Here is a 120,881-nt window from a genome sequence, read left to right as displayed (position 1 = left end):
TGTTGAGGGCAGAAATGTTTGAACAGAATACATGTTATACTGTGTTACAATGAATGATTTTGATTAGAAAATTTTAAGTAGGAGACAGCAAGGATACATCTGTCCTCAGTTGTTCAAAGACAGGTTTTTCAAATAGGGAACCAATTTAGGAACATTCCTAATCATTTGACACCTGTAGATTTGTTAAAACAAGTCAGATTGATATAGATTTGCCTTTCACATTTTTTTCAGTGGTAACAATTTGAAATTTTCACAAACCACTGGTTAACTCTAATTAACCTTTAAACAACCAGGGTTAGGTTGACATAGCCATATATTCAGGGAGGAAAATTTTATTGTAACTGTAAAACTAAGACCAGATATAAAGTTTTCGGACAGGCCATTTGATAAGTTAATGGCGCAATCATTCTGAACAAAAGTATATTTTCATAAAGCTGAAATATAGAATGACTTTGAAGTTGTCTGAACAATATCTACAGGTGACAGACTCCAGTGTCCATCTCTGTGCATCAGGATATGTCTCTAGTGATGACAAGGTAGCTACAGAATTTCAAGACCAAGTACCTGATCCTCGCGGACAAATAATTTTCTTTGGTGTGTTTTCTTTATCCCCCGAATCCTCTGTTTTCCTGAAGCAGAAATATATTGTCTAAGTATGAAGCGACGTAATGATTCATGTGTTTACTATGATACAGCACAAATTGTTGGAATGTAGTTATATTTCTTGATATTGAACTTATGAAAAAGAAATAGTGAAACTGCTGAAGCCAGGTTTGCAAACAGTATATTGAGTTGGTTGCCAACATGTTCCCGCCTAAGAAAGTAACATACTGTTTCCAAACCTCAGGAGTCGCTCCACTTTTTTTATTTGTTTGCTATTTTAATGAGGCTCTCTGTATAACGTTAGGATTCTGTCTGAAACCCAGAAGATGAACCATGACACACATAAGAATAATTTCTCCAAATGGAGATTTTCCTTGTCTGCTTTTAACTATCAAGTATAAAATTCACCACATTTTGATCACTATTGCTGTCATCTGGTATAATGGAGAGTGGAAATTTTAATATATAGTACACAGACAAGGAAATTCATGACTTTCACATACAGCTTCAGTTAGCTCCATGAAAAAAATAATATCTTAGGAAAATTTCAAAAAACTATGGTGGCTCATGAGTTGACATGATTTAAAAGTACCAAAGTGGAGAGTAATATCCAACAGTCTACAAATAATGTTCACATCTTACAACGATAGACAAATGAGGACAGACATAATTCAACTGACTGATCTGGTGTGATGAGAGATGAGTCATTAACTAAACCTAAAACACTTAAATGATAGGGTACATGTCACATATCAAATCCTGAAATTTTACAAATTTCACAAGTACAGCAGAACAATACAGTGAAATACATTTATATGTAGGTGTTTGAAATGTTGAAAATGGATTATCCAATCAAAATGCAAACCTACCAAAGAGATTGTTAAAAAACAGAAATGAAGATCTCTGAATGAAAAGTTTATGAGCCACAAATGATTTGCAGACCTGTAGGTGAACGCAACACCATCATACAATGATAAACACATCAAAATATGGGATGGTGTACGAAACATTGAAATGCTTTTACCTTATACGTCCTGGTGTCATTTGAGTGGCTAAAGGTGTGTTACTGTCAACTTGTCGTAAGGGAACTCTGGCACATGACAATACAGGACTGGATGCTACCTCTGCATAGGATCGCACTGAAAAATAAATACCACACTGTTTCTTTCAACACTGACAATAACTAGAGAACTGGCACATGTCAGGAAGGGCCCCATAGAGTAAGACTAAACCTTCGTGTTATAATCATATCTAATTTTTGTTTATTGGTTTATAAACAATAAATATTTAGCCTTGGTGAAATATACATATTTCAAATCTGATCTTCTTTGATTTGGTGACCTTGACCTTTAGTATATGACATCTCATTTGATTTCATTTTCTGATTCTCCTTCATCATGTCATAAATAAAAACCTATTGGCCAGTAAAATGTTATAGATTCAAACACACTTCATAGCCCACCACTTAGTATGTTGAAGACCAAAAATAACATCACTCAAAGTGTCATAGTTTTGAAAAAAATGGTTAATACCTCAGAAATCTGTGAGCTCAACAACAGAAAGTCACAGAAAGCTGACCATTCCTGTCTCAGCCTTAAACCTACCTTTATTGGGAGTACAGGCTACATCAAACTGAATGGAACGCACACAGCTGCTTTTCACTGAGCTCCCTCCTGTCTGGTCTGAAGTATCTCCCTTGACAACAGTTCCAGAGTTGATAGAGTTTGCAATCTTTGTAACAGTTGATGTATTCACAGTGGAACCTAGAGGCTGTATAACTGAACCAGAGTCAGTGTTAAGGGGATTGATGTTGAGCAAAGTCAGAAGCGAGGATTTGTTAGCTGATGCTGGTGTGGTTGTTGTGGCTGTATGTGTCGTAACAGCATTTGGGAATGTCACTTTCTTGGCCGAGTTTATCATTAATGTACCCTGTGAATTAGCACTTAACTTTTGTCCAAACCCACTGCCACTTTGTGACTGTAGTGATGTCCCACTAGGGGGTCGTAATGTAGAATCCATTTGACTCTGTGAATAATCTACACAACTGCTCTCAACTATCGGCAATCGACTCAGGATACCATGGTCAATATTCTCTTCATTAAGAGTAAATGTAGAATTTAATTCCTGACTAGCCTCCTTCTGAAGATTGTTCTGTGACCTCTGACCTTTCTGTAATACTTGGTTATCAACATGACCCAGTACACAAGGTGACCTAATGTTTGTCACACAGTTATTTCCCTTCAACACATTAGAATCCCTCTTCACACAGCTTATTTCACTGACTGAATTTTTAACTTTCAACACATTGGAGTCCTTCAATATGCTTTTGCTACAACTTTCTTCACCCACCAATTTTTTTATATTTTTTGGTGGGACATGACTAGGGGTATCTGAGAAAACCTCAGGGCAATGTGTATTTGAGGTGAGAGGGACAAACACACGGCCATTGTCTATGTGATTAGATACTGTTGACTGCAGAGGTTTTGTGTCTGAAGACATAAGTCGGAACATTCTGCGTTCAGACTGTGTTTGGTCTCGAGGAACCCTGACAGGTTGGACATTCCTGCCAGTCACCGGCACTCTGTGTGGTCCTGTAACAGAGACAAAGTTTCATAATGATGCTTTACATATTACCGTTATTTTGAAATCCTCAGGCCAAAAACAGAAGTGTCTGTAATGGTGTTCATTAACAATCTAGTACCTACACCAATAATCAATATTCAATCAAATATATCTTTCAAAAGCAAAGATTACTAACACAAGAGCCCTCCAGACCAAAAAAAAGGTTGGTTTTTTATGAGTGCCTTAGCAGTTACTTTCTTCAATGATAAATGAATTTTTAAGGGATAACAAGATAAAAACATTAATTTTTTAATGTTTTATACGTTTCCCTTTATGTATCTATGCTATCCCAATCTTCAGTCAATTTCCAGTCTCCAGCTTGACCACTTTAGGTTCGGGAAACCCTCTCAAATTTAGCGTTGATAACGTTACAACAGTTTTGAAAACGAGGCAGTTCATTTTGTAAACACAAACTTACATAATGGTGGGCAGAAATGACAGCGACAGAAGTGACACAGTAAGCAAAATCCTGTTTTTCAGCATCAGATTTAGTTATGGGTGTAGCAAATGTTATTTGATAACTCAATTCAATTCAGAATTACGAAATAAGTGGCATTAATCACCAACACTGTCATAACCAATCCAGGTAGGAAGACATTTTTTTACAGGTGACACTGTTTTGTGTGTATACGTTATCATATATGACGCAAAAATTTGCATATCCAGCTGTTGATCAACAGATAAGGATTTTCTTTTTATAATTAACCTCTGTGAGTGTATATTTCTGTGTAAACTGTCAATGTTCATAAGGTAATACACTTGATATATAAACACAATCACACAAAAAAGACTCAGTAAGAAAATTGTACCGTGATTTCACCATAAAGTGTCTCTGTTTCTTTCATCTTAATTTTATACTTAAAACTTTTGATTTGAGCCCCAGATTGTTTGTAAACATGTATCCTTACTATTAATAAACAGGATGGCCCTATTACCAATGCAATACTTACCCTGTGGAGCATCCAGTTCTAACGATACTGTCTCAGATGTCACAGAAGATTTGACAGATGCTGACAAGCTGTTGGTGGATGACAAGGAGGCTGATGAGAGATTAACCCCAGACGATTGAGCAGACGTGGTGTGATCAGTTACTGAAGAATGGCTGGTCACTGACAAAGACGACTGACTAGTTACATGGGTGCTGTTCTCACACATGTGTTGTGCTGAAACACAGTAATGTTTGGTATAGAAAACAGGAAAGGAGAATGTCAGACATAGTTCTTGCTTTCATGTATAGGAACTTAAACTGTATTCCAGGATATTTTCGCCTGAGGTTATTTTCAATCTTATACCATTATACATGATTTTGCCTCATGGTCAGTTCACTCTCTGTTGATGATATAAAAGGTTGCATAAGTGTAACAAATTTTCGCCCCCCCCCCCCCCCCCGCCCCCTCCCCCCACCCCTCTTTAATATATCCTCCCTGAACATGGACAAAAAAAGTGAAAAATGTCCAATATACAGTATGAGAAATCACATAAAGGACTGAGAATAAAAATTATTAATATGAACATGTTAAAACTTATCATCCTCTTTATGATCTTTGAGTTTTTAATAGGCTTTTGGTAACAAAAAATATCCTGATATTACCTTCAGTCTTTTTGTATTTGACAACTTTAAACAAGAAATGATTAAATATCACTTAATACAAACCTGCTGGTAATGACCTGAAGTTTAACATTTCCCCTAAAGATAAGCCACTGCTTTGATCCGAGAAACTCTGGTCTGCAAAGGTCACCTCACGACCTTCTGTTATGGTCTCTATAGTGTGATACTGAGAGTCCAGGTTAGGGGTCAAGAGGTCATGACCTTTCAGGATACAATGTTGTTGTTTCACCATATTGAGAAGATGTAATATTAACCTGAAAAAAGAAAAGTGTTTTATTAATATCTGAATGGACAATTCTCACATAGTCACTGGTGCACAGTACATAGGTCAGTGTCTTACCTCCCTGTTTCAGAGCATAGATGGTGAAAGATATAATTCAGGATGATAGTAAGACTACATTTCTAACAGTTACGGTAATTTACCTCTCTGCACCAGAGATCTCCCGCTCCTGGGACCGAACCACTTTGGCCATATACTTCATACAGTACTGAGATTCTGTCAGGGCCAGACTTGACTCATGGAACTGTAGATTCAACTTCAGGTTCTGTAATACAACATAGCTTTATGATCAATCATTCAAAAGATAAAAGTTCAGGATTTGATAATGTATTAAGCTTTACAAATATCTCTAACAGACACATTACAAGAGATAAACAAGCTTATACAAAACTTTCAGAAAAACATTTTATATCCATCTCATAATCAAGAAGCAGAAGGACATTTTTTAGTACATAATTATAAAGTAATGGTTCTTTTAATATCTGTTATGCATCTAAAATGACTTTATTCAACACATTAGACCAGTGTTTCACAATACCAACACTTCTGCAAGTGTTAATTGCCTAGACATTTCTTCCTGACCTCTATAGCCATATTGTTCCAGGTGTACATTTCCTAGATGTCACTCCCTACATTTGCTCCCTTACCCACAGTCAGATTGTCTCCTTTGTAAATTGCCTATACATTGTCCCTTAAGTGTGCAAACTCACCTGCAGCCAAGTTATCCCTTTGTTTAACCTTCCCTTGACATTGCCCCCTTTAGATTACTTTTTTACAATACATCTATAGCAAGCGTGTCCCTGTGCAAATTTCCCTTCATGTTACCCCCTGAGTTTGCACCCATATCACTGTAGCAAGGTTGTTCCTTGTCCCCTGTGTTTATTGTCCTAGATATTACCCTCTAAGTTACCTCCCTTATCTCTGAAGCCAGATTGCCCCTTGTCCCCTGTGTTTATTGTCCTAGATATTACCCTCTAATTACCTCCCTTATCTCTGAAGCCAGACTATCCAGTGTTCCCTGTGTATATTGCCCTAGATGTCGCCCTTGAAGTTGTCTTCTCGGCTCTGTAATCATGTTATACCATTTGTGAGTTGTTCTAGATGTTCAAGATAGCCTCTCAAGCTCGGCTCTGTAGTCATGTTATACCATTTGTGAGTTGTTCTAGATGTTCTAGATAGCCTCTCAAGCTCGGCTCTGTAGTCACGTTATACCATTTGTGAGTTGTTCTAGATGTTCTAGATAGCCTCTCAAGCTCGGCTCTGTAGTCACGTTATACCCATTGTGAGTTGTTCTAGATAGCCTCTCAAGCTGCACCCACCCAATCCTTTCCATAACTTGCTTTCTTACCTCTGTAGCCAGGTTGTCCTCTCCTGCACTTGTATGGTCTCGGACAGCAGACTTCAGTCCCTCAAGACTATGGTTACTCTTTGCAAGTCTCACACCTTTATCCTCCTTCATCTGGACAAAACTTGTCATCCGTTCCTGAGCTGAGTGTATCATTCTCTGGATCTTGTCCTTTGTCTACAATAGGTAATATTTTAGTTATAATTGTCCCAACCTGTAACTTCTAACACATTACATGCAGATGTAATTTTTCTTACTGTGTAACATTGCAAAACAAGAATCCATGATTTTGACAAGTCTGTGAAAATTCATTGCTAAAAAAGTACTATGTTAATAATCGTGGCAATGTTAACTCCCTGATTACAAACCTTTCAAATTACTTTTGTAATAATGGGTAATATAACATTATGTAGTCATATAACTTTGCTACTGCAATACAACATATTCTTTGTCAAAATCATCATTGACAAGCTTTAATATTTTATCAAAATGAGTCAATACAACAATGCTATAAAACAAAGTAGATTAATCATACCCCATTATGCTGAGAACCATTAAAGCAGGCCATTCTAGCCAGACAACGCTCCTTCCGACTAATTTTCCACTTCATGTCCCGACTTTTCAGCTCAGAATCAAGATATTCTCTACATATCTGTAGTCTGGAGAAGAAAATTTCATCCATGCTTTCTTTCAACCTGCAACAAAAAGAGTAACTATAGACTAAACAGGAGACAAATTAAAATGTGTTGTTTTACTGTCATATTTTCATCAAAATGAGCATTGATGCCAGTTTGATAATTAGTGAGGACTGTTCCCAAAAACTGCACTCTGTATTATGTGTTTCAGAGACAAAATTGATATTTTAACCTTGTGTAACTGAAACACTAGACAGAAAATTCAAAAGCCATTGATGATATCATACTCACTGTCTCGCACACTGACAACAGATCCATCATGACATATCTAGTGACAATCATGGTGATATGATATGTAACGATACCCAGGAGTATCACATTAAACTTATCATCTTTGTATCAACATTTATTTATAATAGATATTAGTGAAAAAGCAATCATCTAATACAATGGCCTTGATAGACAATAACAATGCTTACCTCATGACCTTGAATTTGCTTATACAGTTTATGATACTGACAATTGTCAGTGTACCTGATGACCGTTTTTTAAAGAATCATATGACCTTGATATTTGTTAGTGTACTGCTGACCTTGAAATATCTTTATGTACTTTATAACATTGATATTTGACATTGACCATCAATACTGTACCTTATGACCTGGACGTAAGTTGTTGTATCTGTTACCCTTGATATTAGTGACATATACAATAATATTTTTCTTATTCAGATTATCTGAACTTTTGTGTACCCTGTGAACTTCATAATAAATTATTTGCCTTGTGTTGTAACCTTGACATTAAATATTATACGTTGTGACCTTGATATTACATACTTTGTTACCTTAACATACGATACCATACTTTATAAACTTGACATTATACACTATGCCGCGTGACCTTGACATCAGATACTATACCTTGTGACCTTGACATTAGATACTATACCTTGTGACCTTGACATTAGATACTATACCTTGTGACCTTGACATTAGATACTATACCTTGTGACCTTGACATTAGATACTATACCTTATGACCTTGACATTAGATACCATACTTTGTGACCTTGACATATGATACCATACTTTGTGACCTTGACATTAGATACCATACCTGGTAACTGCTGTATTGGGCACTGTACACAGTTGTTGGGTTGTAACCATTTTGCCATCCTCATAGCTCTGAAGTTTGTTTTTCAGCTCAAGAATCTGTCAACATTAATATTAAACTATGATGTTAAATGGCAATTAATTTTATAACAAGTTTTTTCTTAAAGAAAAATATTTAAAGATAGTTTGTTTTATAATATACAGATATTGAAAGATGGCATCAATTGAAATTCATTCCAAACGATCTTCAAAAGAGCTCTTTTTTCATCAATACTTTTAGGTCAGTTTATTGACATCATTACCAGTTCTGAGTACCATGACACCTACCTCCTTCCTGAGCTCCTGGATGATCTGACCATATCTAGCCACATGGAAGTCAACATTCAGAACATTCTTCTTCAGCTGCAATAATCATGTTTTACTTGGTTTTATTTTTTAATGTAACAATCTTTGAGAAAAAGAGTTTGTTTCCTTTCAATTTTTTCAAGTTAGGTAGGAACAGAGTAAAATAATTATTTCTCCCTCTGAATAATGTTAAAAATAGCCTCATGATAGACAAACTCATAATTTCTTATCTTCTTATTTTTCTGAAAGGTGCACCTAAATCATCAATATTCATTGCATGTTTTTCATTTTTTTTAATACATATACCTATGCTTTATGTCAAAGAACACTTTCCAATTAGAAATTCTCCACAAAACAGTCATACTGGAGCTAATCATTCAAGTTATCCACAATGCAACAAAGATTTGAAAAAAAATTCAAATTTAGGCCTACACCCAGACAGAATCCTATAGAATTACAAATCCAGCAAGATACTACATAGTCTGTATACTTATGTTAAATCATGATCTAAATATTCCAGGAAGAGACCAAGTTAAGATAATCCCTGCTGCTGATGACCACACAACAGTTCCTTCATTTTTTAATTGGAAAGTCATCCAGACATAACCCTATTGCACCTTCTTTTTGTATTTCTTAATATGGCAGGTGTACTAACCTGAGCCTGTATATGTTTAGCCCGGTCAGCATACTTGAGAGTGTTGTATGTGTCCTCATATGACAAGCTGGAGGGACTACAAAGAAAATAGAGGAATACAACATCTCATTCAGATATACACTTGATATTTGTATCAAAGGAGTTTCATCAAAATACTGCATCATCAAAAATTCAATTTGTTTACATTTTCAAATTAATCTAAATTATATATATGATATATAAATATTAAACATGGACTTGTGCATCAACTTTCAAAATAAGACTCAATGTCCAGTCTTTACATGAACAAACTTGCTGAATGCAAACAGAAGAAGTTTACCCATATAAGTATACCTAAGTTTACACTGAGTGAGTCACAATTAAAATCATACCATAAAAGTTGTGTTACAATCTAAAGTTTATATTCTGCACAATAAGGCATTCCTTTAAATGCTTGCCTTCTATCACTGACTACTAACCACTATAGCCAGCATGAGAAGTCTAGTACACAAACTCAGTTATTCACCTGACAGCTGCGATCATCACAGTCTGACAATTGCCACCCAGGGAGTCCTTCAACAGTCGGGTGAGTTTGCTGTCTCTGTAAGGCACATGACCTTTGTACTGAAGAAGACAAGACATCACAATTTATTCAAATTCCTTCTTGTGCATAATGCACTTGAAATTTATCACAGACATAAAATGTGAGATAATTCATCACAAATGTTACTTCATTATATATTTAATTAAAAGTGTCTACCATTGAATCACTTAAAATTTAGACTTTTCAGTTTTTAACTTTATGGTGTCTACCAGGCCATGTTTATTGTAGGATAAATCCTCTGCTAATAAACTGAAATGCTCTAATAATTAATTCTTAACCCAAAAAGTGTTACCTTGGTGTCAGCAAGGGCATTTATGACATTTCCAAGAGCCAGAAGAGATCGATTGATGTTGGCACCCTCACGAAACCTAGCTCCACAGTTTTTTGTAACTGTAGCTCTCTCGGAACCAGCAAGATCCACTAGACACATCTTGGCCACACGGACTTCTGTTGAGATGTTGGCTGTCCTATCTCGCTGTCGCACAAACACCTTGACACAAAGTACAACAAGTTAATCACATATGTGTCTAGGAAATTATTGAATTTTAGAATTGTACTACTACTGGAATATAACCTCTGATGGGCCTTAGACATTTGAGTCAAACTAACAATAACAGTAAGACTTCAACCTTAATATCCACAATATATGTAATTGAAGAATTGTAAACATCTGATAAACATGTAAATGAGGGAAACTGATGGGTACAAGGTGGGTGTTTGTATGTATCATTCAAACAAATCATGTCATGACTTCACTCATCACCTGGAAGACTGCATGTGAACGTGACGATTCAGCATTGGCATCTGTAGGATGTTGTGTTCTATTCTGATTTCCAAAGTGCAGCATGTGCAGGAGTTCCTGAGCATCCCTTGGCTGGAATGTCACAAAAAGTACATTATATTACGATCATATATGAATGTTATTGACTGCAGATTTTGTTCTATATTGCATTTTTACACAATCTTAAAATACCTAATAACTGTATGACCTGAAAATTAATACTAAGACATGAATTGTGGTAAACCAGCTCTTTTGTAAATTTTGGTTTGGCAGGCCCTTGAGGACTTTACAGAAACTGAATTTATCTTTATGACACAACACATCAAATGCAGAAAGATTGTTAATGTTCATAGAAATAGAAAACTTGTAAATGGCTAAAAGGAAGACTTTCACATAATAATATACTATATGTTATTATGTATTGACTTTACCGACCGTGTGTAGAGAAAGTCCTGATATAGCCACTCCATTCCTAGAATCTTCTCTGACTGGCAGACAACCTCCCTTGACCAAGAGGTCATGAATCTGTTCGTTATATACCTGTACAGTAAATAGTATATTGGTTATGGATGTGCATGTATTAAACATTAAATAATCACAGCTTGTTACATCATTCATTTGAATTTCAAATCTCTAATTCTACACCAATACATAGGGATGTAATACAGTAATAAGAGGGAAGTATTTGCCCTGTGGCTTTTTCACCCTAGCCTAAAACTGGTTGAAGTATTTTACCCATTCTTGATTTGCAGCTTGAACGTCAAAGTTTAACCCAATTTTACTTAAGCTCCTTTGGCAAAAGGATAAACTGGCAAATGTTAAACTTCAGCAAAAATTGCCTCTGACTGTATACAGTATGACTGATCAGATTGAAAAATTTTAACGCATGACAATCTTTTCTTATCATTTCATAAAATTCCTTTTTGAAGAAATGCATGTTCTGACAAAGAAAATGTCACAAAACTTAAGGACCGAGATATAGATTATGATACACGCACCTACTAAAAACACTTTGTTGCCACCAACCTACAGTAAAAAGACTTACCTCAAGGTAGGACACAGCAACATCACAAATTTTCTCCTCTTGTATGGCTGCTATCCGTGTGTATAAGTCCATCATTGTAAGGTATATGACTCCAGGTTGTTCTGGGTTTCCTAGCATTGTGTGAGTTTTGCCTGCTCCTGTGGCTCCATAGGCAAACACTGAAACAATTACACATTCAGTGAATGGATAGAGCATTGATCGAACAAAACAACTTCTATCAGGGTAAATACAATTTAGCCAGAGTTTCTAGACATCTGTCTCTTGAAACATTTTTTCTGGTGTAGCAGCCAGAGAAACCATAGGCTACCAAGTAACTCAACAGTTTGTTAGCCTTTCAAATGATATACATTTTGTTCAATAATGCAGTAACAGTTGTTTTCACATTTAAAATTGAAAAGTCATAGAATCTATGGTATCAAATCAAATGATATTTCAAAAAAATTGTTGATCACATTTCAGATATTACCAATTTCTATTTCAGGAACAGACTAGTACAGTTATATTACACCTGTATTAATTATAAGACGTAAAAATTTCACTGATAAAACAAAACTTCCAAGTTCTTGTATGTTTATTGTCTTAAAATAAAAATAAAGGTAAGTTTAAATGAATACCTGAACAGTTATAGCCATCTAGCAGCCCATCCAAAATTTGTTTTGTAGATTCTTCATACACATTGTGATTTGCTGAATTCTGGTCAAACACAAAGTCAAAGGCAAATTTCAAATCTTTACACTGCTTTTTCCTAATGTCTCTTCGACGACAACGATTTCGATGGCCATATCCAGGTGAAGACTGTTCTTTGGGGTCAAACACCAATACGTTTTCATTCATGGCCTTAACTACTACCCGTGAATTACCTCCACGCTCTGTAGCATTCTCTGGTCTGATTCTCACCACAACCTTGACCTTATTGTCCACACCAGATGACTTTGATGAATCTGTAGATTTGCGAGTGGGTGTGGCCACCACTTCAGCATAGCTTGGCATATGTTTCCTCTGCCCCAGTGTCATGTTGTCATTAATAGATTCACATTAAAACAAGTCAGTCATAAATAATGAGCTTGTTTGATTTTTGTTTTATCACATTTCTTCTGAAACACAAAAAAAAAAAATATTAGATTGGTACAGGAAAAGCACATGATTTTGTGCATACATAACATCTGGTATATTCAAAGAATTAGTACATCAAAGATATAATGATCAATAATTGAATGTCGGTCTGAAAATGCTTCTATGTTCAATTTCTATCAATAAAAATAAGAACAAGACAGACCCTTGGCCAATTAAACATCAATTTTGTTTGTTTTCCCCATTCAAACATGGCTATTTTATTTGACACTTATGCATCATTCCTTGATAATTATTAACAATTTGTTGAATCTTAACTCTTCTTTTTGTCATGCTGCTGACAATTGTTGTTTTCTTTCTTTCTTTTGTTTCTTCACTCTAGCAATAGTCAACATAATTGCACAACTATATGTAGTGTTTATGTTTGATACAAACATGGCATAAACTAAATATTTTTTTGTTTTCTGTGTTTACTGATGCAATATTTACCATGTGAATAAACTGAAAAATTAATTTTTGCTTTCTTTTAATAAAAGCCATAAATCTTATACAAATGCTGAAAATGGGTATCAAATAAAAGCATAAACTATGAAGAGAAACAAGATTGCCTTTTTTGTTGCTAATGTTTAAAAGAACTTAGCTTGTTTCTATTTCAGGTGATGTTGTATTTGGGTAATAATCTAATTGATAATGTAAGACTACCCATATACGGGTCGTTTAAAAAGAATATTTGGAACATACGCTTTTACTGTCATAATGAAATTCAGCTGCAGGCTAACGTTTTATCAATACCCAATATATATACATGATCTACACAACCTAGAGCAATGGGCAAACAGGTGGGGGATGAAATTCAACACCAAAAAATGTTACGTCATGAACATCAAAGAGAGGAGCCATAAATTCTACACCTTAAATGGCGAGATCTTAGAACAAGTAAAGACTAACCCCTACCTTGGACTAACTATTTCGGAAGACCTCAAATGGAACACACACATAATGAACATCACAAAAAAAGCCAGCTCAACCCTTGGCTTCCTTAAAAGAAATCTTAAACACAGCCCAAAGACATGTAAAAAAACAGCATACATTTCCCTCGTACGTTCAATCTTGGAATATGGTGCTATCATTTGGGACCCCTATAATCAAAAAGAAATTGATCAACTTGAAAGAGTGCAAAGACTCGCGGCAAGATTCATAAAATATGACTATAGATCAAGGGAGGAGGGATGTGTCACTCGGATGCTGGAGGACCTGAAGCTTCCATCACTTCAGACAAGGTGCGCGCAACAAAGAGTGATCTTTATGTATAAAGTAGTGGAGGGGTTACTACCATCTATACCCCCAGAAAATCACCTTGCAAAACAAAGGCAGAGGAGAAATGTTATAGCTAAAAAATTTGACAGCTACATCTCAGCAAACATGGTAGAAAAAAGGATCACCAACAACTCAAAACCCTACACAGTACCAACACACAACTGTGAACAGTACAGGAACTCTTTCTTCGTGGATGACAAAATAGTATGTGCCCCAACATTGGAGGCTTTCAAGGGCGCCCTCGGGCATCCTTAACTCTCTCATCCGTTGTATTAAAACCGGAAACGGGATCTACAACGTACCGATACAGATACAGATACATGTACAGGATTTTTTTTTATTTATTTCAATCAGAACCCGTATCGATAAAACGTCACTCCTGCTTTAAAAAAGTCAAAAGATATATCAATTGAGGCACACGACAACAGACGTGCTTTAGCTAAAATGACATAATTAACGAGTAAGTCTATCTCAATACTGGTATGCAAATCTAAAGAAATCCGAAATGTACACAAACATACGCGTGCCCCCTGGGGATGCTAGGCTATATAATGCAGATGTTTAAAAACTTATTTATATCGTTAAATATTTCATATCATAGCCGTCATGATTTTCAAGCGAACGTTCAAATGCTGTGTGTGCTGATTACCTATGAAAAGTACTTCATTAAGATTTGTTTACTCGCAGGTCTCTAGCTTCTCGTCTTGCTGTCGGACATTTTCAAAATACCCTCTTCTCCCTAACAAAGATTTCGATTGGTCGATTTCCCGGAAGTGTCATATACGGACGAAGGGCAGTAACTCTTTTCTTGTGATCAGGGACGCTATAAATCTCTACCGATGTTGTCGTTCCTCGCACGAGGAGAGACGAAATCTTGTGAAAGTATTTGAAGTAAATAATTACATCATTCTATTGTTATACTAACTGTATAATTATGACACATTTATTGATCAAATCATTGTTGAATACCATGTGTTAAAATGAATTATTTAACTCACTTCAAATTAAACAAAATTACTTTTTTTTGAAAATACACAATACATTTCAGCTTGTATTAAATCACGGATTTAGATACATATAAAGTCCGTGATTAAATCAATGGGGAAAAAAATCAATATTTTTAATAGGGAAGACAAAGGGTCTAGTCGTATAACTTGCCAGTATGGAAAGTTAGTGGGTATAAAATTGCGATTTCCGTTATGCTGATATATATGAATTGGTAGCATGTCACCTGCAAATAATTATTTTGGTAATGATTATTTTGACAGGAAAATGGAATGCTCCAGATGTCACAATCATAATTATACAAATCAAGGGTTTTGCCACAATTGTAGTCGCAAAGTAAAATTAAACAGACAAGTCTGGGGAGAAGAAGTAAAAACCGAATTGAAATTTTGTCAATCGTGTGGGAAGAAATTACCTGCGTGAGCGTACAGTATGATGTTTAATCACTATCCCATGATGCGATTCTATAAGTGGAATAAAACGTGTTCGGATGTAGAACAATCAGCATATGTTACAAAACAGAGAATGTATGGGAAGAACTCTATGTTAGAAGAGTTATGTTCCACATTTCTGAGCTTCGCTATTGCGAGGACGCAAACCTCTATGTAGATATCGTCTTCCGTGTTTTCTTCTTTATCAGTCTATCCAGGGGACTCAATGCTTCTTTCCGTTGACTTAATACAAGCAACTACTTATCAAACAAAGAGAGACTCTATTTCTGTCGTCTCTGCTTTAGAACAAGTCCATATTTACTCAAAATTATATCCGGTCTCCTTCCTTCTGACAGACAATCTTCTCTGTTTTGTCTGCTCTCAGTCTGCCACTCGCTTCTTTTTCTTATAGGACAGCAAAACAATATCTGCTACTCAAGCATCTGTTGAATTAAGAATACTGATCGTCCTTTAAGAGTATAGGATTGTTTTGACTACTCTTTTCATTCCATTGTTGCAGTCTTCATGATGCTTGTGACTGTCAACTCTCGGCACAAATTCATGTCTTTATTTACTGTTGTCTTTTTGCATAAGTCAAAGATGAATTCATGACAACCTCAAAGCCTTGGTCTAAAGTTAATCCTTTTACGCAGAAAATATGGATAGTTCTAGTAAGTTGGGATATTTATCTCTTCTTCAAAACTCTGATATTTCTTCATTTTTTTATTTTATAGTCCATAATATCTCCCTCCTTGAAGAACAGAGCTTATTTTGAATTTCTCAAATTAGAAGTCACTGGTAGCTAACAAGTTCCGTCCTTCTCGTCGCTCATTTTGATATCCATTCTATACTGAAGCCTAGCTGATGTTTATACCGATTGGGGTGCTGGTGTGCATTGTGCAAATCCCACCATACAATGAAAACCTGATTTTGTCAACATTACAGCTGACCTTCCCTGCAAAGTCTCTTCCATGAACAGGGTTTCAGTGTCCGTGTTAACATCACGTGAATAGCTGTCTATAACATTCATTAAAATTTACCAATACATGTATCAGTTATCAACAATTCCTCTGACGTCATGTTACTCTCACATATATCATCATCATCATCATCACATCATCATCATCTGGGCTTCTAACAGGCATAGAATCATGGCATTTGGCTGGAGGTTGTTGGGATTAATCCTGATCAAGTATCAGAAAATATATGACCTTGACCACAGGGGTCAAATTTGTTCAATCATTCAAACAATTTCTTAATCAACTAACCCTGTATAGCATTGGCCTTGGCCTATATTCAAGGTCGCAGAGATTAAATTTGTTAAAACACACGAACAACTTGTTCTATTTAACTCATATGTATAGTATTGCGATATTTGGCTAAAATGCTCATTGAATGAAGACCAACAAAGCTTACAAAAAGAAATGAATTTGAACCATATTCAGTGTCATAGAGATCATATTTGTTGAAATTCTTTTTTTGTCAAATTAAACAAAAGCATACTTCTTTTTTAAGTTGGTTTAAGTTAAAAAGGTTTAGGTTTATCTTAAAGGTTGATTTGAGATGTGAATGCAATTGTAAAAAGCATTCACCAGGTCAGTTATGTAGGCCATTGGGCCTCTGATTATCTGTTACATTTTCATGTGTCAGACATGTCATATGATGAATCTATAACATATGTATATTGGCAATTTTCCATTTGAATGATATCACTACATCATATTGGGTTACAGGTATGGTACATGTATATAGTGTTCATATAATATGCATATGTATGAGTCAGTAGTGAATGGAATCCTTTTATGAAACAACATTAAGTGCCATCTGTCACTTTGTCAACATGTAAACCTATAGATAACTTCCTGAAACTTAGACAAGTCGTGTCTTTATTCCCCACATGTATTTATAACAAACATTTCAGAGTATAAAGTTTTATATTTTTAAGTGAGCATATATTTACATTTGATCTATTTATTATTCGCTACTAAGATTCCGTGACAGATTTACCTTAAACAAGTAACAAGAGGCCCATGGGCCTTAACGGTCATCTGACAAAAAGCAAGCCAAACTCTAACAACAGTGAGTCTGCCGTTAAAACAGTGGGCTTTATTCATTTGAATAAACTTGGTAGCCCTTCCTCCCAGCATCCTACAGGCCAAATATCAGCACTCTGAGCCTTCTGGTTACTGAGAAGAAGTCGTTTACAGATTTTAACATATTTGAACCCTGTGATCTTGAAAGTGGGTCAAGGTCATTCACTTGAACACATTTGGTAACACTTCCTCAAAGCATCCTACAGGCCCAATATCAGCACTCTAATCATTTTGGTTATTGAGAAGTCATTTGCATATTTTAACATATTTAACCCCTGTGACCTTGAAAGTGGGTCAAGGTCTTTCATTTGAACAAATTTGGTAGCATGTCATCCAAGCATCCTACAGGCCCAATATCAGCACTCTTGGACTTTTGCTTATTGAGAAGAAGTCGTTTGTATATTTTAACATATTTGACCCCTGTGACCTTGGGTCAAGGTCATTAATTTGAACAAACTTTGTAGGGATCCATGCCAGCATGCTATGGGCCAAGTATTAGCCCCCTAAGCCTTCAAGTATTTGAGAAAAAGTTTTTTGATGGACAGAGCACAATAAAAATTAACCCCAATCAATACCCGTAAGTGATATTCCCCTAATAAGTGCACATTTATATATCTGACACATGGTTAGATGTATACATCTGATACATAGTGAGATGTATATATCTGACACATGACCAGATGTATATATCTGACACATAGTAGATGTATATATTTGACACATGACCATATGTATATATCTGACACATAGTAGATGTATATATCTGACACATGGTGAGATGTATTATCTGACACATAGTAGATGTATATATCTGACACATGGTTAGATGTATATATCTGACACATGGTTATATCTGACACATGGTGAGATGTATATATCTGACACATGGTGAGATGTATATATGACACATGGTTAGATGTGTATATCTGACACATGGTTAGATGTATATATCTGACACATAGTAGATGTATATATCTGACACGTGGTTATACCTGACACATGGTTAGATGTATATATCTGACACATGGTGAGATGTATATATCTGACACATGGTTAGATGTATATATCTGACACATGGTTAGATGTATATATCTGACACATGGTGAGTATACATATCTGACACGTGGTTATATCTGACACATGGTGAGATGTATATATCTGACACGTGGTTATATCTGACACATGGTGAGATGTATATACCTGACACATAGTAGATGTATATAGCTGACACATGGTGAGATGTATATATCTGACACATAGTAGATGTATATATCTGACACATGGTGAGATGTATATATCTGACACATGGTTAGATGTATATATCTGACACATGGTGAGATGTATATATCTGACACATGGTTAGATGTATATATCTGACACATGGTGAGTATACATATCTGACACATGGTTAGATCTAACACATGGTTAGATGTATATATCTGACACATGACAAGATGTTTATATCTGACACATGGTCAGATATATATATGACACATGGTTAGATATATATATCTGACACATGGCTAGATGTATATACCTGACACATAGTAGATGTATATACCTGACACATAGTAGATGTATATATCTGACACATGGTTATATCTGACACATGGTTATATGTATATATCTGACACATGGTTAGACGTATATATCTGACACATGGTTATATCTGACACATGGTTATATGTATATATCTGACACATGGTTAGACGTATATATCTGACACATGGTTAGATGTAAATATCTGACACATGGTGAAATGTATATATCCGACACATGGTGAGATGCACATATCTGACACATGGTTAGATGTATATATCTGACACATGGTTAGACGTATATATCTGACACATGGTTAGATCTGACACATGACGAGATGTATATATCTGACACATGGTTAGATGTATATATCTGACACATGGTGAGATGTATATATCTGACACGTGGTTATACCTGACACATGGTGAGATGTATATATCTGACACATGGTTATATCTGACACGTGGTTAGATGTATATATCTGACACATGGTGAGATGTATATATCTGACACATGGTTATATCTGACACATGGTTAAATGTATATATCTGACACATGACCAAATGTATATATCTGACACATGGTTAGATGTATATATCTGACACATGGTTATATCTGACACATGGTTAAATGTATATATCTGACACATGGTTAGACGTATATATCTGACACATGGTTATATCTGACACATGGTTAGATGTATATATCTGACACATGGCTATATCTGACACATGGTTAAATGTATATATCTGATACATGGTTAGATGTATATATCTGACACATGGTTATATCTGACACATGGTTAGATGTATATATCTGACACATGGTTAGACGTATATATCTGACACATGGTTAGATGTATATATCTGACACATATCTGACACATGGTTAGATGTATATATCTGACACATGGTTAGATGTATATATCTGACACATGGTTAGATGTATATACACATGGTAAGATGTATATATCTGACACATGGTGAGATGTATATATCTGACACATGGTTAGATGTATATATCTGACACATGGTTAGATGTATATATCTGACACATGACCAAATGTATATATCTGACACATGGTGAGATGTATATATCTGACACATGGTTATATCTGACACATGGTTAGATGTATATATCTGACACATGACCAAATGTATATATCTGACACATGGTGAGATGTATATATCTGACACATAGTAGATGTATATATCTGACACATGGTGAGATGTATATATCTGACACATGGTTAGATGTATATATCTGACACATGGTTAGACGTATATATCTGACACATGGTGAGATGTATATATCTGACACATGGTTATATCTGACACATGGTTAGATGTATATATCTGACACATGACCAAATGTATATATCTGACACATGGTTAGATGTATATATCTGACACATGGTTAGACGTATATATCTGACACATGGTTAGATGTATATGTCTGACACATGGTAAGATGTATATATCTGACACATGGTGAGATGTATATATCTGACACATGGTTAGATGTATATATCTGACACATGGTTATATATGACACATGGTGAGATGTATATGTCTGACACGTGGTTAGATGTATATATCTGACACATGGTTATATCTGACACATGGTGAGATGTATATATCTGACACATGGTTATATCTGACACATGGTGAGATGTATATATCTGACACATGGTGAGATGTATATATCTGACACATGGTTAGATGTATATATCTGACACATGGTTATATCTGACACATGGTTAGATGTATATATCTGACACATGGTTATATCTGACACATGGTGAGATGTATATATCTGACACATGGTGAGATGTATATATGACACATGGTTAGATGTATATATCTGACACATGGTTAGATGTATATATCTGACACATAGTAGATGTATATATCTGACACATGGTTATACCTGACACATGGTTAGATGTATATATCTGACACATGGTGAGATGTATATATCTGACACATGGATAGATGTATATATCTGACACATGGTTAGACGTATATATCTGACACATGGTTAGATGTATATATCTGACACATGGTTAGATGTACATATCTGACACATGGTTATATGTATCTTTATTTTGGTTATATCAGTATTACACTCAGTCTCAGGATACCAATATAAACAATAACAAAACAAGAATTTAGATCCATCTTATTTCTTTATTCTAGAATAAATAAACATTATGATTTAACCAAAAACATATCAATTCTATCAAACTGAAAATGCAAATAGTTCTTCTTACATCAGTTTCTATTTAAGATAACTGGTAGGTTGTTGTCTTACAAAGATTGTCGTTATAAAACAGAATCAAAATATGACTTTCAGATTTTATCACATTACTGCTTATGTATGTGAACAAGACTTTACCGCAGTTGTGCTTAAAGTCACAATCTTACACCTGTTCATATACAGTTCAAAAGAAAAATTTAAAACAATTTATGATCCTCTACATTTATGTTGGTTGAACATTAGCCAAGGAAAAGGTAAACGGCAGGATTTCTTTAATTACTTGTCTAGAAGAACACAAAGGAATAGATGGCCCTAGTGAGACATCCAAATACCAGGACGGATTCTGAAAAGTATCAAACAACAATGAGATTTCTTTGTATACTGTGAATCAGTTATTAAGTCATTATCATGCAAATTTGGGTCGCTTAAAATCAATTAAATGACAAAAATATGATCTTTTTTATTCCTTAACATTTGTTCTGAATAACTTTGATTCATGGGATAGTATTTGTTTGCAGTATGAGATTCTCCTAAATTTCCCTCGTCAATTTTGTCAATACTCTTTATCCATAAATTGCCTAAAAAAGGATACACATATCTAAATATGGGTTTAAGTATGAGTGAGAGCAATGTGTATCCAGGAAAATGAGAGTCAACAAAAGGGGTTACTTTCCTAAAACCCAGAAATTTTAGCAAAATGAAAATACATGATATGTTGAATTACAAAAGGCAACTAAATAAAGGAAAAAAAATCACAGGTATATGTTGGAAGAATATATTCTAGTATATAAAGACATCATATTTCACACATCTTATTCTCAATGTTTAATATAACTCACCAGGAATGAATGAAGTTTGTCAAAACAAGTGACAAGCTTGATATATTAAACTGTAACAACACTTCCAATATTATCCAAAACAATAATTCACATCCAGACAGCAATATGCTGTAAACCAACTTTATTTATGATTGCCAACACACATGCGAATTTCACATTGACACATAACCTATAATCTACATAACACTATACAACGTATTTCATGTCAGATACATAACTATAAAACATATCTTAGATGATGACATGAAACAATAAATTACTGAACCTATTAACTGATATTGGTAGTGAATGTCAGCACCACAGAGATAAAACACCCTCAAGTAATAACCTTAAACATATGAAGAAGAAGTGCTATAATAGATGATGTTAACATCAAATCATGATGCACATTTTCCTCACCTTTAATGGAATGATACTTTAATAGAATATACTAATTGTACAAGTAATTCATTCTGCAAACCTCTTTTCTTTCGTCGCTATGAATATTCTGATCTCTGCATCCATCAATATGACAAACACTTTTTGCAGAACTATGATTAAAATTTCATTTGTAGCAATGTCCAATGCCCGAGATCATTCAGAAACCATTCATAAATTTTCATCAACATCAGATACTGATGGCAAGATTATAGTTCTCTGGTTATCTTTTATGTCATGGCAGTTTTCAATTTCCGTATGAAAAATACATCCATGAAATGAGAATATGTTTAAAACCAAATTTGAGCAGGTTTATAAAAATGTATAATGACTACCTGAAACAGCTGACTACTGACTGAAAGCTGTGACTTAGTGTCCAGCCAGTCTAGATCTCACCTAATAACACACTGACTGAAAAGTGTGACTTAGTGTCACATCAGTCTAGATCTAGCCTAGTATCACACTGACTCAAAGGTGTGACTCAGTGTCAAGCCGGTCTAGATCTAGCCTAGTAACACACTAACTGAAAGGTGTGGCTTAGTGTCTAGCCAGTCTAGATCTAGCCTAGTAATACACTGACTCAAAGGTGACACTTAGTGTCACACCAGTCTAGATCTCGCCTAGTAATACACTGACTCAAAGGTGTGACTTAGTGTCTAGCCAGTCTAGATCTAGCCTAGTAACACACTGACTCAAAGGTGTGACTATGTGTCCAGCCAGTCTAGATCTAGCCTAGTAACACACTGACTGAAAGGTGTGACTCAGTGTCAAGCCGGTCTAGATCTAGCCTAGTAACACACTAACTGAAAGGTGTGACTTTGTGTCTAGCCAGTCTAGATCTAGCCTAGTAACACACTGACTCAAAGGTGTGACTTTGTGTCTAGCCAGTCTAGATCTAGTCTAGTAACACACTGACTCAAAGGTGACACTTAGTGTCACACCAGTCTAGATCTAGCCTAGTAACACACTGACTCAAAGGTGTGACTTAGTGTCTAGCCAGTCTAGATCTAGCCTAGTAACACACTGACTGAAAGGTGTGACTATGTGTCCAGCCAGTCTAGATCTAGCCTAGTAACACACTGACTGAAAGGTGTCACTTAGTGTCCAGCTAGTCTAGATCTAGCCTAGTAACACACTGACTGAAAGGTGTGACTATGTGTCCAGCCAGTCTAGATCTAGCCTAGTAACACACTGACTGAAAGGTGTCACTTAGTGTCCAGCTAGTCTAGATCAAGCCTAGTAACACACTGACTCAAAGGTGTGACTTAGTGTCTAGCCAGTCTAGATCTAGCCTAGTAATACACTGACTGAAAGGTTTGGCTTAGTGTCTAGCCAGTCTAGATCTAGCCTAGTAATACACTGACTCAAAGGTGTCACTTAGTGTCCAGGCAGTCTAGATCTAGCCTAGTAACACACTGACTCAAAGGTGACACTTAGTGTCACACCAGTCTAGATCTAGCCTAGTAACACACTGACTCAAAGGTGACACTTAGTGTCACACCAGTCTAGATCTAGCCTAGTAACACACTGACTCAAAGGTGTGCCTTAGTGTCCAGCCAGTCTATATCTAGCCTAGTAACACACTGACTCAAAGGTGTGACTTAGTGTCACGCCAGTCTAGATCTAGTCTAGTAACACACTGACTGAAAGGTGTGACTTAGTGTCATGCCAGTCTAGATCTAGCCTAGTAACACACTGACTGAAAGGTGTGACTTAGTGTCACGCCAGTCTAGATCTAGCCTAGTAACACACAGAGTGAAGCTTGTAACAAGAGTCAAGCTTGCCTAGATCTTAGCTAGTTACATACTGACTGAAGCTTATGACTCAGTGTCAAGCCAGTCTAGGCCCAGCCCATTGACACATTGACTAAAGCTAGTAAATTAGTGTCAAGCCAAGATGAAAGAGCATGGATCTGAAGCATTTTTCCTGATGAGTGTCTGAATCTGAAAGATGTGGAATAAGTTTTTTTATATCTTTGTCCTCGTCATTTAGACTGTTACTGTCATATTCAATGTGTGGGCTACTGAGGACAGCTACACCCTTGCCTACTTTACACTTTACAATAGCTGCAGGCTTTCCCTTGACCTCACTATACACAGCTAATATCTCCACGTTCTTGTCAGGTGATTTAGCTTGGCATGTAGATGTTTTTTCCTTTATGTTACCATCTGATTCTTGTTTAGAATGAGATTCATATACATTTTCCGTGCTGTCAACTTTTGATCTTTTAGCATTTGGAGGTTCAAAAGTAAATTTTGACAAACTGGTTCCAACATCACAAAATGCATTTCCTTTCTCCCCTTCTGTTTTATATATAGCTAAAGTGTGTGTTATATCTTCAGGTCTGAAATCATCACAAAGTCTACGATCTACATCACTTATATCTTTAAGTTCAGATTTCTTTTGTTTACTTTCTGTGGTGTCATTTTTGCTATATTTATTTGATTCCTTTCTATAAGACTCCTGTTTTCGTTTCTTCAAAACTTTGTCAGCAATGCATTTCACAGATATGAACTGGTCTGCATAGAAGAGAAACATTCCTCCACCATTGAAATAGGCTCGAAGTGTGGTAGGTGTAGTTTGAGTTCCATTGTCATAGTAGTCTACCAAGGCAGCTCTGGCACCACTTTCGCTGCCATAATTATAAGGACCCCACACTGGCCCAACACACAAACCTATAAATCAAAAAGGCACAAGATAAGTGCTTACTACCAAGATTTAGAAGATTCCAAGACACTGAAAAACTCTCCCCCACTAAATTTAAGATAATTAGATATTTGATGTTTTGAATAAAGATTTTGTGATTTGTACCAATGTTTCAATTGAAAATCTAATTCAAATTTTCAGAATTATAATAATGTAGGAAAATAATTTTTATTCTCTTTAAAACCCTGAAAGTTTGTTTCTTAAACAAGAATTATCCCTGTCAAAGACAATAAAATAAACTGATTCAGTTCAAATAAGTGCATGATATAAGACACAAACCTGGGAAAAATTTCAGGATCCTTTCCCCACAAACTTCCTGTGGTCCATTCTTGTCAAATTCTATGTAGTCACATCCAAAGTAGGAACCTGCACAAAGTCCTAGATAACATCCTCCATCTAGCACATATTGTCGAATCTGTAGCGTCCCTTTGTCTCCAAGGGCTCTGATGAAACCAAGGTCATACCCTCCACCAATCACATACAGAGCAGTAGACTTTTTCCAGGTTCCTATAAATCAGAGTTAATTGATTCGAAGAAAGAGATTTAGCACCAAATTCACCATATCACAATCCTGTAACAGCTAATTAGTGTTATACTACTACACAACCACCTGACACTGAAACACCTGTTTAGAATTTTTCAAAAAGAAACCCTAACTAGACAGTGGGTCTTGTGATTTGAGCACACTAAACTGTCATATCAGGAATCACCATCTGTATCTTTTAGGCACTGGAAGTTTGTTTATTGTTTTATTATTATTGTAAAACAAACAACAGTCCATAGATCTCTTCCTTGGTGTCAATGATTAGGACATGATTGCTGCTGGCTATGAGAAAAATAGCCTGCAGAGCAACTTACCATTTATAAATAGATAGATCATGATGAACTTTAAAGTATCAGTAATTTGCCCAATTTGAACTCACCTTCAATGGTCTCCTCTGGGGAGATGAACTTGAAGATATAGCACTTTTCATCCAGATGTCTCTTTAGGCTTGCCACCACGACTTCTGCATTCGCTTCACATGCACCCTCCCCCAGATACACAAACACAGTACTTCTCATTATGGCAGTCATGGACTCTGTGTATAGAGAATACATGTTATACATCAGTATAACTGTCGTCATATTCATTAATTGTCAGGTGTATGTAGGGAAAATGAATATGATGAAAGTTTAAAATTAAACAAAAAAAATCAGTGACAAATCAGCTTTAAACATCTTCTAATACTTTGTGGTATTGAAACTTCTGCCACACCAACACTCATATCATTCCTAATAACAGACTGTTACGCCCTTTAAATGCATCAGACATGTTCACGAGAGATGGAGTTAAATTTTGGAGACAACACTGATCCATCAATATATGTATTCATCATGTCCGATACAATCTACCAACCACCCTACATAACCATCCTATCTGAAACATTCCCCAAATGCAACTTCGTTCTATTTTTAAATAAATTGAAAAAAAAATCCGAAATATATCACTACATAGCTATCTGAAATTGGTCAATACAGCTATTTTCTATTTATAGGTTTTGATGCAGTATGTTGATCAACAGATTTTAGAGGACCTGTTCATCTGTTTATAACTTAAATGCAATTTCTCCTTGTTATGATATCTGAAATTGCAGCAACAATTTATATCTCCAAATACTTCGATGTATTTCAATACAAATAGGTAGATCAATGGTCTGACTTATTTATGGAAAGTGAAACAAGGTCACCTACTAACCAATCTACCACGTGAATCGCCGTTCTCGGTTACAAAAAGTTCGCTGTAGTACTACTGTGTCAGAAAATACACTTTTAACACTTTTGAAAGGCTATCGTTAAGTACTGGAAGTGCAAATGTCCACATACTCCCCAATTCCAAGATCAGCTGAAGATCGACAACGTGCCCTCTACAATTTAGGCCCGCTTGATTTGTCAAGTAACAACGGATGCCGGTCAATATAATTTACTCAGCGATACTTACTTAGCGATATTTTCCGGTGCATGACGGTTATCGTCTATACCAGACTCGTTGATCTCACCCCGCTTTCTGTCTCTCTCGCCACCTCCAATTTTAATATTAGCTGTGAAGTTGTCGTACAGGAGTTCCTGCTTTTCACAATACTAGTCGAGTCATTCCGGAAGGAAATTTTAACGTTTTATAGTTTATTCCTTAAAGATGCTTCAGTACTTCTTATTTCTGAAATATTGAAAATCCTGTTCCATCTCAGATGTCCAACTGCCAAACCCAAATTTGATACAGTATTTTCCTCATTACACAACAAAGCAGGAGAGCATGAGTCTGGGCCAAACTGTATCATTGGCTATTAGTAAATCGAGTCGTCCTTACGTTTCACTTGACGCTATTCACACAGGATGTCATCAGCAAACAGGTTTGATTAGAAGTATAATTTAATGTTAGTTGCAGAAATTGTATAACTGATATCACTAATTTTATATATCCAATACATGTGCAGCGTGCTCTGTATGCTCCGATCTCCGATTTAACCTACAGGACTGACTGCAAGCACGGGTGCCTGCAAATAATTAGCATTGGCTGTGGCGGAGGCTGAGCGCATTGAAGTTGTATTTAGATTTTGTGCTAGAAGTTCTCTCAGCCCTAGATAAAAAATCGTGTCTCTGAAATAATAATTTTATGGCAATATTAACATTTATTTTGCCGTTATTGATATTTACATTTTTATTGAATACTCTGTAAAATATATTGATTGTGCCCAATTAAGAGCATTATTATTAACAAATTTAAATATGAACAATACAAAGAAAATGAGATCCAACGTTCGTCAGAAAATCTAAGAGTGTAAGTAGTTTTCTGGTGATGAATTCCTAATGGAATACAGAGTCCAGTACCAAAACAGTGATCAAATTTAACTGTAGATATGACCAGACATCTGTCAGGTTCAGCAGGATTTAAGTGGTTAATTAGTATGTAAATTTTGATAATAGCGTAAGAGATGAATATTGACATTAAGTGTGATCGTTTTAGAGACAGAAATTTTTGGTCTAACATTTCCCTTGACTTACATAAGAAAGCATTCAGTTTTTCAAGCACATTTAGTCAGAAGGATGGAAAGGTGTCAAAGGGAAAAAAATATTAAAAAATCTGTTAAGTGTACCATTTTCTCAAAACTCAATATACGGAGAATACATGGTCATTGTCTTAAAATGTAAGCTGTACTATGGTGAGAGTGAAGGAGGACAAAAGTGGCGAGACTTTTGTCTAACTGTTTCGAGCCAGAAATGACAGCCAAACTTTCAAAGTCACTTTTACTCTAAATATTATAGATTATTGCTTCCTCCATTATAGTTGAGTTTAGTTAAAATTGATTAAATTAAGAAACCCTACAATGTTACCCCTTTGATTTTTTTTTACCAGCTGTCTGACTAATCTCTCCACTATACAAAGTAACCGTTCGGCCAGTTTTTATTTTCACATGTCTTACTTGTCTCTCCAGTACATTCTGGTAAAACAGACACATTCAAGAATTTTTTGTGCATCAATAAGGCAATTTGAATTAATACTTGCCTTTTCTTTTTCAGGAAAAATATGGAAGAATATTCAGATGAAATTTGTTTGAATGAAAAAGAGGATTTAATTGAAAATGCAGAAACAAAAGAGGATGACATTTGTGCTACACCAGGAGTACAGTTTAAAGATGATTTTTCTGATGTCAGAAGTGACTCACAAGACAATAAGAATATGCTATCATCAAAAACTTTAGACGATGTTCTCACATATATAAAATTTGGACGTTTCCAGATTAAGATGATGATTCTAACATGTCATGGATATTTTGCAGTGTGTTCAGAGATGATGCTAATCATATTTTTGACAGAACCTTTAAAAAAAGAATGGAATATAGCAAATATGACTTATCCATCTTTACTAGTACTGGGCGCAGTTGGAGGAATTCTTGGTGGAGTGGTCACAGGCATTGTTAGTGACAAATATGGGAGACGAACACCATTCTTGATAAGTACTGTTATATTAGCAGTGTTTTCAGTCCTAGCACCATTTGTGAACAGCTTTTCCCTGTTTGTATGCGTGAGGACATTGATTTCAGCTGGAGAAGGAGGACTAGGAACTCTTGTACATGTACAATTGCTGGGTAAGTGATGAGACTGTTTGTTCCCATACAACTACCAGGTATTAGGCCTGGAAAATAATCAATCTAATTCAATTAACATAACAGAGAAAGGGTTAGTTGTCAGGAAATCCTTTTATTTTTGTGTAATTTTTACCACGGATATTTACATTAAGTATCTTGACTTTGAAAATTTTATCAAAAAAGAGGCCCATGGGTTGCAACAGTTGTCTTGCACGTCAGTGATTTTAGTTCTAGTTTTGTAATGATTCCATGAGTGTTTTATTACTATGTAAAAATTTCAGTTCTCTTTTCTATGTCTTGTGATAAAGATTAAAAAATGGCAAATTTTCACCCTTTCGGGCCCCCTCCTTGAAACCCCCAAATTTTGCAATTGTAAAGTGCTTTGCCCCAAGGTGCATGTGGCCAAAATTCAACAAGAAAGTAGCAACATGTCAACATAATCATAAACCATTAATTCAATAAAACAAGGGGAGAATATGAACACAAGAAAGATTTACATGGAGATTCCTGAAAAAGTACAAGGAGAATAAGACCAGGTGTTCCAGAAGAGTAAGCATTAATACAGCTGAAATCAACCTTCCAGTTTTTCATTAGATGTCAGAAGCATGCTTTTTCCTATGTGAAATATACAGAATTTCAGCTACTCCCTGGGACACTTAAAGACAGAACAGGTTCAAGTTTCATTAATTTAGTATAGCCTCTTTACAACTGATGGCAATAAGTCATCCATACCCTTTGCTTTTGGTTGGGTTTGTGCAGATGCAGTACTTGTTTTTTAGTGGCAGGCCTAATGTAGAGTGATCAGCTTCTCATCTTTAAATTGAAAGTGCTCCACTCTCATTACCTGTACAAATCATCTCTGTACTCTTGAAATAGGTCATGACAAAACTGGATTGTGGGTAATATTGGAAACTATTGAAGTTGTCTTTACTAGAATCCTTTCTTAATATGTGGGATCTTCTCCACACATGATGGATAGAAACTGATGGTAGCTATGTAAGCTTTATTTCAATAACAGAGAACAGATACGCAGTTGGTAATGGCTTAATCTGAACATACTATAAGCATATTTCAAACTATAAGCATATTTCAAATGTGAAGAAAAGACTTCTTCCTTTAAAGCAGAGTCCATGGATTTCAAACATTTTAGAACCTTGACTCATAATCACATTGGATAGGGCTCCAGATAGAAATTTAAACTATTTGGCCTGTGATTGAATGTTGGACAGGCGTAAAATATATGGTTTGATCTTTGATGAAATTATAGAATTTAAAAAATAAGAAATTTGGTTTACTAATATTTAATTTCATCCCTCTGCTTTTTTTTCTAAGTGTTTTGATGGCTTACATTTCATTTTCCAGAATTCCTTCCTATAAAAAATCGTGGTAGTTGCTTGGTAACCATCACCTTGTGTGGTACATTGGGGGCAGTATATGCAGCAGCAATGGCTTGGTGGCTTCTGTCACGTTATGGTTGGCGGATATTCATGGGAGCATGTGCAGTTCCAACTGTGGTACAAATTCCTCTCAGCTTTCTTTTGATCAAGGAGTCCCCTCGCTTTCTGTTTGTGAGTGGCAAGGAGGAGTCAGGGATTTCATTATTGAAGGAAATGGCCAGACAGAACAAGAAACAAATGCTAGAAGGTAATGTTCAGAAAAGTAGGAAGCCTTCATATCATATCTTAACTATTAGTGCAAAATATAAATCAGTAACTGTTCAATGGAATGTAAGTGTTGTATTACTGTCTCTATAAAATCCAGAAATTTTAATTGAAATATGTAGGCCTAGTGCTAGTCATCATCCTAAAGAACTATCTTCTTATATAGTCATATATACATTATATTTCAAGGGAAAACAATATAAGTTATCAGTAAATTATTGACCCTTTATCCATTTCTCAAATTGTTACAGGATATCTTAACGTCCAACATATGCAGTGTTATTATCCTCTGCTAATTTTTTTTATTTCTAAGTTCATATGGAGTTTCAGGACTATGGATTGGTGTAATACTTTGCCTTTCTGCGTTACAGTGAACATTGACTGCCCAGCCAGTACAAATCGTGGTCGTATGAAAGACCTTTTGACCCCTGCTCTTCGAGGTCGTACTCTGGTGATCTCTGCGATCTGGCTGCTACAGTGTGTTGGATACTGGGGTGTGACACTGTTTCTTCCAACATATATGGCTTCAGTGGGAATGGAGCCTTACCTAAACACCTTTAGTATTTTCATTGGCCAGATCCCTGGCATGTTCTTAGCCATCATTACTATAGAACCACACATGTTAGGTCGTATACGTTGTCTACGATTCTTCTCATTATTCACATGTATATCCCTTGTACTGTTTGCTTTTATTGATGATGTTGCAGCTAAAACTGTGATTGTGATAGTGTGTTATTTCTTTATGGTACCAATGTATTCTATCCTAAACACTCTCACACCAGAAATGTACCCTACTGATATAAGGACCACAGCCCTTGCCTTTATCTCAGTACTGATTGGTCTTCCAAGCCTCTTTACACCATTCCTTAGTGCAGGTGTACTCTCTACTGGTGTGCTATGGCTGTACCCAGTTGTGTGGGGAGCATGCTTCCTGATGCAGACAATTCTCACTTTCTTCCTTCATCAGGAAACAGCAGGAAAGAAATTAGATGATAGAAAAGTATCATAGTTTAATTACATGTGTAAGATTGTTTTTTATTTACAGTGATGGAATGGATTAGGTGTCTGACAATCTTTATCACCAGCTCTCCACGTCTGGGTCTTTGGTTTGAGGCCTACATGGAGTAGTCACCATGTACTTTCCAAAGGTGGTTTATCTTTAGAATCTCTAGCATTCTCTCACTTACCAAACCAGGTGCATCCTTAAATGACAGTGGCTGTTTAAAGGATATAAAACAACGATGAACAAATTATTTTTCATTCTGCTTCCTCATCCTCACAACAGCGAAAGTCAAATGAAGATTGGAGCTTGTTGATTTATATAAGATCATATCATTGTTATCCTGCAATAAATTAAGAGGCCCAACACATTACCAAGTACTTCAGATTAGAGTCAGAGGATGGGTTAATTACAGGACCATAATAGTATTGGTTGGTTACAATTCTAGCGAAAAGAATAATTTTGTGACAGTGCACTCTCCCATGAATGCAAAGAGTGTCATTTTAATATGTTGCAGCTGGCTGGTACTAAAAGGGGACCAGGGGCTCATAGACTCATGCACATCTTTTTCCAGGTTTAGCCAAATTATCTTTAATTGGATAAAAGATTGGTGCTACTTTATGTATGTATGGAAGATCATCAATTCAACATGTTTGGACTATAATCATACTGCCATTTCTACTCACTACATTTCACCTAAGTATTTATAAGATTACACAACAGCTAAAAAGTCTAGTGATTTCATTATCATTTGTCTGACAGTGTTAAAGCCATCGAAATGTCACACTTTAAGTTTTTAGCTGGTTGTGATATCTATTCAGTGTTGCTAGTTATTTTTAAATGCGTGTTCATAATTTTGTATAAAAGTCACAGTGGTGAATATCAAATTTCTATACAGATTTAGAATTGGATGCAATTGAGCCAAAAATTGAATTAAACTGCATCATGAAACGACTTTAGTTTTAGTCTATTGAGAAATATCAACAAAAGGTGTGCATCACAGAATCTGAATACAGATGCTAATATGGTGACCCATATAACAGTGTACCCCACCAGACTGTCTTATATGGGGAGTGAAAGTTTATGGTACTTTTAAGACCATATCTTTGTACATGTAGTGGCAATACAGTAGTATTAATGAAATCCATTATAAACAGGGAGAAAGCAATTTGAAGCATTGTCAGTGACTCGTGGTCCTGACTCTCACTCTCTGCATGAGCATCAGGGCCGTGGGTTACCAATAATAAATTTGATGATTCACTGTTTGACTCATGAAGTTCCACTCTGGAGAAAACATTTTTACTGTAGATAGAAAAGTATTAGTTTTATAACTTATGATTTATTTTTTGATAAAAGTTGTACTTGGTAAGTAAGATATATTATTATTTTTTTCAGATTTGTAACTTTGTTCAATTAGAGATCTCAGGAGATTCACTGCATGATGCATTTTTGTTTATACAATATATAGACAAGGGAACAATACTATAACATTCATGAATTGTGTTTTTGTAAAAAAAATTTTGTTTTGTAAAATGTATTGTCAATTGTTTTTTTAACAGTAAATGTTGTTGTGTTTAAACAGTGTTTGTGTTGATGTTCAGAGGGGTACAGTAATTAATAAAATGCATGGAATTAAGGCAAAGTTCAGAAGAAGTACAGCATAGTACCTAACAGGATGTCAGTCATGTCATTTTTCATTTCTGTCTGAGACCATAATAACTTGATACAGCGTCAAAATTTTCAGAAATCTTGAAGGACAATCCAAAGTGTTTAAGGTCAAATTTGTTCCTGGGATGGTTTGTTTCTTTCAGAAGGAGTGTCCTATGCTGTAGATGTGACAATGCATTATGTGGCAAGCCATCTTAATGAGAAAACCACCATCAAGGAGTGTCCTATGCTGTAGATGTGACAATGCATTATGTGGCAAGTCATCTTAATGAGAAAACCACCATCAAGGAGACTGCCTTAAAATAACCCTTGATGTTCATAGGTTTAATAACCCAACAAACAAACCATTTCAAAGGAAACATTCCAAAACAATGTCACAGAGACCTTCACTCAAAAGTCAAATAAATGCAATTTGAACCATAAGGGATACATGTCTTAATGATATAATATTGCATCCCCTGCAGACAGTGTACCTTGAACTGAAATAATGTCATCTGCAACTCAAGGTCAAAGTAATGTAATTTTTTCCATCCATTTTTTAGTTACTTTGATGAGAGTTCAGTCATAAACGTATCATCGACAGGAGATAAGCAGTGCATGGAATATAGGTCACCTCTCAAGACACTGATAACAAAACGAATTCCCTTGCAATTCCACCTTAACTTACGGCCAATACTGTGTAAAGTTTTACCAGAATTCCTCTATGAATGAGGCCACTTTTTGAATGGATACATATCAAACATTATTCTGAACTTTTAGTTTAACTATAAGTATCTGGTCATGTATAAGAGCAGAGCAGATAAGGCGTCTGACTGTCTTTACCACTAGCTTAGTTTCCATCTCTGGATCGCAGATTCAAGGCCTATCTGGGGCAGTTGGAAGCTACTGGCCACATATTGCAGATATTTCTCTGAGAACCCTGGCTTTAATCCACTACCCAAATCTGTAGTGGTCCTTAAATGACCCCGGCTATTAATAGCAACAATAAACAATATTTGACATATTTCTTCATTACCAAAAATACCTGTTTAACATCCAAAAGAAAATACAGGTCCAGGTTCTGAATAAGAAGTCAAACAGTTGACTTACACATCCATGGAGAGTTGAATTAAACTTACTCCCGACATAAACAGTGAATGCAAGAATGATATCCCTTCCAAGCAATCGTCTTGAAGGATCATATAAAACTTATTGTAGTAACAAATAACACAACACATCTGTTATAAAAACATTTAAAATCTATTGTAAGTAAACAAACTCTAGAAAATAAAGCAAATAATGCTTACTAAAATAAATTGATTTGACTAAATGTAGACACAAGGCTTGTCATTAAGTTCATTTCACACAATTTGATTTGTAAACAAAATAAAAATTGTACATCTTTAAAATGAGAACAGATTAGGATGATAAGTTCAGCATGTATTCATGTCAGACAGTGAATCATGATAAAAAGAGCCAAAAAATGTACAAAAATGTAGGTTTTGCTGATCAAGATAGGATGGAGTTTCTTTCCACATGTCTTAATTAACATATGGTGTTTATGTTACAATAGACACAGGGGGTCCCAGCACATGTCCTCTGACTCAAAGTAGGGGATGTGTTTATTACAAGGTAATGTGGATGCTTGCATTTCTACTAAAACTACAATAGATTTGGGGTGCCTGTTACCAGACATGGGCTTATTTCTGTTAATAACAATACCAAATACAAATCTGTGACACACATTTTTGAATTCAGATAAGTCTTTCTGTAGCCAAACAAAATAATGTTTAAATACCCTGTAAAATCCCTGTACCATCTTGGTTATCTAAAATAAAAGCAAAATATCGAAACAGTAAATTCTGTTTAATAATCTTCCTTATAATATTGATATATCTATATATTGATTTCATTTCTATATCTCCTGTTAATTCTGTGAGTATACCAACTCTTGTAGCACTAAATATTGTAAGAAAATCAACATTAGCACTTAAACAGATCTATTTACATTGTGTGCTGGTAGTTAGTTTGAGACATCAATTGTAAAATAAGACCAAAAGGACCTTGAGTTTATGGTTAAATTTTCAAAATATTCCCCCCTCCCCCAATGGTAGGGCATAATGAATTAATTTCAGGCATCATTGAGATCTTTTGATAAAGAAAACATCAGTAAATTAAAGTGAACAAATTAAATATTTATGCAAAGACATTTCAAGGCAGTAAATAAATGCATAACCTATATCATAGGAAAATATCATTTAACATATTTCATAACTGACGAGTCCATTTTTACATTTCCAACAATCAATCACTTCAACATATTTGTTTCAGTATATCCATTCCTCTATCATCAACAAAATAAATATCAAATAAGTCTGGACAAATGACATAACAAACACATAATTCAAAGGATTTCCTGTCAACAGAAACCACTATTATAAAACAATTTAGAATATATTCATCAATACTTTTAACTGCAACATCTTAATCATGTCAACATCTACAACAGTGACCATCATCAAGCATATGATAATTTTCCAAGGTAAAATGAGAATTCAGAGTATATAATTTAGTTGAGATTCAAGCACTATGATTTCTCTTGCTGGACAGGACAGGATTTAATAAGGTGTATATATTTCAATAAAGATGAAATTTTATTAAATCAAAAAATAGTTAACATGAATTGTTGGGGTCAAAAAGAATGTCAAATGTACACTAGTGAATTAACATAATGAATCGGGTGGTAAGGTGGTGCAGCGGTAACACACTAGCCTTTCACCTAGCTGTCCAGGGTTTGATTACCAAAAGGACATAACAGGTATGAGGTCACCTGTCCAACCACATGGGTTTTCCCTTGGTACTCCAGCTGCCTTCCACAGTAAGACCCCCTGAGCACTTCCATCCCGGCCAACAAGAGTGATTTATATGAGCTGATAGCTGATTTTGCAATTGTTGTAATAGCTTATTTTGCATTTGTTGTAAAAAAAAGTTTGAATGGATTAAAATATTTGATCTTTTAACATGTACCTCGGTGTCAGTAGGCTTTCAATATTCAACTCCACATACACATCTAAGTAATAACATATCTTTGAAAACAATACAAAATCTTATAAAAATACAAGGAGTTTCATATTTTCAACTTCATACATGTGCACATCACACTGTCATGTTACATAACCACTACGATTACATATCATCTTACACATCATTTTGATGAAACTTGGCAACCTATACATAAAAAGCACACACATTTTACCAGAACAAATTCCAATATCAACATCATAAACTGATGTTTTGTTGTAGGTGCATAGAAGTAATGTATGCAAATGATATAACTTATATCCATGTATAAGTCTATATACACACAGAGGCACAACATCTGTCTTAAGGGAATCTTATAAATACTGTCAAACACTGATTTAGTGGCAAAAATTCAACACCCCTAAAATGACACTTTTTCACATTTTAATATGTCTCTTCATTGTTAAAAATCTGATCAACTAGAGAGAACTGTTAATTAAGCAAGTCAAATGCATCAAAACATACCATATGTCTGCAATCCTTAACCCTATACAACAAAGTTTACATTTATCTTTGCTTGATTAAATCTAATCTACCAAAATAATGAGATCACTTCGGCTTTCTTCTATATGTCAGTGTTTTCTTGATATTTAACATAAACAGGATCCATTACTTGTCTGTAATTTAAACCTCCATTACAATACACTGCATACTTAAATCATGTACCTACATGTACACATATACTGTAAAATCATAAATTTTTGTGGGAATTTTATTTTCAATGATTTAGTGGATTAGTCAACAATTTCATTTGTTCAAGAAATTAATGCCACTAGAAATGTTGCCTTTTGTGATATCTATCCATGAAATGTTAATGAAAATGTTTTATTTTGGAAAGGCATGAAAATTTGAGCCCATGTATGAATACCATTTTACGGTAGACGCAAATTTGATACAATGTCCCATTTACACCATACATATATACACACACAATAACACATTTATCACTTGTTTTTGCAAAATTGCATATATCTTTAAATAAACATTGTTCACTAATAAGTGATTAACCATGTATCAGGTTTTTAATATGGAAGAGAAATCTGAAGCCTATAGTTTTACCACATTTCTGTGTCATCATGCCATTAATGTTTCCATATTCCTTAATCAAACAAAGAATACAAAAGTTGCACTTATTTTAAAACATGGCACTTAAAGATTTGTGTTTAAACAGTTCAAAAGTTTAAGTTTATTTTTGTACTCAAGTAATGAAATGAATAGCTGTATTGTTTCCTGCCAACATATTGAATTTAAAAAAAAATGTGCTTAATTGTGATTCATATATAAACAAATAAACAATTATTCAGTAGTAGTCAGAAATGTAAGGTCGCATCCCCATCACTCCTTCCCATGATGGCCTGCAGTAACACTTTACTTTACTTGACATGGGGGTCCTCTCCACCTCACTGAAATAATTCAAATATTCAATTTAAGAAACAATGTTGCAGAAATATCCCTTATTTATAACCAATATTTCATAATGAAAATTTTTCTTTATCTATACAGGAAGTATTTGGTACAGGAAAAGGTTTAACAAGCAGGATAACAAAGTATCCGATATCATAATAAATGGGTTTCACTGTATCTGAATTTTATACATCTATAATTCTTATAAAAAATGTCCTAATTAATGTCAACTTCACACATTTATATCAGTGAAAATATGGGGGTAAAGATAAACCATACATCTGTTTTACCAGAGATAAAATGTACTTAATCAAATAAGAGGGAAATAGGTATCCACCACCACTTAACCTTCAATTCTGATCTTTGTTTTGATAATGAATTTTGAGACTTCCTCTTGAATTAGCAAAAATATTCTTAAAAAGGCAAATGAAAGAAGGTTGTCTGCCATTAATTCCATAATACTGATCAGTCCCAAAATCAAAAGGGCACAAGCAGGAACCAAGCAGAACCTACATTTGAAATCTGCTTAAAATCCAACAAATTAACAAATTGCGATAACAAGAACTGTTTATGTAAATAAGTAGTATGCAAGGTTATTTGAACAAACAACCATCTAAATTATGAACTAAAAATCAATTGTCTTTCAACTGCTCACTGGATATAAAACTAGTAATTCAGATGTATTATAATCATGTACATCTTATATTAATACCTTATTACCATGGTCTAGATTCCTCCTTTTTAATATCAAATTCTCATAACATTTCAATGTCACATCTTTACATTTATAAGAACTAGCCAGAAGTCTGCTAATCTAAAACTAGAGCAACTTACTTCATATGAAATCTCTCAGCAGATGGTTAAACTGTTTAATGACCAGTGAAAAATCAGTTTAAGATTCACTTCAGTTCTGATTTTATTATAACATTTCAATATTATCTTGGCATGAAGGGACGCTTTTCTGCTCTAAAGTCATCCTTGTTATTTAATCACATTAGCAAAAAGATCCTTGTTTCTTTCTGTTTTTTAAATAGCCAAGCAGTTAGTACTTCTGTAACAAGTACTATCATAAGTACTTGTTCCCAGTTAGTACTTGTTCCCAGTTAGTACTTCTGTAACAAGTACTATCGTAAGTACTTGTTCCCAGTTAGTACTTCTGTAACAAGTACTATCGTAAGTACTTGTTCCCAGTTAGTACTTCTGTAACAAGTACTATCGTAAGTACTTGTTCCCAGTTAGTACTTCTGTAACAAGTACTATCGTAAGTACTTGTTCCCATTTAGTACTTCTCTAACAAGTACTTGTTCCCAGTTTACTTCTTAACAAGTATATATATACTTGTTCCCAGTACTCATTTTTTTCCCAGTGTGTTATCATAAGTACTTGTTTTTAACAAGTACTTGTTCCCAGTTAGTATTCTCTAACAAGTACTAAAGTACTTTGTTTATGCCAAGTACAAATTCACTTACAATTTCTTTCAGTTAGTACTTCAACAAGGTTTTCAGTAACTTCTGTAACAAGTACTATGTTACTTGTTCCCAGTAGCATTCAACTAGGTTCCCACAGTACTTCTGTAACAAGTACTTTACTTGTTCCCAGTTAATTTTAACAAGTACTATCGTAAGTATTGTTCCCAGTTAGTACTTCTGTAACAAGTACTATCGTAAGTACTTGTTCCCAGTTAGTACTTCTGTAACAAGTACTATCGTAAGTACTTGTTCCCAGTTAGTACTTCTCTAACAAGTACTATCATAAGTACTTGTTCCCAGTTAGTACTTCTGTAACAAGTACTTGTTCCCAGTTAGTACTTCTCTAACAAGTACTATCATAAGTACTTGTTCCCAGTTAGTACTTCTCTAACAAGTACTTGTTCCCAGTTAGTACTTCTCTAACAAGTACTATCATAAGTACTTGTTCCCAGTTAGTACTTCTCTAACAAGTACTTGTTCCCAGTTAGTACTTCTCTAACAAGTACTATCATAAGTACTTGTTCCCAGTTAGTACTTCTCTAACAAGTAGTACTTGTTCCCAGTTAGTACTTCTCTAACAAGTACTTGTTCCCAGTTAGTACTTCTCTAACAAGTACTATCATAAGTACTTGTTCCCCTTAGAGCTTGGTTTTTTTTTTATATATATCAGTATCATTTTTTTCTGTGTTTTTGTTTTTAATTTGAAGTATTTTCCAAAGCAATTTGTTTATGCTATCAAATTCACTTACAATTTCTTTCACTCAAGGTTTTCATAACCAAAAAGCATGTTTTTACAGTAGCCATTCAAAGGACAATGTTTTTTCTTTTCCAGAATTTTTTATAAATTTTGTTCATTTTTTTTTCATCCACAAAGCACAGAATACTTTCAAAATGTTACTTAAAAAGTTTAACTACCATAAGCACAATAGTCAAATGCTAGTTTTTCTAAACACATTTGATCATTTTGAGAATACATATAACTACAAATGTTTTTCAACTTTTTTCATTTTTATAAATATATCCACCAAGCAGCAAACCCCCTTTCACACAAACCAAACAACTCTAAAAGTAGCAATCTTACATGGCAACAAACAGATTTCATAATCTTCAGTAAACAGTAATGACTTAATACAATAATGGAAGAGTTCCTTATACATATTAAACATAGGGTATGTTAAACATGATTACTTAATTTCAAAACACTGCTGATACATCACACAAAACTAAATCCTATTTTTTTTTATTATATACTATATACCCTGGTAGTATTTATTTATAGACAGTGATATGAAGTAATTAAGAAATGAGAATTTTTCTGTAAAACATTTGTAATCACAAGAAGAGATTAGAAATTATTGGTTATATCAAAATATTTTAAAAGTTGAAAATCATTGAACATTTTTGTAAGACCAACAGTTCCTTCAATAAAATAATTGAAAACTCTACTCAGGCATTTAAGGAAGACATCCATTTCACCAAAGAAACAATAGATGGGAATGTTGTGGTATTCATAGGTCTAATGAAATATGGAAAGTTATCAGACAGCAGAAGAATTACCAATAAAGAATTACTTCAACATAGCTTTAACTCCCCCCGCTCCCTAACATTCCAGAAAACTTCAAAACTGTATCTTAAACATATTCTTACATAGCCAAGTTAAAACTTTTTTCACACTTTTGAAGAGGCTATGCCTAATTTAACAAGAATTGATGTATTGTGTACAAAATTTCTGTCAAACCAGTATAGTATACATTGGCATCAAATTTCATTTTTTTTATGTAGTTTATTCTAATAGATACAGGAATTTTACTTGGAAAATAGTAAAAAAGAACACGGGGCTTAGTGGCCTTAACAGTCACCTGAGATAAGTAATATTGAATCTAAAGGTTTAAGGATAGTCATCGAGGGTCATGAAACAGAAATTGTGACACTGAATATAGTAAGCCAGCATCAATACATGCATACCATTAAAAATGTCATCCTATACTGATAATTCGTCTAAAGCTATATCCAATGGAAAATAACTAACCTTAAGCTCTAAAATATAACTTGACATTTTTTGGCCACACCCATCAGCCCCCAGGGGTCAGTCAGGATCAAAATGGGTATACCATCAAGCTGTCATCCTTCACTCATAATTCTAACCAAATTTGAAATATTTCAATGAAAATTAAATAAATTATGCTAAAAAATCTAGTTTTCCTATATAAACTACAGTAACATTTACCCCCTCCCCACCGAAAAATGTGACCCTGGGGCCATGAAATTCATAAATTTGGTAAAGCACCTTAAAATAATTCCATTCATGAAGAGTATTTGATTCTATCATATCGGGGTCTTGAGAAGAAGTTTTTTGAAATTTAAGTCAATTTGACCCCTTTTTCGTTCATCTTAGGCCGGGGAAAGTTTCTGCAAAATTTCATTGAAATCAGATCAGAGTTTCTTGAGAAGAAGTCAAAAATGTTAAATTGTTTATGGATGCACAAAGCATAATGTACGACGCCGGATGAAGGTGATTGCAATAGGTCACCATGAAACTTTGTCTCAGGTGACGTAAAAAACCACACATGAATGCAAAATGATTTAAGCAAAATATACAAACATGTTGGTATGTGAAAAGAAAACTGATGGAATTTTGAAATTCTTGATACATAACACTACACATGTAATTATCATCTTTTCACTGCAACCATTCCTCTGATATGCTTCTGTGTTTTTCTGTTTAATATTTTTTTTAATGACAAAGCACACAAATGAATATAAGTTAATGTTATGGATGACCAACCCATGATGTGAGTTGAGTAATGAATGTGGTTGATACAGGCAGCAAGAATACCTGTATAAAGCTGTTCCTACTGCTGTGGTCTGGAAATATTGTCAAAAAAAATTATTAAAAGCATTTCTTCTATTTCAGGGATCTTCCTACCAGAAAAGATTTTTAGACAGAAATTGAAAATATTCTTAAATCATTCGCTGAATTTTTAAATGATTAAATAATTAAATTAGAAATTTCACTTGAGAAATGGCAAAACCACAACTATAAATAGCTCCACTAAAATGCAAATCAAATTAAAACTAAATACAACGAATAATATTATTTTATATCAAAAGACAATTCCACTTAATAATATACTTACAAGCAATTTGTGTCACACATCTCTAATTTGTACTGTTCCGGGTCTGGTACACCATCAGAATCCATAGTATTGTATGCCATTTGATGATCACTGATGTTGATGTTCGTTCTGGAGTATGTTTCTTCATTTAAATTCATTATCATACAGTCCTCCTGTTACAATAAGGGGAAATAAGCATACTCATTTCTTTTGCTATTTAAGCAGTACTACTGTTTATGATATTTCATTTCTAGAATTAGCAGGAATTTTACAGGATAAAGGCAGTAATTTGAATTTGTTGTCTTAATGAATTTTTAGAAAACCGGTCTTACAGCTATCTTTTCAGAGATGGTCACTTGGTGGAAGTGTTTGCAGCATCTGCAGCTTACATTAGCTATGACAGGACAAAATTTATATCCAATGTATTCATAACAGATGAGAAGAAGTTTGTTTCCATAGCATGCAGGGCTGTTTGGATACATGGGTATATGTTAAAGAAATAAAGAAATTTGCACTAAAATTCAACTTGCACTTCCACAATCAAAATTGTGAAAAATCATTTCATTTTTTGTGGATAAAACAACATTTTTACTTCAGACTATGCAACAAGAGCATTGGTGATGAATGCTCCCTGAAAATATCTTTATTTCAACAATAATTTTGTATTTAAGGGGTTGAAGGCCCTGAATTTGGTATACTGCACATTCTCTCAGTATAACCAATGTATACATCAATTTTCCTGATCTAACTTTCAATGCAAGGAAAGCTTTGCTTATGACTCAAAATTTTAACAAAGGGTGATAACTCTGTATTGAGAGGTCATGGACCCTGACTTTGCTTCACTGCACCTTGCTTTTCACTTGACTGATGTATACATAACATTTCAATATCCTAGTTTACATGCAGGCAAATTAATGCTCTGGACACAAAAATTTAACAAATAGCAATAACTCTGTAATTAAGAGATTACAGACCCTAAATATTGTACACTGCACATCATCTTAGTATGATCAATGTATACACAAAGTTTCATTATCCTTGCTTAAATACAACCAATTTATGCCATGGACAAGATATTTTTCACAAAGGGCAATATTTCTGTAATTAAGAGGTCAAAGGACCCTGAATATTGTACACGCCACATTGTCAAAGTATATGATCAATGTATACACTAAGTTTCCTTATCCTAGTGTATACACAAGCAAAGTTATGCTCTGGACACAAAATTTTGACAAACGGCAGGTTGAACTACTTCAACAACCTTCAGTTCATTTAAACACGGTATAACAGTGGTGGGCTTTTTCCCATTATGCAGTCTTCGCAGTCTTAATTTGAGTCTATGATAAAAACACTTTCAAGTCAATACATCTTCACACTTGCTTTCATTTTGTTGTTGTTTATCCATTTTAACTTGTTGAAAAAGGCATCACATTACCAATGGATTGTAAATAAAGTATTGTGATATATATCTTATCATGAGATTTCTGATGATGCTCAGCACTAATATACTCACACTATTTGATGATTGGTGACAATACATGTCCTGTACTGGATGTTGTGTTAAGTGTTCCTGCTGGTTTGTTGATTGATTGGGAATATCAGACAGACTTGAATCATCCTGCATTGCTGTTGTCATGACTAGAGGGTTGATAAATGAACCATCCGATTGAGGATTTGAAGGCCAGCATCCCTTAAAAAAAATCCAACTTTGTTAATTCAATGCATAAACAGTGTTAAAACTAACATATCAGAAAGGGCCATGCAAAGTGTCTGACTCTCAATCTCCGTTTAAGTTGACAGGCAAATGGTCAAGAATTACTGTGTTTATGTCTAAATGCAATAAAAAACAACTTCTCACTTAAATCTTGTAAACTTTGCTTCATAAAATCATATTAAAATACTCCTAAAAATATTTGACGTTGACCTTAAAAACTATGAAACCTCTATTGTATATCTGCATATCAAAGTGTATTATGTGCAATTTCCGAAAGTCTGACTTAAGCATTTCAGTAAAATCAATGAAAAAAAATGCTTTAGACTGCCTAATTGAATTCTTATATAATCAAGGTAAATAAATTTTTTAATACAAAAGTATGCTGACAGCCAACCTGTGGTTGTGATGTTTGGACGGAGAGGAAATTGAGATTCTCAGAGGCGGACATGTTGTGATTCACCTCTGCCATTACATAATCCCCTGTAGCCTCTACACACCTCCTCTTACATGCATTGTCTTCCATCAACTTCAAAGAAAAGAAATCAATATCTCTTTCAGTAATGAGACAGGCAAATCTTTGATCAGTCAAATAGCAAACAAGGTATGCTCAGGTATGTTAATACGTAATCTGCTTTACACAAACCACTGCAAATCAGAACTGATTCTTTGTGAAGGATGTATTAGAAATGAATTAAAATCCAACTATTAACTTGATACACACTACTTATGTCATTCCAAGTAAAAACAAAGCCTACAGAAGGAATCCTGATTACCTCTCCACTGTTACCCTGAACAACCACCTCCCCATCAGCATCACCACAGCCTGGTGCTTTTCTTTTTTTAGGGTAGACTTCATGTATAAAAGGTTGTGTCTGGAGATTCCAAGAAAAATCTGACAGAGGCATCTACAAACAAAGATCAAAGAACAATTCCACTGATCAATATTGCAGCTTGAAAATCTTTAAACTGTTAATACCAAAGTTTGTATTTTCCCGTTCTGTTGTGGAATTTTCATGTTTTTCCCTGGATTCTTTTGGGGTATTTATAATCTAAGGTCAACTAAATAATGAAAATTGATTCTTGAAGAACTGACTTTTAAAATGTTTGGGAAATCTTAAGATTCACTCTGTATTTCTTTAAGAGTAATTCTTAGAGTAATAAATATGAAAGAATCAGGCTTAGTGTCCTTTCATAAGCGACAATAATGAAATATACATACAGACTAAGTGATAATTGCAACTTCAAACAAATCGACAGTCAAAAAAACTTATGCTCTGTTATTTATATAAATTTTATTTGGAAGTCACATCATTAAAAATTTCAATGTTCAAGATATTAGAGAAACAACTTTCAAATGCATTCTAGAGCTCCCAGAACTGGTTAAAAGAGGGACAGATACAATCCTACTGGGAAACTCCTGCTGTTTCATTTTACAATGGTTATGAATGTTTTTCAGTAATGGAGACAACCACTAAAAAAATGTTAACTTTATGTCATGTACCAAACCACTCCAGAAATAAAAATTATTGTTTGTTGGTTAAGTAACGTTAGAAACTAACGTAAGTCATTATTCAAACAGATGTTATCAGCAAGAACTTGTGAATCACTTTATATTTACCTAATTATTATATAACTAACCCCTAGTGCACTGGCCATCAAGTAATAGAATTTTAGAAATAGACAGTGTGGCTGTTTTGATGGTGGTTTGGACACTTTTTATTCAGAAAGTAAAAAACAACGTTAACTCAAAAAGCACATTATTCGCATATAATTACACAGTATATCTTTCATATGAAGTACAATGAACAACATTGTGATACTCAAAACAACTGTCAGGTGGGTATGTGACTACCTACTAATACCTACATATATTTGTCCAAATGACAATCTTATTTGCTCAAAAAATATACTCATTTTTATGAAGCAAATATTGATCATATTTCCTCTTTTTTTTATTGGAATCAAATAAATTAATGATAATCCTATAAACACAATTTTTAGTACAATGATGACTTTTATTGTGATTCGTTACTTGATATTTTTCAGATCTTATCAGATAACAATAACACTTTAAAAAGTTATAACAAGCGTCCCGACTCTCGATATACAATATTACATAATATGTATTAGAAGTATTTAAATAGCAAATATTACTGACATTGGGATAACATATATCTTAGACGTGTTAGACAGGTTGGGGACATCCTTGGATTTGTGACGATATACATGAAAGTCTGTGTCCTATGTTAGGTAAAGCTAACAATAAGTTCACAGTCGTTATGTATACGTACAGTATGCGAGGTATAGCCAACATGTTTTAAAGTATGCGTATCTGCTGTGCATGCTGTAACCACATTATAACGGTTATTGGTATAACGTTTTCATGCATTTCACTGTGTATTAACTCTGTTAAAAACAACATTTCGTTTTAAAAGGACAGAAATTCAAACCAGTCAACAACTTTTTTACATATGAACCGACGCATGGTGTAACATGGGTTCTTTCCCAATAAAAAGATATGAACAGAAAACTTGCCAAAAATCATAAATTCGACATTATGATACATATCATTTGCAATATCTTACCACTTACGTTTAATCACCTTTGCAGACAAACCACCTGTGCCGGCCTTCTTGTTTATTGTTTGGCGCTGTATGCAATCGGAAGCTATCGGCAATTTCCGTTGCAGAGTTTTGTTTTTATTCAGCATCCATTGCAATATATAATTTATACTTCAAAGGAAAGTAATCTCTAAAACTATCAAATTTATTGAAATAAATTCCCTACAAGTAACATAAATTATTTGATATAACTCTGCAAATTATTTCCCATCATCCTTCATTTGTATACATCATGGCGGCAAAGGCAAAAATGCAAGCGCGAGCTTGCTGTCGATTTTACATTTTGTTGTTTTTATTATTTTTGTGTGTTGGTTTCACCCAATCTTCTACTACAACAGTTCCAAATACAACATCGGTGGCGGATAATACAACAACAACACCACCTACAACAACGACAACAACTCCAACGACAACTACAACGCCGACGACTACAACACCGACTACTACCACAACAGCCTTGCCTACTCAGCCTCCGTCTCCTGTCGCAATCAACTCTGGTAAGCTCATTTGTGTGATGCCTACATCAGTGAAGGTATATGTGTGCTTCATTTGTGTGTGTGTTTGGGGAAGGGGGATGTGATCATGTGATGTAAACAGGTTGGCAACACACGCAGATGCCGGATGGGTAACAATCTTGCATTAAGCCAAATTTAAGGTAACAACTACGATCCCGTCCGGTTGGAATACTTAGTTTGCCCCTATTTAGAAATGACAGCTACAAGTTGTTTCATATGTTTAAAAAAATTCGAGGTGTCTTTGGAAAAGCCACATAACTAGTACCTAGTCTAAGGGATATACCATTACAATCTAGGTGAAAGAAACTAGGGCTGCCATCACAAAAATATCAAAGCCTACAGTTGATATGCAACAAGTTTACAAATTCCTGAACAATAAATACCATGTCCACAATGTAATATAAGACCCATCTAAGAGTAACTAGAGACAATGATAAGAAATTAGTCAAAAACAGATTTAGCACAAGTATCAGGGGCCATGCCTTTAGAAATCAAGTTGTAAATACCTGGAACAGCCTTCTCATTCATTTCATGAATTTTCCAGCAACCAATACCTTTAAGTCCAGACTAATTAACATTGGTAAGGAGTAGACCACATGTTCACAACTAAGTGTTACAATTTATTAATTGATATACTCATATAATCAGTGCAAGCATATGTGACCAAGTGTATTAGAAGATGTGTCAACAGAAGTACTGTGATGCTTACAATGATGATGATCACCATGAACTATAACAACAGTAAAATTAAGGTAAAAGCAAGAGCAGCTATTCCTGGGGCCACCTTTGGAAAATATGACTGCTGATATGTTTCTGCCTGGTAGACATCATCAGGGCACAATTATTGGTTTGCTCTTTCTTTTACCTTGATTTTAATCTACCTTTAAAGAGCACCCTGCATACTGTCCACACTGAATAGATGTTGGTTCTTATAAAATGACGCTGGGGCATTGGTGATTAAAATGTTTTCAGTGCACTAGCCAAGGACTAGTAGCCTGTTGAATCTACTACCCTGAAACAATATCCTGCTAGCCCCAAATTATTTACACAACTATATGTGAACAATAAAGAAATATGTTCATTTTTTTAATTTGATTAACAAATTAATAGGAAAACCTTTTCAGAAAAAAAACTGTAAATGCTTTTCAAAATATTGTTAAAAATGACTCATTCAGTGGATGTCAAAGAAATAGAAATTGGAAAACATGTCCAGGTTCCAGCTCCAGCACTTAGATTGCACCGTCAACAAACATGACCGTCTCTGCTTTAGCTAGCTTCTTGCTTATTCTTATATCAAATAAAAACTATTTATTTTATGGCAAATGACAGATAGTATTACCTACTGAATATTTTGTTCATTTTATAGGACATTTAATGTCAGGGTATCAGTAAAAAAACATGAATCTCCAATGATATTGATCAAGTTGATCAATTCTGCAAAATTTTCAAGTTTGGTTATGATATTAAATCATATCACAGAAAGTATTGTTTTTCCATTCATCTTATTGATGGACAGGACTTCCAATTATTTTTGAAATTGTTCAAGATAAATCATAATCTATTCACAAATTCAGTATTCCCAAACAATTAAGACATAGTTATTTTCAATTTCCACAGATATAGGACCTTGTCCATGTGACCTGACAGCCAATGCTTGTGATGTGAGGTGCTGTTGTGATCCTGATTGTACAGCGAATGACATTGGAGCATTTTCTTCTTGTATACCTACTTCTGTCAAGTATGTGTCTTACTGTTTAATTGACCAAACATTTTTTTTTCATTTCATGCTTTTTCTGAAACTGTCTTCAAGGTGCTTATTGCCATCAAACAAAAATAGATTGCTAACAAAGTCTTGGGTGAAAAAAAGTCAGCCATTATAAAAATAAGATTGCTTTATTCAAAACACATCAGTTCCAGCCAGGATATTGTGGCTTTGATGAATTTGACCAGATTTAATCTTGAGTTTAATATATGATTTTATTAAATTTTGCAGCAGATACTGCTGTTCTGTTATACTGTGTTTTTAACCATTTTTGATGACTTTTTTAAATGTGCTACAAAACAAGCATCAGTAGAAACTGTAATGCTTTTTATTTTTACTTAGTGTTGATGACCGCTTGTGTGTCCAGTCAGAGCTGTTGCTGCTAGATAACACACAGTACACCAAGGAATACACACAGGATGGACTGTTTTGTGTCTTCTTTGACAACAGTAAGTTATTGCCAGAGAAACTATCTAAGAAAGAAAAAATGTTGAACCACTTGCTGGAAGTATGTTAGTAGAGACTGGCTCAACTGTTAATACCTTAATTGTACTGCGTGATGGAGCTGGAGTGAAGCATTATTAAAGTACTTTGCTATATATTTGGTGTTATATATGCTCATGGAAACTCATTTTTACCATAAGTAATGTCTTTTAATGTTTTCTGAAGATTGATACTACTTACTGTAACACCCCATGTCTTAGGCCATGTTTTTGTGGTTGTCATTCTCTTGACTGTTATTGTTAAAGGCAGGATGACAATTGATCAGGAAGTACTGTAAGGGTTAATCCATGGAAACATATCCTGTTGATGGTAGAATAAAGAATCTTAATCCACAATAGATTTTGTAAATCATTTTGACCATTTGTAAATCTACCTATATCATATAGAAAAAATACCTGTCTTCTAATTCTTAAATTAGCCAGGTAATTAATTCCTTAACTTTCAACATAGTAATTTCAATTTACAAAAATCATCTTGAAACAAATTCATCACATGACTAGAAATTGTGATAGAATTATTTGTTTCCTTTTTTCAGATGTACAGAGAAATTATTATGCCAATCCTGACCTTGTGTCTGATGAAGCTACATTTGATAATTACTTGTATCGATTTGCTGGCACCAACTACCAGCCTGGGGCTGTAGACAAAACTCTATATGCCAATGAGTACAAGGTGACAAGTCATTGTTTATTTTCTTTTAGTTGATTAATTTCATTATTTTTCAACGATACAAAACATTCTGTTCTGTTGTTTCTAGAGGATTGTGTTGTGGTTGCAGTTCGTAAATAACAGTAAAAGTTAATTGACATAAATGTATCACTTTGCTTGACTTTTTGTGTAACTTTCACAATGCACATGGTAGGAAACCTTCAATACTGTAGTGACTATCACCTCACTCTCCTTAGACTCAGGACTATACTGTAGTGACTATCACCTCACTCTCCTTAGACTCAGGACTATACTGTAGTGACCATCACCTCACTCTCCTTAGACTCAGGACTATACTGTAGTGACTATCACCTCACTCTCCTTAGACTCAGGACTATACTGAAGTGACTATCACCTCACTCTCCTACGACTCAGGTATATACTGTAGTGACTATCACCTCATTCTCCTTAGACTCGGGACTAAACTGTAGTGACTGTCACCTCACTCACAAACAACTTCAAGGCCTACAAGTTCAGAAACTTTTGATATGCTTCAAATACCCAAAACCAGATTTATTTTAAGGACTACATATGCCATCTAAAACATTTTAAGTGGAGTTATAAATTTTGTATGAATTCATGTATAAGATATCACATTAAATCAATTCTTGTCCTTAAACAAAAGATGAATTACAGAAAATCCAACTTTTCATTCAAAACATCCAAGGGGAAATGTGAAACTTAGAAAAAATTGTCATGAAAACTTTATAGGGTTTTAAGTTATACAATATTTGGGTTATTAACATTTAATGTATATTTTTCTATATATGTTTCAGAGTGGAGATCCAGTGTTTGTTATCTATCAAAATCTAGCCAGGGGCTACTTAGGTGTACCTAAGACTGTTGGATCTACGTTTTGTTCAGATAGTAATCCAGCTGGTAATTATAAGATTCTTTACTTGCCCATTCCACATTGTAACATGGCTATATTACAAATGTTTGATGTGCCTATTATAACACTAGCATAACTAAATAACATTACACAACTGATTCAGAGGTGAAAAGCACACCAGTATAGTCAAATAATGCTTGTATTTAAAAAAAAAATCAATTTATTGGTCTTGGTTAATTGTTAATGGTTACTGATAATATGAAATTTATAAAAAAAAAAACCTCATTATAACTCCTTATATAAAATGTATGTGCTAGAAGCTGAAAGATTTCGACATGGTAAACAAACCTCACTAATGTATCCTCTAGGCACAGTCAGAATGCCATTCTATAAAAGCAAAAAATATCCAGACTTTAACATGAGAACAAGCCATTTACCTGATTGCTGATTAGCAGAGTCAAGTGATGAATCATAATGCTAGCTACATTGGCTATTGCAGCATTCCTGGAAGATGAGTCGTCTGAGTGTGTACGAAATGTGTACACATTGGATGCCACTACTTGTGTTAACACAATCCAATGGAAGGCTTCCTCCTATTATTCTGGGATCAAAGTTGTCGCTGTGAGTCAACTGCTTCTATGTTCTGTACTTAAGTAATGGATAGAGTTGTTAAGGAATGTTTCTTTAGAAGATAAAGTGTGAGATGATATATACAAGCAAAGGAACTCTGTATATAAAAGTATAAAAGAAAAGCAGGTTGAAATGGAGGGGGGACCAGCAAATATTTACCAATGACTTCTGTAGGAGTGAAAGAATTTTTATGAAAAATCAACAATTACAGAGTGGTGGTCAAATTATAACAATGGAATTATTAAAAGAGGATGTGTTGACTAGTTAGTGATATTATGCCATTAATTATTAGGAAGGTGTTATGCCTGTGCATATTTAATATTTGTGTGAAATTCCATTGTAGACACCATACCTGTTCAACTGGATTGTAAACCAGACAGGAGTGACCAACCCAGCATTTACTACTGCTGCTCCACCCACCACCACAGGTCAGTCTCTGGTCTAGTATGGCTGTTCAGCTGTTCTCTAATACCTTATTTTTTGATTTGATTCATTATTGTCACCGATAAAGAATTGAAGTTGATAACTATATCAATACCAATCACAGATTTATCAATGAAGTTCTCATTTCTCAGAAACACAGTTACAATGAAAAATAGGATATACCGGTATAGATTTTTTTTTCTCGTAAACATCAATTTACAGTTGAAATGAAACATTTTGAAATTGCAAGATAAAAAATGCCATATCACCACTTCTGAACAAGTGAAAAAAGGGTCTTCATTATAAAGAAATGATAATGGACGTGGAAATTTGATGACTTCATTTGGAGAGAATCCTCAGACAGGTGCATTAGAAAGTAGTGATATGTTGTTGTTTGTTGTTGTTCTTGTCGTTTCTTTGTTTTTTCTTTCTTTTGTGTGAAAGAAACTTTCTCTTTAACTACAGGACTGTACCATTGAAAAGTTTTTAAGTTGCAAGGGATCAAACACATAAAATGAATTGCTATTGAATGTGTTGTGATGGCGAATATGCTTATCTAAAACTTGCCAAATGATATTGCATGCTTGTTGTGTTGACCTTTTATCATGATGTTGCTTTGTCTGTGTATGTAATGCTGTTTAATTTTGATGATTTTTACTTTGCATGTCACTAGTTTATGATATAAGTGTCTATATTTGTAATTGATATGTATTCCCACACTTTACAGTAGATGAATTGTTTTCTCTGTGAGTAGTATATTTTCATCTGCCATTCAAATTTGTTGTGTGTTGTTGTAAGTAGTTTGGATTTTTACAGTTCCCGTAGTCACCACTGACATCAATGCTACAACAACTGTTTCAAACACTACAACCCCAGCAGTGGTGACCACAGTTCCAACTGTAGTAACAACAGGTACAGGATGGCTGACATCCGTAGTCTCTTTACACAGTCCTTCTCTGCTCGACTCACTACCATGTATTTCTTTACACACTACACTATTATGATAAATCTCCTCCACTCCTGGTGTTGTGGGTGTCTTTATTTCTTTAACACACTGCACAGTATTACTACTACTGTATATAAGGAAACTTTTTAGCAAAAAATATTTTTATACTCCATGTATTTAATGTTTTGCTGTAAAACATGTTTTTTGTTTAATTTTTTAATTTGCCCTCTTCCTATAAGGTGAAAGGATTAATGTTAAACGACCATGGACACAGGCGCCTAGTTGTAGACAGTATTTCCCAGTCAAGAACAGCGTCTATCATTTACTGAGTGGATAGTTTTGATATTTGTTGAATACAAAATTAGTGTATTTGAAACAATTGTCTTAATATTAAATGCTTAGAAAATCGTTACCACATCTTCACTATCTATGTTAACAAAGTCTATTTTCTGTCTTCAGTCCTTTTTCCTTGCACTTTGTCATGACTTTCACTGTGTGTTTACTAATCCTTCACCACATGTTTGATTACGATGGTCTAAATGTTACAACATTGAAACTGATTAAAATTGTTACTTGATCTGACTCCCATTTCATTAATTGCTCACGGCTAATTCAAGAATAGAATCTTGACATAGCAGAATGAAGTATATAAAATAGGAGCCCGTATCAAGATGAGACCTAAGTCATATTACTCTAATATCAAGTAAAACTCATTAATATTTACAAGAAGAAGGGGTTAGATCACAGTCAGTATATCATCACATGGTGGAATTGTATGCTGCTGTGTCCAGGTGATGACATTTCAGTGTATTAGCCCAAGAGTAGCTCAGTCATCTTATGACTGTTTTCATGTAACTTATCTATTGCTATTACATAAAATTCCAAATAAACAGTGTTTTGAAAAATCTTTCAATTCAGATCTGCTAAAGTTACAGTGAATACATACATATCTAAAAGTCAGCTTTGATATACACGTATGTGGTTTTATTGTTATAAATTATTCTAGTACATGCATATAATTTGTACTACCTGTAGATTTATTACAATATGTTAACAATATTTATCCTGCAGTAAACCCATTGTGCTGATAATTCTTACTCAGTGAGTGGGCTTATTACAGGACATGCTATTGATTGTTGATTATTTTGAACAGCAATATAATGAGATGGACTCATGACTGGAAATGGGAGTATAGCTTGATAAATTTATTATATTTTCATTTTGTGTTATTTTCCAGTTCCAGGATACAGGATTTTTTAAGACTTCAGAATACAAAAGAACAAATTTAACACTCTAGGATGTAGTTTAATTTATAGTAGTCATTAAATTTTGTTACTCCTCGGACAAAATTACAATTCCATTAGCTTATTAATTTCTTTTAGTTGATATTTGCACATTTGTCAAATATAAGACCATCGAAAAATATGTCACGCCCAAACAACCATTCCAAAGTTGTTCATGTTTCAAGTTCATATCTTACATCATGTTCATATATTGAGATTAGTGATAAAAGATTGTAAATTATTATTTCCAGGTTTTAGAGAGATATCTTAAAATAAGTGGTTTATAGTTTAAAAAGTGTTTTTCCATCTGAAGTTATAAACAATAAACAGTAATTCCTGTTAAATTCAAAATGGAATGCTGTAGTGCTTCATCACTTGACAATTTTTGGGAAAATGAGATTTCGGAACATTTTTATTTAAATAGATATCATTATCCTTTGTAAAGTATACCAGGAATCTGTAGACAGATTAATGAGCAAGAAAATATCTTGTTTGTACATCATCATGTATAAAATATATCATTCATGTAAAACAATGATATTTCATAACAACAAGTTTTGGAATTTCATATTACCAGGAGTAATGACGTTTTCTATTTCAGCAGCATTTGAGGCCCCCTGAGTTTCTCGTGTGATCTGTTGTGACTCCTGTGGAATTTTGTGCATAAGCAATGACTTTCTTATCTGGGTTTTCAATGATGTCACTTTCTTGACTTGTCTTTTCTTGTCAATACACTTAGTGCAAATAAATTCAGTTCTAACTTCTCCTCAGAAACCATTCCTCAATTTTTAATGAAATTTTGCTGGTAATTACCTGATTCAACAGAATCTCTACTGAATATTCATTGTGTGTTTCTGTTGTAGGTGTCATTTCTGATGTACTAGATTTTTTATGTTAAATGTCAGAAAATTTTATAGAATATTAAGTAACATTTGATTTGGATCATTATTTTCATCCTTTAGATAACAGCACAGTTACTTCCCCTTCGAACTCCACAGGTTGGTTCTATAGTAATTCATTCATTCCAGATATATGTGTTGCCAGACTAGTTTCTCTGCTGATTCCTTCTGCATTGTGTTTCAGGTGTTCAAAGAGCTTGACTATATAAACATCCTGTGCAAATCTGTCTCTTTGTTCTAAAGAATTCTCAGCTAATTCCCTAATATATTGTAGTTCTCAAACAATCTGACAAGAATGTATATGTAATGTTTTTCGTTGAACATGAGTGTTTTTCAGTGGGAGGGGGGTGTTACACCAATGTCAAATTCTCTCAGATTTTCATTTCTTTAACCTATATTCTTATTTTGGGAATAACAAAATTTTGATAAAGTAAATGTAGAACTGACAATGTTTGTGATATTGATTCTTAAGAAAGACAAATTATATAAGTTGTTAAATTGAGAAATAAATCTTGCATTTTTTATTCTTTAAAGCTTCTCTATCATTATGAGGAAGTTAAACATGCTTTATAATCATAATATTGTGTTCAGTTGTTCTTGCTAATCAGCTTTATTTTGCACTTTGTTCTTTTTTGCACTGCTAGAAACTTACTGTTATCAATTTCTTTATTTTGTATGTATTATAAGTTCTTGCATAGTTTTAATTGCCAAAAATAAGTTGCACTTTTTGTGTGCTTTAGAATTTCAACAATGTACATCTCTCAATGGATGAATTTGATATTTCTCATTATTTCTACTCAGTACATGTATTATCATATGAGGTAATGGGATTATTTTCAAATTTCAGATGATGATAAGTTTGTTGTTTGTTTTGTATGTTTAGTAGTGACTGTACATTTGCACAATCAGTTGTATTTAATATTGATATAAACTGCATCAGTGGTGGTTTGGTATAACATTTTCTTAAGATTTTCAATCTGTAGCACTGTGTTTATATGTACATATCTGACATACTTATAATGAAAAGTTTATATATTCACTTGTATATTAATGGACCTAACTTTCTACACCTTGTCTCCACAGACAATACCACCACGACTCCCTCTGTCCCTACTACACCAATAGTACTTATCCCAGGTTTGTAACCAGGTTGTCTTAATCCAAAGAAACACGGACTCATTAATTTGATATTATTGCTATAACCCAAATCTGTGCCTGTAACCCGACTGCTGTAACCCAAATCTGTACCTGTAACCAGACTGCTATAACCCAAATCTGTACCTGTAACCAGATTGCTATAACCCAAATCAGTACCTGTGATATAACCCAAATCTGTACCTGTAACAGACTGCTATAACCCAAATCTGTACCTGTAACCAGATTGCTATAACCCAAATCAGTACCTGTAACCAGACTGCTATAACCCAAATCAGTACCTGTAACCAGACTGCTATAACCCAAATCTGTACCTGTAACCAGATTGCTATAACCCAAATCTGTACCTGTAACCAGATTGCTATAACCCAAATCAGTACCTGTAACCAGATTGCTATAACCCAAATCAGTACCTGTAACCAGATTGCTAAAACCCAAATCAGTACCTGTAACCAGATTGCTATAACCCAAATCTGTACCTGTAACCAGACTGCTATAACCCAAATCAGTACCTGTAACCAGATTGCTATAACCCAACGTATTACATGTAACCAGACTGCTATAACCCAAATCTGTACCTGTAACCAGATTGCTAAAACCCAAATCAGTACCTGTAACCAGATTGCTATAACCCAAATCTGTACCTGTAACCAGACTGCTATAACCCAAATATGTGCCTGTAACCAGATTGCTATAACCCAAATCAGTACCTGTAACCAGATTGCTATAACCCAAATCTGTACCTGTAACCAGACTGCTATAACCCAAATCTGTACCTGTAACCAGACTGCTATAACCCAAATCTGTACCTGTAACCAGATTGCTATAACCCAAATCTGTACCTGTAACCAGATTGCTAAAACCCAAATCAGTACCTGTAACCAGATTGCTATAACCCAAATCTGTACCTGTAACCAGACTGCTATAACCCAAATATGTGCCTGTAACCAGACTGCTATAACCCAAATCAGTACCTGTAACCAGATTGCTATAACCCAAATCTGTACCTGTAACCAGATTGCTATAACCCAAATCTGTACCTGTAACCAGATTGCTAAAACCCAAATCAGTACCTGTAACCAGATTGCTATAACCCAAATCTGTACCTGTAACCAGACTGCTATAACCCAAATCTGTACCTGTAACCAGATTGCTATAACCCAAATCTGTACCTGTAACCAGATTGCTATAACCCAAATATGTGCCTGTAACCAGACTGCTATAACCCAAATCTGTACCTGTAACCAGATTGCTATAACCCAAATCTGTACCTGTAACCAGATTGCTATAACCCAAATCTGTACCTGTAACCAGACTGCTATAACCCAAATATGTAACTGTACCTGTAACCAGATTGCTATAACCCAAATCTGTACCTGTAACCAGACTGCTATAATGCAAATCAGTACCTGTAACCAGATTGCTATAACCCAAATCTGTACCTGTAACCAGATTGCTATAACCCAAATCTGTACCTGTAACCAGATTGCTATAACCCAACGCATTACATGTAACCAGACTGCTATAACCCAAATCTGTACCTGTAACCAGATTGCTATTACCCAAATCTGTACCTGTAACCAGATTGCTATTACCCAAATCAGTACCTGTAACCAGACTGCTATAACCCAAATCTGTACCTGTAACCAGATTGCTATAACCCAAATCTGTATAACCCAAATCTGTACCTGTAACCAGATTGCTATAACCCAAATCTGTACCTGTAACCAGACTATTATAACCCAAATCTGTACCTGTAACCAGACTGCTATAACCCAAATCTGTACCTGTAACCAGACTGCTATAACCCAAATCTGTGCCTGTAACCAGACTGCTATAACCCAAATCTGTACCTGTAACCAGACTGCTATAACCCAAATCTGTACCTGTAACCAGACTGCTATAACCCAAATCTGTACCTGTAACCAGATTGCTATAACCCAAATCAGTACCTGTAACCAGACTGCTATAACCCAAATCAGTACCTGTAACCAGACTGCTATAACCCAAATCTGTACCTGTAACCAGATTGCTATAACCCAAATATGTACCTGTAACCAGATTGCTATAACCCAAATCTGTGCCTGTAACCCGACTGCTATAACCCAAATCTGTACCTGTAACCAGATTGCTATAACCCAAATCTGTACCTGTAACCAGACTGCTATAACCCAAATCTGTACCTGTAACCAGATTGCTATAACCCAAATCTGTACCTGTAACCAGATTGCTATAACCCAAATCTGTACCTGTAACCAGACTGCTATAACCCAAATCTGTACCTGTAACCAGATTGCTATAACCCAAATCTGTACCTGTAACCAGATTGCTATAACCCAAATCTGTACCTGTAACCAGATTGCTATAACCCAAATCTGTACCTGTAACCAGACTGCTATAACCCAACGCATTACATGTAACCAGACTGTTGTGAACAAATTGTGTACCTATTACCAAATTGTAATTTGGTCATCTTAAGTAGATTTATAATTTGTAATCTGATTGCAGCTGTAATCATAACCTGCTTGTCCAACTTTTTTTAGGTCACCTGAGACAAAGTTTCAAATGACCTAATGAAATCATCTTTTGTCAGTCGTGCATCATGCATCATCCGTCATAAACCATTTACATTTTTGACCTTCTTTTCAATGACCAAAAGGCCCAATGTACTAATATTGGGCCTGTAGCATGCTGGGATGAAGGGATACCAAGTTTGTTTTATTACCTTGACTGACATTCAAGGTCACGGGGTGAAATATCTTTTATCTTCAACTGACTTCTTTTTAATAACCAAAAGGCTAAGAGGTCTGAGAATGGGCCTGTAGCCTATTGGGATGAAGGTCTACCAAGTTTGTTTAAAAGAATAACCTTGACCCACTTTCAAGGTCACAGGGGTCAAACGTTTGAGTATTAGTATTCATTTTCTGTTACAATTAAAAAAAACAAGTTGAAATTTCCTCGTAGGAATTTCAAATTTAGCTCTAAAAATTGGATTTGTTCAAATTTCTACAGTGTTCTTTAAATCCACACTTGCTACAAGCAATGCTGTACAGGCTTTAATCTATATGTTAGATATTGGATAAGTTTTGTTAAGTTTAAGCTTTTGACATTTGTTAAAAAACAAAAATTCAACTCAGGTGACCATGAAGGCCTATCAGCCTATTGTTTACTTAAATGTAGTGTCATAGTTTGTAGAAGTGTATAGCAAAGTAAAACCACCCGTGCTAGGGAGTATGTGTTCCTTTTGTCATGGTAGATACTGGTAGTTGTACAACATGGGTTACAATGATGAGTTACATACAACTGCTCCAAATGATGCTTTTACCTGTAGTGTAGTAAACTATCTGTTTGTCGTGTGAATAAATCGGTTAACTTATATCCTTATTAGATTTTGCTATAAACAAATTCTTTGTCTTCATTCTTTTCACTCCTAACAGTTGTCACAGTTGTAATGTGTCATATCATTTATTAAAATTACCTCTTTTTCAATTATTTGAATGATTTATTTTCTAGTATATAAGCACCTTTTCATTGATATCCATGTACCATGAAAATATGTCTGGCAATTAGTGGGTGAGATATAACTTGGACTTAACTTGTCAGTTGTTGGAAAAAAAACTGTTGTTTTTCAGATATTCATCATTGAATTTTTTCACAAGACAGTTGAAAAATATTCTTTAAAGTCCCAACTTTGTCCTTGTAATTTTTTGTGCTTCCTTCAAAGTTAATAATGGTGAAAGTTTTTCATTGTTGTGATGGAGGTTTAAACAATTTGTTTTCTCCTTGATAACAGTGGACCTGTACAACAACACATACACAGTTCCAATAACAGTAGACTCCGTGACGTGTCAGGATGTGAACGGCCAAGCTTTAACATGTCCTACCAACAGTCCAGTCGACCCAACCTTTACCAGCAACACCTGTAGTAATGTCGTACTCGGGGTATGTTTTCTGCAAATATAGTTAGAAAAACATTTAATAAGGTTAAAATTATGAAAGATTGTTTGAAAAGTTTCCCATGGTTTAACCAGATTCAGGCTTCCAAAAGAATATGTGTCATTTTTTTAAAAAGATTTAATTAAGTGTAATTTTCAAACACAACATACCCAAGTGTCACCATTGAGTTGGTTCTTTGTTGGCTGGCTAGATGTGAGGATTTATTATTGAAAGATAAATAATACACATATATCTGGTGTTACTCTCAACATCAGAAACATTTATAAACATTTTAGTCTGTGGCAGTTAAATGTAAGGATGCCAAAATTTTTAACTGAAGATTTTATTTTATTCATTCAATGATCATGTCGGATCTTGCATCAATTTGTTTCCAGGTGGAGTATATTCTTGGTTATGGAAGTGATATACCTGAATTCCTGATAGACGTACAGCAGGTCGTGACCTCTGCCAGGGTTAAATTGACTCTGGGAAATATTGACCAGACCAGTCTACCAATCACTCAGAAATACAGCACTAAATTTGTAGGAGTAAGTATGATAGTAGGCTACTTGTTGAAATATTTCAACAAAAGATAAAAACATCTTTTATATATACTGATGAAAACTGGCACAAAGATGCCCATCTTTTCTGCTTTCTGGATGTAATGGTATGAAATTGGGAAAAAAATGTACATAAATATGAAATTGGAACATTTTTGATAAGTAAAGCATAATCACTTTCCTATCAAATCCAGACGTACCTGACACTGCAAATTCTGAACTGTACCACTATTCAAATGAATTCAAACGTAGCATGCAGGTCATCATCCTCAATACTCCAGGGGTTACCATCACTTTCATTCTCTGTGTTCATTTCAATTCATTTGAATAGTGGTATGATCTAGAATATACATATACTTCCTGTTGTTCTAAAATTATCTGATCTATGAAAATTATGGAATTTATTGAAATATAGGGCTTGTGCACATCCACATCTAAATTTTTTGTTTTCTTTAAATCACTTTGAATTTTTCTCGCCTCCTAGGCTTCAAAATTTAGAACTCTAACATCACTGACAAGTCTTAGTATGATGCAGTTGAATTCATTGTTTGGCTCTACTGTATCTAACCCTAAATTTGTATTAAAATGTGTTATTCATTTTCATAAAAAAGATGCTGTCCTCAAGTGTGATACAAAATATACTCTGTGATCAAGGAAAATTATACTCAATCAACTCTACAAATATCAACTTGAAACTTGGTGCAAAGATGTATTATAATCATATCTATATTACCTACTATCTTGATTTTCTTTAAGATATCTTAGTCTGTGACTTTTACTGTAACTGACTAGAAAGACAACTAAAATAGATGTCCTAATACCATAATCCTGTGCATTCTAACATAATGTCCTGGCTGAGAATTACTTTCAAAGCAGATCAATACTAGTTCCTAATTGATGCTAATCTTAATCTGAACGGTATCAGGAACACCTTAGCCTGTCAGGGTTTTGTTTTTTTTTTAAGTTTATAGTATAATACTCCTTTGCCTCAGAGTGATCATATGCATGCATAACACTCATCTGAAAAATTGTGGCATTGTTTTTAGCATACAACTGTTGCTGGGTAGAGTAGTAAACTGATTGGAATTTTCTTTACCAATCAGAGAGCTATGGCTGGAAGTATTGTTCTGTGACAATAGGCTGAAACTAAGATCTGTGTTAGGTTTAGCCACAAACGTCACCAGTCTATTGAACATATTTAAATACATTCCTATCTGCTCAATCAAATCCTCAGCTCCCTTATGAATTTGACCTGGCCATGCTAAAAGGTGGACAAATTTATTGGCTCTAGGGTTTTTTCTCTTTTTTTTTTTTTTTTTTGTGTGCTGGAAAATGGAAAATGTCAATATCACTCGAAATTTCATTATACAAAATATTCAACTTGCATTGGTCATATTTTTCATATCTTCTAATAACAAGTTTGAACTCTTTGTTTACATGCCTTAGCTAATAGGTTTAACTTCGGTAAAGGTCATTGCTTAATATCAGAGATTGCATTCTGTCTGTTACAGTCATCCGAGGCAAATGTGGTGGAAAAGAGTGGAAACCCTGGCTACTTGTTTGGAAAGCCTGTGAGAGCTGGAATCCGCTACAACATTGCTGGTAACTCCAGGTAAATCTTTACTTAGAGAGTGAAATAATTTATACATGAAGATGCTGGCAACTCCAGGTAAATCTTTACTTAAAGATAGAAATACTGAAGAATGATAGAGACTAATAGAGACTAAAGTACCTATGGTATGAAGAAAAAAAAGAAGGAAATTTCTTGTTCTGATGATTTAAAACAGATACAACAAGAGTGAACGTCACGATAACAGGGTCAGTATATATAATTGTACAGTTTGTCACAAATCACCAAACAATTGATATTTAAGCTAATGGTTGTGCTTTACATATCTCTGACATGTACCATAAGTATGTGTTGTCAAGGTAAAAAGCTACGTTTAACTTCTTAGATGTACAATATGCTTCAAAACATATTTTCTTTATTATGCAAAACTCATTCACTGCATTTTTTGCCTGACAAGAAAAGGAATATTTTATTAATAAAACTAAGTAAATAGTAACTGAGAGCAGAACACAAAGTTTACAGTCAGTTATCCCCCTTGTTTTTTGTACACTTAAACCATAACAAACTAGGACCAAAACATTTCATTCTTGATTGTAACTATAAATAAATACAATACCAAAATATATTTTTCTCTTTAAGTTTTGCCATATCGGAGAGTTTATATGACCTCACCCTCGTCAAGTCAACAGGCTCTGGTGACTGTGCTACTGGCTCAGCCAACAGACTTCAGGTGAACTTTGGAGAAGATGTAAGGACAGGTTGTCTGATAAGGTAATCATGGTTACAGCTGTGTGACCATCACAGGGGATTCAAATTTGAATCTTGTTTCTCTTTACTATCATGTAATGTATTTCCAGGTATTATGTTACAATGTCTAATGCTGTGGTTGCATTTGCCACCAAGTGAGAGGGTAAATAGTGGCAAAGATTTGTAAAATGAAACATTTTATGTAACAGTAAATATAGTATCTCTTATTTTGTGTAGAAAACCATGCCGATATCTGGAGTAGAGACAAAAATCAATATCACGTTTTGCTTACATATTTGAATAACTGTTTTTAAGGATTTTACAACAAGAATATGAAAAAGCAATGGGTCTGCAGTGCAAAAATGTGGGAAGTAATTCTCTTTTTAAAAAGTTAAATTTCGAAAGCAAGTAACACTTGTTTTGTCTTCTTGTCAGATTCAACTATGAAAATGTGACAGAGTATTGTACTGCCATTGAACAACAGATAATCAATGCATTGGAGGGTTTAGACGGAGTAACTTATGACCCTGGTAACAGATCTGTGGCTATATTTGGTAACTCTGACCCTCTAGTCACTGGTGATTGGGTACCTATCATCAGGAATGCACCTACTGCAGCACAGGTAATATCTTATACAGTACTGGCTAGACTATGTATATCTATCTTATACAGTACTGACTAGACTGTGTATATCTTATACAGTACTGACTAGACTATGTATATCTTATACAGTACTGACTAGACTGTGTATGTCTTATACAGTACTGACTAGACTGTGTATATCATATACAGTACTGACTAGACTGGCTAGACTATGTATATCTTATACTGTACTGACTAGACTATGTATGTCTTATACAGTACTGACTAGACTATGTATATCTTATACAGTACTGGCTAGACTATATATATCTTATACAGTACTGGCTAGACTATGTATATCTTATACAGTACTGACTAGACAATGTATGTCTTATACAGTACTGACTAGACTATGTATGTCTTATACAGTACTGACTAGACTATGTATATCTTATACAGTACTGACTACGCAGTGTATATCTTATACAGTACTGACTAGACTATGTATATCATATACAGTACTGACTAGACTATGTATATCTTATACAGCACTGACTAGACTATGTATATCTTATACAGTACTGACTAGACTATGTATATCTTATACAGTACTGACTAGACTGTATATCTTATACAGTACTGGCTAGACTGTGTATATCTTATACAGTACTGACTAGGCAATGTATATCTTATACAGTACTGACTAGGCTATGTATGTCTTATACAGTGCTGACTAGGCAATGTATATCTTATACAAAACTGGCTTGACTATGTATATTCTTGAATTTATTTTGCTCTAAACCCTGGCGGCTGTCATTCTGACTTAATGTGTGTACCTCAGGGCAGGTTTATCACAGAACAATTGAATCAAATTTTTTGTTATTTATACTAAACAGCAAAGAGATATCAAGGGCTCAATACAAGTATGGGCTTATTATTTAGATAAATCCAGAAATATGTTACTGTATATATGATAATACAATTATTGCATTACTGTTTGTTGGTCCTGGTGTGTTATTTTACCTTTCATGTTCTCCTAAACAAATACTAGATGGTACAACATTGACGTAGAAATAGTTTACTGTTGTTATATGTTACACATTCAGTAATAGTCTGACATGTTGTTTTTTGCAATACATCTGTTTTGTAGGTGATCAGTTCCATGACTGGACCGACCTGTTCTGTGACAACTGGCATGCATGTCCAGATTCTTTACGCAAACATTGGAGCACTGGTCAACCCACAAAGGAAAATTCTTGGTGTTCAGTTTAATTATGAAGATCCACAGCTTGTTACATTCAGGGTAAGTATATAAAAATCCTCTGGCTAAAGTAAATTTTCCACTTTATTGTTATGAACATTTTAAAAAATACTGTCCATTCAAATTCTTTTCAAGGTACAGTACTAAATACTACTCTATTGAGACATAATTCAAGAATATCACATATTACATACAACAAAGGTTAGGAATAAGGTGATGGGTCTAGATCTTTCCTTAATTCTTGTCAAAGTAGAGATTAAAAAATCAGATTTAAAAATAACCATGTTTTGAATTGGTTGGTCAACGTTTTCAACAGAGACTCAAAACTCTCCTAAATACATTTTCATAGGCAACTTGATAGAATATTTTACTCTAAATGTTAGGTTTTTGCTATGTTATTGTCTCAAATTCAATGTTATGGAAATTTCTGAGAAAACCTGCATTTTTTGGGATTAATTTAAAATGCATGTAAACATGGTTGATCAGTTGATCATTTGATTTTTGAAGAGAAAACATTAGTTAGACTTCTGTAGATCATAAAACTTTTTTCTCTAATTGTGGTCCAATCTGGTCTTTGATTTCAGTGTATTGGCGTGTTTTGTTCTCCTGGAAGCTCTGCCCTCACCCAGTCCGTGGAGATCAGCCAATCAGTGACATTTATAGATGTATCAAAGCCTAGCACTGGCTACGTAGGAGAACCACCTATCTTCCTCGCCAAACTGCCATATGATTTCTTCTACCCCTTCCTTCAGTCTGCTGGTCAGCAGACAGTCAGCAGCAGTGTGTTACTGACCACACTACTGTGCCTGGTCAAAATTATGTTATAGCATTGTTTTAATTTATGTTGAACACTTACCTAGTAAATAACTCATTGGTGTGGAAGATAATGTAAACGTGTCAATTTTTAAAGAACAAAAAATTTTATTTTGAAGATCCAAGATTACATGTTTTCTGATGTTCTGTTTTAAGTAATTCTTTTCAATAGTACAGATGCTATATTTGCTATAGAAACAAAAGAGCAAGCATTATCTAAATATGGAGATATTGATCAACAGTATCATAAAGAGGATTAATTATAAGCATTTATAGATATTGAGGAAACAGTAAAAGTACGGTTTCTTTGTTGGCCTTGGTGTGGAGAAGGGATGACTAGAGATGTTTATATGAGAAGGGATATTTATTGAAATGTGATTAATGTATGATATTTGTGTATGAATAAGTGTGAATGAATGTTATTCAAAATTGTATTAATCCTTTTAAGATTAAAAGTTTTTAGTTGGAGTTGTATCATAGGCTAGTTCTATTAGACTGAAAATTGAATCTTTGCATTTCCTTAGAAACACTGTATACCAGAATGTAAGAAAGAATGTTAGACTGTGTACATTGACGGAATAAAAATGTTTTAAAAGATCTCTTGTAAGACGGATATTTAATACTGTACGAGAGAAACTCACAAAAATCTTCATGTATGAGGGAATGAATGTCAAGAGTAACTATATTTTTATACATAACAGTGTTGAGTGAGTCAGGATTGAAAGTAAATTTGAGAGTATATTGTATCATAGAAAATGTCGGTGTTTAGTTTTGTATATATATGTATTGACTTTGATAGTTTAAAATCTCAGTTTTTTTTATGTTGCTACCTGTGCTATCAAAGTCTATCAAAGTGTGAATTCATTCACTGTGGGATATTGTTCAATAATTCTATTGACATTTTAAATATCATATTTTCTTCCCTGATTATCAAATTCAAACAGCTTAATTACCTATGCAACTGCAGCAAGCTCTTATTGCAAAGAAGTTAGGGAGGATGAAATATTTGGTGTATTTTGGCGTGCTGTTTTTCCACAAAATTTTAATACAAATGATTTATAGTTATACAGCATAGACATACAAAAAATATTAACCTACTTTTAATCTGTTTGTCACATACACACCAAGTTATACAAGACAAGTTGTCCACAGTTGTGTTGTCTCCCTTGACTAGGTAATAACCTGTACCAATAGATTTCTGTGATAAAGTGGACAAACATTCCATGTACTTCTAGACGACTACACAATGATTTGCACATTTTCGTCAGAATGAAGCTTAGTTGATATTATTAACTGTTGTAATAATGGTGATGAAGTGATCGAGGTAATATGATTCTTTATTTAGTTTGTGCCACTGTTATATATATATATAGCAGTATTAACGGAATTCCTGTATATATATATATAGCAGTATTTACTGAATTCCTGTATGTGTATATATATATAGCAGTATTTACTGAATTCCTGTATATATATATATATATATATATCTATAGAGCAGTATTTACTGAATTCCTGTATGTGTATATATATATAGCAGTATTTACTGAATTCCTGTATATATATATATAGCAGTATTAACAGAATTCCTGTATATATATATATAGAGCAGTATTTACTGAATTCCTGTATGTATTGGAGTGCTCATTGTTTACCATTTGATGTTGAGTCTGATGAAGATTGGATTTGTAAACTTGACACTCTATGTACACTGCTTGTTTTTAACGTTAAGTTAATCAATCAAAGCAAGCACTCAAACCTAAGACTGTAAACAGGAAAACCTGTGTGGAATTTTCCTGAGTGCAGAAGTTACATCCATTGACCTACGCTTTCAATGAATTTGGTAAAGTAAATTAAAAACTGAGTTACTTGGATGTTATGAAAGTAATTTAGAATACTGCCCATGTTTTGACATTTTTGTTTTCGATCATGCTGATGTAAAGACGTGTGGTTGATAAGCTGGTGTACAGTGAATACCTGATACACTATTTTGTCTATGTAAATTACCGGTTGTGTATGATTTTTACAATAACAGCTTCCTCCGTCCATGATCATGCATTTATAAAATCATTTATAGTAAAAATAAATTGTATTCTATACAAAGACACGTGTTATATTATTAATTACCTAAGTAATCATCAAGCCAAATCCAATTGTTAGATACATGTACCAGTCAAATTATCGACGGCACATATTGTATGGTTTTGTCTGTTTTTTTCTTTGTCTAAAGGTCTAATCCTACAGGTCTTGACCATGCTGTCGATCCTTGTACCATTACCTCCATAAAATGAAGCTGTTTTTAGCTCACCTGGCCTGAAGGGCCAAATGACTTATGCTGTGGTGCGGTTTTCGTCATCAACATTTTTTCTTTAAACAACCTATGGACCAATTGACCAAATGATTTGATATTTGGCTGGAATGATCCTAGGATAAAACCTGACAAAATTTGCGAAAAGAAATAATCTTGACGTATATTCAAGGTCACAGGGGTCAGATTTGTTAAAACCTTTAATATAAACTTTATTTGTTTTACAACAATTGCGAAACAAGTTATTTAAACTTATACTAATCACTCTTGTTGGCCCGGATGTAAGCGCGCGAGGGGCCTTATTGTGGGAGGAAAGGCCGGAGTACCCGGGGAAAACCCACGCGGTCGGACAGGTGACCCCTTACCTTTTCACGTCCGTTCCGGGAATCGAACCCCGGTCGGCTAGGTGAAAGGCGAGTGCGTTAACACTGCGCCACCCGACCACCCAACCTTTACATATATGTAGGATAGAAATCAGATGTAGTATGGTTCCTCTACATGGAATATTAGAGTAACATTGGCGATAGTTTTACTTTGATTCTTATTTCGGTAACCAACGCTACAGCGAACCGATACATTACATTCATAACAATGATACAGATTAAAAAATCACTTTTATTTTCAAAATACATGTCATCTCTGCTACAGCAGGAAAATGAGAACTAGTTTTTGAAACCTTGTCATTTACATGTAGAACTATCCTTCAAACCTACAGTGATATGACATATGATGGATTGTAATGTGAATGAATTATCAATTAAACAGTGCTATGCTAACTGTTCGATTATAGTATACCATAAACACCAAGTCAATGACAGTACAGTGTAAAACATGACAATGATCACATGAAATTGTCTTTTCAAGCTGTTATGAGTTATGTATAGCAAACCATTAATATATGTGCCACTAAAATTCAGTTGAAAATTTTGTCAGAAGCAAGAAAAAAAAAAGAAATTAATAATCCATTGAAAATGGAGTCATGGAGAAAAAAATGAAGTATCATTTAATGGACAGTAAAGAGATATGCTTGTAAAACAAAAGCTTTAACATTTTGTGACAGTCCTACGCAATATCTCTAGATTCTAGTTATATCAGATTTGTCTTACACTTGAGGGAAATATACATTCTATAAATTCTTAATAAAAGAAAGAAAATGGAAATTTGACATCCATCTTCTCAAAACCAATGAGTTATTTGAAATCATCTTCAGTCAGTGGTACATCACAAGTGTCCACAATATGGAGACATCCATATCCTTCATCTTAAAAATATGGTAAAAGCCATATTCTTTACCATAAACAAACACAAATGTAATGAATAATCTTTAACTAGTCTGTAAGTATTTTGAGAAATATAACAGAGCTACGGATATGCTCCATCGTATCACAATTCCATATGGAGAGGCTTCCAACAAGATACATGATGTTTCCCCTTTCATAGTGTTAGAGTGCAGCCTCAGCAATCTTTGTTCCCTCGTCACAGATATGGCCTGTGGTAAAAATGGCTCCTGGATACAAACATCTGCCAGAAACCACCAGACAAGAAATGTGGGATTTGGAAGCTTGTACCATTAGGATGAACAAAAATGCCAGCAGCACTTTTATGTGTCAATGATAATTGCTCAATAGCTGCCAACAATCCTTACACTTTGATGTCAAAACCACTGACAAACTTACATAGAGGACAAACCTAATATACTTACATGTACAATCCTTAAGACATAACAGCTACTTCAGTCTTATATAACTCACCTTTACATACAGTGCTCTCAATGTCTCATTCCATACAGTCTTAAACCTTGGTTAAAAACAGTTACTTTATATAAATAAAAATCCAGTTCAATATCTATAATTAATACATATACGTAATTTAATTCCAAAAATGATCAAAGTAGTAAATATCAAGTCAACTTACCTGTAAAATGAAGTTATATCCTGTCTCTATATACTTTAAAAATCCAGTTTTCTGGAAATCCATTAATCCATTTCATAAAAAAACCTTGTGTCCATTTAAATTTTGAACTGTTCTACCATAACTAAATTTCTTTTGATGGCTAGTTTCCATACTTAACTTTCCCTGGAAGAACCTATAAACTAGCCATCATTCAGACATCCATTCTAATTTACTCATACTAACCTTACTTTCTAGCAATGTTTTATGAACATAAATGAAAACAAATATAAATATAACATAGCTTCCAAATCCCACAATATCCTTTTCTTGTTGATGGTTAACTTCCTTGAATGGCACGTCAGTACTGTCTGTAACCTCCACCCCGACCTCGCCTCCCTCCTCGACCACGCCCACGTCCTCCTGAAGCCACAATGAAAACCATATATATGAACAGATGTTATGGATACCAATGCTGATTGATACTTTGAGGGTTTTCTCCATGTTTAAATGTAATGAAATGTACAGTCCTGAACACCACTTTCAAGATGTTCACAAGTTCATTTACTAAACCACAGAGCATCTTTACAAAATACTGACAAGCTGAGTCCAGGACCCAAGGCATATTTTGAAAATCGCTATATTTTTTCTCCATTTATAATTAAAACCAACAAAGCCTTCTAAACCCCTCGAACAGATCTTCAAAAGACATAATTTCAATAAATTTTCAGATCTGTAATACATTCATGTTTTCAAGTTAAACAATTTACCAAAGCCCTGTGTGTTTCCTGTCATTTCCTTAAACGCTCCAGCCCTCTGACTAAACTTTCCACTCGGCGGTGAGTACAACGACCTGTCTTGTTTTGATATTTTTTTAGCAGATTTGTCTCCTGAGCCAAATGTGATAGGGGTGATTCTCTTTTGCCTGAAATATAACCAACATGCCAGTTAGTAGTTATGTGCATTATAAAAGTATGAAGGAATAGGCTTCTCATCAAGACTCAAAGTACAATTACAAAAGAACAATGTCTTGATACGAAACCAATAAAAAAGAAAAATGGAAAAAAAATGGAAAATGCTGGCTTTGTTGTACATGAAATAAGTAAATGATAAATAATATATAGAGAAAAACAATATAGAAATGAGTGGTTCCCTTTCCCCAAAGGAAATAATGAAACATTTACAAATAGAAATGATGTACAAATTAATGTCAGAATATTGATTATCTCCTAATTAAGTGTATCAATAATTCTACTGGGACATATGTTGTCAACAATCACATAAGGTATCAAAATGTGAATTTTTTTATGACAATACCAAAAATAATCTAGTTTGTAAGCTTAAGCTTAATCTTTCTTCCATACATATAACTAACCTATGATAGTATCTATGAATATATCTTACTTATCAAGGAAATATTGTTTGGATAAATTGTAGTCAATGTACAAATCGTGTGACAAATGATTACCTTGGTGAACTGATCATTATTGTTCAAAGCAATTTAGTATCAGAAGATATGACCTTGATCTTTTTCTCTCCAAATTCAACCACATCTAACACATTATCAAGGTAATACTCCTGAAAAAGGAAGCAACTGGTACATACCCTGCGGCTGTGGCACTGGAGTCTGTAGCTGTTGCCGTCGCTGGTGACTGTCTCTGGAAATTCACATTTCATTCACATTCATTTGCTTCAAGTTTATTTCATACAGTTTGACACTGATACCAAACACAAGCTTTAGTAAAAGCCATTCAAAATCAGAATAGATCTTTCATCACAATTCACTAACACTCTTACATTTATTTCTCAACACATCAGTTCTTTGATACAGATACTTTTTCATTTTCATCTTACTTTCAAATTTCATCAAAGAATGATTAACTGGTTTCTACTAAACAAAAAGCATCCTCAATATTTAATGCATGCATATCACTTTCCATTATAGCTTGCAGAGATCAGAGTAAGCCCAATTTAACAATAAAGCCATATATGGGAAATATTATATGTTTACCCCAGTAAATGGGTGTAACAGAAACTTCGTGAATTAGGGAAGCGGTTTTTCAGCACATACAAAAAGTAATGTGAAAGTCGTAGCTCAGTAGTAGGTATTTATACTAGTGCATAGATATCAGATGGATAGAAATCCATTTCCCAAACTGAATTTGATTCTTCATCATCTAGCTGACATTAAGAGACTTACAGTATGTTAGTCTATAAACCAAATTTCACATATTTTTTTTATTTTGTTAAGAGTAAATCACACCAACAGCAAAAATGCAGACAAGTTGTCTGCATTATGTTGGCCTGGGCAGCAATACTCACCACTAGAGGTTTCCAGGAGAGAGTCATTATGGCCTTGTATGATGGGGGGCTGTGGAACAAGTCTTTAATTAATGTGTTGATGTTAGAGGTGATCTTGAGAGCTACAACCTTGATTTTGTTCTGGAATAGTAAATACACATTAAATCAATTACAGAAGTCATAAATCACAAATACAACACAGTGCTATAAATAAACCTCGTTAAAATGTTATTTCTAATCTACTCTAATACATGTCAAAACTAAAACAAATGTAAAGTTTTTATTTGTTTTAATTCTAAAATAATGGATTCACGCATTATATTACAATAACAAAGTTCACACTAATAATGTTTGTTGAAACATTCATTTCAATAAAAAAATCCCACATATTTCATTAAAAATAATTGCAATGCTCTCACACAATTGAATATGGTACATTTGAAATAGTTTTTAGAGAACACAATAAGATTGTTGGGTTTATCAACCTGTAAACAGAGTCATTTTAAGCACAGGTGAAGTCTCCTTGAGGTAGCTGGTGGTTACCTCACTGCACAAACAGGAGGCCTGTCACAAGCTATTCAGAGCAACTGCAGTACCTACCTAGAACTCAGTTTCCTAAGAAACATAAACTGCCCTGAGTAGTGATCAAACCACAAACTTGATCACTATATATTGTAAAATTGGTGCTATTGCTGCTAAAATACTAGTATATGGCTTACAATCACAAATATGATCACATGAGTGAAGATTTCACAAACAAGGTATGTAAACATCACCAAGACCTGTTACAGAGAAGACGACAGGTGTGTAGCATCAATACTTACCTCGTCAGTTTTTAACACATCACCAGACTTCCCCTGAAGTGCTTGTCGTAGTTGTTTGATATATACCTGTACACCTCGAGCAAAATACTGTAATCTGTAAGTAATAACGGAAATGTTTATCCAATCTTAAATCTGAATCTGTTAAGACATAAGGAGTACCTAACTGTATTCATAAAACAACATAGTCCCTTTACTGCTGGTATTTAAGAATTCTCAGTTCCGATATAATTCTTTATGAAATAAAACTGTTTAGGCAAAACAGGCAGATATTGGGACCTCTATGAAACACCCAAATCTCACAAAACACTAGTAACCAGTCAACAACGCCAAAAGATCTTTACTTCCAATATGATTTTGATGTTTAAATCACTTTGTAATAAGTACTAATTGTAATGAGGACCATTACAAATGTCCCCAAAATGACCCCTTCAGCAGTAAATGATAAAAATAATCAGACCTGCAGTCATGCCAAACATGGACTATGCCATTATCCTCCGCCAGTGCCACCTAATACATATATACCAATTTTCACGAAAATCGGACAATATCTAAAATTTGGCCAAATTTTGACCACAGCTGACCGATCGATGGCCGAATGAAAAATGGACTATGCCATTTTGCTCCTAGTGCCACCTAATACATGTATACCAATTTTCATGAAAACCGGACAATATCTAAAATTTGGTCAAATTTTGACCACAGCTGACCGATCGATGGCCGAATGAAAAATGGACTATGCCATTTTGCTCCTAGTGCCACCTAATACATGTATACCAATTTTCATGAAAACCGGACAATATCTAAAATTTGGTCAAATTTTGACCACAGCTGACCGATCGATGGCCGAATGAAAAATGGACTATGCCATTTTGCTCCTAGTGCCACCTAATACATGTATACCAATTTTCATGAAAACCGGACAATACCTAAAATTTGGTCAAATTTTGACCACAGCTGACCGATCGATGGCCAAATGAAAAATGGACTATGCCATTTTGCTCCTAGTGCCACCTAATACATGTATACCAATTTTCATGAAAACCGGACAATATCTATAATTTGGCCAAATTTTGACCACAGCTGGCCACTCAGATGACCGATTGGAAAAATTCAAGGGGCCTGCACTCCGCCTCGCATGTATGAATATGTATGTGAAGTTTTGTTAAATTCCAAGCAATAGCTTTTGAGAAACGCGTCGGAAACCTCACCGGCGGAGGAAAGAGGAAGAAATAAGAATAATATAAATAATAATAATAAGAAATGGAGCAAACACAATATAAGTTGGGGGACATAAAAAAATAAGTACTTACAACTTAACATTTAAAAGGAAGTTACAACACAGAAACGTTGTGTCATAATGCTACAACTTGAAATATGGTGTAAATACTCGTACAATGAAAATATACAGGTTAGTAATGATTTTGTTCCATAGTTACAAATTTGAAGTAGTACAGGTATATTGAATATATATTTGATTAATACCTTAATTTGAAATCCTTTAATCTCTCAGCATTAGCATCATCTATTAGAAAGCCTGGTAATTTTCTTGCAATTTGATGGAAAGCAAACATTAAACACTCCACAAAAGAGAAATGGAATTTTGGTTGTTCGTTCACTGAAAGTCCATCGTTTTCTTCCGCTGGAGGTACAGGCATGTAATTCTAAAAATGAATAATACAGAGCTAAATCATAAACCTACTCAGTTCATAGACATTGAACAACAAGCCATTTTCCGATGTATGTTTGTCTTTTATTAAATCAAAATTTGAATACTTGTTGACTTTTTTCACTAATAAACATGTAATATATCTACCAATGAACAAAACAAGTTTTCTTCATGAGAGGGTCAGATATTTTTTTATGATTTTTTTCAGGAGGGTTCAGGACACATTTTTTGCAATTTGGGTGAGTCCTTATAAACAGAGATATATAGCAGCATTGAAGACTAGGGGTGAGGCATAAATTCCACACTCAAATATTGCTGCACAAAAATCCAAACAAAGGTAAATTTCACTATGAATTTGGGTGCAAATAACACTTACAATTAAACAGTTGTATACATTTGTCACTCGGTCTTCTAAATTTTCCAGATCCCCAGTAAATTCTGAAATCTCTGAAAACAATTTCAACATTTCTAGCTGAGCATCTACTCCTTCCTCTGGACTTGCAAGTTCGTCTAATGATGGTAATACATTATCACAAATGTAACCAACAAAAGCCTTTGAATGTACATTTTTCTGAAAATCAAAAGATGATATGTAAATTAAAGTATAAAGGATTTGGCATATTTATTGATGATATTTACCAGATCTGAATAATTCCACAAGGATTATTTTAGCACAATCTTCCACAATCTTTTTAACGTCAGACATTGTCACATCTTTACAATCTTTTAGTTCTCAATTCAGTTTTAAGTTTAAATACTTGATCCTTGCTACACTTTGGGTTTACTTACTTCAAGGAACCCTGATAGCCATATCCCTTCTCTTATTTATTGTTATAATTACTTATGCTTAATTTTGGGATTCCCATTTGTTATATTTGAATATGACAATACAAAACAACCTGTTTTCTGATTCCTTGTAATATCAAAATTGTCATACTTGAAATGCTATCGAGTATATCTTTGAAATCAAACGGAGAAACATAGACAATAAGGACCATAGTAAATTTGTATGTCATACTTACTGAAAACAGTGGCACAGCTTGTTTAATACAGTGCATCAGTTTGTCAACACAGTCTGGTTCTTTAGCCTACAAAACCATTAAGTTGTCATGAAAAATGAAGGTATTTTGGAGGTGATAAAAATCAGTCCTAGTAATTTGCAGTAATGAGTTTTTCTGTATGTGTAGTGGTCTAATGAACAGACATAAAAAGATGTACATGGATATTCCCTAGTTTTTCCTTTATTATGATATTGATTGTACCGACAGGTGAACATGTTATATTACTAGCATCTGATTAAAGATTTTTTTCAAATGAAGCCACAAACATGTAATACACATGGTTATAATCCCTTGTAAGACTGTACTCAATCTTCGACAATCTTCAAACATCTTTACTAATTACGCTGTCAATCAAATACGTATATTGTAACTATGTTTTTGGATCAGACTTTTCCTGCATACAAATTACTTTGACACAAACTTTTAATACAATCATTAATTTTTAAAATCAACGGAAAATAACTAAGAAATTGGTTAATTATCAGTTCTGTTTGTATGTTTTTCTAACTTCACAAATCACTAATCATACCACAAAATCCTGGTCTAATTCTGCCTGTTCTGTGACTATCTCTACCAATTGTTGTCTTCCCTGTACTGTGTTCATGGATTTCTGGGCCTTCAGGATGTCCATCATACAAATAAACTCATCCTTTGTAACATCTTGTAACACCTTCATAAAACAAAACAATATTGCATTGTTATTTTATTATGTTTTTGTTCGTAACAACATTATCAGTTTTTATATATGTTTTACAATATAATATCAAGGACTAACTTCTGAATACAGGATAATCTCATTAACTTCTTTAATAAAGAAAATAAAATGATGAGCATAGATTGTAACAAGCTCCCATTTCTACCTGACAATTGACTGGTGAGTGGTCTTTGAGACAGGTCCCAGTTTCTGCCTTAATACTGACCAGTCTCTATAGACAGGTCCCAGTTTCTGCCTTAATACTGACCAGTCTCTATAGACAGGTCCCAGTTTCTACCTTAATACTGACCAGTCTCTATAGACAGGTCCCAGTTTCTACCTGACCACCGACTAGTTAATACAGACAGGTCCCAGTTTCTTTAGACAGGATCTGGCTTCTATCTGACCTATGACTGGTTTCTGTAGAAAGACCCCTGATTATCATATAGAAATTAATTTCATATTTCATTGAGACAATTTGCAACATCAATTACCCTGCCACTGAAATAAAACTATTATTACCATATTACTAAAATAAAACTATGTGAATCAGACCTTTTTACACTCTGCAACTAAATAATCTTCTGTGTCTTTGTCCAAGTTTTCTTCAGGTAAAGCCTTTATTTTGGCTCCCAGAAATTTGATGGCTTTCTCTCTCACTGTGTCATCTTCTCCCATAATTTGAGTAAATAAACCTTGTAAAGTACCTGGAAATTGTAGAGCAAAATCTGTTTTCATCCTTGAAAGAAATGAGACAAGTTTGCAAAGTCAAAACCCACTGAAAGAATTCATTACAAGAAATTGCAATGTAGGAGGACGCATTTATATGACTTCACAACGAATTTGTATTTACCTTTGGTGTTGATTTTTAGAAGACTGACAAGAGATGACTGGACCAGACTGAGCTCTGTGGCATCATCACACTGTAGTAGCTGTGCTAGAGCCTCTGAAATCTTCGGTACATGTTCTGTGGCAACTCTACATATGGTTGGCAGGTCTTTGATAGCTTGTTTCCGGATCTAAACAAATTGATATTATGTTGCAACCATGAACATAATGGTAATCAATATCTTTTGTAAAATTACCATAGCTTCTTGTGAATACATTTAATATGGTAAGACTTTGAGGCAAGTTCAAATCAGTTGACTATTTCCTAAATTTGGTGAGTACAATTACTAGAGATGTAATGGAATTCATCAAATTTAGGGTAATTACATCAGTTCACGATTCAAACTGATACTGATAAGGCTACTATTATTAAAGATAATGTAAAAGTCAAAAGTTTTTTGGATACATGTACTATCAAATCCCTTTCAATCCAACACTTTGCAATTTTACCCACTGTTATATTATGACTTACAGCTTTTCTGTTTACCAAATAATCCCTCCATAAATTGAACAAAAATTTTAACTTATGTTATGATATAATCGAACATGAAATATCACAATTTTTTCTTCTATAACCACATGCAAATGTCTATATTAGGTACCTGTGTTGTTTCTAATGACTATTTACCTCATAATTATAGCTAGAAAGCCATGAGGTTGCCTATTCCTACATGTAACAAGTTTGTTTCAACCCTTGCCATTGGCAAAGAATGGAGACGGTGTTAATATCTGAGTTAAGTCTTCACTTCATTCAGTCAGATGTGATTTAAATATCCTCTTAATGAAAGTTATTGATCGTCATCAGACATCTCGAGAAAATTTGAAGTGTCTTTAATTTAAACACTTAAATATGTTTCCTCTGATAGTATGTTTCCTTTCTTTGTTATTTACCATGACATCGTCATCTTCACACAAATCGAATAAAGCATTTATAGCTGTGTGCTCCAGCTTTGGGAAGTGCTTGAAGAATCTGACGATGAACTGTGATGCTAGCCTCTTCTCTGATGGTCCCCCACTCACGGCACTTAATATGGATTCATATTCTTTCTCGTGCTGAAATCAAATACGTATCTAGTATTACAATACTCATGATATATCACAGACTGGTTTGTTTCATACATATATATAAGTGTTCTTCATCATAAAATTCCTCTCTATCAAATTGGAGACAACTGGCATTCAAGAGAACGCATTGACAATCCGACGCATCACTATAAACAGAAGTTATGGGGTTAAAATCATCCGCACTCATAAAAGCAATCCCTCAAATCTAAAGACGTGTACCTGTCTATCGATTTGTCATAATTCTGCACAAAGAAAGTATCCGGATTCGCCCTAAATTATCCAATATGTGAGAAATATCTTAATCATGTGCCTTCAAATAATTAAGAAATGGTATTGCTTAGCAGAATGTTGAATTATTTTACATTATGATTAATATGTAATGCATCAAGCTCTTAATGTCACTCAGAGTCAGAACTTACAAAATTGCACGATTGTTTTTGATGACGTTTGCACTGTTGGCAATATAACTAAAACACCTACCTCGCCTGCCTTATCCTTAGCATCTGCAAGAACACCAAAATCTTTGTAGAGTTGTTCTATGGTCACCATGATTGTCTGACAACTATTTCGAAGTGTAAAATTACAACGAAACCACAACTTGCGCGTGGGTCCCGGCTCCGGAAGTATATTGTACGCAGGAGCTACGTTTTCTACTTCCTGTGAAAGGCGCGTTCGACTAGCTCAATCAAAAAATGACTTGAAATCACACCGTTCGGACATCTCTTCAACCCCCTTGTGCTGCATCCTTGATATTTATATCATTTTCGCTACCTTATGGACTGTTCAAATTGTGGTTTGTCCGTCTGGCACATGAAAAATTGTTATCGCTATTTCTTTGTAGACGTTTCTCAAATTTCATATGTGCTTCGGGAGTCAACTCTAAATACAGAAATCTAGATATCTCTTGTATGTAAAGTGCAAGATTGTAATGACTAACACATTTCGGTGATCAAATGTTTGCAGTTTTCATTCGTGAAATATATAATTACTAACATTTTTTGGTTTAGAAGTTATTGAGCGGATAACACCATATTCTGAGACAGAAAACAACACTCCGCACCTGCCCGGCCCACTGATGGTGCTATTTCAGCTGCTTTAATTGGCATATACCTGCTGAATATCTCCTAGAAAGATGAAACGATTGCATGATGCAACTTTTAAAGAGAAAATATTTGTTTCCTACATGTAAATACTATATCTAATTCTTTTGTTTCGAAAGGTTCTATTCCGACTTGTGTGTCGTTTGTAAAAGTTTGGGTTTGAAAATGGCCTAAGAAGCAAATACAAGAGCTTGGGTGTGTTCACAGAAGAGCAACAGTCGTTGATAAAGACAGATTGTGTTCTATTGGAAAGATAACTAAAGAACCATTGAAGAAGTTTACCATTAATTCCATATTGTTTTCGTTTATATTTAAGGCCAGTGTGCCAAACCTTGTCAAAGGTCTTAGAGAAATCGCAAAGCACAAGTGCATTATGTTCATATTTTTCTAAGCTGAGTTGGTGAGTGCGATACAACTCAATAAGTTGATGAGTGCAAGAATGATTAGGAAAGAAACCTGATTGAAATTTGTAAATTAGCCTGTTATCAAAAAGGAAGTTATATATGTTTATACACCACGCGTTCAAATAGCTTACCGATACAACGAAGAAGAGAGAAAGGTCTGTAGTTTGACACTTTGTTGTGGATTTGAAGAAGGCATTACATTAGCAAATTTCCATTTATTGGAATAAGAGCCTCGGGAAAGTGAAAAATTAAAGATAATAGAAAGGGTATAGAAATTACTAATGATTTTCAACATTCTATGACTAATTCCATCTGGACCTGAAGCTTTACTTACATGAAGTGAGTGGATTATATCCTCAATTTCAGTAGGTGAAATGATAAGATCTGAAAGAGTAGAATTAGTTCTTTTCTCTAAGTGAGGTACATACTTGTCATTATCGGAAAGTGAAGATATGGAGGAAAAATAGTCATTTAGGAGCTCACACTTATCTTTGTCATTAAAAGTATATTCATGGGACGTTTCATCATAAAGAGGAGGTTTTCAACGTTTTTCTTACCTTTCATCATATGACGCAACAGTTTCCAATATGTTTTAAGTTCGGTTTTACATTTATCAATAAAAGAATCAATATTTTCATGAAAAAGTTCTTTTTCCCGCTTAATCATATTATTTGTCTTATTTCTTGCATTCTGATATCTATGTTTATTATAGTCACTACTTCTCCGTATATATTGTTTTTTCAATCTATCCCTTCTTTTTTGACGATGTACAGTGTTATTCATCCAAGGTGTATCATGAATACGGATTTGAACTTCCTTAAAAGGAATACAGGTATTAGCAGCAATTAAAATATTAGCAGCTAAAATTCACATATATCATTTACATCATTAAAGCCCCCCAAAACATTGCTCCATGGAATATCAGAAATAAATTTCTTGAGTCCGTCAGTGTCAGTTCTATTGTACAACCAGACCTTTCTCTTGACCACTTTGTTTATAATACTAGGTACATCAAGAATAGTAAAGACAGCATCATGATCACTACTAGATCCGTTTATAGTCGTAACTTCAGAAAATATTCAAACTGTAACTTATTATAATTGGATCTAATAAAGAAGATGACTCTGGTAGTTTCTGTAATAATGTTAGTTAGGTTGTAGGATGCAAGTATGATAGATGGTTCGCCACGGAGAGGTTTCAGAAAGTCTATGTTGAGATCTCCCAATAACATTACTGGTAATTTCAAAAGATCAAGAGAAATATACAAGTTGCCACAAACCGTTCAAATTACTAGTATCAGGAGGCCTATATAAATTACCTATAACAAAAACTTTACTTTTATAGCAAAATTGAGCCCCGGTGATTTTGTCGTTATCAAATTCAAGATCATTTTGCAACTAAAAAAGAAGAATAGTACATAATTACACCAACTCCAAACATATTTCGACCCTTCCTGAAGGGTTCGTTACAAAAACCATCCATTCTAATTTGTTCATTAGTAACAGTATTAACAAGATGTGTTTCGGAGAGACAAAGGACATCTATGTCACCAGTCAGTGATTCAATATAATGAAGCTTGTTTCTCAAGCTTCTGATATTTAAGTGGAATATATTTAATGAGTTCAACAAGGAACTGTTGTTTGAGTTTGGACCGGGATTGGGATGGACGTCACCAGCAATAATCAAAAGAATAAAGATAAGAATTGCAATGTTTGAATTTGGAGTAAACATTTGTGCAAACGTAAGGAACAAGATTAAAATCCAACATCTAACATTTGTAATAAATATGCACGAGAATGCATCGACAGGAGTGTTTGAAAAGTGGAAACTTGTTTGTTAGAACTGTCGATAATTTGGAGTAAAAACAACATATGACGGCTCTCCAGACACATAGATCGTTACTCATTACGTCGGGTAACGGTTGTATGCGCGTCGGACCGCAATAGACAATATGCCAAAAAATGGGCGATTTGGTAGCTAGCTTAAGCAGTTGGTAAGAAGAAAAGGAGTAAGAGAGAACGGAGAGAAGTAGTCAGCAGGACGGACAGAGGATTTGGTAAAGAACGAAATATGGACAGCAAAAGAGACAAGAGGGATAGGATGAAAATAGGAGATGATAGCAGGGAAAGGAGCAACATGAAAGTAAAACAGGGAGCGTTTGAATGAGCGCAGAGTGTGGAGTCATTGTGAGAAAATGACATGGATCGGGGTGACTAAGTTGACAAGATACCTAGATGTGTACAAAATACTTCAACAAGAGTCATTACACATACATGTAGTACCTATATTACAATAAAGTTATTTGATAATCTAGACTGTTTTTGAGAAGTATTTGATTGTATTTGGCCTTGAAAAAAATTACACGAAATGAATTGACGATAAGCATTCACTTATAATATGGCATACATATGAAACATTCTTAAGCAAGAATTACTACAATCAGCTCACCAGACAACCAAGATATTGTTACTCACAATAAATACAAATTGTACAGTGGATATAGAACCCTGACAAGTTGGAATAAGAACATTCAGATTGACGAGTCAGTTGATTTTAAGCATTTATAAAAGTATTTGAAGCTGTGATGGATACGTGTTTTACGATACAGCAGTTGAAAAAAAAAGACAAAATGTATACATAGTGCATCAAATTGCAATACAGACAGAACTAAGATTATTTTTGACATTTACACAGTATTATTTGATTATCTTATTTTTAAATGTGACACTTAAATATTTACTTTAAATCTACTTATCTGGCGCTCTCAAATTTTGGCGCATGTCCGAAATTTTGACTGATTAGCGCAGTGGTGAGTTAGCGCACACACACATATCGCCATTAAAGTAATACATAGAAAAGTTATTAGCGCAAACATAATATGATCTTACACGGCATTTTAATCAGCTACACGTGTACGTATGACATGATGTTACAGTACGTGAGCAAACGCATGTTGGATTAATTTGTCCTACTGAAATCCAGTCAACGTGTTTGATGCTCTCGTTCCGGCTTTGACAAAAGTTGCAGCGACCAGCTGTTTAAGGCGATCACATATGCAGTTTGTTGGTTTTGTTGGGGTTATTAAACTCTTTACCACAGTTCTATAAAGCAATCGACAAATAGGCGAATGTGGTAAACGTGGCGTTTCCTTTCTCCTCTTTCGAAACGCCCATATCTTGATAGTTACGCCCCTATTTGTGTCATCTGAAGAGTTATTAGTTATGGCTCCAGAAAATTAAATATCATCCACTGTCGTCTCCGAAACCGTGCAAGTCCACTCAATTATGATCTTTTTAGGGCTAATCTTGTAAATTCACCAGAGTGTCAATGTGGGCACCCGTGTGAAGATTCTTATCATCATTTTTTTAATTGTCCTTTATATGCTGATCAACGTAGAGCACTATACCAAGAATTAATATGGTATGACGGTATTGTTAATGTAAATATTCTTTGCAATGGTGACTCTAATATCTCTGTGGATGATAACCTTAAAATGGCCAAATCGGTCCAAACATTCCTAGGAAGGTCAGGAAGATTCACTTAAATTCTCTCTCCTCCCCCCCCCCCCCCCCTTTTTTTCTCTCTCTCTCTCTCCCATTCTACATCCCTCTCTCTATCTCTCTTTCCCTATGCCACACCCTGTTCTTATCTCTCTGTCTCTTTCTTTATTTTTTGTCCACTTATACATTTTACATAAAAATGACTATTATAATAGTTTCATGTCACCACGTGATCATATTTATGTAAATGTTTATGTGTATGTTGTGGGAGAAGTCATTTATAAGTTGGTAAAACTTACTGACTAATCCTATTGTCAATGTCATTGTCAATAAAATATGTTTAAACTAATCTGAAGAGTCGAAATGCAGGAAAGCACTTTCAATGTAAACAAAGGCGAAACTCACTAGATAATAAATCTGATACACATGTACATCGATATCTAAAATTTCTAAGCTGCCCAACTCTGTCTTCACCTTTACTATTTACAAAATCAAATGTGTACTCTCATGAATATTCAACGGAATGTATATGCTGACATTTCTCCAATTTCTATAATTGGCTTCTAACAGAAAATGTTTATGGTCGTAAACCGCAGCCCGGGCAAGATGTGATAGCGAACAAATTGTAATTCAACCGGTCCCGTCGGTGTTAAAATGCGTTCATAATCCATAGTAGATTTTGACAACTAAGAGAGTACCTGAGTAGTTTATCGACACTCTTTACCTGTAGCAGGTTTCTTTGGAATTCTGAACTATATTACATAAGAGTAAATGATGTATTTTATATCCATGGTAAAATGATTTCTGTCACCAGTGCGAAACCATCGTTAATTACAGAAGGAACATACTTTAAAATGGACAAAATTCTGTATAGTTTTGAAAATGTTTTAAACATTATTAATTATGAATGCACCTTCATCCTGTTTTCTAAGTGTGTCACATTGAGTCTAAGAGGCTAATGCTTCATGTTTGCGTACTAAATGACCCCAAGCCAACTTCACCTCATCTCCAACTTGATTACACCACCAACCTCACCCCATCCCCAAAAGGAAATTTATTTGGTGTTTGTATCTGTTATTTCATTATGGTTGGACTGCACATCATTGCTACACGTATTATCCACGATAACAACGGATTGACCAAGATTGCTGTCATATATCGGGTTTTCTGAAATATAAAGTCAAATATAAGTATATTTGACCGGCATTTTCATTTGTATCAAACGTAATTAAAAAGATGTTTTGTAGTAGAAAGTAAGTATATGTATATCAGTATACTAAAGTCACAATTTACATGTTTTCTGTCGCTGTAGACGATCAATTTTTTCATCACAAACAAAACACAACAATAAAATAGTTAACATTGAGAGTGTGAAATGATAGAAGGTGTACGGCAGTTTCTCACTACATATTGATGTTATCGTTAAGAACACAAACATATCATAAAATATTGAAATATTACTAACGAAATGTAAATATCTGTACTGTACTGTACGGACTCCACATTCATCCATTTTTATTGAAGAATTAGTGATATACAATGAATTGAAACTAAGACACTTACCATGTGCAAAGGACGACCTTTCTCTTGGTCTAAAATGGTAAAACATACGATGTCATGAACTCAATGCATATTTTTTTTCTAGGAAATTGTTAATGTATTTGTGATGCTCGGTTCAACCTTGTAATTGGAGTATATCAAACTGATCAAATTAAAGCAATAATGACAGCTTCGTTAGATTATGAATTGTATATATAAAATCACGATTTTAAATGATTTATATGGATCTTTTTGACCTAATAAACATCTTTCAGCGGCATTAAAATCTTCTTCGGCAAAGTATTTCAATTTCTAATCATTTTCGTACTAGATATTAAAATTGACACCAAAGCGAAATGAGCATAAAAAGAAAATTACAGATGTGCCTATATTTTATTGGCTCCTAACAATATTGCCTACTTCAAATTTAGGTTAAGTTGTTCAAACTCATGTGAGTAAACATCAAAGCAGCTAAATTTGTAGGAGCAAAATTACTACAAAGTATATGTATAAGGTATTTTGTTTGAAAATAATCGCCGTAAAAACTGATCTAATATTGAATTACTATTGAAAGATATGCACCAGGAGATATAACAATATCTATTTTTGTGTCTTTAATCTTATAAGTAGCAGTTCGCGTGTCTTTCGTATGGTGCATTACAAAAGAAATTGTTTAAACATATTTTGTAGACATACCTTTTCTTTCCTCTTTTTATTTTGCAGATGACAGCGATGAAGACGACGAGAAAAACAGCGCCCGCCACAGGAATCGCGATCAGCAACAGAGACGTGTTCTCCATCATTTCACTTTGTGTAAGATCGGACGTTTTGTTCACTGTTGAATCGGAAAGATCTGGAAAATAACAGACACAAAACATCATGAAAATCATAGAAGCTCTGCAATGCATGTAAATAGTTTGTTTTATTCTCGTTACAAGCTTGAAAGAACGTTGAAAAACATTGGTTTTTAGTCCTCTTTCCTTGCTGTTGACACAATACCTAGTGGGTTTTGGTAAACCCTGTGAGGCTGGAAAGTTGGAACTGAGCAAAGAAAAGATAATGAAGGTTTATCGTGACCTTCAGCATAGGCTTCATATATTTATCACATCAAGCTCTCACCTTTGACACATTTTCCACTGTCGTTCATGTATCCCTCACAACAAATGAGTTCCAACCTCGTCTTAGTCAGGTTTCTGTAGCGAACGGAAGTCACCCACCTTCAAACCATAACAGAATAATTACATTGTCACTTCACTTAATTGATTTTTTCATTAAGTTTTATGTGTTGTTATTGGATATGTGAGAGTCAATATAATAAGTGCAAATATTTTCTAAATTATTATTATTATTATTTTGTAATCAACATTTTTGACGTGATTGATAGTTAGAAGTTGCAATCTTAATGTTTCTTTTTGTACAAACTTTTGTACAACTATTTAAAATACCTGATGCACCGTATCCCTAGATCTCTATATCTAAGTTCACTTACTCGTGTCCGTCTTTGTTACAGTTCTTAGTTGAATTCTGACACTTCTTTCTCGTATAAGCCCTATATGATATTAACTGTGTGAAATTGAATCTGAAAAGAAAGAGACATAATCAGGTTTTCAGGCCCTTTTGATAAAATGTCGAAATTGAACCACAGAACCATACGAGAATACAGTAACGAAAAAAAATCATGTTAATAATAAGGTAGAGCCATTCGTCCTTCTAAGACTCATCAGCGATACTAAGTGCCTACTTGATACCTTTTTGCTTTGAATCATATTGAATGTTATATGGATGAATGGTCACCCTAAAATGAACCGTATATCGGTAGTGTAAAAAAAAACGAAGAATATACCAAAAAGTCAACAGAATCTCAATTCAAACTCAAATTCGATAAGACTATGGTAAAGTACAAGGATTCTAAGACCAATTGTTCCAGGAGGGTAAGCGTCTTCAACGACGAAACCTGCCATGTAAACTTGGACAAGCGAGTAATGTCACAATCCGAAATGAGGACAAGGTATACAGCAGGCCCACCAGGCATATTTTGTATTCTGCAAATGACATTAGCTAAAGGACCTTAACAGCTGCACGTATTTCCAAAACAGTATTTTTTCATTTGTCTTTATAGTATGTATATTTCATTTTCTTGTCATCTTTGAAAATTCATAATACGTTTCCTCGTAATTAGATTGATATGCGACTTTTATGAATGCTTAATGAAATATAGGTTCTTACACGTCTTACAATCTGTACAAGGGACTATTTGTGATACAGATAAACTTACACGATTTCTCTAGTACACAAATGTTCCTCGTCAATATCGGAGACCGAGATTCTGTTATCGTCATCATCTACGTCGTAATCTTCCAGAAGCGTCGAAGCTGCTAACGAACTCACGTTTGCCGATGTTTTGATGTGAGTCTGGGATGCAACTGTCGCTGCCATGGTTACTACAATTACTGGTAGTATCATCTTGTATCAATGACGTCGTCACCTGCATTGTATAGGTATAATATGCACAAGGTTCACACAGAAGTAAGACATTGCACGTTTCACTAACTTTCGTTGTTATATTTCCATTCTACGAATGGCAAGTTGTCAACTAACATCCCATATTAACCAAAACTCGACAAAGCGATATGTATTGAGGACTGAAATTGGTAACGAATTCGAAATCCTTTGTTATCTCTTACAATATATTCTCTATGATAATTATGCCGAAGCTGAGTTAAGCTGTGCATAGTAATTTGTTCATTTAATCAAATGTATTTGACGCTGAAGAAAGACAGACTTTTATCTTTTTCATTAGTTTACACTTTATTTGTATTGGCAAGTGAAACATGTACATATTGGTGACATACATAACATAAAGATGATTTGGAAACAAGTACAAATGTACTTATTCTAAGTCCGTCTCATCAATACAGCAATTTCAATTTTACATGTTAACCCTTACACTGACAGCATATAGTGAATTGATTATAATGTAACTTAACTAATGTTTATAATATAAAACGAACAAGTTTACAACTAAAGGAAGAGAAAATGGAAGAAGAGAAAAGAAAAGGGGGTATATAAAATTAGGCAAGAGTGCATAATTTATAAGTATAAATATTGTAAACATGAATACATGAATTGATGAATTTCCCCGGTTGGATTGATAGGATGCTAGGTACTATTTCTAAATCTTTCACTCGATTTTATAAATTTTTGAGTAGCTATGAATATTTCTACATTTTGGTCATAAGATAAAAGTGGATCGCCAAACAAAAGTAAATCAACACTAAGATGGTAAGTCAATGATGTTAAATACCTTCGTCTTGGGGCAGAGTGATTGGCACACTGCAACAGGAAATGGAAACTATCTTCAAATGGGTATCCACATGCACATATGGGACTATCAACTAGGTTTCTCCGAAAGAGTTGACCTTTTAAGGAACTACATCCAAGCCGTAATCTAGTATGGTATATTTGGTCTAGTCTCAACCCTACATAATAATATTCAGGCGGACGTCCCCTGGAATTGATATTAAGATACTTTTTGAATGAAAATAGTGAGGGATTGTTACGAATTTCTTCAGGAATATTGTTCCAAAGTGTAATCACTGAGGGTAAAAATGAATGGCGATAGAATTCGGACATACATCTAACACCGATTAAATTGTTACCATGTCTTGTGCCATAATTATGTGTCAGATATGTTAGGAGGTACCAGACGGGACAGATATTCAGGCGTTCTACCATGAAACATTTTTAAAAAATTGGATTAATTTGTGTTTTCTCCTTCTTTCGCTTAGTGTTTCCCACCCGGTATCTATATACAGTTTATCTATATTAGTTAATTTAGTAGCCCCACATATTATTCTGGCAGCCTCCTGATTTATTTTCTCTAGCTTATTTACATACTCGTTGCTTAAATTATCCCAGACAATATCAGCGTATTCAATTACAGGCCTAATAAAGGTAAAATATAAAATCTGCAAACTTTTCCTGTCTAGAGTAAATTTTAATTTCCGTATCATATTAAGCTTAGATGTTACTTGACCAATAATAATATCAACGTGAGTAGTCCAGTTACAGTCGCGAGATAGAGTTACACCCAAGTGTCTATGAGAGTTTACATTTGTTATGGGGGTATTATCAAAGTAAAATTTAGGATGATTAAGGGGATCTCTTTTCTAGAAACAATCATACATTCAGTTTTTTGAGGGTTAAAATCAACAAGCCAAGCTTTAGACCATAAATAAATTTTCTCCATGTCACTATTCAGAAGTTCAGCAGCCAACAAAGGTGAATCAACAATAACATATACAGACGTATCATCAGCAAATAGCTTGATTATAGACCCAATTTCGGTGACTATATCGTTAATAAAAAGTACAAACAAAAGAGGCCCTAAAATTGACCCTTGAGGAACTGCCGCCGTGATATCAGACAAATAGGACTCAGCCCCATTAATAATAACTTTTTGTTTTCTATGTGTTAAGTAGTTTTTGAACCATTCAATTACTTTACCATCTAAACCAATATTGACAAGTTTATGTATAAGACCTTTGTGCCAGACACGATCAAAAGCCTTGCTTATATCGCAAAAAACAATACGTACTTCCCTCCCAGAATCTATTGCCCTTCCCAAGTCATTAGTTATATTTGGTAGCTGGTTAATTGTAGGATCCCCCGGTCTAAATCCTGACTGGCAATCTTTTATCAAATTATATTTATTTAGAAAATTATGTACATATTTAAATACACACCTTTCCATCACTTTGCCAACGATACTAAGTAAAGAAATAGGACGGTAATTTTTAACATCATTTTTTTCATTCTTTTTATGTACAGGTATTACATTGGCTATCTTCCAAGAATTAGGAAATATACCAAGTTGTAAAGAAGAGTTGAATAAAATACAAAGTGGTAAGACTAATTCGTTGGCACCTTCTTTAAGTAAACGTGGGTTCAACAAGTCAGGTCCTGTAGCTTTTGAAGTGTCAAGTGATATTAAGACATCTCGAATATCCGTTTCAGTTATAATAATATCACTAAGTTTATTATCAGGAATTTGGTTGGGAGGAATTTGGGAGTGTGTATCATTCACAGTAGACTGGGCTGTGAAGTAATCATTGAATAGCATAGCTTTATCACCAACTGATACGTACTGGATACCGTTACATAATAAAGCAGGAATGGAATTTGACTTTTTGGAAATGCCTATAAATGATTTGATAGTATTCCACCAAGAATTTCGATACAGATTATTTTTGTCGCGGAGGGAAGCGGTAAGTTTACACAAGTATTCCTTCTTAGCACTCTTATTCCTTAAGCGTCGAAATTTCAACCAGTCAGAAGGAGAATTTGAAGAACGGGCAATTTTGTAAGATCGTTTGCGTTTACGAATGAGTCGACGGATTTTATTGCACATCCAAGGCGGGTTAAGTGGTCTTATTACTGCAGACTTATAGGGTATACAATCGCGAGCGATACCTAATCTTTTTTCTTGGTTGGAGTAGGAGAGGGATTTGTTGTTATTTAAATGTTCACATCGTAATTAATGAAATTTAGAAGATACAACTATATGTGAAAACATTTGGATGGTATCACTGTAGGTGATGACATTGAGAAGTCACTCATGTAGGTGATCACATTTAGATATTCACACTGTAAGATTTGAAATCTTGATGTTATTACCCTATTATTTCTCTGCGTGTGTTTCCGATGAAGCCATTTTCTTATATTTGTTCATGACATCTATGGAGCAAGCATATGATTTATAGGAACTGTCAGGTATAAATTATCAACTTAACAACGGTGATGTATGGCGGAAGTAACACGCCTTAACTTTTCAACGACATTTACCATGTCGCTCAATAGTACTGTACAAAAGACTAGTCTCAGAATACAAACATCTTTGTTATGTTACAGATATATATTTTTTATTTTTAATATCCTATGAATTGTCTTACTTTTTCACATCAGTTTGATGCCTGAATTTCCAAATCGGTTATCTGAGGTCAACTGATTGTATTGTCTTAAGAGTTGATATGAAAGCGTTGATGCTTCACTAATGAGAAGTGTTGATAACTTACCTGTTACTGGTAAATGAATACTTGTCCCTTGTATTTACGTCAACAGAAAATCATCAGCAATGTCCATGATGTTTACTCTTTCATCCGGTATCTCCATATATTGTCATACAGTTTCTCTACAAACATAAATAGGAGCGTGAATCACAGTAATGTAATGTATCTTTATCATATACCGGAACTCCACTGTCCAATTTGAAGTACGTACAGAGTGCATGATCTCGTCGTATGCACCAAGCTACACTGACTTTATTCGTTTGTCTTGGATTATTAATACATATTTTCTGTATGTTAGTGGTACAAAGAAGTATTCATTTAAAAAGATGTCATGGCGGTCACACCTTCTCTGGATTTTCCGTGATGTGATATCCATTACAAGATGTATAAGTATTTTCTACCTGACAACAATACTTACGTAATGCCTCTTATAAAAAGATACTTTCCGAGTAAACAGAAATAACTTATGAAGAGATAAGGCGTGTTCCTTGAAGTTAGGCAGAAATGTTCCTCATCAGCTCTACTATTCCTTGACTATTTAAAGCTGTGTACCCGAAGACTAGTGTCATTTGATCAGTTTATGAGGTAAGAATCGAGGGATAGCACGGTGTGTCAAAGGTAAGAATCGAGGGATAGCACGGTGTGTCAAAGGTAAGAATCGAGGGATAGCACGGTGTGTCAAAGGTAAGAAGCGAGGGATAGCACGGTGTGTCAAAGGCAATAGAATAAGAGGGATAGCACGGTGTGTCAAAGGTAAGAATCGAGGGATAGCACGGTGTGTCAAAGGTAAGGATCGAGTGGATAGCACGGTGTGTCAAAGGTAAGATCGAGGGATAGCACGGTGTGTCAAAGGTAAGAATCGAGGGATAGCACGGTGTGTCAAAGGTAAGGATCGAGGGATAGCACGGTGTGTCAAAGGTAAGGATCGAGGGATAGCAATGTGTGTCAAAGGTAAGATCGAGGGATAGCACGGTGTGTCAAAGGTAAGAATCGAGGGATAGCACGGTGTGTCAAAGGTAAGAATCGAGGGATAGCACGGTGTTCCTCATCAGCTCTACTATTCCCTGACTATTTAAAGCTGTGTACCCGAAGACTAGTGTCATTTGATCAGTTTATGAGGTAGCCCTCTAAAGTATATAAGGCAAGTGACTTCTGCAAAATGGACGAAATCGCTGAAAGAGAAGTGATTCAATATTTGCATGAGAAAGCTCTAGCAACACTAGGGAATGATGTACCTTCATATGCTCATATGTCACTGTTGCAACCCCAGAAATGGTCAATAAAGTTAATGATATTGTTTTGGCTGACAGGCCAGTTACAGAGAGATATACATGTATAACCAATATAGTTGGGATTTCACAAGAAAACAATTCCATTCTTAGAGAAGATCTTGCATTAAGAAAGCACCCAGCCCATTGGCTACCGAAACTTCTGACAGATGATCAGAAGCACACAAGGTAGACTTTGTCGCGTGCTAATCTGAACATTTTAGAGGCAAATTCTGCTAACTTTCTGAAGAGGTTTGTGACGATGGATCAAACGTGGGCCCATCATTTCACCCCAGAGGCCAAACAACAGCCTAAACAATGGGAAAACCCTGGTTCACCACCGCTGTAGAAGGCAAAGACTGGAAGCTGGAAAAATTATGGCATCGGTTTCCTGGGATACTAATAGCATTCTAGTAATCATCTGCAAAACATTTGTTGTTCCACCAGGACAGCCTCTGTACACAAGGCTGCCATTAACGATGGTGGCTTTGAATTAATTGAGCATCCGCCTTATTTGCATGACCTCGCTCCATCAGCTTACAAAAGCCATTTCCGGTGCCAATTTTGGCCAGGTGATACATACAATGGAGGACTTTCTGAACGGTCAAGAAAAGCTCTTCTCTAAAAGTGGCATTGAGGCCCATAAATATAGCTGGCTAAAATTTGTGGATACTGGGGGTGATTATGTTGAAAAATAATGCAATATGTCCGCCTAAAGTCAATCACTTAAATATAAGGTCCACGAGTTATCAATCAGATCTATATCAATTCTATAAGAGAGGGGTTTTTGACGATGAAAGTTTACACATGGTGTAATTCCAACATGGTTGTGTACACGTTGGCATCCTTTGCAGCATAAATGTTTTCCGCACAAAGACTGACGTTGGTAAACAACACAACAATCTGACGTACCAATATACAGGACATCAAAAAAATAAAAGTTAAAGATTGTTCTAAAACAATAACTATTGCGTAACTGTTGAGTGATTGCTGTGAAGGGTTGGTGAAACTGTAAATACAGTTCAAAGTAGCATGTTGAAGAGAGCAGAATGTTTTGCATGTGTAAGTTAGGAGTTGGCGTGCTATGGTTTGAGTTTAGTGCACGCAGATTATAATATAAGGCTTTTTTAACCACAATATTTGATTATAATTCAACTCCAAAACATCAATTAATTATTACAACTGTTGTGTAAATATATATCTATTCCATGCATGTCATTATCATTTCAAGCGTTTTAATATACTGACAAGGTGAACTATGGCCGGAAAGGCACTTCTGGCACTCGTGAAAATTGATACGAGCAATAAGTAGTTCACGTTAACATGCTCAGTTTGAAAATTCTTCAGCTGTCTACTCCTGTTTTGAATTGATTATCTATGTACATTTAGATAAATGGCATATGGAAACATCAAGGCTAATTAACTCGTATTTATTTGGTGTATATTTACAAAGAGATATAGAAAGTCTCTCTCTTACCCGTATATTATATGTCCCTGTTGTTGTTTAAATTCTCCTGTAAATTCATTTGTAGTTGGCTTGCAAACATTTTACATAAAATGACCTGTCCACTGAGATTGCTTCATGTCTGATTGATTGCTAATGTGATTATTTACTTACTTAAGTATACCGGAAGTTCAGATACGACTGACTGGCACTCACCATCCATATGGAGTTCCGTGAGTACGGTTTTCCTACTTACTTCCTGTAATGTCATGTATCGACTCAAGCCGACGTTCGTCGTTCCCAGGTTGTACTCATCGTAAGCTGATTCATTCTCGTTTGTCTCCAAGTCTCATTGCTGGACGTCACCTATACCGATTTGTGGATTTCTAAATCGTTACCCGACATGACCAGAACCATCTGAGCATATAACACATTTTTCACACTCAGGTAATTATAGTAGTTATTTAAGTTTACTTGGAGAGTTGTAGCTAAATATTACATTCTATATGATTGAGTATTAGCGACTATGCCCACATATCTTTGTTGTTGTTGTTTGTGTTTTGTGAATAGTTTTACGTCATCGACACTGCCTGGGTGTTTTGTACGGTGTAAATGGACGCATTGTCAAAAAATAGTAGTTAGCAGGGAAAAAACTATAAAAAAGGTTATCAGGTTTTGTGAAAATTGCAGCAGATACATCATTGTAGAAAATGGTGCCGATTCAACATGGGACACCACGTTAGTCGCCTCTGATAACCTACAATATATAGGAACCAATTGAGAGAAACAGAAAGTCGCTTAAATATTTTGCTAAATTCAGAAATATGCAGTTTTCTATTGAAATGTAGATATTTTTTATCTAGGGAACCATAACCCTAAATTCATTAACATGTATCACATACTTATTTGAAATTTGACCGTAAGTCTTCTGTTTTCAGTATAAAACCCAATTCTTACTCCATATTAAGTAAGCGTCATAATAATTAGGAAATTCTTATATACTTTACTTCAATCAGATTGCAGAAGCCATGGATTATCTGAAGCCTTCCTTCGTTATGCTGTTGCTAGTACATTTCTCATACTTGACAGAGGCGCAGAGGCGCATTAATTGTACCGAGGGCACTACCAGGTAAGCATTGGTCTTATTCTAAACCTTCTAGTTAATAGCCAATTTTGATGTTTTCAAGGAAAGGTAAATTATCGCTTTTGTCTGTGTGATGTCAGGTTCTAGTTTCAAAATAGAGGAAATAGGAAAGAGTACAGTTGAAAGTCTCAATACAAAAAAAAATTCGTTGATCTCGATGTCATTGGAGTAAGTTAAAAACTCGAACACCAAATAAAGAAGACATCCGATATGGATCTTCAGAATATTATATCAAAGTGTACTTTAATGTAATGAAACATATCTGGCTTTTTCATTCACCGATATAATTTATTCTATGTAATATTTTCCATTGGTCGCAGTATTTATTAATTTTTATATGTATTTTAATATGAAACAATACGATTACGTGTAATGCGGTATTCAACATGAACTACAAGGACTGATTTTGTTACTATTTACAGACAAACTTTAGTGATAAACAATATAAGGGTGGCATGCTGTATTCCTGATTCACTACGAGGGATAGCACGGTGTGTCAAAGGTAAGAATCGAGGTATAGCACGGTGTGTCAAAGGTAAGAATCGAGGGATAGTACGGTGTGTCAAAGGTAAGAATCGAGGGATAGCACGGTGTGTCAAAGGTAAGAATCGAGGGATAGCACGGTGTGTCAAAGGTAAGAATCGAGGGATAGCACGGTGTGTCAAAGGTAAGAATCGAGGGATAGCACGGTGTGTCAAAGGTAAGAATCGAGGGATAGCACGGTGTGTCAAAGGTAAGAATCGAGGGATAGCACGGTGTGTCAAAGGTAAGAATCGAGGGATAGCACGGTGTGTCAAAGGTAAGAATCGAGGGATAGCACGGTGTGTCAAAGGTAAGAATCAAGGGATAGCACGGTGTGTCAACGGTAAGAATCAAGGGATAGCACGGTGTGTCAAAGGTAAGAATCGAGGGATAGCACGGTGTCAAAGGTAAGGATCGAGGGATAGCACGGTGTGTCAAAGGTAAGAATCGAGGTATAGCACGGTGTGTCAAAGGTAAGAATCGAGGGATAGCACGGTGTGTCAAATGTAAGAATCGAGGGATAGCACGGTGTGTCAAAGGTAAGAATCGAGGGATAACACGGTGTGTCAAAGGTAAGAATCGAGGGATAGCACGGTGTGTCAAAGGTAAGAATCGAGGGATAGCACGGTGTGTCAAAGGTAAGGATCGAGGGATAGCACGGTGTGTCAAAGGTAAGGATCGAGGGATAGCAATGTGTGTCAAAGGTAAGATCGAGGGATAGCACGGTGTGTCAAAGTTAAGAATCGAGGGATAGCACGGTGTGTCAAAGGTAAGAATCGAGGGATAGCACGGTGTGTCAAAGGTAAGAATCGAGGGATAACACGGTGTGTCAAAGGTAAGAATGGAATTCATGATGACTGTATGTAAAACGAGAAATAATTTATATCTATGTAAACGTCTACATCTTCAATCCAAGCTGGGAAGGTCATCATGATAATTGCAATTAAGTTGCCACGTATGTTCTGTTTTAATTCTGATGAATAGTGACACAGTCTTATTCTGAATACATCTAGAATTGAAAATTAAAAAAGAATGAATAAATTATATCGTTTAGATAATGGGGTATGTGTTCTTCTCCATACATATTTCGGCTTAATTTCGGCCAACTTTTTTTCGTCAGCCAGTCGCTATATTATTTAAGCCCTGGTATCAATGAAGACTCCTACAAGGACGAAACAGTTTCATGCCTCAGTTTAATTTATCTTTTCCTTGCGTTTCTTTTATACAACTATTTCCTGTAACGTTGTATGTGTGTGACCTATCTGTCACAGTGCATACATACATGTGTACATATAAGTTTGGGTGAGCTTTGAAAAAACTGTAATGTTGAAACATTTAACATGTGTGTTAATATATAAAGTCAACCGTTACAAGCATGGGAATCTAAACAAGGTCAGATGTAGCCATATTATCACAACTTATCATAATTGTAACATCAATGTTACCGATATTTTTAAACAGGTCATAACTTCCTGACTTCACACCCACCCATTCTTTGACTGTAGAATTTGAGAGATATGATGAAGTGTAACTTTTATACTGAAGTAGATGGCGAATTTCGTTTTATTTATATATTCTAAAGTCCAAAACTTCCGATCCCGTTATATCAAAAGCTTTTATTGGAAAAATCCATCTATGTCAAAACCTTGTTCTGTTATTGAGCGTCCATTATATTTAAGAATTCCGTCTCAATTTCGAGGCAACAAAATTAAGGATACGATAATGAAATAATAATGTGTTCATTTCCTGGACATTGATCCACTCATCTTTACTAAAAGTTGGCGAGTCCAGTATGTAAAAAGGCTAATCTCTTCAGAAATTCAGGTTATATGTGTATATAGGCATGTTGTACACACACTTTGACCTTTGTATTGGAGAATGATTCAGACAGCCACCGTGTCCGTTTGTCATTGTCTGTAGGAGTACTTGTCTTACTAAGAGAAACAGCTTGTTGTATAAGTCATACTTATATAAATATATGTATACCAGAAGTATATATTCATGGTATAGTATACTCAAATATGTGTGTATAATCCTCAAACTTATTTATAATGTTATATTACTAAACATGCGTAGTCTCCAGCGTTATGTCACTATGTACAATGACGTATTCCCGACCCCCGGTATTAACGTGTCATTATAATACCGTGGGTTGAGAGATCGCACCAAGTCCCTTTGTCAATATCGGAATCTGTGGGTGTCAATTTTTAACCTGTGATCGTGTAACGTCATTTCATTGTCCCTGACCCACATTAGCTTATGATTACGTAGATGTAATATGCAAACTTTCTACATAATATTAAGGACGTCGTGTGATAAATAAATGTATCATCATCTTGACATGTTCAGTATAATTGTCCTGGAGACAGGTCTTAATAATTGTACCTGCTCTCTCCAATTGCATGATTCCTAAGAGGCGACTACATTTGGGATCTTTTCTTTCTAAATTACGCTTGTTCTTCCTACTGTTTCCCATGACACCGCCTCACTTTTTACCTTTATTTGGGCGTTTCCCCCTGCGAGGAAGGTTTTGGGTTCTGTCCCCTGGCCGAGACACACCAGAGTCTACAAAATGCTGGTAACAACTCTCTGTTTAACAATCAGCATTATAAGAGTATGGCAACTGGTTTATCATCTGTCAGTATATTGTGACCAGATGTGATGTCCAGCAAGACACCACACTCATAACATTTAAAGTTTACACGAAGATACAACAGTCTTTCGGAAAGTCACACAAAACATGCACACGCCTCACATACACTAGGGACGACCTGTTGAGAGTATATATATATGAACTGCACTTAGGAATTAGTGCTTACATAAAAAATGAAGATGAAAATGTAGTTAGGAATTCCTGTCAAGCGGATTTGACTCATCTCGTGTGCATTTCTAACGTTTACAATCGACGAGATTTTTTCTCAATACAAACGATTTAAATCTAAAACGTTTATTTCAGACAATGTCTACGTTACAGATGCCCCAATTACAGTCACCACTACTAAAAGACAGATTACAACAGTCGTACGAACTGAAATAACCACTAACACCATCACTACAACCGAGCCACTTGTAACAACCACGCCCACTACCACCACTGTTGCACCAACCACTACACAAGCAGAGGACGTCACCGAGGGATCCGGAGAAGAGACAAACGTCGGGAACGCAGAAGAGGGAGACGAGCAAGACAACCCTGCCTCCACCGGACTGTCTATAGGGATACCTCTGGTGGTGCTGGCTGCTGTTGTCATGGCGGTATTGCTACTCAGGGTCAGATACAAACGAAAGAAGAATCCCTTAGAGTGAGTATATAACCATGGTAACATAATTCCATTAGATAAGTACTGTAATGGATATCACTTTCGAAGATGGAATAAAGATCGATAACACAGGTACCCTGACAACAAAATCGATGGACAAAACCTTCTACTTATTAATTACTGTGAAAACCACTAGTTATCATGTTTGTCTTTATTGTATATGAATTTTAAAAATAGTTTGATCGTATCTCTATAAAGTTTGTATATAAGATAGAACTGTTGAAACAATTTTTTGAGGTAACAATGATTGCAACATAACTCTAATCAAAAATAATAAAAACCAAATTATTGACATGTCGCCAGACCAATAAAAAAGACATACAGCTGATTTGTCATTGTACATCGTTTGTGAAGTCTTGTATAGCACGAAGAATTCTGTGATGAATGAAGACGAATCAGCATTCAAGCATATTCGAATATCAAATTTGGACATAACTCGCCTTTTTGACTGTTTGCAGAAAAAAAGATTACGTTATGAAGTGATTTTAGTAAAAAATAATAATAAACTTTGATTTTAAGTTATAGATGCATTTAATTTTCAGTGATACAAAGAACTTGACAAGTAATGGCCGTGTATATGTCAAACCCGCAGCAGAAGGTGCAACTTCACAGGATAATGGTGAATATTTATTAATTTCACATTTTAACCTACAGAGTATTATTATAGAGGTTCGTTTTTTCAATTAATTCAAACAAACTAAACCGAGAAAACCGCTTTATTAAAATACTTTTATCATGTTTGTTTAGGTTTTTGTAGATAGCGTTTTTTTTCACATCCCAAATTATGCGACATTGGGAAAACACTTCATTCAAGGAAGTGGAGGGGTAGGGGGTGGTTGTACACATTACCAGCAACGATGATATGTCTGACAAGCAACAGTCCATTCTTAATTGCTAGGTGTCAAAAAACGACACAAAATTCGCAAAAAACTGTTGTGTGCCTATCTGTTCAAATTAATTAGTACAGAATCATCACGAAAATATAAAAGATATGATATAGAAAAGTATGTACATGCACAGTACCAAAAAAAATGCAGCGCCTTGAAAAAAGGGGACATTCACTATGTATACGCTGTAAATGTGGCAAAGCTTTAGAACATGTATATGTCTCTTCATCCTCTGATGATGGTGGCTGTTCGTCCGTCCATCCGTCCGTCCTTAAACGGTTCTCACGTTTGTTGTTTCGCTATAAGCACGTATGGTTCATTCTGAAACTTCATTTGCGTGTTCCCTTTTCCTTAATACCTATATGTTAATTTAAAAACGGGGCGTAGCTTGGACTTCGTTAATGTTTGATAACGTTATATCCTGAGAGGTTGATGTGTACATTTCCCTAAAAATCTGTCATATTGGATTGACACCTAAAGATTGTTGTCGTTATTTCTAGAGAACTAGATGGGACAGATTAAGAAAAAACAAAATGGCAACTGATGGAAAATATTGACAAGGAGGGTCCGTCATGGATTTCATTCTGTATATGGTCATCACTGTTTGTAGAAAGTACTGGACGGGTCATTCAAAAATAATGTATTACAATGTCACTGCAATATTCATTCACTAGTCGATATAATAACACGGAAAGAGCTGAAAAAAGTGGACAGTAATGGAAAGATAAAAACATCAAGTAAAGATCAAAAGATGGAGGTTGCCAAGTTCCTTTTTAGAGAAAAACAACGAAATAATTCTGTTTGTCGTTTGATTTATTTTCAGAATCGTATCAGGATTTTGAACAGAACGTCTCCACCTCTCCTCCTGAAGCATATGACAGTCTTCATCTCTACGGAAATACTATGGAACCCCAACATGCCTATGAACAAGTACCTGAAAAACGAGATAAGGTCTCGTATGAGTCTTTACACATGTACAGCAACTCCAATATAGGACAATCAGATTATGATACTCCAACGACACGACCTATTTACGCAAACCTTACGGTCCAAAGCCAACGATGAATCCTTGTACAAAACATATTTGTTGCTCCGTGAGATTAGATAAAAATACATCTACCGAAATGCGCTGTTTATCAGTACAAATTTTCAGAGTGGAAACGTCAGTAAAAAATAGGAAAACTGCTCTAAGCAGCTGTTTGTTTTGTGCCTGTGGAATAGTTCGTTACGTGTCTATTTAAACAGCATTAAAAAACAGAGCGTTTCCACTGTTCATCCCGCACAGAATGAGAAGAACAATTCTGAAGTTGATGAACATAGTTGTTACTGCTGTTGAGGTTCGGAGAGAAGCAGTTTGAGAGAAAACGGTTGTAAGTCAGTCGATCTTCATACATAAAGTATACTGACTGGAAAAGCGGAAAGTAAGTTATGTGAACAACTACCTCAAATACATCAATATTCAGTCAAGGACTGTAAACATTCCTATAAATTATATCACCCGTGAATTTTTGTTTCTGTAAATCCCATCATTTCTGTAAATTAACATACTTGTATAAATATCTCTCTTGAACGTTTTTTTTAATGATGTTGATAGGCGATGTGATGCGTGCTGTTACGTGATCTACAATATATACTGTACTCATTGTGATGTCTATCTTACTTGGATGTTAAATATGAATGTATGAGACAGCGAGGCCTTACCGAGATACATTAAATAGTGCTTAAATAGCGCACTTTTGATGTAAATGAAGACAGGTCTTTGAAATATATAATAACTGATGAAAAAGTTTGACACAGGAAACAGTTAAACTTAGTCAAACTTATCGACAAGGACTTACCACTTAGTTTTAACACGACGTGTCTTAAAATGGCAGTACTTAAATATCTTCAGGACCAGGAATAATTCATCACACTTCTAACAAGTCTGGTCGAAATTGTTAAAGATCAACAAGGATCTAGACTGCAATGATAAAAACTCTGGGCAATTGATCCTGAATGAATCTATATTTAGATCAGTGATATAAAGGTCTCGGGCTTCCTACATAATAGAGTGGCTAGATATGTAATAAAATATAACACTATAGGGTGAAATTAAGACAAAATTAATATTACAGGTTTATAATTTTATTTGTTTTCAAAATATACAAGATATGCACATATATATAATATCTATTTATATATTTATAAATTCACAGGAATAATAAAAAGATCTCAAAATATGTCATTAGTTTGCACCTCTATCACATAAAACCAATACTTCATCCTGTAGATATCTACGAAGTGATAACACTTTTAACCTTAATGTGTCTGAAATAAGTATTTTTTAAAGTTAACAAGTAACCAGTTCAAAATTTACATGTAACATAGTAAAACTATGTTACAAGATTCCTCTAGACAGAGACTTATATATAACACATATAGGTCTCTGTTCTAGATTATTGCAAATTGTGAGACATTTTAATAATACAACAGTAGGTTTGCCTTCTCAAGTTTAAAAAAACATATTGTTTTGAATTAAGATTACATATAGCCTTCCAATCATAATAAAGCATCTACACGTCTGATAGAACAAAAGATAATTTGTAAGGATACATTGGTGGCTAATTAGGATATAAACAGTAATTGCTGCTGCAGGAACGCGAGACACTTGGATTTAATCCAGTTTCCAAACTACTGGAATGCAGTTACATGTATGTGCTGGATTTTTGTGACAGTAAATATATGTAAACAATATTTCATCCTAGATAAAGAACCCTTCCTGATTGTTCGTAGTCAACCAATGTCTTTTGGGCCGTTATCATCGCTTTAGATGATGGTATATCCATTGGAACAGTTCAGAAATGAACGGCAAGAAACGTGTTTACGTTTTGTTTAGTTTCCTAAAACAATTTGCATAAACACTTCATTTAAATGTTCTCCAAATTTAAATTTAACTCAACATCAGTTTCATAATCATGACCACATACAGCCTACATCAGCCATACACTTGTGACCACACACAGCTAATCAATTCTCAACATTGTGTAACCATGGTGACAAGTCAGTTCATCACATGTATCGGTATTTTTTCTCTCGTCTTATAAAGTATATCAGCACAATGGGCATTATGATAAGTAATACCTACAAAAAATAAGAAAAAAAATATTAAGAATAAAAGTAAAATGTCAATTAAACATCAATGCAACAATATTTTTCATTTTAATTTCTTACTAAATACAATATTTTGTATATAAAGAAAATTACAATGCTGATTTAACAAAGATATAACCTAAGGAGCTCCAGAATATTTTAATTACAGATAATAACATATAATAATTTAATAAGTTTTAAAAAATCAAATATATTTCAATTAATTCATTGAGTGAAGACTTATAAAATTAATACCATGTACAACTTTTCCTCAAATTGGAAAGTTGTTTAATAAAATGACATGCATACCTGAAGAACAGCTTCAATAATAGCTACAAGAACAATAGTCAAGTAGTTCATTTCCAGCCATTCTTTTGCATCGTCAAAACAACCCTGAAATAGATAATGAGGTAATCATTCTTGACTGGTTTAATATCAGTTCGACCAAAACCCAGAAAACATTGTTTTTACATCACATCATGATTAAACAGCCAATAGCCTCTAAAATGCAACAGTTTGCTGAAGCAATAAGATTATGTGGATGTTAGCTCTAATGTACTTACAATAGTCCAAGCTACTTGACTTCCTGTTGTTCCACAGTTTTCATAGCCACAGCACGAGTCTGGAATCCAGGTCGGGTTTCTGGGGTCGAACACGTTGTTCCAGTCTGTTGCATTATGTACGCCACAGCATTCATACTAAAAAGGTTGCCAAAAGTCAAATGTATTCATATTTATGTCGAAAAATGCTTCCATACCCTCATGAAATAAAGTGTACATGTAGGAAATAAATTATTTAATTACGATGTACATCTTTGAATTTTTGTGTTTTCACCAAGACTTTTAATTTTCCACATCATAGGTTTGGTGGAAAATGTTTGGTCCAGCACTGGCATTTGTCAGTATATTGCTGATATATGAAACAGTATAACACCTTACCTCACCCATCCTTCACCACAAGTACTTGGTATAAATTTTTTAAGTTATCAATTTACTCATGAATTGCTTTCCTAGCATTATTTGTATTTTTTTAAGTTGTTCAATAATTACCCTTTCCTGGACTTCATCCCAAGCATTACGTTTGTCTGAGTTCTGTAGTCCTGACAACATGTCACTTCTCAGGGCATCTTCTATCTGTAAACATAATAAGTTAAAACTCTAGGGTTATGAGCTAAAAAAAACATGAGTTCCGGACAAAACTGGTGCAGACAGTGCAGTTTTGACACAATTTTCTATTCACAAGAAGAAAACATAAGATTTTCAAGATGGTCGCCATTGAAGCAATCTTAAATTTTACACAGGTCTTAAAACTATAGTTTCATTATTTTTCAATCAACCATAATTCATTATGGAAGTCCCATCTAACTAAAACTTTTCTCTACAGAGAGGAAGATATTACGTGACTGACAAAATGTTACCTCTGATACCCTTGTTACAAACTTGATGTAACCCATATGTTTTACAGAATCTACATCGTACTGATGTACCGGTGTTGTAATAATGTAATCATGTCAAGTGATGTCCTGTGTACATGTGTATGTTTAGTAAATATATACGACGTAACCTATGACACTGACAACTACTCATCACCAACGCACTGACCACTGCACCCTGCATGCGTGTCACAGGCTTTCCCGCCACTTACCCCCTAATACCGCCCCGGTCCCTAAACAACCCGTCACTCGAGCTCTGACCATGCTAGCGAGAACTGCTATACTTGTGTGTTTACCATTGTATACCCCTGCAAAGGGAACTTATATAGCGACTGCGGTGGGAGGCCTGGTAAGTGATATGTGTGTGCTTGAACGTTGGTGCATGAATCGATTTGGTGTGCCAGTTGTTGTATGGTCCGTTTTGGCACTGTGATGTTCTTTGTTTTACCTTTGTAGGTTTCATCCTTATTTATGAAATAAACAAACTGAAAACAAGAACCTCAGTGTGTGTTGTCTATAACGACCCCGGTGACATTGATAATTCCACACTAAATTATTGACAATTGAAAACATCCGATGCTACTTCGGACACAACATTGTTTGACAGGAGCTTGAGACATACAAAAACACCAAACTAAATGACTATTGAGGTACCTACCTTATTTCTGTAGATGGCTCCAGTAATCCCAGCTGCAAGTTCCATACAGAAGATCAGTATAACACAAATCAGGTACTGAAATAAAAAACATCCATGCAAAAAAGAGAATTAACCAAGAAATGGTTAAAAACAAACACAGAAATTAGAAGGAATCGTCTGTATTTTGTTTTACAATTCCTATCATCAATATTTTAAACAGAGAAATATTTGTCCAAGGGTTTTTTTCTGCCCTTAGAGACAACTATTCCCCTCCCCCCCCCCCACCCCCAAGTCTTAAATCTGTACTAAAATGTTTACCCACCTTTTAATTTCACTCTATTGATAAAAGAGAAAAAGGGGCCAAACTTAAACCATGACAAATATTTACTCCCATTCAGAGAAACAGTTCTTGAAATAAATATTGGATTTCTTTTCTTAATCGGCCTGTATTTCTAACCTTCTCTGCAGTATATGAAGAGAAGACATCACTGGAACAAGTTCATTATGGTAATTATCATGTTTATCCCAAAATCAATTCTACATCTTTAAAGCATGTTGTAGGTGAAACAAAAGAACAATTGATTTATTGTTTATTCAAGAAAGCCTTAAAGAAGTTGATATATTTGACATCTGTTGCCTTTTGTATCAGTAAAAATAATTCAATTAAACATATTTTGAAGCCTTTATTCTAGGATGCTTCTAGGACACTGACCTAACATCATGACCTTGGGCTATTGGTTACTGATAAGAATTTGTTGATAAGACTTAAATACATCTGACCATTGCGAACTTGAATGTAGATCAAGGTCATTCATTTGAACAAACTTTGTAAACCTTCATTCTTGAATGCTAATAGTCTAATATGACTCTGGGCTTCTTTTCTTCTGAGATGAAGTTGTTAAAATGTTTAACACATCTGACCCCTGTGACCTTGAAAATAGATCAAGGTCATTCATTTTAACAAACTTTGTAAACCATCATTCTTGCATTCTAATGATCTAATATGACTCTAGGCCTCATTTCTTCTGAGATGATTTGTTAAAATGTTTTAACACATTTGACCCCTGCGACCTTGAAAGTAGATCAAGGTAATTCATTTGAACAAAGTTTGTATACCTTCATTCGAGCATGCTAATGGTCTATTATGACTAAAGGCTTCTTTGTTTATGAGAAGAAGTTGTTTAAACATTTTAACACATTTGACCCCTGTGACATGAAAAGAAGTCGATGTTAATTTATCCCAGCATGCTACTGACTTATCATCATGACCCTGGACCTTTCAGTTATGATGCAAGTTGTTTTACTGAAAAAAATGATACCAGGTGGATAGACATCATACCATGACTAGAAAGGCAACAAAAAATAAAAACACAACTGTCTGTTTTGGGAAAACTACAAGTAACAATTAATAACCTACCAACTTTAAACTCGACACAATTAGAAGATGAAGACACTTACGACTCCAAGTACACATTGATTCTGGAGGCGCTCCCCAATCAAACCAATAATGGCAACAACAACCACAATAATTCCAGCGGACACCATCAGTGCTGTGGCAAAGTTAAACTCCCTGCTGTCTAGCACCTCTGTGAAGTCAGCCCGAGAGACCTTCAGGTATATTCCAGCTATGAATATGCCTATTCCCATTAACTGTAATCAAAAATTGAAATAGTTTATATTATTCAGTGTAAATGTTAACTTCAGTCAGCTTGCAATGGACTCTGTAGGCATGTTACAATCAAGGTCTACAGAGTCAATACTATATAGATATGTAATAAATGAATTTCTCAGAAATTTTACAGGGCGATCCTATGGTTGCGAGGGATGAGATAACTGTTTATCTTACCCCGGACAGGGATATCCACAGTTTTTAACGTTGTGTGATTTTTCTATATCACCCTAGGGTTAAAACAAGCTACACACGCTCCTTGCGCGTTCTCAACAATAATGTGACGTCACTATCTTGACCCGGAAGTGGAACTTGACATGTAAATGACGTCATTGTAAAATAACAATTTAATAATATGTGTTGATTTTGTGTATATATTTAAGTCATCTCATCCATACTGTCACATTAAAATTGTTTTTTATCATTAATATTATGCCTTTTGTGTTGTACTGTACCGTTAATGGGAATTATATTTGTGCGGGATATCACAATTAAGCATGACGCAGTTGAGACGGCCTCGACACTATATTCATATATTGTCTACAAGTTTATGTTTACAAACATTCTATTTCGTATTTTACAATCCTCGTGTTTGACAACATAATAATCCCCCCCTCGGGTTGAGATCCCCCTGTCTCACCCCAAAGGGAGTGAAAGATTCTATTAATCTTACATGGATTAGGGAAAGATAGCTGGGATGGGATATGTAGTTTTATCATGTAGCAAATTGGATATGGAATAGGTTTCAAAACAATGTACTTACCAGGAAAATGAAATCACATATCAAAAACACAACGCGTGCTGCTTTGTTTCCACCTGCCATCTTGACCTGATAAAAAAGAAACCACAACTGCTATAGTACGCGTTTACCTCTCATGTGATGAATTCTACTGACGGCTCAATAATACAAAACCAAAACAAAAGTAATTTCTGATTGTCATTATTTTACAAGCTGAATTAATATTTCTCTCATTCTTATATCAAATAAATTATGAAACCATATAAAATTGAAATGAAATTGACTTCATAATATAAAACAATTAAAATTAGTGAAAAGTAAGTATCTTTATGGATTATCTACTGATGACAAGGAGTAAGTTCTTCTATAACCCAGCTGATGGTGAAAGGGAGTTGGTAACTTTATGAATCTCCTTGCGGCAACAGGGAGATACTGTAGTACCTCAAAGACCCTGACATAGAGATAGTACCTCTATGAATCTCCTTGTGGTAACAGTGAGATAGTGCCTCCGTGACACTACCAGTGGTGACAGGGAGTTAGCACCTCTATGAAATCTCCTTGTGGTGACAGGGAGTTAGTGCCTTTACGAATCTCCTTGTGGTGACAGGGAGTTAGTGCCTCTACAAATCTCCTTGTGGTGACAGGGAGTTAGTGCCGCTACAAATCTCCTTGTGGTGACAGGGAGTTAGTGCCTTTACGAATCTCCTTGTGGTAACAGGGAGTTAGTGTCTCTCCGAATCTCCTTGTGGTGACAGGGAGTTAGTGCCTCTATGAATCTCCTTGTGGTGACAGGGAGTTAGTGCCTCTACGAATCTCCTTGTGATAACAGTGAGATAGTGCCTCTGTGACACTACCAGTGGTGACAGGGAGTTAGCACTTCTATGAAATCTCCTTGCCTCTACGAATCTCCTTGTGGTGACAGGGAGTTAGTGCCTCTACGAATCTCCTTGTGGTGACAGGGTGTTAGTGCCTCTATGAATCATCTTGTGGTATCAGTGAGATAGTGCCTCTATGGTACTACCTGTGGTGACAGGAAGTTAGCACCTCTATGGTACTCCTTGAGGTGACAGAGAGTTAGTGCCTCTATGGTACTCCTTGTGGTGACAGAGAGTTAGTGCCTCTCTGTCCAATGGCAAGGAGTTATTACTTATATTACTCTCCTTGTGGTGACAGGGAGTCAGTACTTTGGTTGCAATCATGTTATTGGACAAACACTTTGAATTGAAACAAGTGAAGCCAATTTTAATTGTACAAAATTTTATGGTTAGGTTTGCATTAGAGGTAACTAGACTTTCCCTCGGTCTGGGAAGCTGGGTATGAGGAATGCAGCTTAAAACCACACCAAAAAAACATGTGAAACTATGAACATTTGATTGGGGGTGTTTTGATGTTTGTGTGTACCATTAGCCCCCATATATATGTCAATAAAAATGTTAATATCAATAACAGTATAATAAATGTGAATACTGATCTTAAATGATCATTTTAGAAACAGGAATTCGGTCTATCTACACCCCCCCCCCCTAAAAATAGGTCAGTACAGCCTCTGTTGTTCATATGCCAACAAAATTAGTAAGAATTAATATCAAAATCACGCATCTTTTCAAATCATGTCCCTACTGATAGTTTTTGGATGATCACTATTTTTTTAAAATCTGAAAACGACCACATGGAAATGTATAGGATTGTATTAGGCACACCCTAGTAACAAAACGTAGATCAATCTGAGATTTTCGAAATATTTTCATAAAGACATACTTACTGTATATAAGTTACTTAGACGTCACTACGAAATCCGAAAAAGTGTCAAAACGAAACGGGTTTCAGTTAACCATGGAACAGCATCTACCGTTCCCGGTGTTGACGTTTTCTAAATATAGAATTCTATTCAAGCAATGCAAAACCTGTTTGACCAGTTTCTGACAAACAGGTAAATTCGGTGAAACCTTGAAAAACGTAAGTTAAAACATGATAAAATAAAACATGTCTAAAAGTATGGGTTTATTGTAAAGAATGCATATCAGCGTTCGATGTCAGTGGCGAGAAATTGAAGTATTATCTATTCTTTTCTGGACGATGAAAATGTAAACAGGAAGCACGTGTAGAAAATGAAAAGCGCCATCTATCATTCAAAACCGGAAGTGGCACTCACACGAGGGAAATTTCATGATTGTTTGGTAAGAATCGCTGCGAGTATAAGCAAGTGTTTTATTCTATTGACAGCTTCATTATCTTGTAATTATAATAGTTAATTTGACTAATATTTAAGCTGCTTAAAATTACTTACCTCGAAGTTTTGATTGCTGTAATAACGCTGTTCATTGTGTTGTATACCATAATTATGGCCCCTATTATTTTATCTCGTTGAGTTTAAACCTCTAGGTCCGTATCTAGAAATATTTCACAAATGGTTTATAGGAGTGTGAATAACAACATTAAAAATATATCTACTGTTACCATAGATTGTTGCTTTTAATAGTTTGAACGTCAAAAGCACGGACTTAAAATGAAGTTAAAAGTAATGAACAATTATATTCCTATAACATCGTTTTCATCAGGAGACCATCACACTTACACGCGAAGACACACTTTCAGGATTTTAAATGTGTTTTTGTTTTGTTTTCTTTTTCAATTGTTTCATAAGATCACTGCGCTTGTGTATTATTACAACTTCTGATAACGAAGTTATGATACTGATATTTTCATTTAGCTAACCGATACTATACCCAAATGAACTAATCACAGGTAATCACTTCACCACAGGCAGATAATAACCCAAGTAAAAATCAACAGTTCACAAAACATGTTTAATCTGAAGGTTTCTAACTATCGACACTCCACACAGGGAGGCTATTCATTGTATTATGAAATTAGTTGTGACCAGGCGATGGTTAGATCATAATGAATTATGTCATAAGTGCGGTCAGTTGTATAATGACGTCATTCATATAGTGTTGTATTGTAGTTCAACTGAAGATTTAAGAGACGAATTTTGGTGCAAATTAATTAATATTAGTGATATTTTGTTTAGTGTATATTTGCATGCCTTAGAGGAAAGTCGATTATTTCATGTTCTGATATGAGGAAACATATCTTTATGTAACGCCGACTTGGAAGAGTTCCGCAAAAAGTCAGTCAGGATAATCTTTCGATTGATAACGTCATATTACAAATGACACATTAAAAACATTTGATTAATCAAAAAGGTTCAACCTTGTCAGCCTAATTATCTACCTTATCATTGTAATTTAATATGTATAGCAATAATGTAAATATCTGATGTATTTATGTTGAATGTATTTGATGTTCTCTAATTATTGTAATCTTCATTGAGGAGGAAATAAAGAATACATATATTCACAATTTTATTTTGTCTTGGTCACTGACATTTTCTATTAGTCCGCGACCAAGACAAATTAAAATCATGGATAGATATTCAGAACCCTTCAAACTACATCATGCTCTGATGTTTTTATATCATATCGCTAGTGCATAATGAACTATGTGGAAATGAGAAACTATTTGAGTCTAGTCATTGTGGTGGTATCTTGACAATTTGCACCTACCCTGGTTCACACCACGTTGTTTTGCCCGCAGATCCCTTTTAAATTTTTCAATAAGAATCTTTGTTGAGACAGTTAATCAATATTATTGAACATAGAAAATACAGCTATTTCAACTTTGATAAGTGACCCTTTTATTATTTTATTTATCATATTTTATTTCCATACTACAGTCAGTGTCAGGATCAGCCATGATTATTCCAATCCGGTGTTTCACCTGTGGTAAGGTGATAGGAAACAAATGGGAAGCTTATCTTGGACTGTTACAGGTGGAATATACTGAAGGGTAGGTATTAATGCTTCCAGTGTATATATATATCTATATATATAGCTACAGGTATATATTAACAGAAAGCAATGAATCTAGCATTAACAATTCAAATTAAATATGACTCGCTGACACTGTTATTTAGAGTTCAAAAAGATTGTTACTAACAAATTCTGTACACTAATGGCCAATATCATTAGTTTCAGCATTGAATGGATTTGTTTTTAAAAGAGCTATGTTTTCTGTGAACTTATTTGACTTGGTTATTTCATGCTTTCAGCCTAAAAATTTAAACATTTTCTCCAAAAATTGACATGTCAGAAAACAGAGTAGGTAGGTCATGAAATCTGGACTGTAATAGACCTTCTTTGAAAACTATCAAAAAATGCTTGAGTAGACTGAAAAGTATTGGGGAAAATACAGTTATACTCTCAGGCCTTGTTAATGTAATTGCTTTAATCCCCCCCACCCACCACCAAAAAATAGAATCCTCCTTAAACATTGGACAGTTTTCTTTCCAATAGAAGACAATAGATTCCATGCAAAATTTACAAAAATATGTATTACAAAATAATTGTTCAGCATTATATCCAGTTCTCATTCTAGATTTGTTTACTTTAAAATGATTTTAGATAGAAAAAATAAAACTAAATAAGATTTGCAGCTCTACATTAATACCTAATTTGTTTTGTTTTGCAGCGATGCCCTTGATGCCTTAGGATTAAAGCGTTACTGTTGTCGCAGGATGTTACTGGCTCATGTTGATCTGATTGAGAAGCTTCTCAACTATGCTCCATTGGAAAAGTGAACAGTGCAAATATTACTAAGGAAAATCTTTTTTGTCTCTGATGCATAATTCCATAAGACATTTTGGAAAATGGAGGACATCTTTCAAATCCAAGGCATGGAATATTGTTGATTTGAACAGGTCTGAACATTCCTGTTTCTCTGAACGATTTAAAACCAAAATGTTGAATACTAAGTAAGATTTGGTTTTAGTATTCATTTTAACATAAACTTGGAAAGAAACTATTTTGTGTCAGTATTAGGTATTGACAATAGACTATCACTCCTTGTGAAGTAAGAATCGATCTACACAACAAGTTATGAATGTGTGTAAAGTATGGACGTGTGTTAGTTAATATGCTGTAAATTGATCAGTTGTTGTTGTATGTTTTAAAGTTTGAATGTTATCATAAGGCAAGAATAAATGTTGTGAATGTGTAAAGAATTATGTTTTTTTTTTATTTATTTGATTAGAACATGAGTACATGGTTATTTGTCAAAAGTTTCCACTAGGTATTGCTTACAATATTGAGTTGTCTCCCTTATATTGTTGTCTCATCCACAATTACATCGTATATTTGTTTGATCATTTCCATTGGCAATAATAAAAAATTCTATCCTCTGCTGTCAAAGTATGTTAAGTGAAAGATTATGGGTTTATAACAAATAGTTTGATTTTGTTTTTTTTAGCGGCTGGCTGTAGACATCTAAGTCTGTATTTTCAAGAGTTTTTAATTAAGCATAGGAACATGACAATACATTTGTACACATTCTCACCAATATACCAGTATCTCTATTGAAGAATGATAGTTAGTAGTATCCATACAAAGCTACATTTCCTTTTAATTTGTCATCGTAATTATCATTAGTCATCATCAAAAAATTGTCTTAACTGTCACTAAAACAATCAGTAGTAGCAATCAATTAATTATCAGAAAAAGTATTCATTATCATAGTAATGATATTGTACATCATGTCTTGTAATTCTGCACATCTGATAATTCTGTACGTCAGTAATATTTTTCAAAAATCAAGTCAGGAAAATCATAGTTTTGATCTATTTGTAGGTATGAAATGTTACAATAGTGTCTTTACTTCCACTTCTTGCCAAAATTCACAAAATTGTAAACAATGTCTTGGTTTCAGATATTTTGTTGTATGCAAGCATATCTTGCAACCTTTGACTAATCCATGATACAAATAAAACAAAAAACATTTCATTACTTTGGTCTTTCTCAAATGTCTCTATTTCAGAAAAAGAAAAAGCCAACATTAATTTTTTAGAAATTTAATACAGGGACTTTTCCCAGGGTGAAAAATTAGCGAACATTTTTTGATCATGTTAAAGATTTTGAGCCAATTTTACAACAATATTTGCAGCGAAATTATTATACTTATTTAGCTAAAGTGATAAAATATTGAATTACCAAAAAAGAGCTGAAACGACTGTTCTTTGAAAAATGAAATAGAATCCGCGGGAATGCAGAAATACTCTACATGTAACGTTGGCTGATTGGCAGAAACCAACAGGACACAATATACACAAATCCAACCAATTTCAATCGTAGTGTTCTTCAGAGAAAACTTGGGCTTTTCAATTGATCAGGTTCAAGATAGGCATTTTTCGCTTCTACGTGTATTTTTAAAATTTTGAGACCTTTTTCTGAAACATAGAAAGCATCTTCTTGATAAAAAAAGAAGAGGGGACGGGGGTATCGGTATTCAGTATCGGTCCCCGATGTAGCTTTCTTGTGAATTTTAAGTTGGCACCTACAGCCATTGGGGGTGGCTTCTATACTCTATTGGAATTCCTTGAAAATAAACTTCACCTTTTTTGCCACGTGTACCGTTTATTCTTTCACACAGCTTAGTCGTTAGGTTTGGAAATAGTTCAATTTTGAAGCATAATTTCATAGCGATTTACAAATGACGTAATGGAAAATCACAAATGCAGAGGAAAGAAAATGTCAGCATAGATCAGTACTAAGTAATGAAGATCACTGACGCAGACGTCTCTGGAATATCTTATCTGTCTATTTTTATTTATTTATTTATTTGTTTTTTTATTTCGATTATCAAGTTGATATGATTAAAGAACATCGGCAACTAGCGAGGCCGATACAGATATCCTTTCCTTCGCTGATCCATGTGAGGGTACAGCAGGAGTTATTTCCCTTAGAACGTTCCGTAATCTTTGGACATATTTAAAAATGGTTCGAGCAAAATAATAATAATAAAAAGAAAATTCTAGAAATACATTATTATGACGTTTACTGCACTAACTTGAATTTCATGTCGGAGAAATAAAAATTAGATGATATATACAAAAATTGTTTGTGGTGAAATCGTTTGGGATCATCTATGATGTTACAAAGAGCCAGACATGCCTTAATGTTTGTATGAAATATACACCGCTGGTGATTGATGAGAAATCAAGATAGTTTGTGTACACATAATAAGAGAGACCCGCCCCTTCTCGACTCTTCCCAGCGTCTCGGTCAGTGATGAATTACCTGTGGCATCAATGTGTCACCATTTATTGTTTGTTTCTACAATCCATCTTCGATGTACGATAATATGTTGAGACCCCTAAAATCTCTCATTATAGATAGCTGAAAATTATAGTGTACAGCTTTTCAAAAATTAAGAATTCTATTGGTCTTCATATTTGAATCTATAAAGGACATGCCATCATGTGTAAATCATAGGGTTGATTTATGCTCTTTAATGCAAGTATTTTTATGGTATTGACAGAAAATTTGCCATGCAAAAGTTGTGGCTCATAATTCATAAAGCTGTTTGATCTTTGTATGAGAGGCTACCTGTCACAACATTTTGATACACTATGGGTCGTTGTGATATTGAAGTTTTAGTCCCTCTTGTCTTTAGTCTGTCAAATTAAATATGACGGGGGATTTGATCTGATAAATGAGTGAACTGTAGACAGTGATCTGATAATGTCACTGAGGCCATCTCCGATATAAACCTCGAGTGTAAACAGAACGGTCAGAGTTTATTATTTAATTTTCACACGTGTAAACCATGTGGAGAGGGGTTCTTTTCTGTATTTTTAAGCGTTTGTAAACATAAACCCGATGTATATATTAATGTCTTGTTATAAAACGTTGTATGTCTGCACAATCTAAATGTGACCATTTCTAGAGTTCGGTTTACAGGCTGAACACGCGAGTCAGTCATTAGAAGTCAAACTCGAGTGACCTTCATTCTTTAATAAGTCCAGCATTATCCTGTTTTATGAATCTGATTTATTTCAATGACAGAAAAAGTCGTGTGACTTCCAGTTTGGACAGAATTATCTACACCTGGTCAGCATGATATACGTAATTATATATATATATATATATATATATCATACAGGCGTGCGTATTAGATTTAATTGAATGAATTTACACGTATGTTATGGTGTTTTATTAAACATGTCAGTTTACTATAGATAAGAACGGATGCTAGTTTTTCTGGGGTTTTAAAGGTGGTTTTGAAATCTGACTAAGCTTTCAGAACTTGAAACCCACACGCTGGCCATTTAATATTTTAAATTTACCGTCATGAAATTAAACTAAATGACCTATTTAACCTTTTATGACAGGACAAACTACCATTGTGAATACAAAACATACTGGACGGTCGACTGTCTGTTGTCGAGGAGAAGGGGTTCGGAGGAGAGGTTCAAAGGTCAAGGTTCGTGAAACAATGATAAAGGGATTACATACTTTTGATATGCTAGTCGTACACGCTCAGGCTTCAGACAAAGCCCTGATGGGTCGTATACTAAAAATATTTGAGATTCAAGGATCGGCAAATTAATCAAAAGGAGATATTTATGGAGCATTTAACAGATTTTATCCTCCATAATCCCCTTACACATAAGCAGTTGCGGCCCCTCTTTGCCGATAACAAGGGACTTGTTCCGATAATCCAGCATATAAGATACCGGGTGCATTATGTAGGTGCTGTTATCCGTTAGTGAAGGATGAATGAAATTCCAACATGTGTTATCACGAAGAATGAACTTATATCGTATATATAGGTTGAGTGCGTGATAACTGCAGTAAGATCTGTAGTCTATGGAACAATGGGTCGGAACAAGTCAAGTACATAAACAAGAAAGATATAGTTAATCTGTCCTTCTTCCTCGACATACAAAGCACACAAAAGTTAAATACTGTGACAAAGTTACCAACCTACCGCCAATGTTTTGTAATATATTACAATATGTACACAGCCCACGATAAGAACCACTAGTGATGGAATGCAATCAGCACTTTATGAAATTATGTAATCTGACCATGGATCGGAATTCGGGACTCAGCTTGTAGTTATCGTGGTTCCACGGACTTATATTTTGTCACTAATACTTAAAAAAAAATAATTGAATTAAGGAATTTTGGTTCATGTGATAAGTGGTTCCATGAACTGGGAAATAGACCTTGTCACTAATGTTTAAAAACTAATAGATAGATAAAATAAAATGGATGAAGTTTGGCTCGTGTGGTATAGTGTGTAGATGTGTTATTAGGACGGAATCTTTTATCAAACGGTTCTGAGAGTTACAAAGCAAATATGTATGTAGCCTAATACGGTTTAGACTGTTAAACATACGCGACACCATAACATTAACTTCGGAATCTTGTCATGACGTCACATTTCACACCCGAGCCGTCATTCTTCGGTTACATTACGTAACACCTTGATGTCAATTTCTTCAGTAATGCTCGTTTTATTTTGATATCGACACTGGTCGGAAGATAAAAGGCTCGACAAAAAGGGGTCGGGTAATACCTGTGACAACAAACCCATCTGGGGTCTCTAAAAGCCCTTATTGTTACACCTTTATTTGTTTACCTGTCTTGAATATACACCTGCATGCAGCTCAACGCATGATTTGAGTACTTCATCAATCGGACCTATTCAGATTAAGATTGAAGACGCGAGAGAGTAATTTATACCTAAACGTTGTTTTTTATGTGCTTATCCGTGCCCCCGGGTTTAAACTGTATCCTATCATGACCACAAAAAGGGACCGAACGTTCCCCTAAGGGGCTACAAGTCGTAACATCTGAATCATGTGTCGGCTTGCTTTACGCTTCTACTTGGCAATAAGGACATTACGTCATCATATTGACCAAACGTGTCTGAAAATCGATTAAAAAGATTATCTGTTAAGTCTAAACCGACAAATCATATCATGATTTACCGTCCTTAGAGGGAGATAGATCAATTATTTATAGATATCAAAGGAGAATATACCTATCGGTAATAAAGGTTTATGTCTCAAAGATAAATATTGATGGAGAAAAGATCAATTATATTGTATATTTAATATTGTACAGATAATTTGTGATAACTCTGTTATCAGGGTACTGTCAGTTTAGATCGTAATTTAAAATCGGTTTCACAAATAAAAAACAATATTGAAATATTTCTGATTATTTATATAATGTATAATAGAAAATATAAACAAAATGCAAAACAATAAATTAACAAAAATTAATCAGGAACAACCGTTTGAAATAGGATTGTGCTACAGATGAACAAGTGAATGACACTTTTTTAATTAAACATTGAATTCTTCTAGACCAATAATTGATAAAACTGCACCATACAACTGTTTCGAACTGCAAAGAAAGATTAGCAATGCTAAAGAGACCTAAAATGCTGAAGTCTAGGAGGGAACTGTGGAGATAGGGGAGCTTGTTTTAAGTGTCACCAGGTCAAATACAAGTAGATATTGTAAATTTTAGTAAGTAGCCTCACAAATACATCCTAATATCAAGTAAGAAAAAAATCTTACAAAATAAAATACAAATGTCATCTATTAGATATGATGATAATTCACTGAAATAAATCTTTGTTTCTATTTTTTAGACATGTCATGGAGTTATAGTTCTATATCTAAGACTGCGGACACGCCATTTTAACTATTTTATATAATTTCATTCAAATCTATTTAGTTTTTTATTTTCGTGTCTTTTATTTCCTGAATGATTTGACTTACACATAATCGGTAGAATTTAAACCCAGTGCCGATAACTTATATATTCCTCATTTTGTATATATATATTTTACATTTTAACTGCGTTGAAATAAAACCATCATAAGATTATAATTGTTTTGGTTTTTATTGCAGTTTGTCTCTGGTCAGCAATAGATTATTCAAAAAGTTGTTTAATTAGACCAGAGACGTACGTCTCTGATTAGACCGTTTGATGAAGAGTACATAAGATAAAACATGTGACATATTAAAACTCATAGTATGGTATGGAGAGGATCAAACGTATTAACGTGTGATAAAGTGACGAGATGACCAGTGTCCGCCATTAAGGTGGACACAGGTGTGAGGATTGACACCGCTGACGTCCTGACTGGTCCAAGTCCCTCACCGCTAATACAACAAGTTAAGACAAATATAAGCCGCTTAGCCCCTCAATCTGATTTTTTGTTATTTTAGCAGACAGAAAGTTTGTTATCATTAGTGTACAGTATGCTCGATAATTACAAGTAACATATGGTCTTTCTGATTAGTGAATATCTCCACTCATAGTTAGAATCACCATGCTCAATTAGAAACATACTCCCATACAATAGCTACTTAATAATTGAAGTTAAATATTCATTAATGAATGGAATTTAATTAATTTTAATTTAAACATTGAAAATAAAATTACAAAACAAAACAAAAAATAAATGAACATAAAATTCAAACATACATAAATGAAATTAGAAAACAATGTGTTGACTAGAATGTTTTATTCACAAAGTCTTTATTTATATATATATATCATAATATTTTGCTAAAAGTAACTTGTTTTCATATATATTTCCAACCAGATTTATTTATTTATTTATTTATTTATTTATTTATTTATTTATTTATTTATTTATTTATTTATTTATTTATTTATTTATCTATTTAATCGAAGACTGTTAAATTGATTTTCATATAGTCAGCATCTATGAACAAAATTAATTGAATTGTTTACTTTCATTATTACTTGATATCTTAAGGATAAACAAAATTTTAAAAACAGACGAGACAATCTTTCTGTGCTTTAGAAAACACAATTTGTGTCCAAATGTCGTGTCTAGTCACACACCAGGAAGGTTCCCCCAGGGTTATCATAAAATCAGATCGTACAGAAGCGTGTGAGTTTTAGGGTGGTTCCCTTTGGTTATGTCTGATTGGGTTAAAACAATAAAATGTCTAACTCGTCCGTCTGGGCTGACGTGACAGGTACAGAAAACGGATAGTTCGTGTTAGGAGAGCACGAGCTGACATCAGGTAGATCGTCCTCACAGCCCTCCTAATAACACTTACCTGTCTGACCTATGTATTGTAAACACATGACAGGTAGACACCCTAAAGATCTTCGTAAATCAATTATTGATTTATATGATCTGTATTTTTTATTATCACGTCTAAAATAAAACAGATTTCATGAATTGTCATTACTAACCTTCAATAAATTGTTATATGTTAGGACTTGGTATCAAGAAAGTTTGAACTGTTCTGTAATTAATCTGATCGATTATTTGTTTTCAACAGAGTTATACTTTTGTAATTTATATATCTCTTCGTCACGGGCAAAAAGATACATCATAACAAAGTATTACATTTTCCAAGGAGAGGTCATGACCGATCTTGTGTCAGCTGTTTGAAATGTGGTGCCGTTTATTGGAGATTCGTGCAGCAATTGTTAATAGGTCTAAGTTGATTAAACTGATATTAACTCTACTGTTTCTTTTACTTTGTGCTGGCGGTAAAAGATCAGGAGAAACAACTATTACAACATTTTTTAAACACATCTCGTGGAAAACAATCATTTTACATGGTACTATGTTAACATTTATAGTTTTATAATCTCATTGACCATTTTATATATACAGATGCAATGACCCTTATACATTTACCCTCTGAGATAGATTAAGTTAAAAGTACAAAATATGGCTACTAAACATCCAACATCGGGCTATTATGATAAGTACAAAGGATATATCTACAGATATGTTGATATTTCACTCCAATTGAATTATTTCAAGTATACGTTTGATGATAATCTCCATACCACCCACACTGAATGTTGATTAGTGAGCTGCGAAATATGAACATGATGTAACAGTTGGTTTAATTCAAAAGGACAAAATTAAGGTTAAAGGAACTACTAAGATTAAAAACACCTCGATACTATAAACAAGAAACGTTCACTTCCATCGACTATGATGTAATAAAACTTCGTTGGGGCCTGTTTCTGTTTCTCTTCCTGAAATCGACTTTCAAGATACTTTTAACGAGGACATCAAAGACACCACCGTCTGCGAAACCCACCGAATTCATTCAATACAAACATACTACAAGTAATAATTCATACATTAATCTTTGAAATTGAGTAGCGCTGTTTATTATACTGGAAATATTTTATTTTCATTCTTGATTTTACTTGCCATCAAAGTAAATATGTACAATGACATTCCAAAGTCAGTGTGTCAACACT

At 34.6% G+C, this 120,881-nt stretch overlaps 9 protein-coding genes across 11 annotated transcripts; 3 read left to right on the top strand and 6 right to left on the bottom strand.

The window, feature by feature from the left end:
• Nucleotides 1–2,440: 2,440 nt before the first annotated feature.
• On the bottom strand, nt 2,441–12,629 carry LOC132545404 (kinesin-like protein KIF18A). Its single transcript, XM_060209095.1, has 16 exons — nt 12,230–12,629; nt 11,616–11,773; nt 11,006–11,110; nt 10,553–10,663; nt 10,082–10,279; nt 9,712–9,809; nt 9,207–9,282; nt 8,534–8,608; nt 8,211–8,305; nt 6,995–7,154; nt 6,463–6,636; nt 5,258–5,379; nt 4,880–5,088; nt 4,176–4,388; nt 2,682–3,194; nt 2,441–2,532 (listed from the first exon to the last, which is right to left on the bottom strand). Exons 1-16 carry the CDS (start codon nt 12,627–12,629, stop codon nt 2,441–2,443), a joined length of 2,799 nt encoding a protein of 932 aa, XP_060065078.1.
• Nucleotides 12,630–23,434: 10,805 nt separating this feature from the next.
• On the bottom strand, nt 23,435–27,183 carry LOC132545392 (uncharacterized). 2 transcript variants are annotated; one of them, XM_060209079.1, is made up of 4 exons: nt 27,156–27,183; nt 26,216–26,371; nt 25,572–25,799; nt 23,435–25,261 (listed from the first exon to the last, which is right to left on the bottom strand). In XM_060209079.1, exons 2-4 carry the CDS (start codon nt 26,364–26,366, stop codon nt 24,459–24,461), a joined length of 1,182 nt encoding a protein of 393 aa, XP_060065062.1. In that variant the 5' UTR covers nt 26,367–26,371; nt 27,156–27,183; the 3' UTR covers nt 23,435–24,458. The 2 variants fall into 2 exon arrangements, with proteins under 2 accessions (XP_060065062.1, XP_060065061.1); XM_060209078.1 differs by lacking the exon at nt 27,156–27,183 and adding an exon at nt 27,028–27,112.
• A 479-nt stretch (nt 27,184–27,662) lies between these two features.
• On the top strand, nt 27,663–33,379 carry LOC132545401 (synaptic vesicle 2-related protein-like). Its single transcript, XM_060209091.1, has 4 exons — nt 27,663–27,679; nt 28,848–29,416; nt 30,779–31,060; nt 31,449–33,379. Exons 1-4 carry the CDS (start codon nt 27,663–27,665, stop codon nt 32,084–32,086), a joined length of 1,506 nt encoding a protein of 501 aa, XP_060065074.1. The 3' UTR covers nt 32,087–33,379.
• A 1,674-nt stretch (nt 33,380–35,053) lies between these two features.
• On the bottom strand, nt 35,054–47,140 carry LOC132545395 (uncharacterized). Of its 2 annotated transcripts, XM_060209083.1 has the most exons (7): nt 47,101–47,140; nt 45,282–45,413; nt 44,903–45,034; nt 44,308–44,484; nt 42,816–42,967; nt 42,515–42,543; nt 35,054–38,208 (listed from the first exon to the last, which is right to left on the bottom strand). In XM_060209083.1, exons 2-6 carry the CDS (start codon nt 45,411–45,413, stop codon nt 42,531–42,533), a joined length of 606 nt encoding a protein of 201 aa, XP_060065066.1. In that variant the 5' UTR covers nt 47,101–47,140; the 3' UTR covers nt 35,054–38,208; nt 42,515–42,530. The 2 variants fall into 2 exon arrangements, with proteins under 2 accessions (XP_060065066.1, XP_060065065.1); XM_060209082.1 differs by lacking the exon at nt 42,515–42,543.
• A 221-nt stretch (nt 47,141–47,361) lies between these two features.
• Nucleotides 47,362–67,641, top strand: LOC132545403 (tectonic-2-like). The gene is made up of 15 exons (XM_060209094.1): nt 47,362–47,626; nt 49,262–49,382; nt 49,749–49,855; nt 50,446–50,582; nt 51,395–51,497; nt 51,950–52,071; nt 52,424–52,508; nt 56,715–56,768; nt 60,580–60,728; nt 61,118–61,270; nt 62,794–62,894; nt 63,492–63,623; nt 64,035–64,221; nt 65,332–65,484; nt 66,027–67,641. The coding sequence occupies exons 1-15, from the start codon at nt 47,362–47,364 to the stop codon at nt 66,267–66,269; spliced, it is 2,112 nt and encodes a 703-aa protein (XP_060065077.1). The 3' UTR covers nt 66,270–67,641.
• Nucleotides 67,642–69,164: 1,523 nt separating this feature from the next.
• Nucleotides 69,165–79,575, bottom strand: LOC132545383 (apoptosis inhibitor 5-like). Its single transcript, XM_060209065.1, has 13 exons — nt 79,433–79,575; nt 78,779–78,940; nt 77,853–78,018; nt 77,555–77,706; nt 76,835–76,975; nt 76,267–76,332; nt 75,621–75,815; nt 75,061–75,239; nt 73,579–73,672; nt 72,776–72,895; nt 72,059–72,111; nt 71,224–71,378; nt 69,165–70,876 (listed from the first exon to the last, which is right to left on the bottom strand). Exons 1-13 carry the CDS (start codon nt 79,499–79,501, stop codon nt 70,815–70,817), a joined length of 1,614 nt encoding a protein of 537 aa, XP_060065048.1. The 5' UTR covers nt 79,502–79,575; the 3' UTR covers nt 69,165–70,814.
• A 4,478-nt stretch (nt 79,576–84,053) lies between these two features.
• On the bottom strand, nt 84,054–91,732 carry LOC132545400 (uncharacterized). The gene is made up of 7 exons (XM_060209090.1): nt 91,570–91,732; nt 87,771–87,980; nt 86,985–87,074; nt 86,615–86,712; nt 86,192–86,348; nt 85,520–85,548; nt 84,054–85,123 (listed from the first exon to the last, which is right to left on the bottom strand). The coding sequence occupies exons 2-7, from the start codon at nt 87,956–87,958 to the stop codon at nt 85,011–85,013; spliced, it is 675 nt and encodes a 224-aa protein (XP_060065073.1). The 5' UTR covers nt 87,959–87,980; nt 91,570–91,732; the 3' UTR covers nt 84,054–85,010.
• Nucleotides 91,733–94,603: 2,871 nt separating this feature from the next.
• On the top strand, nt 94,604–101,713 carry LOC132545397 (uncharacterized). Its single transcript, XM_060209086.1, has 6 exons — nt 94,604–94,722; nt 95,292–95,404; nt 95,842–95,921; nt 98,898–99,243; nt 99,804–99,880; nt 100,972–101,713. The coding sequence occupies exons 2-6, from the start codon at nt 95,304–95,306 to the stop codon at nt 101,211–101,213; spliced, it is 846 nt and encodes a 281-aa protein (XP_060065069.1). The 5' UTR covers nt 94,604–94,722; nt 95,292–95,303; the 3' UTR covers nt 101,214–101,713.
• Nucleotides 101,714–102,583: 870 nt separating this feature from the next.
• Nucleotides 102,584–109,599, bottom strand: LOC132545398 (tetraspanin-9-like). Its single transcript, XM_060209087.1, has 8 exons — nt 109,517–109,599; nt 107,779–107,844; nt 106,805–106,996; nt 105,368–105,442; nt 104,327–104,410; nt 103,841–103,975; nt 103,587–103,670; nt 102,584–103,268 (listed from the first exon to the last, which is right to left on the bottom strand). The coding sequence occupies exons 2-8, from the start codon at nt 107,836–107,838 to the stop codon at nt 103,197–103,199; spliced, it is 702 nt and encodes a 233-aa protein (XP_060065070.1). The 5' UTR covers nt 107,839–107,844; nt 109,517–109,599; the 3' UTR covers nt 102,584–103,196.
• Nucleotides 109,600–120,881: the final 11,282 nt, after the last annotated feature.

This window comes from Ylistrum balloti, unplaced genomic scaffold, assembly GCF_031769215.1.
Source record: "Ylistrum balloti isolate Yb309-2 unplaced genomic scaffold, AGI_CSIRO_Ybal_v1 Utg369846, whole genome shotgun sequence".
Taxonomy (NCBI): Eukaryota; Metazoa; Mollusca; class Bivalvia; order Pectinida; family Pectinidae; genus Ylistrum; species Ylistrum balloti.
Note: the sequence above shows the minus strand (reverse complement) of the source record. Positions and strands in the feature narration are given on the sequence as shown.

Coding starts and splice junctions, on each gene's coding strand:
- LOC132545404 (XM_060209095.1), bottom strand. CDS start 12,629: ATGACACTGGGGCAGAGGAAACATATGCCAAGCTATGCTGAAGTGGTG. Junction 9,810..10,081: donor ATGCCCTTGCTGACACCAAG/GTAACACTTTTT, acceptor TGTCTTCTTCAG/TACAAAGGTCATGTGCCTTA. Junction 9,283..9,711: donor GTGATGATCGCAGCTGTCAG/GTGAATAACTGA, acceptor TTTTCTTTGTAG/TCCCTCCAGCTTGTCATATG.
- LOC132545392 (XM_060209079.1), bottom strand. CDS start 26,366: ATGACTGCCATAATGAGAAGTACTGTGTTTGTGTATCTGGGGGAGGGT. Junction 25,800..26,215: donor CCCAGAGGAGACCATTGAAG/GTGAGTTCAAAT, acceptor TCTGATTTATAG/GAACCTGGAAAAAGTCTACT. Junction 25,262..25,571: donor GATCCTGAAATTTTTCCCAG/GTTTGTGTCTTA, acceptor TTTGATTTATAG/GTTTGTGTGTTGGGCCAGTG.
- LOC132545401 (XM_060209091.1), top strand. Junction 29,417..30,778: donor TGTACATGTACAATTGCTGG/GTAAGTGATGAG, acceptor TTCATTTTCCAG/AATTCCTTCCTATAAAAAAT. Junction 31,061..31,448: donor CAAGAAACAAATGCTAGAAG/GTAATGTTCAGA, acceptor TCTGCGTTACAG/TGAACATTGACTGCCCAGCC.
- LOC132545395 (XM_060209082.1), bottom strand. CDS start 45,413: ATGCCTCTGTCAGATTTTTCTTGGAATCTCCAGACACAACCTTTTATA. Junction 44,485..44,902: donor TCCAAACATCACAACCACAG/GTTGGCTGTCAG, acceptor ATTTTTTTTAAG/GGATGCTGGCCTTCAAATCC. Junction 42,968..44,307: donor GTCACCAATCATCAAATAGT/GTGAGTATATTA, acceptor TTATTGTAACAG/GAGGACTGTATGATAATGAA.
- LOC132545403 (XM_060209094.1), top strand. CDS start 47,362: ATGGCGGCAAAGGCAAAAATGCAAGCGCGAGCTTGCTGTCGATTTTAC. Junction 52,509..56,714: donor TGCTCCACCCACCACCACAG/GTCAGTCTCTGG, acceptor TTGTCTCCACAG/ACAATACCACCACGACTCCC. Junction 62,895..63,491: donor AACATTGCTGGTAACTCCAG/GTAAATCTTTAC, acceptor TTTCTCTTTAAG/TTTTGCCATATCGGAGAGTT.
- LOC132545383 (XM_060209065.1), bottom strand. CDS start 79,501: ATGGTGACCATAGAACAACTCTACAAAGATTTTGGTGTTCTTGCAGAT. Junction 76,976..77,554: donor TAGTTGCAGAGTGTAAAAAG/GTCTGATTCACA, acceptor TGTTTTATGAAG/GTGTTACAAGATGTTACAAA. Junction 72,896..73,578: donor ATGTGTTAAAAACTGACGAG/GTAAGTATTGAT, acceptor TTACTATTCCAG/AACAAAATCAAGGTTGTAGC.
- LOC132545400 (XM_060209090.1), bottom strand. CDS start 87,958: ATGATACTACCAGTAATTGTAGTAACCATGGCAGCGACAGTTGCATCC. Junction 86,713..86,984: donor TGTAACAAAGACGGACACGA/GTAAGTGAACTT, acceptor TATGGTTTGAAG/GTGGGTGACTTCCGTTCGCT. Junction 86,349..86,614: donor CAGTGGAAAATGTGTCAAAG/GTGAGAGCTTGA, acceptor GTTATTTTCCAG/ATCTTTCCGATTCAACAGTG.
- LOC132545397 (XM_060209086.1), top strand. CDS start 95,304: ATGGATTATCTGAAGCCTTCCTTCGTTATGCTGTTGCTAGTACATTTC. Junction 99,244..99,803: donor CGAAAGAAGAATCCCTTAGA/GTGAGTATATAA, acceptor TTTAATTTTCAG/TGATACAAAGAACTTGACAA. Junction 99,881..100,971: donor TGCAACTTCACAGGATAATG/GTGAATATTTAT, acceptor ATTTATTTTCAG/AATCGTATCAGGATTTTGAA.
- LOC132545398 (XM_060209087.1), bottom strand. CDS start 107,838: ATGGCAGGTGGAAACAAAGCAGCACGCGTTGTGTTTTTGATATGTGAT. Junction 103,671..103,840: donor GTCAAGTAGCTTGGACTATT/GTAAGTACATTA, acceptor TATCTATTTCAG/GGTTGTTTTGACGATGCAAA. Junction 103,269..103,586: donor TTATTGAAGCTGTTCTTCAG/GTATGCATGTCA, acceptor TATTTTTTGTAG/GTATTACTTATCATAATGCC.